Below are 144,179 nucleotides of genomic sequence, written 5' to 3'. Positions count from 1 at the left end.
TTACGAAGATGGCACTTAATTGCTTCTTTTTCCTTGGAAAGATATCATTCTCTTTGTGAAAGAAACTTATGCTTAAGGATGCTTCAGTGTATGTTTCCTTATAATCAATATATATATTCAGTATATATTTCCTGATAATCTGTATCTCAAAGGCAGATAGGGTATCAGAAAAGTTGTTTCATGGGAAAAATAATGCATAAAATGAGGGAAGGTGCAACATCATAATGAAGCAATTATTTTGTAAATACAATGTGTGTAAATGGGGAAAAGTGATATTGCAATGGTGGAGATGCTGAGCTCATTTTATCTATTTACTGGAAAGAACAAAATAAAAGTACAGTGAGCAAAATATTCATGTTTTCAAACTGGGTAACAGAACAAATAATGAGAAAAATCCTATCATATCTAGAGGGATTAAGATAATTTATCTTCTCTCTTTCCTTTATGCCAATAAATTATTCTGCTGTGTGTCCCGAGTACTAAAGGTGAAGTTTGGCGAGATTTCAAAAATTGATTTCTCTGTACTTCATCATGCTTTCAGATCTCTTTAATGACAACTTCTTAGATCAAAGTCAATTGGACTCTTCTGACTGTCTAAAATAAGATGGTAGCTGAAGTGTTTTACAGAGACATAACCAATGCTTTCAGTGAGTATGTCACTAGTTTGTCCTACTTTTTTACAAATTAAGATTTCTGATTAAAAGAATGACCACATTATTATCATTTCTGAAGTATGTTCTATATATACAAGAAATCAGCCAGTGTATGAAAACCTGTTATCATCAGAAAAAAATAAAATCATTTTTGCTAATTTCCTTTTTTAACACTAGGTACCTACCCTATGTATCAGTATAATTTTCTGATTTTTCAAGAAAGAGGATGAAATTTTTTTAATCTCTGAAGGTGGTGAAGGTGGTATTACATTACAAGGTTGGAAAAAAAAAAAAAAAGTCCTTCAAAAATTGCCCTCTGAAAAACAGCTGCATCACAACTAAAAAACTAAAAAAAAAAAAATAATCTTCCGTAAGGATGCTCACACTCTCAAATATTATTTCACATTACATTGGCTGTGCTAGAAACCTTTTCTTTACCAAAGGCATTTCCATGTTTTCGCTTTCTCATACATATCAGATAAAGATTTAATTACATTGTGATTTATGCTTTTTAGGAGAGTCTTGATTTAGAGGGGAAAAATAAAACCTCAGGCTATCATCGTTGCCAAAACCAGCGACAGTTCATATTCAGAGAAGTGCTGTCATCTGTACAGTCACTGAGTGCTTCTAGTCAGACTTATTTGCCAAAATGTACCTAACTGGCCTGAGATGTTGGGATCCAGGAATCTATTTCAACATTTGCAAACCTATTCAAAATTCTGACTGATTGGTTACAAGTAGGTGAAATTCTGTGTTTCACACCTGCATGTTATTAGAGCTTTCTCCACTGACACAGCAAGGGAAGTTAGGCAGGCTCATAGGCTAACATACTTCAAATGCAATGCAGTTCAAAACAGATCTGTGTGAGATGTAGGAGTTTTAAAGTATCGTTGGCAGTCTGGGCTTCGAATCCTTATTATTTGGCAATTTCTGTTCTATTATGTCGCTAGAGCCAGCCATGTCTGGCTTATTACATGAAAGCTGGCAGCTTTTAATGAGCGCTCCAATCAGAATGGCAGCTGCTACTCAGCAGTTGGGGCTCCAGTATTGTCCAGCTGGGTATATTACACATTTTTACGCTTTTCTATGTAGCATGTTTGCTGGAATGAATTTCCCTTGCTGCATTGCCCTGCCAGAACCCATTCTTATGACAAAATTTCTAGTACCTGGCATTACAGTTTCTCAGGAAATGTAAGCCTTAAAGCAAAATCTGAATATTTGATCATGGGAATACAAGACAGATAACCTACATAAGAGGGAATAAAGTGGTTGAAAGGAAAGGCTAATTCCATTCATGTGTGATCTTTATATAACTTCCCAAAACCAGCAACATGGTGAGAAGAAAATTGCTGAGTTGCTTGCTGAGAGGTAATTGCAATTCTAGATTTTTCATCACTTTTGGAAAAAGCCAAAATTATTTGCTAATAACTAGTACAGAAATAGTGTCTGAAAGGCATCAACATCAACAGATAATGCTGTCTCTTCTGGTACATAGTGAAAGTAAGATGTGGCATTCCAGGTACCTGTGCATTCTAGGGTTCACAGTCAAACTTCAGTTATTTAATTATCTTAAAACTATGAAATCTTCAGCTGGGTTCCCTTCTTTTTATACTACATTTCTTGTAGGTATACTGGAGATCATATGAACTGAGTTACAAAAAAACTGATTTTTTTGTAACTCAGGTGTACATGTGGGTTTTACCTGTCTTCTAGTGTAAGACTGAAAGCATGTTCCTAGGAAATGTTGAGATAATAACTCATCATGTTGTACTAGTGCGCTACTAAACAGCTGATATGTTTCTAAACAGAGGTGGCTACAGTGGTGAGGTAAAATCCATTGCTTTGGTGAAATGATCCCCAAAGTTTGATAATGTTATTGTAGCTTTGCATGATCTTTTGCTTTTCTTTGGGACAAAATGCTATACAGAGTTAAAAGGTTAGTACTATCTATTAACAAGGCACTTGTTTTTTAGCACTGAAATTGTCCCAAAGCAAAGCAGAAGTTAAGAGAGACAGTGAGATGCAGATGAATGAAGACTCTTTCCCCCGTCTCTCTTGTCATGGCTTCCTTTTCTGTTTCTCCTTTTCCTTTGGCGATAACACTTTATTTTCTTGGTCTGGGAATTTGTAAAGGAAAAGGGGAAACACAATGCAGGCTGGAAAAGTAATTAACTACATAAAAATGAACCAAACCCATCATCTCTATCATTGCTTCCGTTTTAGACAGTATTTATTTTAGGTAGAGACAGCATGATATGGAGAAAAAAAGAGCAAATATTAGCATAGTAAAATCAGTTCTAGGGGAAGATTAATAAAATCTCTGTATCTATCTCCAGACCTCACCTCTGTGACAGGATTAATTTAAACATTACAGCTTAGCAGTGCTATTTGCTTGATGACAACAATCACAGATGTCTCCAGGGCTAAATATAGTAGTAGAACTAGTTATTTTCATTTATTTACTGAAATCATAATAAAACTATGTTTTTATTAACTTTTTATTTATTTATTTATTTATTTTTCCTACAGGGAAGCTCACATAAGTTTCTCTAACCAGTTCTTGTATACAGGTGCTTTGGAATTCTTTGAAGGAACTTAACATAACAAAGCATATCTACTGTTGACATTGTTTCGTTTGGTTTGCTTACAGACATGAGACAGATAGCAGCATAAAAGCTAGCACATCTTTAATAATTAACTTGACTGCCCAATTAGGAAATCTCTTTCACAAGACTGCTACTAATACTTTGTATTGTACTATTTTAGAGACTAGAAATCACCCATTAGATTATATAGTTATACAAATTCTGTAATCTACCCAAAGTGCAGCTGGGTACCAGAGCCATAATGCATAGCTGCACACACAAAAGCCTTGAATTAATTCAATGTGTAGCATTTCAGCTCAATATATCCTAATGCAGATTTGAATTTTCAGGGAAATAAAACTTGATTTTCAAAGTAATGCCTGGCTGCTTGACATGTCGATACATTTTTTTTAAAAGTATTCATATTTAGAGTTTAGAGTGTATTTTAATTAACATTGCATCTGTATTCACTGCAGCTTTATTTTTCTCCAGGGTTTGCAATTGTTATTAAAAACAACAACCACAACAACAAAAACACAAAAACGACAAGGTATTCTGACAAACCCATCTGCAAGAAGTCCTAAGGTGCAGGAGAAAGAACAGTTAGAAAAGCTCAGGTGCACAGTCTGCATTGTTTCTTGGCTTAGATGCATGAAGGACTTTACACATTTATGTAAAAAACACAGCATCATTATTGAACAGCTGTGAGACTATCACTAGAGACACAAATTTCAGCAAGGAATATCCTCCAAGATTACAAACATCCTTAGATTTTGTTCTTAGAAGAGAACAGTCATTCTGGGCACTTTTCTAACTGTGCATCTGAAATAAGGAGCCTAGTATTCCAAATAAAGAGTAGAAATGTACCTTTCCTCCTCTTTTTGAAAACAAAAACAAAAACAGAAACATAATTATTTTGTTTATGAATAATAAAGAAAAAAAATGTTTTTGAATATAAGAGAAATTTCCAAATCATATGGCAAATTCAAGGTTAGAATGGGATGATTAGAATGATGATGCCAGACAGATCATTGAGCTTTACTTTAAATTTTGAAAATATAATCTACTACACAGTAAATAAATTTAAGACCAAATGTACTAAGTAGATCTGGATAATTCATTGTTGAGAATATTCTGAGGTGGTGATATTTTGTAATTGCTTCTAAGGCATGTAATTAACTGTGCCAGTTACAAAATGGTACATTAATCAGTCCCCAGATACGAGGTCTGTGCCACCAGCCAGCAGAGCTACCATATGTTGATGAGATGGGCAGCCAAGCAGTAACTGGAAGACATAAATTAAAAATATGTGGATAAGGAGGAGATATGTGTATAAGGAGAAAGGATTTAAAGGCAACATGGAAGAAATAGGCACAGAAATAACATGAGATAATAGTATTGCTTATGGACACGTTTGTGCACATAGGGAATGGATATGGTCATTGAATTCTGAGTCTGGTTAATACAGATCCTGTTTTCTTGTTTTATAGTGAAATTGCCACAATTCAAGTATTCTTTCTGAGATTCCAGTCAACAAACATGGGAAAATCCCAATGCAAGGAAAGGATTATTGCTACATATGTGGTGCCTTTGATATTAACCAGTTAGACAAGCGGAACCATAAATCTCCAGATTTTAGAAATATGAACCATTACAGCCTGAGCCAATTCTTCTCACACCAAAAATGAGTCTTTTGCTGTAGTTGAAACTGCAGTGGACTCATGATTTATTTATTCATTAAAGAGGTAGAGCATTCTTCTAAGCTGGTTGCACATGTGCCTATGAGGGAAGAAAGCTGAATTTCATGCAAGGGTTCTCTCTACCAAGTCTGCATTAAGGTGTGCTCTCAGGTAGACAGAATTAAGTATCAGTTTCTTGGCCGCTGGCAGTACAACATTGACACAACTATTAGAGAAGAATTTAATAACTATTAAAATTTTACTTGCAGAACAGACGGGCTGTCCAACCAGTTACAAACCCTGTCAGCTTAAAAATTTTAATACAATGTCTTAATATAAAGGGTGCTGTAATGAGAGAAGTAAAAGAAATGTTCTTGTTATAATTTAAAGGATTGAAGTTGAAATTCTAGGGAGGAAAATCCCCAAAGGATAATATCTTTAAAAGAATTGTATTACATCAAATTACCACACAGATTATAAAATTACATTATTATTTTTGAAAAGGAAATTACAGTTGATGCAGGGAGCCTTTTTGAAATACTCAACCTTTGCGCAGAGTTTTGCTGTGATAAAGTAAATATATCCCACTTCTTTTAAGGTGACTTGTAAGGAAAAAAAGGTATGGGTCTCCTTTTTTTCCATTAAGTATGTATAATTCAATGGAAATGCTGAAATTGTAAAGAAGGTTGAGGATTGCATATGTTTTCTTACTTGAATCCACCCCCCCCCCCCCCCCCCGTTTTTTTTCCGTTTTTGTTTGTTTGTTTTGTTTTATCCTGTATTTTGGGGGCTGTGCATTATTTACACCTTTTTATCAGCACCCTATAATCTATTTGGTTGGATGATTCTTGCTTAATTTCAGCAGTGCAGTAGGGGGTCACTGAATCACAGACTTGTAAGGAACCTCTGGGAATCATCAAGTCCAGGCCCCTCCTTGAGGTAGGATGGTAGAACTATTACTAGGTTGGTCAGGTTAACCCTGCTTTGTGTTGCTGAGAATACCTCCAGGTGAGCAACCTGTCCCTGTGTGGCATTACCTGCCTAGAAAAAAATTTCCAAGTAACTGTTCTCCAGCTTGTTTTTCTGCTTTCAATCTCATGTTAAGCTTGAGCTTTTGAAGGGGAAAAATTCTTGCTGCTTAAATTTCAATTCTGTTGATCTGCTACCAAAAAGCCAACAAAATATTGTTTTGGTTTGGTTTTCTTTCAGTGAATATCACAATATAATCAAGGAAGAAAACATTATTCGTAATAACTCTGTTATTTTATACAGACCTCAAACATTATTTATTTATTTATTTATTTATTTATTTATTTATTTATTTAGGGAATAAATAAAGTGAGGTTTGGGGGTTGGGGAGAGGAAAATGAACAGATTTTCGGGATCCTTTAAACATTGAAAACAAGCTTTTGTTTCCTTATATGCAAGAGACATTCTTGATCAAATCTTTTATTTTATGTTTTCAAGTAATAGATGAGATAATTAAATAGTTGTTAAGAAAAACAAAACAAACAAACAAAAAACTTCCAAATTGGTATGAATATCTGTTTATCACTTTATATTTAGAGTGAAATAGCTGAAAATAGTAATACAGAAGTCCTATAATCTAGTACCAATTAGCTCTTTGGAATCTTTTTACATCTTCAAAGAGCAATGTATAAACTAATCCTAGCTGTATCCCATGGGTACAGTGTTCTTATGGGAACTGATTACTGGTGGCCTAAGGACTCCTGCTTGCAGTATGTGTTCTCTCCCCAAACTTAAGTACTTCAACAAAGGACTGTAGCTACCCGAGTTTTTTCATGACAATGAATGCAAGTGTATTAAGGCATCTGAATGACTTCAGAGACCCTCCCCCCCCCCCCTTACCTGTCTTCACAACAACCTAATCTCAATGATATTTATGGCTTTGTAGTACTCTGGGTTTAAATTAATTTCATATGTTAGAATCCCTACCATCTCAACATGGAGTTTAAGATAATTTCGTTTTACAAATTCTCAATCATTTTATATCCATAAAGACAAATCAAGAGAACCTTCTACTCAAGACTCAAATCTTTTAACACATTAGAACCAAGATGAGCTTCACCAAATGGTGGCAAGTCACTCAGGTGCTTGTTTTGCAGCTGAGTTAAGTCTCTGGCCAGGAGTTTCTGTCACTGGTTTCGTTTTCTTGAAGCTGAGACCCCCATATAATCTGAAATCTCCTGTGAGTTTCCCCCACAGAGAACCTAACGGTCAATCTGTAACTAATGTCAACTCTGAACATTCAACGAAACATGATAAACAGATGATTTCTACATATGAAGCCTGTAAATCCAAATAACTGTTTAAATGATTTAGTGACTGATATTTAAAAAAAAATCAGCTCCCTGTCTAATAACAAATGTGACTTTATTATGAATACTGTAGTGTACCTTTGAGCAATGAAATTATTACTCATGCAAACAGCTTGTAAACTTGCAGTTCTTTCAAAAAGAGAATTTTGAGAACAGGTACATTGGAAACTAGTTGCATGTATTTATTTTTTGTTGTTATCTGAGGGTTCTTATTTATAATAACAAGCAAATTCTATTTGACTGGTGAAACAGAATGAGAAATACAGGTCTGGATAATACATTCATCTAGTTTGTCAGGCTGAAGGCTGATATGAAGGTCAGTCATATGTGTTTTTTCATCTATAAAATTACTATTATTACTATAAAGTCTGTAATCTAATTTGGAAAGAAAAAGGGTTTTCAGATTTCTGGTTATAACTTAAAGGTTTTAAAATAAGTATGTGTTTTTGTTTGTTTGTTTGTTTTAAGTGATAGAAACAATGTTTTATATATTAGTGTCCTTGCACCATTTTTGATCAAAGTCATCAGAGCCAGCTCCATTTTTGCCTTCAGTGTAAATGCTGACAGAATCAGAGCATGCTGTCCTACATGAGCTTGTCCCTGGTTTGGAGAGATTACAAGGGTAGTGGGATAGAAATCTCACTATATCTGGTTGATGCTTTTATTCTCTCCACCGAGAATGGAATAGGCCAAGATAGTCAAGGCATGTAGATTCAATGCCAAAACTGGAATGAGTCATCAATAAAATTAATTGTTCAAGGAATCTAAAATAGCATGTATGTATATAGAAGAAGCAGATTAATTTAGCAGTTAGCAGTGTAGGAGATTAGGTCTGATTTATGTATTTTCATTTTGGGTTCAGAACTGTAAGTATAAATAGTTAACCTGGGAATATATTTCTTCAGAAGGGTGTGTGTAGGGGGGAAGCTCTCCAAAATGGTGTCTAGATTTATTTTATTTTATTTTATTTTATTTTATTTTATTTTATTTTATTTTATTTTATTTTATTTTATTTTGAGAGCTTCTTTTGGAGAAGGTCTCCAAAATGGTGTCTGGATGTTTTTCTGGATAAAACCAGGTTTTCATGGAAAATAGGTACAGGTTTTCAAGGAAATAGATACAGGTATATCATCCACTGGACAATGTTGCTTACTCACAAAAGCTCAGTTTGTGGTGGTTGTGGCTAGAACTAGTTGGGTGCTAGTTGGGTGCTATTTGTAATTTGATCCAGATGGTGGATTGAGGTATTCTGAGTCTGGGTAACATCAACTGTTATTTCCAGTTCTATGTCTGTGGTTGTCTCCCTGTACAGATATGTGACTACTATGCCAATAAGAAATTAATAATTTCTAGGCTACTAGTTCCTTATGCATTTTGTTGCAGAGTTCACTTTGAGCATTGTATTAACTCCTCTGTGGCTAATGCAGAAGAGAGTAAGGTATACAGAAAGGAAGGAGTGCATATAGGCATCCATCTTCAATGAAGATGTTTCTTGTTATGTGGACATTTTTAATCTTAAATGTATTTCAGTGAAAAATGAAAATGACAAATGTTTCTAAAACATGCCCACATCTGGTCTGATCTCAGCAAGTCCTTCGATTCCTCAAGTCCATCTGCTGCTGCATGGTGACGAAGCACTTTTTAGCTATGCACAGACCGCATGAGTTCTTATATACGTGAGCTGAGAAGCAAATCTGAGATACTGATAAAAGTTGGTTCTTTACTGAAGGGAGGAATATTTAGTCAAATTAGCATATTTCCTTAGGTGTGCATTTTTGAATTTATGAAGTTCAGTTCTGTAAAAAGCAAAACTATCTTCTTCCATTCATACCCTTAGGCCTCAGTAGTTACGTTATCTTCCATTATGAAAGGTTGGAAGCCAAGTATTCATAGTAAAAAATGCTGTAATGCCAAAAGAAGCAATGGATATGTTCACTATAATCAGTATTGGGGACAAATTTAATATATGGACTTTATAATGCTGAAGGGGATTAGGTTAGTCTAGGATCCTGACTCCTCAATGACTGACACGAGCTGCTTCAGAGTATAAAAACAGCGGCTGGTACTTCTGTGAGACAGTATCTTCAAGAAAAGTTTTCCTCTTTGATCACAGTGGCTAGACATTTTAAAGTTGCTTCCAGTGGCCTAGTGTTTAGATGTTTTGTTGCATCTTTCCAAGAACAGAATATCTTGAACATCTATGAGATATTCAGATACAATTCAAATGTGGTCTCAAAAAAGAATCTATGTTTTGTAAATATGGTCAACTTCTACAATAATCACTGAATACCAGTGCCAGTATTAATGAGAAAAACAGAAGGTGTCAAAATGATCTAGAAAGCTTTTAGGCCTACTAGTCTCTTTAGCAAATTAACAGTTTTAAAACAGAACCTTTTCTGATGCTCATGCAGTTAACACAGTATGTTATATGATGCTGGTCTTGTCAGAGAAATATAAGGATTTCATTATAACAGAACCACTTTTACTGAGAATATCTGATATTTTCTGATTGCTTAATAACTCAGATTTCTTCTGATTTTCAATCCTGTAACAAGAATTACAAGTGAAATGACATGTTTCTCATGTGTTATTTTTTTTTTTTCCTCTTTCTTTTGATTACTATGCAGCTGCTTCAGAAATTGTTTGTCTGCAATGGCACATTTGTTTTCCATCTGAGTGTTCCCTTAAATTGCATTTCATCCCTCATTTATATTTCTCATCTACATAATGTTAATGATAATGTTGCACACACTGATGCATTTTCTCTTGTTATCATCCACATGACTCTTTCTGATTTCATTTGACACTATATTAAGGTAGACCACAGTCTTGTTAACAGTAATAAGGACCAGAGATGGTTGAGTGCTGCTCTGAATGAAGACAAATGACCAGAGGGAAATGTAACGAATATCTACACTGCAAAGCAAAAGGTCTGTCTTAATGGCCTGAAATCAACTTGTGAGGATAAGATGTTTTCACTAACATATCATTGAGATGGATTTGATTGATTCAGCCAATAGCTTGCTAAAGGTACTTGTTTATTGTAGAGAATATATTTAGGCATAACATTTGTCCCTTCAAAACTTTGAAATAAATAAAAAAAACCTACCAGCGCATCCTACGAGAACAGATAGACATAGAAACATAGAACATAGAAAGTGGGCAGTTCAGAGAATTGTTTACAGTGAAACTGGCTGTGAAATCACAATAAGATTTTCTCTAGTCTAATATTTATGTGTTGCATAACTTAAAATGTCATCTGCTAGATAGCACAATACACTTTCCAGTTGCAACAAGCATTTATACAAACACTATATTACACACAAAGAAAAAAAGAATGATAATGATTTTATCATGGTTAATGGAGCTATAGATTTCAGCATGATTGTTCAGCATTTCTGTACAGAGTTTTTTTTTTTAAGTTACTAAGACAGGTGATGATTTGGAAGGAATACTAGTAGCAAATAAATTTAATGCTTGAGAGATGGTTGGAAAAAATACTTTAAATCCAAGGCAGCATTAAAAAAGGTGGGAATTCTCAAATATTTATTTTATACTTCTGCTAAAATACAAAAGCATCACTGACTTTATATTTTCAAATATATTTTCCTTATTATATTATTACTATGTTGTGTGTTTAGCAAGTGATATCACTGTCTACATGGACAATTTCATCCAACATTTTTACACAGAAGACTCGAGAGAGGTGTAGCATTAATGTATCAAGTGTTTTTATTCTGTGCCTCAAGAACTTTCTTAAGAAAGTTGGGCCACATATTTTCCAAGAATTCAATGGCAACACAGGATATCATTGCTGTGACTCATTTTTGACAACTTGTATGTGTTGGCCAAGGATTGATACAACCAAGAAGCAGACTTAAAAAACAAAACAAAGCAAAACAACAACAAAACAGTTTGTTTAGTTTTGTGTTAACAGAAAGAAGATATACTGAAAATCTCTTTGTATATCTTTCAGGATGGGCAAATCACTTTAGGCAACAAAGTCTAGTTGGATGACTTCCTATGGCACACACACATTGACTGTACTTGCTATTAGATTAAATGGATTCTTGTATCATGTATAAGTGCAAATACCAGAAATTTTAAGACCCCACTACTGGAACTTCCTGTCAGTTTGAAAGTGAACAGGGAACTGATTCACATTCAGATGCTGAGAATGTCAGTAATTTAAAACAAATGGTGTTAAAGGTGGAACATCTACTCATGTTCAGCTCAGTCACAACATTACTTTCTAGGATTGCTATGGTAGTGTAGCACGATGAAGTGTATACACACTACTAGAGTTCAGGTTATCTGTGACTAGTGGTTATAAGACCCTATTGGTCCAAAGCAGCTTGTGTGTGCTATGTTATATGCAAAGAGACAACACACTAAAAAGAGAAGTGCAGTAAGGGATTGATAGTACTGAACAAGAAACTCTTGATTGATCTGAAAATAAAGACATTGTATAAAAAGTAGAAGCGCGCTTGAGAAGGAGCAGAGAGGAATGGCATAAATATGTGCAACAGACCCAGGAAATATGAAGTCACAAGTTTAATTGCATCTGGAACTTAAGGACAATGAGAATTTCTTAATAATTCCATTAAAAAAGAAAGAGGAAAAAAGAAAATATAAATCTGATGCTGAACAGAGAATGGGAGGAGTAGCAGATAACAGGGAGTAGACTCATGCATTTTTATGTCATTCCATATAAAAGTGAATTATGAAGTTCAGTTTTTCGTTTTATTTAACAGGGGAAAAGCAGACCAGAAGCAGAAAAGAACCTTTTGTTGTTGTTGCTGTTGATACTTTAGACAGTGGGGTGGGTTTGGCGTGAAGGCTGTAAAACAGAATTCAACAATAAGTGAAGTCCTACTCCTGGAAGAAGACATTCCCTGTGCAATACAGATAGTCTCATTGTCTGTGCGTTAGCAAGGCAGAAAAAGATCAGCACTTAAAATGAGTCGTAAACTCAATATTGGCTCGGAATGAGAGGCTGTTTCAAGAAAGAGGTTGTCGTATATAAATCCTATGATATAATTATTCTCTGTTGTTACAGCTGAGATTTCAGCTGTCTAATTCTCTAATTCTAGCACCTCCTTTTTTTTTTTTTTTTTTTTTTTTTTTTTTTTTTTTTTTTTCTTCAAAAAGAGGTGTGGATTAACTGAAGAGATAACCAGAAAAAAAATAAAGAGAAACGTAACAAGATCAGGAACATTTCCTATAAGGAAATCACTTAAACATTGGTAGATATTCAAACCTCAGAAGAACCCAAAGTAATAGACACAAATGTTTTTGAGTATGGTGCAAGCAAATCTTTAAAAATACTTACATAAATTACATAAATTAAACTATTATGTTAATTTCCATTGCAAAAATAAATAAATAAATAAATACAGGTCTCAATCCTAGTAGAAATCACCTAAATCTGACATGTTGACAGAAAAACAACCACAGATACAGACAGTACTGAGTGAACACTGCTCAGACTGTGAATAACAGATGAGCATGACAAGCTCAGGGACAACAAGGACTTCACAACAATTGTCACTCTGCTGCACAACATGGACAACAAACTTCATGGAGGCAGTTGGAAATGAGCTCGTGTTCCCACCCCAGCAAGTTTTTCACTGCTGTAGCACACGCTGTGTCTGCACACAGGCTGGCAGCGTGTCAGCTCCTGCCTTAGGATGAGAAGAAAAATCTCTGATTAAATGTAGAGATGCCAGGAAGCAGGCAATTCTCTGTCCATTCTGTCAGCACAGGTCTGCAATTTAATGACATAAATTCCTACCCTGCAAATTTCTGTTAAAAAGGTATTTAGAGAATCTTTGCTTTCCCACTCAACTATCTCCCCATTAACACTCTTTGCTCATGCCCAAATGTGTCCCTTTTGCAATCAGGCAGGACCCATTAAATGTGTGGAAAGAGGGAGAAAAGAAGGGCCCCTGCATGCCAAAATGGATCTGCTCAGGGAGAGGAAAGTCTCTAAAAACAGCATTTCTATGCCCCAAAATTCAGTCCCACCTGCCTCTTCAGAGAGACTTTGGACTTGGCCTGTCTTTATTTCTGACCCTCTCTGAAGTTAATTTCTTCAGGTTCCCCATTCCCATTCCCCTGTTATCCCCTGATTTTGAGGTATCACCTATGCTTTTTTCCATAAAAATGAGAAACATAAGCTTGTATAGATGATTTTTCCTTAAAAAAAAAAAAAACAGAACTCACTATTTTATTTTTATTTTATTTTATTTTATTTTATTTTATTTTATTTTATTTTATTTTATTTTATTTTATTTTATTTTATTTTTCTATAAAATCAATCATAATGCTAGTCAGATCAGAAGCTCTGGAAACCTTCACAAGTTTTCCTGGCAGGTCATAACTCAAAATAATTTATATTAGCAACAATTTATGATGATTATTACAGAATCATAGAATGGTTTGGGTTGGAAGGGACCTTAAAGATCATCTAATTCCAACCCTCTATGTTTAACATTTCTATAGAGTTGTGTTCTAATTTTTACTGACCCTGATCCAGTGGGAAAGTGTCAGCCACTAATGAGGAAATTTTCTTATGAAATATTTGTTGCTTTTAATCAGAAACAATAAATGGTTGTATTTCAGTTCATGGCTAACAGTTTCTATTCTGCAACTCCTTGATAAACTGATGCAAAAGAAAATCAATAGTAGCAAGATAGGAAGTATAAAGAATGGTGTTCATAAATGTCTTAATAAACAGAAGATTGCCAGTTACATTCAAATTATTCCTCTAATTGATGTAGATTTGAGAATGGGAAATCTCTATACAACTCCTGTGGTTTGTGTCATAGTGAAAATAAGGGTGAGCTTTGTAAAAAATTTAAATAAATTTTGATATTTTTGTTGTGTTTATGCATCAGATGCTACTGTGAATTCATTTTAAAAATGGTCCATGTAACATACTACATTCAGAGACCTATTCATAAAGTAACTGCCACGCTATTTCAAATTTTGCTAAATATCCCCCTGTTCCTGCTAATGATTCTGAGCAAGCAGGCTGCTTTACCCAGAGAATAAATATCAGAGACCTTAACTACCCAATGCTGTTCTGCTGTTTATCATTTGAAGTGATTTTTATTCCCCCTTCCCCCCTCCGGGACCACAGTCTTTGAAAATTTATTCTCCTTAGTCTACCTTTAAATCTCTAAATAAAACAGGTGATGTAGAGAGCTGCTTGCTGATTCTCCTTGGTACATAGCATTCCTTTGTTTGCTGAACACATCTGAAACGCTGAACTGCTGTTTGGGAATGTACATTTTTAGCAGATTTTCTTCTCCAAAACCTTAGGCCAGTAATGAGCAAGTAGTGGAGTAAATAAGCAGGTACTTGACTAGCCAGTAAGTGCAGCTACTGGTCTTTATGCTAGGGATGATTACACTGTTTCCAGCAAGTGTCGATTTTGAAAGTTATTGAGGGGGATTTGGACTTCCAGGCCACTGCAAAATGATCACTGAACAGTCATTTGCTGGAGACAGTCACTGTTATTATGACACTAATCCCACATCCCTTGAAAGCACTGAAGGATTGGTATTGATTTTTCAGTAGAATTTGCAAAGGGCCTGTGCACCTGACAGCAACTGGACCGTATCATTAGACTATCCAAGGGACTTTTCATCAAATATATTTCCAAAGGTAATGCTAATAGGAGAACTCTTAACCTCTGAATCAGAAGAAATATGTGCGAGGGGTTAGTATTTTAATGGAAAAAAACTCCAAGAAACAGCTGCTAAAAGGCTGTTTGAAGTTATGGATCATAAATTAATCCTCTGATTTGTTAAGGAAGCACAGTGACAGTTTCCTAATTAATTGATCTGATTGTTCCGAAGGGTGCTGGATTCCTTGTATTCACAAGAGTCTCTGAATAGGAAAAACCTAATTCCTGGCTCTAAAAGAGAGTGGACTCCCAACAAAAAGAAAAGCTCCTTTACTTGTGGCACCTGTGGCAGCTGATGACACAGCATGCCAAGTTGATAATCACAGACTGATTAAAGAAAGCATTCCCAGGGTTCTATAATGAGAATCAAGTGAAAACATCAGAAAACAGTTTTGAGTTTTAGAACTTTCCTTTCCTAATACAATCTGGTAGTTATCTTGACCACCTTCTAGCTATTAAGTTTACTCAAATGCTAGTCACCTATTGTAACTGCTACTGAAAAAACGCTGATGAATAACTTCTACAAATTTGTGATATTTCTTGGCAAGTGAAAAATGTTAACATGAAAAAGCTGACAAATTTTTATGAGTCTAGAAATGCATTTCTGAAGAAAAGGATCAAAGTTTTCCCAGAAGTTTGCCTTTAAGAAGTCAAAAAGTTTAAAGATATTTACTTAAACCAGAAAGCTTTGCATGTGTTTTGCTTGTAAATAAAGGATAGTATAGCACAAAAGAAGTTTATTTAAACTATGCATACAAATTTGTATGAATGCCAGTTGGATTCAATTTATTCTGAGTTAATTTGAATTAACTTGATGGGTCTTTTGACACAAGCTGTACTGACTAATTGTTGCTTATTTGGGTAAGCTGTATCACTGAGCATGGCAATCAAAAGCTCAGCCAGATGTTCATATTTTCTTTGATTGCCCACAGACTTACGTTTGAAGAAAAGTCAATCAGCAAAATGATTCTTCTTAGCATCTGTCAAGGTATGGATCGCATTACTGTAATGGCATTTGAAATAAGCAGAATGTCTCTGATTCCCCTTTCACTTACCTTGGCATCAGCCTTCAGCAGTTCTCTGAAGTCTTGGTTTAATATTATCATAAAACATGGAAATAATGTGATATTAGACCAGATTTCTTTATCTTTATAAGTAGCTGATATCAGTACAGTGAAGAGTGAATATACTTTTATTCTTGTATGTACTCCTTGTGAATCACTCCTATAAAAGTATCTTTTATATGTTTTACACCGGTATGTATTTATGATGAGTTACTAACTATGTTTTCCAAACATCAACTAAAATCTTTTAATAAGCTGAAAAAAATGAAATGTATTACATCATTGTGTAGGAAACCTAAGCTTGCTGAAGTAGTTTCTTTAGATTTACATTGAAAGTTTTGGAGAAATATACACCAAGCTTTATATTTATAACACAAGCAATATTTTCAATTCAATAATGTTTTCATGAGAGCATACTAGAGAATTGTGTTTTTGTTTGTTTGTTTTTTCCTCCTTCTTGCATATTTTTTTCAGTAATTCTGAAAGCACCTAACCAATGTAGATTTTGCATTTTTAGGAGGGATACAGCTCAAAGCTATCTTAACTTTTTTCTTCTTTCCTTCCTAGGTGCTTAAAATGTGTGCTTGCATTTTCTGAATAACTAGATTCTAGTTCATTAAGAGTAAGATTTTTTTTTTTCTGCAGTTCATGTAAGAACAGTTGTAATATGTAACACGTAACAGGAATTCATGTTTTACAAATGTGTTAATGTAAATTATGCATGGTCTGGAGTCCTCTCCTGCTCTGTCATGTTTTAATTTACAATCCCTACCTGCCTTTCTGGCAGCCAGATACTTTAAGCAAGAATTATCATTTCGTGTCTCTCTTCAGGATAACCTTCACCTAAGACAATTCATAGCTAAGGGAAATGAGAGTCCAGAGCATACCATATCCATTAATTTATTGCTTGTCTATGGGTAGAACTGGTGCAGATCTCTTACTTTGTTGTATGTGTTACACCGAAATGTCCTAAAAGTGTGAATTTAGAAGAATCCTTGTCATGATCCTTAAAGTTGAGGGACGGTGGACAGATGATTGCTTATTCTCAAACATCTCTCTTAAAAGCTGTGATGAAATGTCATTTGATTTCAGAAGTGCAAAAGCAGACCTGTGAACAATAACTGGACTGTGTGCTTTTTCTTCCGTTTGAGTAATGAATTCTGTACTTCTATTTCACACTGTTTAATGGTGTCATGTCAAAAAGATGAATTTAACACGACAGGTCAAGATAATAGGGGAAGGATTCTGGAAGCATTATAATGGGTTATGAGCTCCAGCAGCAATTAATTTTGGGGTTGAGTTTACTGAAGGAAGCTCCCAGGCTATCACAAAACCCTGAATGTAGCTTAGTTTTCAATCAAAGCTTTCAGAGGAAGAGATTACATGAAACAGGAGCTACCACATTCACCACAAAACTGATTAATCTGATTCATGTCTCCATGGAGGACTTTTCAGTGGAAACGTCTTTAAACTGTTTCAAAACTAATGACACAACTTCCTGTTGAGTTTATGCAGAGTTGTTTAAATACTTGTTAGTATTTGCATACCTGCTGTCAGAGGTCACACAGCTACGGAGGCTTTGCAGAAGTGTGCAGCCTTTTCTACCACAGAAAGACCTAGGTAAAGGATTAATCTTAAAATTACTAATTACTCCTTTTTTTTTTTTTTTTTTTTTTTTCCACCTTTACTTTTAAAAAAGGTTTCTTGTGTTCATAGACAAGCCACAGATAGATGCTAACTCATGGGCTGCATGTCATTTGTTTGACGTGATAGGGGAGAAAACACAAGTGTGAGAGGTGCCACTGACCTCTGTGTGCCATGGGCAGCAAAGTAAGACTTGAAGGGAGGAAAAGAACCCTGCGAAATAACATCAGGATCACGGGTAAGAGGGAATTGGGGTGCATCTCTTTTACTCACACACCCCTGCACGCGCGGGGGCTCAGAAATTACCTCACAAGCCTTAAAGCTGTCGCCCCTGAGGCGAGCCCAGCCCCTTGCCGTGAAGCGGTGCAGACGAGGAGCCGGTAGGCGCCCTCTGGCGGCGGCTAACGGCCCTAACGGCCCCGGCTAACGGTCCTAACGGTCCCAACGGTCCCGCGGTTTTTACCTCCACGTAAAGTGAATTTTTTAGGAGTTCTATCCGAGTTACCGAAGCCTTGCTGTGAACAGGCTTTGCAAAAGTACCTCGGTGTCTTTGCTTCCTCAGAGTTGTGTGTCTCGTTAGGGTTAAACGTATCATTTCAGATACCATCGCAGCTGAGTTCTGCTTGGGTACTGTGTATCCAAATTTGCTGTATATCTATATGAAGTATTTATCGTTGTGCATATTAAGAAGGTTTTAACTAACTGCATGTGTATGTTTCAGCCTTCAGCTTGGCTTTCAGATTTGTGATTTTGCTTTCATTTTACTTTTATAGTAGATAATTCTAACTTACTCATTAAATTTAATGAGTAATCACAGTGGCTAGCTGCTGTTTCTCCATGGTACGCTTGTGCATACAGTCATCAGAAAGATTATGCAAAACATGAGAAATGAATGCACACATGCAGAACTCATAATGATTTGAAATAGTAAAGAATCATTTAATCGGGAAATTTTTCAGGTTCATGTGTACTTTTTCTTTTTTTTTTTTTTTTTTTAATTATAATTTACTGCTTTCTCCAGGGAAATTTTCACACAAAGATGCGACACTAGATCAAATGTGGTTCCTCAAGATATTACGGCTTTGTTTTGAAGCTGATGTGGTTCCATGTGGTTAAATGGACCAACTTTTAGGAGGAGGTTTCACAGTCATCAGCATGAACCCTGTTGTTTTCATCTGACTTTGTTGCAGAGACAGTTCTCAGATAGAGTAGCCCTGCCTGACCCACCTGCATCTCTGGTAAAACACAGGCAATGAAAAAGGCTGCTTAATTTCTGTTCCTAATGTAGATATGTGGATTACTCAGATTAGTTTTATGCTTTATGTGTCTGGTAGCACGTTAATGTCGCTCTGCGTAGATTTCCAAGTCTTCTCTTCCTCCCTTATTTTCCTCTCTTCCAAGTACCTGACCTTAAAAGTTAAGCCTCTCGTCCTCCATTTTAGATGCCCTGTGCTTTTCAGTAACACCATAAAATTGGCTGCTCCATGGGAATAAAGAGCTCTGACGAGGGAAAAAGCTGAGGGAATGCTAGAGGTGAACTTAGAAAGGGAAGGAGAGGAAAGCAAGGGACAGACAGGCTCCTGCAGACATTTGTGACACCATGTTTCCCACAGAGGTCTGTGATGGTTGCTACTCCTTTTAGGTGTGGTTGTTATGTATCAGTTTTGCTGCTACCTCCTAACTAGGTGGCAGGTGCACCTTTCTGCTTCATAATGACTGCGAGAAGCAAACCTTGACCGCTGCTGTACACCAGAAATCACATAAGATGCTCCCAGATAGGGCCATGATTTCTCACCCTGTAACCCAGGTTTGAGGAGAGGAGGGAGCCAAGTCCTGCTAACATCATTCATTCTGTTGTACATGGAGAACTATTTTTGCTTGGTTTTGTTGTACCTTTTATATAGACCCTTATTTAACTGTCAATACTGTACTCCTGTCCCCTTGTGACAATATTTGAGAGAAGGAAGCTCTTATGTCAGTAAAAATAATTCTAAACCTTTCTACTTTTCATGCACTTACCTTAGCTGTTTTAATGAATGGTGCCTGCTACAGAAGTCATTCAAGTCAGTGCTAATGATCTGCGTGACTTCACTTGCCTTTCTGTATAAGATTCTGAGTAAAGTAACAAATAGTAAATCAGTATGTTGGTTTCAGAAACAGTAACTATTAGAATGGTGTCTGTGATCCTGAGCTCTGTTGACAATCTCAACGTTTAGTAAATATTTCCCAGTTAAAAACTCAGGTTTGTGGCTCTACTCTATATTTATTTTGCTCTGGGAGGTACAGAGTTTGGAGGCTGGGCCCCTGCAAGCCACGCACACAGCATCAGGGCCTAGTGCTGTTACAGAACTTGCTGTGCTGTGACTTGAGTATCTCTGTGTATGAAGTATTTTAGAGTGAGATGGGAACTGAACAGGAGTCTTTGGTGTTCTTACCTTGTCACTGGGATGGCCTTGGGGCTCTGGACAGCTTTGTTGTTCCAGCCCTGTGGACTTGGAAAGATTCTTTTAATTATCTGTTACCTCCTCACTACAGTGAAAACACAGCAGAAGATCTAGTTTAGAGAACTGAGACTAGAGCAAAAATGTTTTTCTTCTTGCAAAGAATTTTGCTGACCATCACATAAGGCACATAGCGAACACAGAATCAGTAGATGGCTTTGCATGCTGTAAAATAATTCTGACGAGTACTTACATTTTTCATCTTTGATGTATGCAGAGGGAGACATGATAAATGTTCCAGCAGCTATTCTGTTTACTGTATCATTTGAAGAGTGCTTAATTTCCCATTTTCTTGTTATCTGTTGAGGGCTTGTTGACAGTGTTTATGGCAGATATTTTTTGTTTCAGAATCATGGAGGAGGTTGAGTCTCCATGCTGAGTCTTCAGTTGCTCTGAAAATACGAGCTGAGTATGAGAAAAAGTGGTAACATTAGTCACTTGGGTGTATAAGGACTGAGAATCAGAAAATTGGAAGCTACTACCCTTATTAGATTGTAATATCTCATGAAATATATATTAGACGTTGAAAGGCAAAGAAGTGGTCAGCATTATCCACCATAATGCAAATTAACAAAAAGTGATGAAAGGAAATCTGATAACAGGATTGAGGTTTTTACTGGAGAATGAGCTCTGGTCTGAACAGAACAAATGGCATGAATAAATGATGGCATGGCACAACCAGGAGAGGGAAAACATACATTGACTGCTTATTTGCATACTTTATCATAACCAATTGACTGGTCCTTGATTTCTTGGTCATCTGCAATTTATAGAAATTATGTTTTAGTAGTGCATAATGTAATTGAGGCAAATTGGATCAACCAAATTTTAATTTTCATCTGTGGTTTAATCACTGGACTAGTTCGGTTTTGTTATGCTTCAGCAAGATTTAGCTATGATGTCATTGTGATGTTTTTGTTTAAAATAAATAAATAAATAAATCTTAGACCATACCAGGAATCAGTGAAGACAGTTAGATCCCAGTCCTGATGCTGAATCCTTAATCCTGTCTGTCTTACTGAAGTTAGCTGTGTTTTGATGAGGATAATGTCTCTCCACCTTTGGGAAACTGGAAACAAAGTCAGGGTCTGGCAAAAGTCTTGACAGAACCTAGACAAAATATGTCCATGGTAGTATTGTGGGCTTTGGTGGCAAAAGTCTTGACAGAACCTAGACAAAATATGTCCATGGTAGTATTGTGGGCTTTGGCTTCATCCTGTCATTAGAACAGAGCCTTCATTCTCATAGCTGAGAAGAAAAAAAAAGCCCAATTTTGGCTAAAGCAGCACATCTGCATGTCTATATGTTTGCAGCCTTCTTCACTGTAATAATCTTTGATGTCCTTACTGAAAAAAAAAAAAAAAAAGGAAAAAGAAAGAGTGTATAGCTTTAGAGCAGCCTACTTCTTTGCAGTATTCTTGGCATTGCTTTTTACCAAATCAACAATGAGACTTTTTGATAATTTATATGCCTAGAAATGGAGCACAAATATTAATGGTTTGGGGTAAATATAGTAGATATGACATTCAATATCCTGTCTTTTTCATTTTCAAGTTATTTTTGGTGTCTCATATCATAGTGGATGTTCATTCACAAGAAAATGTGTGTGTATAATAGAAAATCAGTTGCTATCATGGCATCTCCTACTAGTCATTAGCACATGAAGCTCTATTTTGTAATTAACAAGGTTGTCTCTGGGGGGAGGAGTCTTAAGTAAATAATTGTGCTCGCTTTTTAAGAGAGATTATAGCTTTTTATTTCACAAGATGATTATTGGTCTTAGGCATAATGACTGCCTGTTTAGAGTGAAAAGATTAATTGAATTTTAGGAAGTTTTACAGGAGATGTGCTGATCATGATGAGTTGATATTTTCCTATTCTGGATAAGGAAGAAGAAAGAGAGAGAAAGAGAAGCAGCTTTACGTCTAAATACAGGACAGTTTATACTTCTACAGGCATGGCTTGTCTTTTAGATCTCCATCATGTGTCAATGTTATGCTGGACAGAACATTGCCCCCGTCCGTAATTTTGTTTGTTGGCTTGAGGGTGCTGTGTGTCTACTTGCTGCATTTCCATGCAACATTACAGTGACATACTTGTTTGCAGTGAGGAAAATGTATGCCGTCTCCACTATGGCTTTTCTCTGTTTAAAGAGAGGCTCAAAGCAGCCTAAAGCAATACGTTCCAGTCTGGTCTGCGGTAGCATGAAACCTCAAGATCACAGAACATCCAATTTCTGTTTAGTTAGCTTCTAGAGGTAAAGTCCAGCTGTCATGTATTTCTGTGATTAAACAGGTTTTTCACTTGAAGTGTGAAAAAAATTGATCCTTATTTTCTTATAGGCTTGCTTGAAAACGGAATTTAACTTGTGTAGTCCCAGGTGACATAAGTCATGTCTCTACCTTGGACTCCTCACCAGTTCTGCTTGAGCTAGCTAAAAGAAAGTACAGGAGATGTGTTGCAGTATGTTCTAGGTCATGGTCTAGTTCTTGTCTTCTGTTTCCCATCAATAAATAGGGTCATTGGTCTACCGTGTGGGAGCCTATAGGGATAAGAATAAGATGATGAAGCACTCAGACACTGTAGCTTGCAAGACAGTGTCTGGGTAAAGAAGTTCAGGATTCGGTCTTGCATAAGACTTTTGATAGTACTGCATGGATTTGTAGCTGCAGCGGTCAGCATTAAGTAAATGTGAAGTTAGATAGATCAGCCCCTGCTGTGTACTGCCAATAAATAGCAGGATCAGTATCTCCTCTGGTAACATTTCTTGTCCTAGCACTATTGCTCGGTACCTGGCAGGATATGCAGTAAGATTGTTTTTTTTGAGGCTGGATGGTCTGGAAGCAGAGTGAAGTTACAGTAACGAGAGTGGGTGAGGTCTGGACAATGAAAAGAAAAAGAATGGCCAATCCAGGTAGACAAGACTTGATTTTATTAATAAAATTTGTATTTTCCTCTTTGAGGTGACAGTTACAAACTTTGGTTCAAAAATAAAAGAAAATATGAACAGCAAGAAGTTGACCTTTGAAATCTCACTTTTACATGTATAAACGTGCATGAGAAAGAACCAGTTGGAAATGAGCCAGCAGAAGCTAGTACTATTTAATTTAACAATTTATAAGAAATAGAAACAAACATTTATTTTCAAGTCTTACATATATTATGAAAAATAATTACAAAAGGATTTGTGTTGCAAAGTTAAAATGTAATTTCTACTTACAGCTACCTGAATAAAATATTCAGAGGGAAGGCCAAACCAACTTTTTGGGTGAGATTTAAGAGCTAATGGTAGCAGTTCGGGTCAAAGACAGCTTTGTAGGAAGCAGTCCCCTATGTGTTGCTTAGCAACTATGTAGAATCACATGACCTAGACATATTGCATCCCTGGTCCTCAGTTGAAATAACAGGAAAAAATAATTCATATTAATGGGACAGGCAAATATTGTATAGGACCATTCTGTGGAACTTCTAGTATCCAGTTCAAGAAGCAAACATCCATTATTGCTTACATAAAAATCTAAGTAAACACTGCAAGAAATCCATAAATAACTGTTTTGAATCCAGTTTTAATACTTATGCAGACCAAATAAGCACAATGGAAACAAAATCAGATGAGAAACGTTAAGAAAAAAAAAAAAAAAAAAGAAAGCTATATGAATGATTTAATTGATACAGATTTTAACAGAAATTTTTTGTTTATTTTTTTTTCTTACTTGTTTCCCCTACCCAAAAATATAAACTTGTTTATTTTAGGTATATACAGGATTCTTCTGAAATTCTGGAATTAGAAAAGAAAAAAACGTCTGAGGTATAGCACCATGGAACACAGCACCTTTGAGAGTGCTTTCATTATTGAAATTCATCATCACGGAGTAATATCAGCAGAAAAGGGATTTGAGTGTGCTGCTCAAGATCTTCCAGTTTTGCCACCTTAAGTTTTTTTGGCGACTTCAAATAACAAAGCTCTTCAACAAAAATATATACAAAGGGATTTTATTATTAATCAAAAATGGAATTGGCTTCACTGGCAATTACATCTTTATTTTTTCAGAATACATACACGGTATTGACAATGTAGTTTTGTAATTATAAAATAAGAGCCAGATGCAATTCAGAGACACATGCAAGTTTTGGAAATGGACAGAGAAATAACAGTATAGTACTGTACATAGAATAATTACAGTTTATTAAACACTTTCATAACACCTCTGTTGTAATCGAAGGAGCACCATGTCTTTTTTTTTTTTTTTTTTTTTTACAGCACCAAAAGAATTCAAAGGGTGGTGTTGATAAAGTGAGCTCTATGTTGTCTGTCTGTGCCACAGCATTCTTGCAAAGTTAGTTTAAGTCATGTGATTCTGGCCCTACGAGGGCAACAATAACTTTCTAGATGAGACACACATATACAGCAAGACATTTTCTATGCCATCCTTATTCAAAACTTGCATGTGGCAGGAAGTGGGTTGGTAGCACCAAAGTGCAACATTTTTGTTGATTTGATCTTTGTCTTAAGTTTAACCAAGGAAGCAGACAGGACCAACCTCAAATCCAAACTTTTGGTTCTGATCACCAAAGTCATTGATCATCACATCAACTATAGGCACTTGGTCTATTTTGGGTGTGTTGATTTCAATCACGGTCTTTCCTTTCTTGACTGTTAAAAAAAAAAAGTAAAAAAAAAAAAAAAAGCAAATGGTTATATATCAGAGGAGTAAACATGCTGTAGCTCTCCACACTGTACCTCTGTAGTGTGGAATTAATAAACGATTACCTTTCATGCATCAGATGATACAAACTGTAAAGTTTATATTTTCATAGGATTTTATTTATAACGTAAATATATTTTCCTCATGGACTGCCCCCTCTTGTTATGCTAGTTTGCTTTTAATATTGTGGTCATACTAGCAAATAGTCTAGTTTCAGCACATTGGTGCTGACAGCCTGTATTCATGCCAGGTTTGTTCCATTTCTGTTGCTTGGCTTACAAAAATAATAATGACTTTTGTTCATATATAAAAATTGAATAAGTGAACTGCAATTAAAAACTACTAAAAGGTAGTCTATTAAAAATAAAGCCTTTAGAAAGCTTTTTGTCAGGGGAAAGCTGTAAAATAAATGAATGTTTGATTTCTATTTTAATCAAAAGGTTGGTTTTGTAAAGAATATTCTGAACGTCTACTTACTGCACAGCCATCATGAAGCGCTTTGATGTACGGATTGTTGTCGTAAGGCATCTCTTCATCATTTGATCCTAAGAACCTTAGTGCTTTGTCATAGCTGTCAGAAGATGCATCATGCCAAGCTACGGACTGATGACAATTGTAAGTGAAGTTTTGTCTGGCAGAGGCACTCAGTAGTTTAAGGAATGTCATTTGGACCATATTAATGGAATTGCCTTCAACATCCAAATAGGAAAGCTGGAAAATAGAAGAATTCACATGAACATTTATTTGTTCCCTTTGTTAAAATGCAAAACAAAATTATTTTTGACAGAAGAACCACATAACTGTCCTTAATAAAAAGTAAACCGACACATATCATTTTATGGGGTTTTTAAGTTCAATGAAGCTATGACTCTGTAGTTCATGTCATAGCAATATATTTAGGACGAAGAACTATATATTTTAGCTTTGTTCTAATGGGCAAGACAGAGAACTACCCCTATATAGCGAAAAACAGCAGAATCTCTTTGGGAATCTGTTTTTAGTTAATTATAAATTTATGTCAGCCTGCAGGCTCATTTTTGCATATTCAGTATATTTCCAGTTATTTAGACTGAAGCACGGGATTTGTGCTGCAGCTGCTTTACTTAGGTTCAGTGGTAATGTGTGGTCTGCCAGAAGCCAGATCACACTGTCAGCTGGGTGGGTGAGTACCGGGATTGTTGTGTGTTTGCTGCACAGTGGCAGGTGCCTGCTGTCCAGTGGCAAGAGGCCATGTAACTGCTACAATATCTAGGGCAAAAGAGCTGGAGCTGAGAAGTATTAAGTTTCTTATTGTTTATATTTGATCCTGCCATTGATTTTGAAGGATTTTTGATACTTGATTTGTGAAAAACTGGATGCTGTAATGGCCACTTACAAGTTTGCCCCGCTTAAATTCACTAAACCAAGATCCTGGATTCTCCTTTGGCCATGATGAAATTCTAACCTGTGTGGTAAAACAGTGGAAATATAGATATTTAGAACATATGTTAACAGATAAGTTTTTAAATTACCTGGGACAAATTTCACATAAGATAGTAAAGAATGGTTCTTTCTGAGTTCTCAGCCTCTGTAAAAACACTAAAATAGGATGTTTTTCTGGTATAGAATGCCTTCAGATTAGTGACTTTAAATGGAATCCAAGGTGATAGCTTATAAAGAGGGAGAATTCTGTTTAAAGGAGACACTGTTGTCATCTGATAAGATTCAGGTAAATTGTTAGTGTAAATTGTTCCTGTGAAGAGTGTCTACAGTAGAGTTTTCACTGGTGTTGATTCTGATAGATCTATCTCATTTGGATAAGCTTTTAGAAAGCCTTCCTCTATACCATATACCACTCAGGGGTAATTTATACCAATGACAGAGGACACTGTTTATATACAGCGTTCTACATATACTTATAAATGAATAGATATAAATGAACTCACAAAAGAAACATAGTAAGAGTTTAACTTTTATGTGACAAACTCTAGATTATGCATTTCAACCTGTCACCCAGCTAGGCTACATTATGTAATGCAGCGGAAGGTTAGCAAACAGGTGCACAAAAGCTCTATTTAAGCAAAAGAGTAGAAATGCTGTTTGTCAACTCAGTGTACCATTTTACTGCTTCATTCAAATTTATGCAAATTTAAATGTAATCAGAAAGACAGTTATATGAAAATGTGACAATGTAATTATCCTGTTTAGTTCAACATTGCAATAGTATAGTAGGATATGTCAACAGCCAACTGAAAACACAGATTGGTACTTACTCCTTCAGATTTCTTATCTGGGTAGATGCAAGTTTCCCCACCTGCTGTGAAATTGCAGTACACTTTGAAGGAGTCTCCAGAACAGCCCTGGTTAGGATCAATCCAGTATTCCCCTAAAACATAAAGAGAAGATTTGCCTTTGATCATAAAAATGGTATTTGGAAGATTGTAGTCAGATTTTACTACCTAATAGCCCTCCAGAGAATATGGTGAAGTTATCTGAATGATGTGAAAGCAACCTGTTCTTTTCAAAGAATCACAGAATGGTTGAAGTTCGAAGGGACCTTTGGAGGTCATCTGATCCAAACCCCTGTTCAAGCAGGCTGCCCAGGAACGCATCCAGGTGGCTTTATAATATCTCTAAGGAGGGACACTCCACAATCTTCCTGAGCAAGTCACCTTCAGTATTGGTCAGTCATCATCACAGGAAAGAAGTGCTTCGTGATTCTTTGATGGAACCTCCTACATTTGTGGTTTGTTGCTGCTGCTGTTTATGGAATATAACACCAGGATCAAAGTCTACTTTTATCTAACTCCTTTTGTTTCCTTCCTTCCCTTTCATTCCTTCTGTTCCCTTCCTTCTTTTCCCTTTCCTTCTCTCTCTCTGCTTCTCTCTTATTAACTGTTTTTGTCTCAAGCCACAGGTTTTCTGATTTTTGCCCTTTCAATTCTCATCTAGCCAGGTGGAAGGGGGCAGTGAGCAATCTGCTGTGTGGTTCATAGCTGCTTGCAAGGGTTAAACCACAACAGATTGGTATGATTGAGGATTCCGGCCCTAGAATGCTAGGGCAAGTAAAGGCTGGGGATGAAAGAGAGGTGCAGTCAATCTGAGGTCCATTTAAAATCAGCACATTTTAAAATCCACTATTCTAATTATAACGATGATTTCTGTGATGTGGATCCTTATCTCCAGATAGTTTCACAGCAGGAAAGCAAAGATTTTCTGACACTAATGTTCTAATCGACTTTCAGGCAAATAGTAGAGGTTTTGAAGAGGCATGACAAATCCTTTTACTGGTTCTGTATTCTGAATACAGAGCATAGAAAAATCATTTATCATATTTTTAAAATTCTATTTATTCAGGCTGTATTTATTGAAAACAGTCTTTCCTACATGCAAGCCTTGCCCATGCAGAATTTTGTATTTTAATGACTGCATTTACTTTTATTTTAACCAGAATAAAATTCCTTTGATTTGAAGAAAGCTCCAAACAATAAGCAAATACTGTTAAATGAAGAAGACAAACGTGTTTTATAAAAACCATTCATTATTACAGAGGTATTGAATTGTAAAATATGTACTTTTTATATAGCGCACACACTGCTTAACTACTCCTCAAGGCAACCATCTGTTTTTATCTATCTAGAGTGAAAACAACAGAGTATTATTAAGCTGTCAAAATCTATTTTTTCTCCCATTTAAAAACAGAAAAATATTGCTCTGAACTGGGAAAAAATATCCATTGCAATAGAAAAAAAGTATGAAAGCTTGAAAATTGTGTGAAGGTTGGCTTTCATTGAAAACTTTTCCAAAGGGGGTAAATTCAGTTATAAAAAAAAGAAAACAGAATATAATGAAAAACAGTCCTTCAGAGCACAGTGAATTCACACTATTCTGCATTTTTTTATGCTAGTGCTTAGTAGCATTAAACAGTACTAGAGAAACTTGAATGTCCATTTGCTGAATGACATGGAACTAACAGAGGCCATTCTGGACTGAATTATTGTTTCTAAGGATAAAAGAGTAGTAACTTCTTGAGAGTATAATATCTGTGCTGCTTCCTATATTATACTAAGCAGTTGCTAAAATAATTGTCATTTCTTTTAAAAACTAGAATCTATGCAGTATGTCAGTATGCTGACATTTGTGATTTTACTTTCATTGATCTAAATGGCATCAATCTTTTATTCCTCTCCCGTTTAGATAATTCTGGAAATGCAAGGCCTACCTTCCTGAACAATCTTTTTTTTTTTTTTTTCTGGTTTTGTATTTAAAGAATAACGGCTGTTACCAACAGAACATATCTATACTCACATTTTATAAACAGAACCCTTTTATACCTGCAAAAATGGATTTAGTGACACTGTATTTATTGAGCAACTATATTAACCATCTATCAATAATTAATAATTCTGCCAAAGTATCATAGCAGATCATAACTTCAGCCTTGTTTGCCTTCATCATGCAATATTAACATACCGTCTGGGAAGTCTGGGTGGCAGAGTTGCAAGTCTTTGCAAGTTCGGGCTGGGTTGTTCTGAGTGCCCATTGGATACTTCATGTGTTCAATGTCTTGTTTCAGTGAATTCAATGAACCAAATATCTCTTCCATGCCATCGGAATAATCCAGAATGTTATCACCAGCATCAGACACCATATAATCAGGAGATCTTCTAGTCTTTTTAGGTGACTGGATTGGCAGTGGCTGGATTACCTCACCTGGAGGACCCTGAATGGAAAACATATGTTTACCGTTTCTGTTGGTTTTCCAGATGTGTAAATACACAGAGGAAGACGAAAGAACATGACATGAAGATGCTTTGAACAGAGCTTCTACAATTTATTTATTTTACTTATTTCATTCATATTTATGCCAAAACAGATCGTGGCAGACCAAAACATTGTTTTGCTCTAAACTCATCCCACTCCATTGCTGTTTGGGGAAGAGTATGTTGCCCTCATGCAAGTGAAGAACTCATTTGTGATTGCCTTTTCATCCCCAGCAATTACCTGAAGCAGAGGCATAGCCTATAGCGAACAAAACTGTGGGTGTTCCCTATGATAAAATTTTAAAATTCCACTTGGGGTCTATAAAGCAGTACTTCATTTCAGAAAATTGAAACAATTCATTCAGATTTTGACTGTTTTCATTTTAGATTTTTATGCTATGGAGAAGAAGTAGTAGAAACAGGAGAGTATTAACAGCAGGAAACTGAAATCATTCTGTTTTCTGTGCTTCCATATGATACATTAAATCATCATTGCATTTTTTATTATTTCTAATGGATTTTTTTCAGAGCAGACAATGTATTTATATGTGTGGTGGATTTCTGTTTCCTGACAAATTTATTTTCAAACAATCATTAATATGTTCCTTATCTGCAAGTTCACAAGTGTTGTTTTCAAAGCCTGTCAAAACAGGTCATGTCAGTACAATGTGCTTTTATGTCAAGTAAGAGTTCTTACTGGAGGACCAGGTGGACCAGGTAAACCACTGTCACCCTTTTGACCAGCAGGGCCCTATAAAGGAATGAAAGAAATGTAATATTAACCATATTACATAATGTTAAAAAATAACACATGGAAATTAAGTACAAAGACAGAAAATATGGAGGAGAATTACTCACACTGGATCCTTTGGAACCTTTTGGACCTTGAGGACCCTATGGGGAAGAACATAGGCACATAGTTGGAGTATCTTCCACACAACATGTGAGTGTTTTGAACAGGAGGACTGGATGAAGTAACTTACAGGTAAACCAGGAGGACCAGGGGGTCCAAGTGGACCAGCAGGACCAGAAATTCCCTAAGAAAGAATAAGAGAATAAGTCCAGAAATACATTTTACATAGTAGACTGGATTCAGAAATGCATATGTATCAAAAAGGTAGTCCTAGTAAGTGTCCAGCCCTGGTGAGTTTTAATTTAGGCTATTCGCTAGTGTCCAAAATAGTCTTTGAAATATGATCTGACAGTTTGAGTTGCATATATTTGTTCTCATGCTCCAACATTTATAGTCACAACTCTGTTCACGTTCAGATCATCTTTGAAGCCTCAATTTTTACATAGAGGCTTAAAACATGACTTTATAACTAGGAGAAGAGAGGCTATTCTGGGTAGTACATAACAAGATTGGTGCTGTTAGTGTTATCTCATCCCTAACTTAGGTGTATGTTTCCTCCTCCTGAAATGCTCTATGACCTGGTTTTAAGTTGTATAGCTTCACTGTGTTTGTCCATTGTCTAGGAAAGCTTTAACCTCTAGGAGGAAAGTCTGGTGTTAAGTGTTTATAGTAACTTTATATGTCTCTTTCAAAAAAGACATGCATATAACTTGAATGAAAGCACATGTTTTACTTACTGCGTCACCCTTGGCTCCAGGAGACCCCTGTGGGCCAGGAAGACCCCTATCACCCTTTTCACCCTGTTCTCCTGGAGGTCCAATCAGGCCAATCAAACCAGGATGTCCCTAAACAAGATAGAAGAAAGAGTGAGAACTCAATATATATAAAGTAGATGTGCTTTGCAAACACACAAATTAAAACTTTCAAATGACATCACAGTTGCTAGTTATCAATTAACTTGAAAAAATTACTCTGTGAGCATATTAAATGTTAGTTGGCTTTTTAAGATTATTTGCAAGCTGTGAATGCTTATTCAGTGAAAGAGATCAAAGTGCACCATAGTCCTTTCTGAAACGGATGCAGAAATAATAATACCTATAGATACAGATTACATACCACCTTTTATATTTTGATACTTATAAGCATATTACAGAGTTGCACATTGGATTCCACAGGTAATAGAGCTGTATAAACAGCTGACCTAACCATATAAACAAAAATCATAATTCACAAGATATATTCATATCCTTTTCTCTATACGGTTCTTCCCTGATGAACAAGCAATCAATAAATTGTTGGGACTCTATTAGAAAATGGTATTCCAGATCTCTCGATCCATTATTTCAAAAAGAAAATATAGCTGAAAAATATTTGCATTTTGTTGTTATAAAATTAAATTCTCTAATAATTTTAATTTCCATTTATTTATTTATTTATTGTGAAACCAAAGGTTCTCTTTACATCAGTTTTTGGAGTTTTCATTGAAAGGAAAAAAATTTGTATGGTCATTAGATTACCATACAGGCAGTAATGTTTTTCTTTCTACATATCTCCAGGATATCAGATGTTACTGAAAACTTCACAATTACCACGAAAGCTATGGAAAGCTGATTGATAGATAGCTAAGGTTGTCTTGCTTTCTGATACAAAACAACAACAAGTAAAACAACAAACAAACAAACAAAACACCACAGCATTTCTTTCTCCTAATTTTATAGTCCTTTAGACTGGGCCAAAACAACAAAGGTACAAACAATGAATAAAAATATAGACATTCTCATATACCTTCTCTCCTTTAGAACCTGGATCTCCTTTCAGGCCAGGTAAGCCAGGTGGACCCTAAATAAAACAAGGGAAGAAATGTAAAAGTAAGTTTTTACATACTGCACAAATCATGTTTTCTTGAAATATTTTAAAGGCAGAGTAATTCAAACTGTGGAGGCATTCAGTGGTTGATGGCTGTGATTTAGGGCTCAAGATAATATTGATGTGTATGTTTAAAAAGGCATAAAGATGCTGCTGTAGCATTTAAATTTCTCTATAATTAAAAATCTATAAAGAAGGAAAAGGTCAATTAAATTTTTGAACTGCACTGAAAGCATTCAGTAAGCTATATGATATTCAAACATTTCAACTGAATTTTTGTTGATTAGCTTAATTTTGCTTGTGTTTACATGATATGCTTTATTTTTACTTCCACCTTAGTTGATGTACCTATCCAGACAGTAGTATGTATCTTCTCCAGTTTCTTATTTTAGCCCTTTATATCATAAGACAGTATAAAATATCCCTTGTTTTCTACCAGTTTACTACAGCTCAAAAATATTATTGCAGAATAAAAATCAGATTGTTTATAGTAACTGCTCCTCAACATTTTTTTTTGTTGGAGAACTACTTCATAGTTTGATTCCATACTTAAGGTATGGAATCATACCTTAAGAGGCTGAGAGTCTGATTAACAGGAAAAAAAAAAAAAAAGATTAAAAGTGAGAGTAATCCAGTTGACATTGGTGGTTTTATTTCTTTCAGATTTACAAGGGTTTTGACTTAACTGGTCCTGAGAAGGTAGACATGCTGTGGAACTATCAACATACTTAAATTAATCAATGATAATGGATCTGTAGACTACAAACTCTTCTAAAACACATGCTTAAGTAGAGTTCATCTATTTCCCCAATCATATGAGAATATTCGGCTACATAGTATGCACTTGTAGGGTATCCTGGAAGGATAGAAATGAATAAAATATTCACAGAGCAGTATTTCAGTAGGCTTTCAGAAGTTCAGAATTTCTACCAGTCATTAGTTTGAATTAATGTTTTGAATATGATGTTCAGAATTGCAATCAGTATTTCTGACGTTTTAGCCTCAGCTAACTTAAGGGGTCTTAATATTTTCCTGTCTCTAATAGCAATCCAACCTATGACCATATTAGATTTTTAATTCCTTGACACTGTTTAGGAATTTTAATTCAATATTCTAAAAACTTTTTATGTGGTGGAATATAAGAGAAACATTATGCCCTATTTTGCTACAACCATTTTCTAATTTTTAAAAAGTTAGACCCCTTGGAAGTTAGAAGATACCTAGAAAAAAATTAAAACTGATGACATAAAATTATAAGAGAATTATAAAATTTTATAAAATTTATAAAATTCACATAAAATTATAAGAGAATTTGATAGACAGTGTGTCATAAGCATGTACTTATATATATATATATTTATAGATCTTATAAATGATACAATAATATTGAATTTTGAATATTCTTGAATTACTGCTATACAGACACCATTCCAAGATATTTTCTGAGGTTCATATGAATAGCAATGATAGCTTTCTACAATTTGAACAGAATGAGGTGAAAAATTCAGGCTATGCAACGTATATGCAAGTACCAAAAAGATATTCATTTCTCAGAGGCTATTAATCTCACACTGAACATGTATGCATTAGGAGCTGAGCGCTAAACTAAGTCAGTATCTCATCACTATTAGTCTCCTGCTGGCAGTGGACATCTGTGAAGTTATGATATGGATAGCAGTAATAAGTGACCTTTTCAACCTGGCACAAACTCAAAAGTGCCATAACACTTCATGTACAAAATATTATTCAGTGTGTATCCTTTCCATCTCTACTTCAGAATATCATTAGATGCAAAAGCCCAGACAAATACATAATTCATGAATAAAAGGTGAAATTTTAAAGCCTCTGGAATACAGAATCAGGCATTCTCACCTGCAGTGTATTGTGCTCTACTGTAAATCTACTCTCATGCTCTTCTCCTGATAGCAAACTGCTGGGGAGGAAGGAGACCTCATCTCAACAACATTTATGTTATAAATTTTACTTACTTAAAAAAAAAAAAAAAGTTTAAGTTGCAGCAGTACATCTAAAAAAGTTCTTGCTGAGCTGACAAGAAGCCAGTGCATTTGGGATAGATAATACGCTCAGCTTCATATTTGAATTGAATGTTAAAAGGGAGATTTTGATTTTGATGATGTATTTGGAGGCTTTTGGTGACTGACGTGAGAAATGGATGTTTCTTACTGCCGAATAATGTTTTATTGGACTCTAACTTCTTACTGGGGAATGCTCTCTGGAAAGATTTTCAGTTTGTGTATATGGCATAAGAGCAAAAACTTTCAGTGTTACTGCTACCCAAAGACCTGTATCCTCTTAAGGCCATACAGGAAAAGAAACATGGGATTTCCTTCACATTTCATACACACAACCTTTCCTTTTGCCTTTAAGAATCATATCATATCTGAAATAGAGGATAGGCCCTTAACACCTAGTATCCTAAGGTAATCTTATTATCCATGTTAGCATAGTTAATCTTCAAAATAACAAAGAGTATATTTTACTAAAATTTAGTAAAATTTAATGTGATAGCACTGCTCGCAGACTGTAAGATGTCTTCAGAGCGTAACTTTATTTTTTTTCCACCTAACTTTAACAGTTTATGTTTTGTTTTGAAGTTACTTATTCCCTGTGTGTCATTCAACTGTGATAATATAGGTAAATTCTACTTCAGTGAATTTGGAGAGAAAGAGAGATAAGAACTTTTCACTAAATTGGATCACCTTTGTTTGACCTGTGAAGAAATAAAATGCTGGCCATATAGTTTGGATCTGAATTTCTACACATAATGATATCAATATTTTGTAATTCAAAATATTTTTTGAATATCATCAATATTTTGTAATTTGTGCTCACAGTGCTTTTTTTTTTTTTTTTAGTTTTGTAGAAAAATGTACTAAAATAGCAAGTGAAAATAGAAATAATGATATAATTTTATAGTATGTTATGTCATCTAAAAGCTTTCCTTGCTTTAATCATATTAATAACACATAGCAAAATATACTTGGCTAGTTTGCCATACAATGTTCAAGGCAACCTAACAAGAAGGTATTTTGTCCAAGTTTTACAGCAATTAGGTCAGTGCGTAGAAGTAATTTACAAAGCTACCAATAACTTGCCTTACAGTATAAACAGTTCTCTAAAAACATCTCAATATGCTTTTTAGGACTAACAGGTTGCTATCAAATTTATTAACCAGAAATCATATAAACTCAATTCTAGCTGAAATAACAGAAAAATTCCTCATGAAAGGTGACTTTGATTTTATCTAACAGCATGGTTAAAATTGGAGTTGCATTATTTTGCTCATAGGAACAGCCAATGCAGATAACTATTTTGTCTGATATCTTCCTATTTGATCTATACTGCTTATGTATCAGCAACGATATTTTATGAGTCTCACAGCTGCACCACTCAGTACCTTCTGCTACATTATAAAACAATGTTAATGTAAAGAGCATTAATATAAATGCTTGAGAGCATAAAGAAAACGAGAATGGCCAACAAAGTGTATGTCATTCTACTGGCATTGCTGTAAGCAAAGGGGGTTGAATCCAAGAGAAATGGGGTATCCAGCTCTAGCCAATGCTCTAGAAACCGGGAGCTTGGTTCATTCAGACTCTTTTAAATGCTTTGCTCATGAATTTTATTTCCTGGGTCTGCCACAATGAAAAACAGACTGGATGCTGCTGTTCATTTTTATAAAACTAGCATGTTTTCTTCTTAGGTAGAAGTATCTTTTTGGCCTTACTTCAGAATTAATCTTTTTCTTTCTCTAAAGAATAGATATGATCTAATCTTTTCCCTAGGAATAATGCTTTCATACACTGGCAGTCGTTAAAATCAATGGATGTATAGAATTTATCACTGTTAAGGAAACAAAATGATTTAATATATTAAGCTTTGCTGATGTGGACACTAAAGTAGATTTTTTTGATAGTAAGCTTCACTGGTTTTATTCTGAATTCTACTGCGGGGATTTCAGGAATTTGGTTTTATACTGCCTTATTTCACTCTTTAGCTGGTATAAATCAATATAGCTACCTACTGAAGTAGAGCACTAGAATGAAGGAAGTCATATGCATCAGTTTCTAACACGACAGAAGAATAGAAACTTTGTGCTAAGAACTGACTTATAAATTATTTTTTCTGTAATATACACAGACATCTTAATGATGTCCTTTAAAAGTTTCCTTTTCTGTTCTGATACTGAATGGAAAGGTACTCACCAGAGGCCCAGGAGGGCCATCCTGACCTGGTGCTCCAGGTAGACCTTGCTCTCCCTAGAGAGAACATAATATTTGTGTTACTGGAGAATATACGAGAAATACAACATTTAAAATATTATTATATGTTCAGTTTACTCACCACAGGGCCAGGAATACCTCGAAGACCTTCCGGGCCAGGTTTTCCTGCAGGTCCCTGAGGACCAACTGGACCCGTTTTTCCAGGAGCCCCTTCTGCACCAGGTTCACCCTAGAAAGAACATAAGCAAGAGGTCAGAAAGGAAAATTGGACTAAGATTGGCACAGTAGCTGCAAAGTGAGAACAAAGTTTCCTCAATCCATTTTTCAAAAGATATTCCAAAACAGTGTTCCAAAACATTTTTCTGAATGAAATTATGATAGCCTCATATAAGCAGGGGGGTTTCAGCAAAGCATGCTTATCCTTCTTTTCCACAGGGGTGAGCTAAGTTGGGCCTGTACTGGTCAGAGTCCACCATGGGCTCTGTTATGTACTGCTACTAATTCTGGATCCTAATTTGGATTTTACAGTTTACATATTATTACTTCAATAAGTTTCACACTCAGTGAATGATAAGCAACTTACTTTTCATTTATATATAATTTATATTTTCATGCTCCTACTAAAAAAATAAAATGTATGTGTTACCTTTGCACCTTTTTCACCTTGTCTGCCTTCAGCGCCAGTTGCTCCAGGAGGTCCCTGTGAAAGATAAAGACTGAGCTCATAATCTGTTTTCTAAGATATTTCTACAGTGAAAAAGGGCCATTTCCACTGTATTAATGAGTAATAAATGCTAAAAAATACCCACAAAATTATATTTCTTTCTAAAAGAATATGTATCACCTAATATCTCTGACAGGTAAGGTTAAAAACAAAGAAATATCTCGGAAAAAAATCAAAACAGGTTATAAAAGTAAAAGTATAAGAACAATGCTTCTTATACATATACAATTACAGTTTCAAATTTGCTTTGCATTGTATTATATCTATTCACTGTAATCTATCCACTGATTTCAAAAATCTTGCATTATACAATGCCCAGAATGGCACATACTTCTTTATTCTCAAAGTCAGTTATACGCCTTTTAAATGTGTTTGGAGAGCCAAAAGTTGATACATGCCTCAATATTATCCAGTAAATGTGAAAGAGAAAAAAATAAATCACATGACTAGTGGTTGTAAGGAATGAATAAAATACACAGCAAACAAGCAGTTCCTGGTAGTAGGTTTCCTGCTATTGCTCTACAAAAGCTCTATTTTACTAAGAAAGTAGAACTTGGTACTGAAGGAGGATGTAATAATGGGTTACATGTAAGTTTCAGGTGAAGGCCATAAGACAGGAGTTGCTGGACAGTAGTCCAGCAGCACTGTGTCTACCTATTGCTGATGTCACCCATCTTTAATTTTCTTAAGGTTTCAATGAAAAATAAAAAAGCATTTTTTTTTTCTGCCAGAACATCACAGTTTAATTTTCAGGTTGGGGGATTAATACTCATAGCCTCAATTACGAAAAGAGGCAGTATCTAGAATCTAATGTACTGTTCTTAAAATGGCTCTCTTACATATACTTAGTTTAGAAAGATGCACTCAAGGTTATGGACCAAATATTTTCCTACAAGGTTAATTTTTAGCCTGGGAAATGTTTTTACTACAAATAGTTATTTCTTGCCATCCAATGAACAGCTTAAAGCAAAGGGATAGAAAAGGGACCATAATCAAACACAAAGTGATTTTCTGAATTTATAAACTAACCCTCTAAGAATAATCTATTCATTAATTCAACAGTTTGTAATGTAGAAATATTAAAAAAATGTTCTAAGCTAAGCAACAGAAAAAAAGGAAAGCCAGCTATTTCCATTTACTTAGTCCTTTTAATTTCATAATAGACAAAAAAAAAAAAAAAAAGTGAACTCAAGGCTTTGGATCTCAGTTTGATCTAATAGCTTTATTTATTTATTTATTTATTTATTTTTGGCTCAATTTAGACCAAAGCTTTTATAACCTGTTATAAATCACTGCCCACTATTATTTCCACATACCTTGAACAACTCCACCAGTTTTTCTTTCTACACATATTTCTTCTTTTTACATACGTTATTCCAGAAGAAAAATTTGCATCAACATTGTTACAATAATAAGTCTCTGATGTGTAGGTTGTGATAGGTTGGGTGGATCACAATTTGCCGTGATAATTTGAAAAACGATTATCAGGTTATAAAAAAAAAACACACAGGAATATTTTAGAAGTAGAGTGTATCTTTCTTACATGAATTAATTTACATGACCATTGTCTTTACTTCTAGGAAATTCCTTTAACTCAAGTTCACGTATCAGTTATAACCTATCTTGCCTAAGAAACTAAAAAAAAGTGTGATAGTTTGTACTTAAGAAACGTCTCTACATAATCTAGAAACGCAGCTGCAGCTTGAATTAACAGAGTTCAAAACACTGTGATCACTAAATTGCGAATACAATGAATCATGATTGCTAAACAAAGAGGGTACATTCATTATCAAACAGTGCCAGTGCTGCACCAAGCGCAAAGCAGCTAAATGAACTGCACTTTCTAACAGGCTGTGATTGCTGGCATGGCACAGATGGTGCTTCTACATTGAAACACTGCTAATTGTTATTTAATTTACCTTCCTACACTTGAGTTGTTGGAGTGTCTGGTAAATTTAAGGTGACAAAAGATCTCGATAGCAATAATTTACATCAATGCATGGCTCCCCAACCTCACCACCCAGCTACCATAGTGATTGTTACACTTTAGTTTGGATGTATTGCCTTATACAGAACTGAGAAGACAAAAGAATTTATATAAAAACAAACCTGTTCACAATTTTTGTTACTTGAACCTACTGGACATTTCTGTCTGTTCTTCCATATCTATGATTTTCATTAAAATAATTTCAACTTTTTTTTTTTTTTTTTTTATAGCTATCTGTCCTCTAACCGAAACCATGATTTCCAACACAGAAAAACATGATCACATTTCATCAGTCTGCTAAGATAGCAACCTAGTCTGCCATATTTTTAGGTATTTCATGTATTTTCAATCACAAAATGGCTTAATTTTTAAGTGGTGTGTGCATTCTGCTGAGAGAGTATGATATTATAGAACAAATATATGCAGAACTTCATAGAAATGCTTATTATTTTTTCTAAATTCTTCAACATAGTACATAAAGGGAACTAACCAAATAAGTTTCTAGTTCTCCAATTTTAGGAGTTGGTTATGGTGCAGTATTGACATCTGTTCCTTTATTGAAAGCAGGCAGTGCATGCTCCACATTAGAATAACGATGTATCTAAGACTTGAAATTCTTTAAATTCTAACTTCTTAGAGTAATATATGAACCTTAGGTGTATGTGATCTAGACATATAATTGAGTCTAATAAAATGGCCAAGCAGCTAATTACACAGCTGAATGGCCTAGCACACCGAAAGGCTGAGAGAAACGTAAGCAAAGCCTTCCTGTGTCGACTTTTATCAACTGGGTATGTTATTTGTTGTAAGAATGGATAAGAAAATGAATATTGTTTTATGGTGCCTTTTCCTCATGCTGTTTTTGTCATTTGTCAGATAGAAATCAAAGCATTCAAACTATGCTACCCATACTATGTTACCCAGTACTCTACAGCAAAACAAAAAAAGTGCGAAGAGTAGGTGCAAAGAATTAAGTTCCAGAAAAAAAAATAACAGCATCATGTTAACTGTAGAGTGATTTAGGTTTTGTGTCTACATTTCTAGACAAGCAGACATTGGATCAGGAAATATAGACCTACGGAAGCCTTTTCAGATGTTCCACTTTTCAGAGATGAGAACTCACTTATCTCCCACATTGAAAGCAGAAACTGAAAAACATTCTACCTCTCCAGAAATTCAGTCTTCATACATTGTGCTGTTGGCCAATGCTGATGCTGTTATCAGCAACAAGAATACAGCAGAGAACTCTTACTGCAATTTGTGAATTCCTTGGCTGATTCAGATTGCTCCAGGAACACAGTTAACTTTAATGCAGTTTTTGCCTTCAGAGCACTTAACAACACTTTCAGAATTACCCCATCCTTCTGTGGGGCAAGTTTCAGTCTTCTTTTTTTGGCAGACAGAGAAATTCAGACAGCAATACTACAAATGCTTAACACACATAATCGGAAAACAGTTGGAAAAGGGGTTCCTAGTACCAAACCTATAATAGACTACTTGTCTGTTCAGCTTGGAAGGTAATATGCATATATGCAAATGCCTCGAGTTTTCTAGAGAATCTAGGCTGACTTCCATCAGTGGAGAACTTAAGAGATTTGATGGTGTGTCTGACTTCAATAATAATTATGGCATGCTTTTACTTCAACACTACTTTCATTCACATTCTGCAATCGGTATTCCAGTAGCTGACTATTTTTAACTAATAAAGATCAGTAAATGTTTCTGAGTACATCCCTTTTATTTTAGATCTATATCCTTTGAGGTTATATATATATATATACAAGACAACATTTTTAAACCAAAGAATATACATTTTCTCCAAATACTTCCAACATTTACTCCTGAACTTTCATTGTTAGAACTATCTCTTCTTAGAAGTTATAAACCAAGATAGAACCTACATAGAAGAAAACCTGTCTTGACTATCCAGTTAAAGCGAGGTGTGTATATATGTAGCTATATTTTTTTTCTTGTGCATTCAAAATATTGAGTAAAGCCTTTTGTTTCATTGACAAGATGCTCCTTAAAAGAATTACTATTTCGGAATTCTCCTATCATTACAGTTAATGGGAGTTTTATCGCTGAATTCAAAATCAGAGTTTAGTCAATACTAAAGTAGTTCCTGAAAGTCTGATCAAATTAAAATGTATTTTAAAATCTGTCACTATTTTGTTGCATTGATCCTCTCTTCTGTTGAACTGGAGAATATGGCCTTTTGGTTGTTAATGATAAAATCGATTTGGTTGAGTGTTTCCCTTGATGGATTTATGATCTAATTTTCTAAACAGTATGTGCACAAATCCATGGTAGATTTGCATGCACAATTGCTATAGTTACTTGCACCATAACTAGTTAGATGTATAAAACCTTCTGAACATGTATTTATCTGATTTGGTCATAGCACCTTCATTAAAATGGTGTGTCCTTCAAATCTGGATGAAAGGACACTGCCTGAGGTTTTTTTTGAAACTGATTCTACCATGCTGTTGTGAAATGAGTTCATCTGATTCGTGTCAATATGGAACAATGCTAGGGCCACAAGGTATGCTGGATGTGACCTTCTGTCTTACATACCCTTGTATAACCACAAGTCTAAGCAAAACAGAGTGGTTAATGTATACAGTTCTTGTATCTTGCAAAGGAATAGTCCAGCAATTTGTGTCAATAAGAGAACAAAGGGGTTTCAGAATAACTGCTAACTATTATGACTATTGCATGGAACATGATATCTGGCCAAGAGATTAAGGTGAAGGGGAAACCTGAAGGATGACTAAAAGACAAAGCTTGCAGGGGACGCTGCACAAGTTTCTGACATCTGGCCAAGATGGACAAAGGAGAAGGACAAGAAAAAAAGCCTGGGAGGAAGACTACGAGCCTTCAGCACAAGAGACCCCCAGAGGGACCACCAGAGACTGATACGCATGCACCAGTAGGAGGGTTTGGATTCTGGGAACTAATTATAATAACCCTGCCTTTTCTAGAAGTAATAATGAATATGTAGTAGCCTAGGAGCATAAAAACCAGCTGCCTGATGTAACTTGTGTGTGTCTTGGTGGAGCAGAGACTCCCGGTGCACCCAGCGCTGTTTGCTTACCTCTATTCATTTAATAAATTGTAAACTTTGATTGCAATCCTATTTGGGACTTAGCCATTTATTACACTACTGATGAAAAATAATGAAGAACATTTTTTACTGTTCATTCTGCTAGCAAAGTATGAAGCCTTCAGTTATTCACTGTTTATCTCTAATATGACATCAATACCATACAGACTCTCTACAAGCTTGAAATGTTCGGGTAGTCAAGTAATGTAGAATGTGATTCTAAAAACTTCAGAATTTTCTTCAGAATACAGGAGTGAGATTACTTGGCAATATTTAGATGGAATCATAGAACAGTTTGGGTTGGAAGAGACCTCAAAGATCATATAATTCCAACCCCCCTGCCATGGGCAGGAACACCTACCACTATAGCAGGTATCTTACCGTACATTTTTCTTTTTTTTCTTCACAGTATTCATAAATTGGAATTGTGTCAAAGCCCAGGTGACAGATGCATTTGCATTTCTGAAGTGTTTTTTACCTAGCTAGAAATAGCAATATATCCTATCTACTAGGAATGAACTACTGCCTTCCATATAATAAAGTAGGAAGTTCTAATCTGATGTAGAACAAACATACTAATTGAATTATGGCTCAACTGAATATTAGCAGTTCTAGTGATAAGGTTGTTAATGCTACCAAAATAATTTATAATATTTTAAATGTTTTGCAAGCTTGTGGAGCAAATAGATTATTGTGTAAAATAGATAAAACTAATTAGGCATGTCAGTTCACTCAAGCCCATTAAATAGAGCAATTTAACACATTTTGTTAAATAGCTCTCAGCTTACATTTAATGATGCTCCCCCTATCTTTTTTTAAAGTGTAAAAACTGCATCTAATTGCTGCCTGAGAGAGATCTAAAGGTTGATACATCTACTACAGTTCTGTAAGTATAACATTATTTAGTGGTTTTGATTAACTGTATTTGTAAAGCCTGTGAAGCTTCAAAGATTTTAGAAATAATGAAATAGCTTCATAAGCTATAGAAATGTCTGCTTGTTAATTCTGCATGTGGAGGGGATGACATAGATTTGTGCAGAAGTTGTGTTCAAATTATTTTATTTCATAAGTGAAAGACACCAAAACAGGCACTTTCTTTCTGTTCTCTGCCAGCAGTCATATGTCTAAAGATGATGTCTAATATTACTCTCATTGTCACACTCCTATTAGCAAACCAGGAAAAATGCTAGTTTCTTACCCTTGCAGACACTGAATTCACTTGGGTGAAAAAAAACATGTTATTATAGACAAGTATAGACACTTCCCCATGTGTTTTTGTTCTGCTTGATGTTGGCAAATAAGGGCATTTGTGCTGATGGATATATACCTCTCGTGATTTGTCATGATCTAAATGCAGCTCTAAATGTAACAAAATTTACTTCTGACAATGCTTCTAGACCACCTTAAATTTACTTAATATTACAAGTAAACAAGTAGCTGAAGTACTCTAGAACATGTCTCAGAAAGGGAAATGTACAGGAGACAATGAGAAATGACTTACCCTCTTTCCAGGTGGACCAGGTGGGCCGGCTTCACCTGAAGGACCTGGTGGACCCTGCAGTGGAAAGTGGTAGGCTTAGTGGTAACGAAAGATAAAAGTTATAGTCCTTCTTAAATTCAACATACGTCTGCAATATGTTGATCCCCTTCAATAGACAGAAAGTCTGTTGAAGTTTATGTAGTCCATAAATATACATACAGAAATGATACTTGCTTAATCAGCAAATACTTTCTTAGGGTAGTTTTTGGAGATTTTAAAAGGTTTTGTTAGTGTACAAAATGCAACCACTCTTTTCTTTTCCTGCTTAAAACAAATCATTTCAGCCCAGAATGTGGCTGCACAGAAGTAGCATATGATCTTAGACTACTGCCTACCTCTATTAAGAAGTGTTTCTTGTGTTTTCAGGTGCTCAAGTTGCTACTTTTGCTACAGTTTTCACTAACATCTGTAAAATAAATGCCCCTATGTGGTCTTCTATTGAAAATCTTTTGTGCACTGATAAGCCATTTGCCTACTTCATTTAGGTTAACCTGTAATAATCTTTTAAATATTTTGGGGTTGCTGAACAGTTTTTTTTTCTTCATGAACACAACACTCTAAAAGTACTTATTCTTGAGTAAGACATACAGATGCTCATCCTGAAGTTTGCAGGTTAAACCCCAGTTTATAACTTAGTTGCAACCATATGTCCAATGTACTAACATTTTTCTTTCAAGCTGTACTGTATTGTACTGTATTTCCCTGATAACTAGAAATTCCAGAGCTGTTAAGAGACTTTCCAAAATGGAAGCCCTAGCTTTTTGCAACAGAAAATGAAATTCATAATGCTTTAACATAGAAATCTCCAGAAAGGTAAGAGCTTTTATGATTAATATGGGTATTACTCAGATAGCTTTAACATGAAATACAGCAGAAATTCCTAGATTTTGCTTCATTTCAACAAGTGGGCTAATGAAGACTATTTTGCTGCAGCATTACTTTCTTATGCTCAGAGTTGCTCTATTTTTAGTGCTTCTCAGCAGCTCCAGCACAAATTCTTAACACATCGTTTGTTTCTACTTCTAAAAGAAATTGACCTCTTGCTTTTGATTGTGTGTATTATATAGATACTTCTATCTCTACAAGGAAAGAATGAGATATTTTTTCAGTACGATACAAAAAAAGGAATCCATTTAGAAAATATTTTTTAAGAGCATGAATTTATAGAAACCACTGATTCAGCAAAAAGTACTTTCTTAGCGTAGGAGAGAACATGCAGCCAAAACAAAATGAATGAAACAACTCACAGGTTGACCAGGATCACCATCTTCACCCTTCTCTCCACCAACACCATCTTGACCCTACAGAAATCATGTGAAAATAAACAAAAGACAAAATTCAGACAAAATAAGTAATTTACTTTCATATATCAAGATAAGAATACAGTTTTTCTATAAGGAATTTTTCTAAGGACAGTCATTTTCAAAACTTTTTAAAGATTTCCAAACCTTTTGTTAGATTTAAGAAATATATGAACAGCCAGAACAACTGCTCTGACAAGAAAGACCTCATTCTCAAACAGAGAAGAGGTGAGAGTAACTAGAATTCAGTGAAAACTAAGACCAGGACCTAAAACTGTTCTTAAAATATACTTACAGCTGGACCAGGTTCCCCAGGGGGACCAGGATCTCCAGGAAAACCAACCGGACCCTAAATAAGTCAGGAAAAAAAAAACACACAGGAATATGTCATCCATTGAGAAGCAGACAGCAGTCAATAGAAATGTTTTGTGAAGAATATAATGAAGTTAATTCAAATGTAGAATTTAATTTGTAGCTCTGTATTTAGCAGAACTTCAGCAGTGCTTCACAATGCTTTCTGTTAAAATTATTAAGCTTACTTACTGGGTTACCCTTAGGGCCATCATCACCTGGAGGTCCTTTAGCACCTGGTGGTCCGGCTGCTCCGGGTGGACCAGCCTCACCTTTTTCTCCCCTTTCACCTTTTGGACCCTGTAGAAATCATGTGAACACAAAAAATATTGTCTAGGAATTGAATGCCTAAAAACACATTAGTGGCAAAACTGTTTTTCAGATCTGGACAATGTTATTCAATAAATGGTTTGCATGTGAATGGGAAATCAGGCCCTCAGCCTCAGATTGGAAAACCTGTGTATCTCAGGTCTGACTGCCAACATCTGCACCCAGATGCGAGTCTGAACCTATTCTGCATCAGTGAACTGTTTCCAGAGAGATAAATACGTATATAAAAGTTAATACTTTGGGAAGAACAAATAGGTACTCTTTTACGAAATCTTCACAGCTTTATTGTCTAATTGTTAGTTGTGGAGGAATCGTTAAGTGAGGCAGGACATGTGGATGTTGAGCAGTTTGGAGGCAGGACATGTGGATGTTGAGCAGTTTGGAGACAATGGGCTAGTGAAGCACCGAACTCAACTCACATGAGCCTTGGCACGTATGCAGCTGGCTGAGAGCCAATCAGGCTCAAGGACACGATGCCCTTGGGCCATCGGGAAAGTCCCTAAGGCGGGACAGGTAGCCAAAAGAAGGAGGACCAGACTGAAAAGCCCGGGAAGTGTTAACCAATCCTGAGCTTAGTTTCTGCAATATGTATGAGTTGATTATGTTCAAACTAGATAAAAGGCGACTGAGCTATCCATTAAAGTTGAAGTTCACTGTTCACTCATATTGATGTGCTGGGTCTTCCTTCCGTCGGCAACAAATTGGCGCCCGAACAGGGACAATTCTGAACGGGATTTGGACACTGCTGGCAGTGATCCAGGGCCACGGTTGGACGGAATAAAGGAGAAGCCGGTCCTGCAACGCAGCCCAGGAGGTGAAAAGCACAAGAATCCCCGCACCCGCGCCGGGAAGGTGAAAAGGACGTGGAGTCCCCCGCACCCGGGAGTGGATCCCGCCGGTTGCGCGTCGCCGAGATCTGCAGGTCGGAAGGTGGAAGGGAGTCCCCGCACCCGGGATGAGCCTATTTAGGGTCCCACCGGAAAAGCGCCGCCGAGGTCTTTGCAAAGGCTGCAATCGACGTATATAAAGGTATGAAAAGATAAGCGGCGTATTATTTGCTCAAATGCTTTTTAGAAAAGCGGAGCATTTTAGATACAGATTGTAGAAAAAGATTTGCCAGGGTTATTAGTATATGGGATAGCTAAAGGTTGTTTTACAAGTCCTGATACAGTTTTTTGAACAAACAGAGTGGCGTAAATTTGGAAATAAATTGTTTGATGATGTTAGGAACGATGTTAAGTTTACTGGGAGATTTGATGAGGCCATGGAGAATAGTGGCTAATGCATTAGCCACACATAAAGATGAACAAAGAGTTGCCGCTGCTGCAACAGAGTGGTCAGGACCACCAAGAAGGGTTAATAATGTTAATCCACAGCAAATAAATATGGAAGGAACAGATTGCCCGTTGCCACCTTCCGTTAGAACTTCTACTATTGCACAGGGGGCCTCGGGAAAATTGGAGGTGCCTGTGACAATGTCCTCTGATACAGAGGAGGAGCTTTCATTACCAGCAGCTCCAACCGCTCCAATAGAAAGTGAGGAAGGAGCAAGTGAAAGGACCAGTGCTAACTCATTTCTATCAAATATAAATCCCTTCACAACGGGGGAGCAGGGAAGAGAAGGTCTGCAGCCATCGAAGGCCTTTGCTGTTACGCCCCCTGTTGACCTGAACGTGCCTTTTGACCCAGGCCCTATTGGCCTTGAAAAGGAGCGATGGAGGCAAATAGCAAATGAGGCAGTGCGTGGAGGAAATGATGAAACGGCAGCACAGTTAACACAAGCTTTTCCGGTAGTATACTCGCCACCAGATGCACAGGGGAATGTGACCATTAATACGACAAATTTATACTGGAAACTATTAACTCAATTACGATCTACAGTAAATGATTCTGGTTTAAAGGGGGAACCTACTCGGCAAATGTTAGATTATATTTGGGGAACTAATATATTGCTCCCTGGGGACATACGTGGTATAATGAAGCTGATCCTAACACAACATCAACAGCTTCTTTTTAATGTGCATTGGCAAAGTGCTTGTCAAGAGGCAGTAGCTGTGATAAGGGCACCTGGAGATCCGTTGTATGGTGTCACGTTGGAGGAATTGATGGGACTCGGACCATATTATAGATTAGAGACACAAGCGTTGCTGGGTCCAGACAAAGCCAAAGAATCAATGAGATTGGCTCGAAGAGCCTTGGACCAAATTAGAGAGCCAGGGGGGATACCATCCTATATGGGCATCAAGCAAGGAAGGGAGGAACCATTTGGGTTGTTTATTGATCGAGTAGCAAACGCAATACAAGCGGCTGGGGTACCTGATTATCTAAAGGGCACTATTCTAAAGCAGTGTGCAATTCAAAACTGCAACCCTTCAACTCGTAGTATATTAGCTACGTTACCGGGAACTTGGACAATTGAGGAGGGTTTAGAAAGGATGGCTCAGGTACCCGTGGGTCCGCAGGCTATGTTGGTAGATGTAATAAAACAACTAGGGAATAGCATGAAAGAACAGGCACAGGTATTCAGACAGACTGCACAGCAATCGCAGAATCAAGTATTCGCTGCCCTTGCTCCTTTGCAAACGCCCGGAGGCCGTCCTACTGGCCGAGGGTCTTCACTGCAACCGCGTTGTTTTCGCTGTGGGATCACCGGACATAGGAAATGAGAGTGCAAAACGAGATCAGTGTGGTGTCATCTGTCGGTATGGTGCGTCGGGAAACAGCCAGAGCAGCAGGAAGGACCGCCCCGCGATGACACAAAAAGCGGCCTTTACCACAGCGGCCGGAACAACACCGTTTACCTCCGACCAGTCACCAGAGGGAGTCTCGGCTTGGATTTGGCAACAGCAGTAGATGTAACGCTATTGGACTCTAAACCCACCAGGGTAGGAACAGGAGTTATGGGACCAGTTACTGTCAATGGTGATCCTGTAGGAGCTTTATTGATCGGAAGATCGTCTGCTACCTTGAATGGATTACAAATATTGGTTGGACTTATAGATAAAGACTATTGTGGGGAAATACAGATTATAGTTTCTGCAATGTTTCCTCCAATGCATGTGCCACGGAATACAAAGATAGCTCAATTAATTCCGTTGCCACACCTTGCGGCATCTCTACCACCGATGGTCAATAAGGACCGAGGACTTGGAGCATTTGGCTCCACAGGAAAAATAGCGTTATTAACGCTTGGCATGCAGCAGAGACCACGACAAAAAATCACAGTATGTTTAAAGGATGAGAAACTGCAAACTGAGGCATTGTTGGACACTGGCGCAGATGTGACAATAATCAGTGCGCAAAGTTGGCCACCACATTGGCCTACATTCGAATCAAGTCTACAACAGAAAAATGACTTAACACTGACCTTAAAACAAATGGGACTCATACTTGCACCGGAAAAGGTTCAGGAGACAAGTCCCTGGAAGTTTTTGGTTTGGAAAATTACAGATTCCACCATTCAGCCTCAAAAACTTACAATCCAATCAAATATCAAAACTCTTAATGATGCTCAAAAACTGCTGGGAGATTTACAATGGATCAGGCCAGTAGTCGGGATTCCGAATGAACTGTTAAATCCCCTTCGGCCGTTATTAAAAGGAACTGATCCTGCTTCAAAAGTGACACTATCAGAAAAACAACAAGAAATACTACAACAAATTGCATCTTTGATCACAACGAGTGTCACGCATCGACGTGTATCTGACAAGCCACTCGATCTTACCATTCTATGTGGCTCAAAATGCCTGATGGGTGCCATAACACAGCAAAAAATAAAAACGGGGGAGAAGGGAGGAGAAACTGTGGTATTAGAATGGATAGCTCCTCCGTTACAACCTCGATGAACAATTCAAGAAAAAATTGCAACATTAGCAGAATTAGTAAAGAAGGGGAGGAATCGAATATTGCAAGTGGATGGGGTTCCTCCAAATATTATCTGGTTACCCATGAAGCCAGGCGATTTGGAATGGTATATACAAAACTCTGAAGAGTTACAAGCTGCACTACTACAGGATGGCGCTACTATAGTAGCAAAAACGTTACAATCAACTGCTCTGACATGGATGGAAAACCAGAGATGGATAACTAAGCCAAAACGATCGTCTATCCCACTTAAGAATGCAGTGACAGTTTTCACTGACGCAGGAAAACGTTCTGGAACTGCTGCAGTGACTTGGAAGGATGAGCATGGTTGGAAACATCAAATTTTACAAGCCCAAGATAAAGACTCATTACAGGCACTAGAACTTCTTGTAGTAGTATGGGCATTTATAAAATGGAGAGATGTTCCGTTAAATGTGGTATCCGATTCCTTATATGTAGTAGGCATAGCAAATCGTATAGAAGACTCAGCCTTGAGAGACTTAAAAAATGAACGGCTGTCAGAATTAATAATCAGTCTACAGATCGCCATAGCTCAAAGAAGTGAACTGTATGCAGTAATACACATAAGGAGTCATCAGTGGGAAGAAGGCCTGGGAGAAGGCAACGCTCGAGCGGACCGACTAGTCGCCGCAACAGCCACTGAAGCACCACTGTCACCCTTTTGCAGAGCTCGGGAGGCTCATGCTATTTTTCACCAGAACGCTAAAGGACTTGCGCGGGCTTACAAACTGTCTAGAGCTGATGCGCAGGCGACAGTAAAAGCTTGCCCAACGTGTAGTCACTACAATTCGGGTGTGGGAATCGGAATCAGAACAAACCCGAGAGGGATTAAAACCAACGAAGTGTGGCAAATGGACGTCACTCATGTCACAGCATTTGGCAGATTGAGATATCTGCATGTAACGATAGACACTTATAGTCACATGATTTGGGCTACACCGCAGCCTGGGGAAAAAGTTCGGGATGTACGACGTCATCTTGCCAGTTGTTTTGCAGTAATGGGAGTACCACAAACCATAAAGACAGATAATGGTCCAGCCTATGTTAGTGGGCCACTTAAGCGATTTATGGAACTGTGGGACATTAAGCATATAACTGGTATTCCACATTCACCAACTGGTCAAGCTATAGTAGAAAGAGCTAATGGAACAGTTAAGCAGTATTTGGAAAAGTTTAAAGACATTACAGATATTAGAGAGAGGGTGGATAAAACCTTATTTGTTCTCAATCATTTGTGTGTATTTGGAGATGATGAGGAACCACCCGTGACACGTCACTACATTAAGTCTGAAAATGATAATAAATGTATTATGAGAGTACTGTACCGAGATACGAAAACGGGACAATGGCTGGGGCCTGCTGATGTGATTTATATGGGGCGAGGTTATGTGTGTATCTCTTCCCCTACAGGGCCAACCTGGGTGCCTAGTCGGTGTGTTAAACCAGCCATTGAAGAAAAGTCATCAAGTACGAATAACAGCAACCATGGCTGATCTAACGGCACAAGGGATTCTGGTTGCGTTATCTTTGACAATGACGGTTGGACGTAATAGTGCCATCCTAAGCAAAATCGATCCTCAAACCAATATGTGGGTCACTTGGGCAAATTAAACCAGACAAAGTTCATTTTGCCTATTCCTCGCTTCTGCGTCTGATCCTTTTGTTGATGAGTTGATTATGTTTGAAATGGTTAAGGGATCATACGCAAAAAATTGTAGTACAAGATAGTTGGTTTGAAGGTTGGTTTAAATCTGTTTTTGGGAACATGGGTGGATGGTTTTTTCTTCGTCAAAGAGGAACTTCGTTTTCTACTTACAGTTATATTGATTATAGTTGCTGCAAAATAAAAACGGGGGAATTGTGGAGGAATCGTTAAGTGAGGAAGGACATGTGAATGTTGAGCAGTTGGGAGACAATGGGCTGGTGAAGCACCGAACTCAACTCACATGAGCCTTGGCACGTATGCAGCTGGCTGAGAGCCAATCAGGCTCAAGGACACGATGCCCTTGGGCCATCGGGAAAGTCCCTAAGGCGGGACAGGTAGCCAAAAGAAGGAGGACCAGACTGAAAAGCCCGGGAAGTGTTAACCAATCCTGAGCTTAGTTTCTGCAATATGTATGAGTTGATTATGTTCAAACTAGATAAAAGACGACTGAGCTATCCATTAAAGTTGAAGTTCACTGTTCACTCATATTGATGTGCTGGGTCTTCCTTCCGTCGGCAACAGTTAGTACAAGATGTGGCTATAATTATAAGGATACAAACTGCATTTCAAGTTCTTCACTGAAAATTTAAAGACAACATACACAATTAATCTGATTAAATGCTTTCTAAAGCAAGCACTACCAGATACCTTTGTTAACCATGATACAGGTTAGTAAGACAAAATCAAAGTACTCACGGATGTTCCAGATTCTCCAGGAGGTCCAGGGTTACCAGCTTCTCCAGGTTCACCCTGTACATGTGTAAAGATAAATTAATGAGTCATCAGGTAGAATATTTCTATGAATTTATTCTGTTACTACATACTGTTGCATGCTTATTCATGTTAACAGCTTATAGGAACTGTCTTTTATTGAGACTACCTAAAGGCAGTTGTTACATGTGTTTTTGCAGAACTGGAATCTGAAATTTTTGAAAGAATCTGTCAAACTAAGCTTTTAGTGAGACAGGAAGACAAACTTTCCCTGTGGGCTTTGGAAGTTCTTCCCTTTTATTATCCCATACATTACAAATTTCCTGTTTGTCTTCTTCTTTTCTAGTCACAAAAAAGCCAAAGAAGTATATTGACTATGTATATATGTATATTTTCCCTTTAAGATATATTTTTGCCTGGAAGTAAGTCCCTACAAATAAGAAAATACTATTTGGAGATTAATTTCAATTGAGTAGAGACATTATTGCTGAAGCTACTGTTAAAATAAATAATTACATAAAGAAAATCTATTAGGATAAAGTAATAGCATAATCGTTAGTAAAACTTTTACCACAGGCCATAAAATTTTTTTTTTTTTTTTTTGAGCCAATACAAAATATTATACATGTAAAAGATTCTTTGTCATGGTTCATTTTCAAATTTAGTTATGACTGATTATTTTCTAGCTCAGTGGACTGATAAATAAACCTTTATATAAACTACTCTGTTAGTAGAATGTTTAGCTAATAGTGTCACAGATACACAAATCTGTGAAAGGATAACAGAACTTGCTTTCCAATTGTCATGGAGTGCTGCGGTAACAAATAGATTTTTATTCCAGAGGATTTTTTTCAATTTGTGGTTGTTAATAGGGGATTTTTCCCCTCATTTTCTCATTAAACTTGTGTATCCTTCATATCCTGTATGACCTGCATGCCCCTGTGACAGTTCAATTAATGCAGTGTGCATCTTTCTCATTTCTATGCAATGGAAAAGTATAAATCATAAAACATGAAATTTAAACAAACCTCATACTGTAGATACCATTTTTTTTTTTCTTATAGAAGCTAACGTCAACGTGATGACCTCACTAGGACCAAAACTTGGCCAAATGTAAATATTAAGTTAGATAAATGAAATAAGATATGACTACCCAGGTGAATTCCAGAATAAGGTAATTAACAGATTATCAGAATTTTAGGGGCAATATTAACATACCCTTTAGAAAGGACACTTCTAAAGGGTAAAGTTGCCTTTAGAAACTGTGGTATGTTTAATTAGACACACTTAATTTTACAGTGATCTTAATGAATGATCCCTCTTAGTACTTAAAATTGTTTATGTGATAAAGCATATTTTAAAATATGTCTGGTGGATGGATACTTCAGGTCAATAAGCACTGAGTATTCTTTGTAAGAAAATTCATAATCTTCATTTCCTTATTATTTTCTGAACAGTAGTTTTGCTTTCAACTGACGTAAACATCCAAGGCCCAGCTTTGCAAAGTTTTGAGCAATTTACTGGATATTTAGAATATCTTTATGTTAGGCTTTTGATATCAAATTAGAGATCAGCGTGTGCTGGTACATTCTGTTTTTCCCCTTTTTCTTAATTATAAGCAGAACAAAGAGAATAATGGCTGGGCGGAAGCTGGTTTTAGGTGGTTCTGGTTGAGTGTAAGTCTCAAAACTTCTAGACTGCTCCATGGAGGATACAGGCATTAATAATGCAAGGCTACATGCATGTTTGTGCTTCAGATTTCTTTGAACATTTAAACCTTCGTGTGTACAGCAGGTGAACAAACAAGCTAGCTAAAAATACATGGCACTAAATGTGTCAAAAAGTGTTTATAATTTGACAGAAGGGGTCTTTGTATTAATGATAAAAGATCTTCTGCTACTCCTCAACAATGACAGGAAGGATGCCAAAATATTTTTCCAATCAGCACTGCATTATATTATCTACAGTATGATATATCTCCTGAGGGGGGGCACAGGCCAAAGTATGCCGACATAATAAATAATAACAACAACAATAATAATAATACATTGGGGGAAAAAAGTATGTGGGAAGAGGAGGAAAAGGGAAAAGGCTTTGGTTTTGTTTAAAAGCGTGAACAGTCCTCCTATTGCAGTAACACAATGTGATAAAAACAAAACTCCTCCTGACAAAAACAACTCTCCATTATTTCTCAGCTTGCAGAACTCATTAAATGGAACTGAAATTAAGAGGAAAGGAGTCTTAACTAGGAAAACAAACAGTCATATGCTACAACTCGAGAAGGAGGAAGGAAGTAATTAGAAGAAATAAAACCTCCAAAATAATATATGTGGAAGCTTCTCTGTATGAATGCAGACAACACAGGAAATAAGCAAGAGGAAATAAAAATGACAACTAGGGATACACAAATCTGAATGTCATGTTGAATTAAATTTAGTGGGATGATTGTTGGGATTCTAAATCTGTTTCCAGATTTTCAACTAGCTTAAATCATCTTCAAACCTTTAACTTTATTGGAACTATATCTATTTCTATGGGGAACAAACACATATTGATGTGACTTTTGCTTCACCTCACAGATATGTTTACCACAGTATCTTATATTCTTAACCTTCCAGGTAGAAGGCTACATGATATTCTAAGCCACAGCAGTATAAAATAATACTGTTGAAGCCAATTATGTTACTTTAAACTGTGTAACCAAGGAAATCACCATAGCCTTATACTTACTAATCATTCCAAAAACTACATCTTCTCCCCCAAAGCTCTTGCCTAATACTTAAATAATTTTGTGATGTAAAATGTGAAAGAAAAAAAAAACAAACAACAAAACAAACAACAATAGTAAATCAGCCATTAGAAGTATTGGTTGATTACTATTAATAATTATTAATGAAAGATATTTTGGAACTGTAACATATCTGTATAGCACCAAAGAAGAATCAAAATATATATTCCTATTCCAACGTTTTCTCCTTCTAGGTATGACATAATCAACATTCTCACCTTTTCACCAACACCTCCAACAGAGCCAATTGAGCCTGGTGGGCCTTGGGGACCCTGCAATGATACAAGATGTTATTTCAAGTACAGTTACCCCAAATATATTGCTTATTACTGAATTTCAAAAGGAATTTAAAGAGAAAAATAGATTAATTCTTACATCAGCTCCATTAGGACCTTGGGGACCTCTTGGACCTGGAGGACCAGGTGGACCCTGTATCAAAGAGACAATTTGGTATATTTAAAATCATAGAATAAAAGTCCAGTGGGGCTTCTTTGGCCAACTATAAATCATATCTTCAATCTGTAAGAGACTTTTAATCTTCACAGTGCTACAACAACAGCAGGGCTAGATTGCAGCCCGCTGCATGAGTTCACAAAAATATCCAAGATACATAGTACATGAGCTGAAAATGATATAATGATTGTGAATCATGAGGACTTGTTTCCCTGTGCATTACCTACATATCCCTTCCACTGCACAAAGACCTCAGAGTAGCTTATCTGTCTGGTAGCACCCATATGGCCGTAGTGTACCATGGTGACTACAGATGGGCAGTAAAAAAGCAGGCAGCCTTGGCATAAGGTGTTGGAGGCACACACAAAATGTAGATAGCTTGCAATTCTGTCAAGACCAGCACAGAAGGCATTGTGACAACAGCATAAACAGTTGAAGAATGTAGTCTCAAGATGACCCAGAGAAACAAAACCAAATAATGTTTACCATCTTTTGTCATACAATTACAGTCCAATGGAAAATGTGCCATTGATCCCTGATGCTATGGTACAATGCCCTGAAGTTCCTATTTCAGAAAAGCAGTTCCAAATTCTTCAGTGCAGTGGTGTCTTTTCTCTTTCTTTCCTGACCCTGCTTGCCACTATCCTGTCAGGCAAACTTGGTTGCTTTGCTACCTACTTTTCAGAGTATTTTCTGAAGTTATATAAATCTTTATCTTAGAGTTAAGATGGATGCAGGAAAGCAAAATAAATCCCAGAGGCAGTTCAAAATGCACAAATGTTTCATGCTCAGGCAACAAATTCAGGAGTAAATTATCAAATTGTGAGCTACAGAGAAAATACAATAATATAAAGATGATACTCATTGCCCCCAGAGTGACCGATGGGGACAAAGTCTTACCATTGGGCCCACATCACCATTTTCACCTTTTTCACCTGGTGGGCCAGGCAGACCCTAAAACACAGGGAAGATATATGAAAACTATTAGTGGGTTATCTGGAATGATGAGATATAAATCAATATAAAACAATATATATATACATGTGAAACTTGGGCAGGGAAGGGGGGAACAAAAGAAAACCAAACCAAAACAAACCTATTTGTAATAAATAAATAAAATTAATTTTTCATATTACAGCAAATGTATATGTAGTCCTGGGATGTATAAACAAGGTGAATCAGAAAATTAAAAAAAAAAAAATAATGGACACACATAAATGCTAGGGTGGCTGACTTGAAAAACAGTGTCATCATTATCCAAAACCCAAGTGGGCGTTTGGATAATTTGATTTATGCTATGATACATATATATGTCAACAAAACATGATCAATGCAGCACAGTGAAGTGGCATGCAAAGATGTCTAAGCTACCTCAGTATTGGAAGCCGTAAAACTGCTTTAGCAAGGTGTCCACTGGAGGTAATGAATCCTGCTGAGAGGCATTGCATTGCGTTATGCAAACATTCTTACAAGCAAAGTGTCCAAGTTTGTCTAGTAACAAACATCAAGAGAAGGAAACTGTAGATGATGCTAATACTGATACCTAGCATAATGTTCCCCCAGCTAGAAACACTATCACCACTAAGCTGGGCAATCCTAAATGTAGGTTACTTGGCTTCTGCATCAAGCCAAGGAGTCCAATAGCATTGTAGTGATTTACGTTATATTAAGGTCTGGTTTTAAGTTTCATCTCCAGTGTTCTGCTACTTCCAAAGTATGTATCAAAATATTACCCACCAGATTGGAAAGGGCAACTTGTCATCTTAGCTACAAAGCTGTATAAAAATTAGGAAGTACGAACATAGCCAACACCATATCTATTTCTCAGCTGCCCTCCTACTTTGACACAATCTGAACAACAGAAAGACTTGTTAAAATTCAGAGGTATACCTTTTCTAAAAATGATGTATGTCTCTGTTGTCTATTACAGTGAAAACTTGGCTGACCTGTCAGTGCCTTGTGGTTGTTGTGAAAACTTATTTATTATTAAACATTCAACATGAAAAAGCCAATGTTAACTCATCAGATACTGCTGTTTTTTTGTTTGTTTGTTGTTTGTTTATCTATCTATCTATATGTATGTAGGTATATCCATTGCTTGTTTTAAAAGTTGCAATCTCAGGTACTGATTCTTCTAATTGTTTCTGTAAATATTAAATTTAAAGCACATTTTACACTGCTTGCAGAGGCCATATTTATGAAACCTCAAAGGCAATTAAACATTCAATTGATATTTATGTCTTTGAAAATATTATCAAAAGCCATTCAATGAACACTTAATTGTAACACTGAAAATTTCCTACTGATTTCACTGAATTGCTATTTCATTCATTATTGGACATGGCATTTTGGGAGTCTTTTCAGTTCCTTTTGGCAAGATGTTGTTGAGGTGCTTGCTATTTTTATATTTCAATATTTAAGTAAAATTGCCATAAACTGTGAGGTAACTTAAATATGTTAGTAGAGTTTTTCAGATTTTCTTGATTTTCTACTCCTTTTGTCAGAAATACCCTTCTTTAAAAATACTATAAAATATATTTTGAACAGCAACGAAATTCATAATTAAGGTAATAAATATTCAAAATAACACATTTTCACTTTTATGAACAAAAATACTTTTCCTTAATGACCAATTTAAGTATTATCACTAGAATTTAATTGAAATAAGTGTAATAGAATTACCATGGAATATTATATATAAGAAAGAAAAAATTACTCCTCGATAGTTCATTATTACCATGAGAACTGCATTACTTGATAAAAGAAATTCCTAATTTCTCAGTGATACTTCATACAATTAGCATTTTGGTCCACATACATAAAAGACAATCAGAATCAGAAAAATAATTCCTCTCTTTAAGCTAATTTATTTTTATCAGGTTTCTCAAAGTCAGTGCGTGCATTCTGAGGGCAGACTTTGCATCATGGCTGCAAAGTGGGTGGGTACCAATTACCCTGCTTGCGTAATGGAAGTTAAGGTTGACACTTAACGATACTTCAGACTTTTAGTTTTGGTAGCTAATACTGAGCTAGTGCTGATTTTTGGAGATGCTGAACATCAACTTTTTCTAACAAAAGCCAGCAACATGAGCAATAAAGATGGAGGCTGCCTGATGTAAATCTAGTGCAGTGCTCATGATGGATTTTTGCTGTGTTTTCAAAAAAAAAAATCATGCTTCACTCCACTAAATTAGATATAATGCTAATTTTGTTGTGTTCCAGATGGGAAAGTGGCATATCTGTCTTAATGCTGGTATTACAGGTCTAAAGACAGTGCAGTTGGAGTGGGCTCTCAGGTGTCATAGCAAGATTTGTATCATGGACAGTGCCAAACTGATTCCAGTCTACTTCTGACTATTGTTTTTTTCACACTGATTAACCAAAAATGACTTAAATAGAAAAGCCCGTCTGAACTTTTTAGAAAGAACCTTTGTATCTCCCCAATGAGTTGTAAGTCTCTTAGATTTAAAGTTGCTATCTTTTATAATTTTCCATCTCAGTTCCTTTTGTATAAAGTAGGGTAGGTAATTATCTAAAATACGTTGGCGCAAATTTTGAGGGGTATGACTAACCTTAAGAGGAGTTACTCTTGACATTTTTTAGGGTAGCACAGATCAGAGTATGGAATTAGAGAGTCATTGAGATTGGAAAAGCCCTCTAAGATCATCTAGTCTAACCTTTTACCTAGCACTACCAAGTCCACCGTTAAACCATGCCAGTAAGCACCACATCTACACATTTTTTGAATACCTTCAGGGATGGTGACTCAACTACTACCCTGGCCAGCATGTTCCAATGCTTCACAACCCTTTTGGTGAAGAATTTTTTCCTAAATGTTTTCTTAATTTTCCTGAATATAGCTCAGACTTTCATCAAAAAAGAAAACTTCATCCTGCTATAGAGAAAACCAAAAATGTACAGCTGTGGGATCAAATCTGACAAGAAACAGTAAACTTACTGAGCTTTTTCATGCAGTCTCGAAGCCTGGTTTCTAAACTGAGCACCCGCTGGTGTAGTTCCTCATAGTCATAAGCACCAATCTCTTCTTGAATCCCAGTGAGTACAGTAGACAGATTCCTAATTTCTTCCTTGAACTGGGTGATTAGTTTGGCATCAGTTTTGTATTGTTCCAGAACTGGGATCAGTGGCAGGAGCTCATCCATCTTTTCTTTCAACTCCTGTTAAAGGTAATCAAATGCGTATTAGAGCAGTTTAAAGGAATTAAATCCTCTTATTCCCTGTTATGTAATATTTATGCCTGATTATTAAAATGACTCAAAAATGACTATTGATTTTAGTTAGAGCTATTATTTCAGTGTACTGTGAAAGTCTTAGAAATCTCAGAATTAATGGCAGTAAGCAGTAGACAAAATGTGTGAGATGATAGTTTATTTCTACTGAGGTATATGATTACCTTCCAGTGATCTGAACCAGACCTGTTGAGGGTCTGACTTTCCATCCAGAGGATATAAACCCCCATGGACTGTATCTTCCTGAGAAAAGGCGATTAGACCTGAACACCTGGTGACAGTCAAAAACATCACACCTGATCTATAGTGGGTAAGCTGTTCATTTTTATTTCACTCCTTAGAAATACTGAGTTCATTTTTTCCTAAATATCTGTTGGACCCTGTTTAGTTCTGATCTGGACACAGTGATATATACCTCTTTCTTCTGAAGTGAAAAATCCATGGTTCTTAAACTGTTTTGTACTTGTGGTACTTCTACATCACTAGGTGCCTTTGAACTTCCTCAGGCGTTCTTTGTTCTGGACTGTAGCAAATCATTTTATTGCTATGTGCAATTGGTATTTTGTCACCACTCCTGTTCCTAAATATCAATTAAGGAAAGCAAGGCTCCACTTGGGAATTCTTGGTTGCCCCTTTCTCAGACTTTTGTCATGTACATTGAGAATTTCTCTTTGTAACTTATAAAGACTGCTTATATTTTGTTTTTGTAATAATTCTTTTAAATGCAGTAAACTTAATCTTTACTAAATTAGTCTAGATTGAGGTTATTTTTTTCTTTCTTTTTATTTTTATTTTATTATTATTTTTTTTCTGTAGATAACCTCAATAATCCTTGCAATCAAAAGGTTTTGCTTTATGAAAAGCTTGTAGGTTTGCCCTTGATTTGCATATCTGTTTATATTTTGAGAAAACAGCAGGACTTCTGTGAGCAAATGCCAGAGGCATGAGGAGATGCAAGCCTGGACAAAACAAGAAAAAGGGTGGAAATAGAGACTTGTTAGGCACTAATATTAGGTGATAGTAGAGACTGAGAATGGATGAGGACACACAGGGAGAGGCTATTGAAGAGATTAGAAAATGGAGTCCTGAAGGAATAGATGGAATAGTCAGCAGATTAAAAGGGAAAGCAGAAGAGAACTAAATGGATGCCCAAGCACAAAGAAGAGGTGCAGAAGCAAATGTGGTCATTAGTTAGTATAGTCAATGAGATGCACGGAGATACGTACAGTTTGTTACATCACTCGTATAAATGGATGCAATAAGCATGGTAAAACATTTTCAAAATAAATAACATAATGTCAAACAGAATGCTTTTCTACTGAGGAGATGTGAAAGAAGCTGATAGTCAGGGTTGGCATTAGATTTGCTTGAAGATCTGCCTCTGAGTTTTTACCTCTCAAACGTGTTCTAGAACAGCTTGAGAGTTTTACGTCTCTTCAGTGCTCAGCTCATCCATGCAGTTTTAACAATGGTTTTCATATTGGAATTATTATTTGCTCAAAATAAAGGCCTATATGTGGAGTTGGAAAGAATAGTTTGCATGCAGGTTATCTTAATATCTAGGAAGTGGCATTTTAAATTACAAAGAGATATGTTGTTATAAATGGATTAGAAACCATCAGAAGTTTTCTTTGTATCTTTGGCTCTGTTCTCAAAGGGTCTTCCAATTATAGAATATTAGCAGAATTATTGAGGTGGACAGGAAGAAATGAAGAGTTTTTGTCTACAGTTAAAACTATTTTTTATTTGACTATCCTTATTAAAAATTCATCTTGAGCCTAATATATCTGTAAAAAACAAACAGTTGTGTCTTTCTTGATAACGAGACTAGGTTTTGTGATGTGGAATGCACAAAAAGCCAAAAGTTTATATTTGATTTTGAAATGATGAACTTAGGCTTTGGTTCTAGGGGCAGTAAGCAGTCAAAAATCATGGGTAAATCATGGATGGAAAAACAAAACTCAGCAAGATGATGAGTTTAGGAGAATTAGTGGAGGTAACTTATTCCTGACAGAATTTATGTCAGATGAGGTATCATTTGAGCAAACTGCTGTAACTTTTTTGGGGGGGACCAAATATCTTTTGCCTGGCATGAATGCTGATTTGACAGAAATATGACCATATTCTCAAGTGTGACCTGGATCAAATTTGTTCTATTTGGCTCTCAGAAACATGGAACCATAGCATAAAACATCCCGCTTCAGTAAATGATATAAAGATGTTTTTGGCGTTTTCATGAAAAACAAAACAAAACCAAAACCATAGTGTTTGCTGACGTTCCTAACTTGTTGCTGTGATCCGTGGCACAGGAACTAAATTGTACTGCAAAATGAATGGGTGGTAGGCATATTCTGGTGCTTTGCACCTGCTGGTGTGAGGGGTTTTGTTATATCAAGAAGTTCCTGTGTCTCAGGTAAGATAAAGCACTGGAATTTTAGTAGGCTGAATTTCAGAAAGCCAGCAGCATGTTGTGTGATGTTGACCTTCTAAATTCCTCTATCATTTGATTGGCTGGAAATCTGCTTTATGCTCCTGGCAAACTATCAAACTGAGGTTAAATGTCTGACCAATATAAATGCTGAATATTTAAAAGGTTAGAATACTGCAGGAGTCTGCTACCTTTGACATCACATATCAGACAGTCAAATTTTGATATTTTGTTCAAGAAAAACTATTATGAGGATAAAGAATATATAATGGCATTATAGAAATGTGTTGTAGCAATGAGTGATAAAAGGAAAAATTGCAGAGCTTTACTACCTGAAAATTACTAGAAGAATGTGTTCAGCCTCCTATATGAAGAGTGATGACAAAGAATAATGTTTGGTAGTCAGATCATTAAAGTATTTAATTCCTGATGCTATTAAGTCCAGAATATTCAGTGTCTCTGGAAAATAAATTAGCTATGTAATTGTTTAGGTATGTAACTTTAATGCTGATTAGAAAAGTATGTCCATTTTGTGTTTCATGAAGGGTTTAAATATAAATTTTGTTAATGTAAGCTTTGTAATATATTTTTTAGATTCTACCTTGCTGTCTTGCAACCTGAAATACTGTTTATCAGACTTGATATTTGAAGAACTTAACTATGTTTTTGTAAATTTTTCTCCTTAAAAGTACTTCAAATAGGTGTTTTGTTTTTTTTTTTTTTTCCTCTCAGAATACACAAAGCTGTTTTGTAATCTTTGCAACTCTCCTTCCTCACAAAAAGATTGGCTTGTGTTTTTTTCTTGTCATTAAAATTCCTTAGAAGTCTTTTTTTAATCATACAGATGCGACTGGGAATGATTGCCCTCCTCCCCTATCCCAAACTCAGAATAGCAAACCTTCAGACACGAAATTAGATCTTAATTCTACTGGATAAAAATTACAACAACCTGATTTATTATAGGCTTTCTTCCCTTCAACTGCAGTGAATGTCAGGCAGCAGTAAAAGTGCAGAACTCTCTAGTTACTTGCTATTAATTCCATTGGATCTGCCCATTTATCACTGGAGCTTGAATGAATATAAATTTCTCAGTATGACATGCACAATGATACAGGAAAAACAGGAATCTGTTTCTAGTGACATATCTCCAATATCTTAATAATTAATGGTTACTTCCTAGTACAATTAAATTGAACAGAGCAAAAGATTATTATCATAAAGGAAATCTTATTACGCTTTTCATTTTAATGTTGCTCTTGTATGAACATTTCAAGCTGAGATCTTAGCAGTCCATGCATTGCTGCTTAGTACATCGCTTCCAGCAGGCTTTCAAAGTTATTGTTAAAATAAAACCTACTTGAAAATGCTTTGTCATTAATGTCTTCCGATCATCTTCAATTTGCCGAAACTTGGCCTTCAGCCCTTTCATTTGTGTTTCCATTTTTAAAACATACTGGAAATCCCTCTGAGTCCGTAGATTTAAAACTTCAATAGATTGGGACATATTCTGAACCTGTTAAAGAAGAACACTCTCTAAATGCACTTTTTGTTGCTTTACTTTTTTTTTTTTTTTTTTTTCCCTGCTCAGATAGTTAAATGTCAGGCAATAAAATGTACTTATGTCAAGGCTTTAGCTGTGAGCCATTTATACCACAGTATAGGTTTTAAATTCCATAACTGCATGACAGTACAAAAATTGGGGAACAGCGCTAACAGAGGGCTAGCGGGACTGAGATCTTAGAGCCACAGAGTATTTGGATAGTTTCTTTGAGGTAGAGAGGGGGATCCTTTCAGCACCATTTTCAATGGGCTGGAAAAATGCTGTTAATTGTTAGAGGCTACTTTGTCTTTTGTAGTAGATGCTGCCTGTTCTTCAGGATGCTCCATGCACCATGTGTTTCCTCCTCCACTTGAGGAACAGGACTAAGATTAGGAGAAAATTTCTGGGCTGTTACGAAGAGTGTGATTTTCATACCTAGTAGGCATTGGTATAATAATTCACTATAAGGAATACATGAGACTGTCCAGAGATAAGCTGGGATGGGGCCATCATTAAATTGGGATTTGCTTGTGGTTTTACAAGTATAAAATTAGAAACTTCAGCCAATTGTTTTAATAGTAGAAAATCATTTTTTATAGATAAGTGACTGTTCAGGAAACTGTAGTACTGCAAGTGACCTCATTTAGCACTTTCACTAAAATGAGGCAAGGACTTTTCATCTGGAGTTAATTATATATCTATATAATATATATGGATATATATATCTATATATAGATAATTATAATTATCTAGCAGTGCCTATTATAAAAGCAATGTTTTTCCCAGTCATAAACATGACACATTTTGCAAATGCAGTTATTATTTGACAGTAAGTGTTCCGTCCACTAAAACGGGAAAAAAGTGGACTATGAAAAAAAAAAAAAAGAATATTAAGTGCTGTATTGAAGTTTTGTCTCAAAAAAAAAAATTGACCTTCCTAATAAACCACAAAAGTAGCAGTACTCCTGTTGTCTGCAAGAGCATGTAAAATTTAAACTAATATTTGTATTTGAAATTAATATGTTGTAACCTACAGACTGCGGGGATTCAGAAAAATATATACTTAAAATAGTACAAATCAGCTTTTGGACGGTTACCATTGGCAGTTCCTAGAAGTATTTTTAAGTGAAAAAGTAACGTTTTTATTTCTTCTTTGCTTTCCAACTGTTGAGCAAGCAAGTAGTTCTTCGGTTTTGTGGTGACACACATGGTCCACAGGTCTGTAGGTATTTTTGTTGACACACAAAGCCACAGGTTTTTCTCTGTGACTTCATTTTGTACCTGTTCTCAAGCTGCATCTGCTGAGTACCATGAAATCTGTAGGAATGGTGAGTAAGAGGGCAGGCTTGTTGTTAAAGATGAAAAACATTAATTAGGCTTAAAAATTACTGGCTGTTTGGCGGTCATAGCTAACACGTTTACTGAATTAGGTCTTATCCTGAATTTTGATCGTTCCTACCTCCTGTCATAGATGGTAAGTGGAAAGCCAACTAATTGAGTTTGGCTGGGATTTTTATCAGTTTTGGAACAATATGAAGGTGGTGTGAACCCCATTCTAGGAGACTCTACCCTCACCAACGTATTTAGCTTGGAAAAATTCTGATGTTTTATTTCCTTGGGACCCTGAGATGGAAAAATAGCTCATTAAAACCTGTTAATATATTCTGTGGAGGAGAGGGCAAGGAGAAATAACTGAAGATGGGTATCAGGAGCAAACATGACTGCCTGTCCTCCCATCTCCTTTACATTTCTACTTTCTACATTTCTACTTTTCTCCTTTACATTTTACATAAGTTGAAAAACTTTCTTCTGAGAAAGGGATTGTTTTTGGGAAGTTTCTAAAACTACTTAGTTACATGTCATGCTATGGACTCTGTCAAAAACTGAAATTAAGTCCCTCCTGAAGTTCATGGAGGTTTATGAAGGGAACATCTGCTGGATTTAGCATTGGAGTGATTTTTCTATAGCTGAAAAAATACTGAAAATTGTATGCTGAAAAATGCATTTTTTTGGGGGGGGTCTACATTTTATGTTGCTTTCTGCTGTTGCTGTTCAAATGCTCTGTCTCAGTCCCTCAGGGTATGAACTACTAGCTGTTACACAGTAACTATAAACTTGGTTACCTACACAGGGAATGCAGAATAATAGTTTGTGTTTTCATGGTTGCAGTGTTTTTTTCGGTTCATACAAAATAACAGTTTACCAATTTTAATATATAAACAAGAGTGGATAATAGTGGGAATAAGAATTGGGTTGTTTAGACAAAATTTGCACCACCGGAGAATGAAATAAATAGTATTAACTGAGGAAATAAGAAATAAAAATAACTTAGAATTGTTTCTCATCTGTACGGTCTGCTTTGATGGTGCTGTCATGTCTGTATCTCATTATTTGCTGATAAGAGACAAGGAATGACCTTCAAGAGACTTACATGTTTGAAGCAGGAGCTGTAGTTTAAATCCCACAACAACGAGGAAGTTTAAGGTGGGATTTGTAACTGTTTTGACACAGGGAAAGTCAGTCCTGTATGTGTGTAAGAAAGGGTTTGGGGAATGAGCAAGAGAAAACGCAACTTCAGTTTGCTAGATAAGTGGCTTGGGTTGACAGAGGTGTGCTATGAGGGAAACAGACAAATTACGATAAGTGGTGAAAACACAGGTAGGGGATATACCCTGAAGGAATGTTTTTATAGATAACGCTTCAGGGCACCATTATATATTAAACTTAGAGAGGCAGGAGTGGATTTCCAGGGAAGTTCAGTGATCAAAAGGAGAAATTCATTGGGAAGACTTACCTTCTCTAGCAGCTGTCTAAGTTGTCTGCTCTTGGCATCTCTTGAACATAGGTTTTGTTCAGGTGCAACAACAGTACAAATGCAACGGCCATCAGGATCCTGGGCTGAACTATAAACTTGCCACCCTTCCTTGGGGCTAATCTGAGTCTGTAACACAACAACAACAATAAAAATAAAGGGAACAGAATAGATTTAATTGCTGTTTGAAAACACCACCTATTTTTCTTTATTGTTTGCATTATATATTTGCAGTGAGGTTCCTCCTAGTCATCACTCATTATCCTCTTAACTAATTAGGCTGGTGATTTTGCACAGTTTTGCCATGTTGCACATCTGCAGCAGAGTCTCTGAGCATTGTTTCCAGTGTGGGTGAGAGCAGTTTCCTGTTAGTGATTCAGCACAAGTGGTTGATGTAATTCTTTGCAGAGGGACGGTAAGGCTTTTCATTAACAGAGAACAAATATGTCCTTTCAGCTTGAATGACTTTTACTTTAGACTAATGGAAACAACAAAGACAGAAAAGAACAAATACAAAATCCCAAAGAGAAAGCACAGTCTGTGTGACTCACGCAATAGGGAATTGGCTGGGAAGCGGTTCTGGAGGTGTGTTAGCAGGTTTGCAGCACAGAAAACTCTTCTTGGTTGACTTCAGCTACACGTACACCAAAGGGAAGACAGGGGCAGTACTGAAAAGTACTAGGTTAGTTTAGATGATCGGGGGTGATGGCAGGCATGGCACAGGGCAGGAAAGGCATCACACTGTCCTTTACTGGCACAGAATTTTAGGAATTCCGAACCTGTTCTTTTTCAGCAACCACCACCACAAACAAGAGCAAAGTAAAAAACTGTATTTCAGAGCAGGCCAACACTACACTGCCTTTAAAACTCATGTGATACCTTGCAAGAGTAGGTAACTGTCTGCTTAATGGGATTTATAGAAATGCACAAGATCAGAACGAGACAAAGCACCATAATCAGATGATCGAACAAATTCAGGTGAGGGAATGAAAACTAATTGGCACCAGAAATATTTTGACTGTTTTCAGGCTGTAATTTCAAGCTAATATTCTGCATTATTCTTTTCTAATAATACTATATTGGCTGCTGAATTTTACAGTGCAGTTGCTAATGGATGACACTGAAATATTTTTGGTCTGGATAAAGTTGGAATAAATTAATTTTATTCTGAAATTCTACTCGGTGTCAGCACAAAGAGTGATTGTTAAAATTGGCAAGCTTTGATATTGATGCTTAGTGAGGAGTAAGTTGCATAGTTCCGTGCCTCAGAAAAGGTGCAGTATCTCTGTAGACTGAGGTCAGACGGGAAGGTAGCAATATTTTTCTGAGTATCAGCGCAATGTTAGAGAAGAGCATAGACTTTTTGTCCCCCACAGTGTCTATTTTGAAGAAGTCATTGAAGACAGCAGTGACCTCTTTTACTGTGGAGTTAACTAAAACAATTCAGAACTGTATTGTTCCCTTGTTTTGGAAGGAAGAATAAGGTATCATAGCGTAGATGACTAAACAGAGGACAGTCAAACCTGGGTTTGACAGAAAGGCATATCCAAAGGTCAGTGCTAAATTGTTGTGCTCTTGCAGCCTTAATTTTTAGGGCACAGGTGATCTAGTTTAACACATGGAGAAGAATAAAATCTAACCAAACTTACAACTGGAGAGATAATTTAAATTAGATTTGAGCAGCTACTAAAATGGCAAGCTAGAACAATTGAAACCTTATAGCTGGTGACCCTTTGAAGAGTAAGCTCTGTTCACAAGTTTCCATGCTGCTCTGTAGAAAGGCTGCCCAGTGTGCCCATACAAGAGCAACCTCTTGTTGAAGTTCAGGAGCCTAAAGCTTGCAATTATAATTCCTACAGAACAGAAATACTCCGTATAGTTTATGAATAAACTGTGATATTTGCGATACCTGCTATTTTTGGTTGATAGCAACAGATTTTACTGCATTCAAGTGAATAGAGTTCTCTGCAGTTGAGAATGGATGCGATAGCAGGATTGTGCATGGTCTGTAGTAAAGCAATTACAGTCCACGCTGTGTTGTCAAAGGTATTTGTATATGCTAACAATATGTATTGGTGTGTTTTGTCTGAGAAAATAATGTTTATTGATTAATTTGGCTGATATTTTCTTATGGCACTTAACGTATATCTTGATTTAAAAAAAAATAAAAAATGCAGTAGCTATTTGGGAAAATATTTTTCACAGTGAAAGACCTTCAGGCATAATATGAATGCGTTGTGATGGGCTGCCCATGCAGAAATGAGTGCTGAGACACCAGCTCCAGTGTGGGCTACATTTTTTTTTCTGGTATTCTTTGTTACCTGTGTGCATGCTATTGGGGTACCTTTGTTAACTAGGATGGGTAATACGAATAATTACAGAGAAAAATAAGCATGTGCAGGTAGGTGCACTTAGCTTTTTTTTTCTCTCTCTCTTTTTTTTTTTTTTTTTAATTTTCTTTGTCATTTAATGCCTATCTCAAGCAGAAACTGCTGTGCCACATGGAAAGAGCTAGAATGCATCAAAACCTTTTGAAAGCTGCTGAATCTAGTCTCCAAACGCAGGCTTACTGCTGACAGGCCTTAGTCAACAAACGAGAAAAGAAATAACGAGTGGTGAACAGCAGCAATGAAGACAAATCATTCTAGTTCTTGGAAATCTGGGGAAAACAGAAGAGTCTCTACAAAGAGCCATATTAATCTGCCTTGGCAGGCTGCTGAGTTACAGTCACTTTACTTACCTTACAAAGATTAATTTTTTTCACTTGCACTCACATTCTGATAAAGCTGCTATAGCTGCCTCCATTGTTACTAGTAATTGGGCAAATGGAAACACGTATACTCAGTATCAGTGCTTAAATAGAACAATACTTGTCAGTCGTAGGATTTTGGTCCTGGGAGTGAAACGTTGCTGAAGAGGGGGGTCTTTCCCCTGACCCTACATTTCTTCCAGCAAGGGGAGGAGAAAATGTTAATAAAGATGGGGAGGTTTTGCTCTTTTTTCCTGGTGCAAGATGTGCAATTTTTGAGCTGTGTATAGGAGAGAACTTCTGGAGAACCGCTTGCGCAGCACTGTTCACTAGAGAAGCTGCCAGGGGATGACACTAACTTGACAGCTAACTTTAATTGACTGCTGCCAATTAAAAAACAGGTAGTGATGACCACAGCATCGCTGAGCACCTGGGCCATAAAGTCTCAGCTAGAAGCTGAAGTTTAGAAAAAGGCAGCAGAGTTGTGGTGCTAGTTCTATAACAACACGCCACCTGATTGAAGATGGTATTTTTTCCACTTGGCAGATGTTGCCAAGCTCAGATAATCGGGTTTTTGTGCTTGTGTCCCCAGCTCTCCAGGCACTCCTGCTAGCCCTCTTGAAACCCAAAATGTGCATATAACTCCAATGTTTGAGTTTGAAGAGCATTACTAAAATAATACTCAGGAGGCATTTGTAACATCAGTGTTCCGATGAAGCCAAGGGAGGCATGGCAGTTTACACTACCTGGAATTTGAAAATGACAATATATATAATCATATATTAGTGTGTAAATATACATATGCCTACATGTTGCAACAACAAGTGTGCACCTCTTTGCCACTCAATTGCAACCTTAAACTTGGATTTAAATTAGATAGGGAACCTTATTTCTTATAATATCACATTGCCACAAGAACTAGCAAACTGTATTGTAGGTCAGTGGGCATAAACTCCATTTATAGAAAACAAACTGGAGCTTTTCCTTGTCTTTTCACCTTGATGCTCTAAAACTTATAAGAATTGTTTCTTACAATATAATTAAATTTAAAGTAGTGGTATTTAAAGTCTAAACGAAGTGACTTTCTGCAGTAATGCTTTTCCTGTGTGCATATATTCAATTAATTAAATGTTGATTAGTTAATGCATTTTTATTTACAACTGAAAAATTAAGTTCTGTATATTGTGCTCTACTGTACAAACAGTTAACTATATCTTTTACATAACACACTATCATACAAACATCTGACTGCAGTTATAATAAAATTGTTTTACTAACCATCTAGAAAAAATGTGTTCTAGTTTAACTTACAGATAACTTATAACTAGGATAGTGTTCCTAGCTAAACTATTACTTTAATTTTTACACTTTTCATTAATAGCTAATCACAGCTTTTCTGTAGGTCTTAATTAACAGAGGCTGTTGGATATGAGCATCAAACATACAAGCTGATATTTGTTATTTGTACAATTACCTTTCTAAAGTTCTGATACCCAGCTTCCTAGTACCAATTTTATTTTATCAGCTATTTATTTGCTTAACCATGCTCCAATAAAGGAAAAAATAAGAAAGGATCAGGCTCCTTGAATATTGTAGTCAATAGCTTATGTATAGCACTAATCAGACAAAAATTAAAAAGAAATCTTCTGATACCTGTTTTCCTTAATAATGCAGTACATTTTTTTTTTTTCTGGAGCAGTAAACAGGCAAAATATCGAAGCAAAAGAAATGGCATTGCTGTGCTATTTTTAGCATTTCACCCTCAAGATGAAGGCATTTGTTCTTAAATATTTAAGGATGCTATTTTAAAATCTTTTCTTTCATAGTAAGACCACAACATGCTCACCAATGTGCAGATTTATGATGCCCAAAAAGAAGCATGCATTAAGTGATGATAGGAAGATTAGTACTCTAAAAAGATTCACAGAGAGGCAACAGAGTAAAGCTTTTGCTGGCACTTATATTTGCTCAGCATTCAGATGGATTGCAACACATCACAGCTACTTACTGAAGTGGGTAGTCTGGTGGTATTTAGTCCTACCAGAGATGGGAGAGTTTGGGACATCCAGTTAGAGATCATTGCCACGGTACTAAGAACAGCACCAAGCTTCAGCAGTGGAGGGCTCATTGCTGTGGAGCTAATGAGTTTTCATAGTGACTGATTATCATCCCAGTGCAGGCTGGCGCTGAGAGGAGCACACGACAGCCTCAGCGGGGAAGGAGAGCAAGGTACCCAGATTGAATCATCTGTTAAGAACACTCTTATCTTTATTTGGTCTCTTTCTTTGCTCTTACTAACAATGCTTATCAGTATTTATTTGCTATTTATGACTGTAACACTTATTATAGGACTTGGCAGTCCTTTACATGCTAATAGCCATTGCAGTTTACAGTGGGAGATGGGATGAGTGAATTACCTCTTTATAGGTGCTGGAAAGTTAATTAGCACTTCATTAGTTTAGTCCTTGCAGAATGGACTAAAACAGTACATTTAGTCATCCTGTCTGAAATTCAAAAGCACAATCACAAAACTGAAACAAAGAAAACAAAACAACAAACAAAAAACTCCCTACTCCCCATCGCTGTTTTGGTAGAAATATGCTCAGGTATACTTCAAAAGATGATACAGGAACTATACTTGTCCCGGGGGACAGGGGAAGGGTGAGAGCTGTAAGCATGCCCATGAAAAGACAAAGGCAGGCATTCCCAGAAACCTCCCCAAATACCCCTTGATTTGTTGATCTCACATAAACTACAAACATCGGCAACTTTATAATTTGCAAGGCATGTTAAGATACATGTTAAGATAGTATTTAGTGTTTTGTTTTTATTTTTTTTTACTGTGCATGTTTTACACTGAAAATTTTTGCATTACAGGGCTGGCAGACTCAGTGTGTATTCACTGTTGTTAGGAATAGAAAATAAGTTGTGGGTTGCTCATATAGCATTTGGAGGCTTCTCTTGGCTCTATCTGCTGTTAAATCTGATGTTCTCTAGTGCTGTAGACTGATCTCCAGGTTCAGTAGCAATTAATCTTTTTCAGAAACTTAGTAACTGTGGGGGAAAAAAGTATATAAATCATTGTGTTGAGGTAGCTTTCCTTTTCTTTCTTTTTTTTTTTTTTTTTAAAGAGTTATTTTAAAAAGAAGAAATGCTGAGCAGGGATTTCTAATGGCAATTATTTTAGAAAGAACTTGCTTAAAAATTTGCAGAGATGGACTACTGTGTGTGCTTCCTGAGGCAATTATGGATTTAGTTTGTTTCTGAAGTTGTGTCCAAAGGAGTATATTTTTCTTAAAGAACTTTTAAAGTTTGTATGAAGGAAACCTGTAATAAAATGGAAAGGGTTGCATTTTAGAGCAGTGTGCCATCACAAATGCAAACTTCCTATACTTACTGTAAGTATAAACTTATAGTTTACGTGTAAACTTAAACTTGTAGTATCAGTCCTGCAAACAATATTTCAGATTCTTAGGTCTTGTACACCGAAGTCAGGCTAAATTTTCTCTTCCAACATTCATTTGGGATGATTTCAATCTCTTGTTTAACAAAGACACACGGAAAACTAGTTTTTAAAAAAGAAACAGAAAACCACGTGGAGGGCTATTATCTAATCTTACAAGGGGTCTTCAGGCACAAGGATTCAGCAATGGAATGAATTCACAGAGAAATTTCTCGCATCCCAACGTTATATATTTTCTGGGAGTCACACAGTAAGGTGAGCTGCAAAATGTTTCAGGTACTCAAAACAAAAACACGCTGAATTCACTGAAGAGGTGCACTTGAAAACTGAAAGAATGAGTTTATTTGTTTATATGCAGATTCTACACAGAAAAATAAGCTCTTTGCTAATTTCCATATACATATATAGACATGAAAGTAAAAGATCTATCTGAAAAGGATAAGTTAAAGTGTTAAACCTGTTGTAGTTTTAATTATCTGATGCATGTTGAATGCACACACTTGTGTGCATTTTGACTTATTTCACATATTTTGGCAAAACTTTTGGGACAAAATAATGTACAAGGGCCATTTTCTCCAAAGAATTCAAATTGCTTTCAGATTATGAGTCAATAGCAAATAATTCTGATGTTTGAATAAGAAAGCGTTGTGATTCTTTTGTTCAGTTTGAAATAAACAAAATCCCAGGGAAAAAAAAAAAAAGAAAAGAGTTGCACTGGATCAGTCTCCTTGATTCATTTAGTTCCTTTTTTTAGCAACAGCCAGCAGCAGATGCTTAATAGAGGAGCGTAAGAGAGCAAACATACTGCAATACTTTTCTTGCTGTAGCCTTCCAGCAAAGTGTGGTGCTTACAAGGCCTGAGGTTGTAACTGTGTTCAGTGGCCTTTCCAGGAAGCTTTCCTCCGTGAATTTCTCATCACTTTTTAACTCATCGGTAACTTGGGGTGGCACATCATCTACTGATATGGAGTTCTGCGGTTTAATTATGTCCTTTGTGAAAAGTATACTTACCAAAAGTTGTGATTAGACTGCAATTTTAAGAAATGCTGTGTTTAATTCCAGTCTGCTATTTTCCAATGAAAAATGCATTTTTGGTAAGCATAACCTTGATCTAATAGCCAGAACATCTTTTGGTTACTTAGTAGAAACGAAAAAAAAATCATCAATGAGACTGAAAGGCTGGTCAGGCGTTACCTCAGCAGAAGGGCAGAGTGAGTGGAGGTGTTTGAGTGTCCAAAATAGAGTTCCTGTACCTATGGAGATACTTTGTGGCTCAAAGTTGGGTTTTGTCCTGTGGAGCAGATGGGCTTGTGTTCAGGCTCCGTTTTTCCCCTCTGAGCATGAGGTTGCTGTGCAAAGTAGTATGGCAGAAGTACAAATAAGATCTTTTTAACATGACTTGAAGGATCAAGCATAACATTTTCTTAGAGCAGCAAGAGACAGAAAATGTAATGGAACATCACTGAATTCAACCTTCAGCATTGACTTTTTTTTTTTCTCTTTCCCATTTTAGGGTGTAGTTACATAAAATGTAAATCACAAATACAGAAAACTAAGGCTATAGAGCAGATATGTGAGTGCCATGTCATCAGAATGTTGAAGACCAGAACAGCAGCGATGTTGGACCTTTAACACCTCTAAAGTTCTACGTAAGATTAGAAGGGAGTGAATTTCAGTCAAGTGCAATTGCCCAGGGCCATGATTTCAGTCAGCCTACAACATAGCATACAATGTAGTATCATGAAGAAATGTAGACAGAAACATAATAATCATTTTTTCTCTAATATGATTATAGGTGCAGAATTCAGATTACAATATCCAGGCCCTAAAAACGGAGAGAAAACATCTGAGACAGTTTTCTTCAACAAGAAAACTTAATGGTCCATGAGAAATCATTAAGACTACTGGATGAAGGAACAAGAAAGATCTGCTCTCAAGAGGCCCCTGCATTGTGTAAAGGTATTTACAAACTTTGCAGTGTTAAAACTGTTAGAGCAGCTTGTCAGAGGCTGGGCATTGAGCAGACGGTAGGACACACATTCTAAATGCCTGATAATCCAAGATACGTGTACCAAGTGCATAAGAGAAAAGTAGAGTCAAGCCCTTATGGTATATTAACATGTGCACACCATAGTTATGTAGACATATTATCATGTCCCTATACTTATACATACAATTTATATTTATTCAATAATTTCAATGGTTACTTTTATCTCTGAAATAATGAATGTCCTATAAATTTCTTCCCCTTTCCTGTATCCCCATTTGTTCTGAATGACATCGAGAGTCAGTCTCTTTGCTGAATTCTTGCAATTACTTGCCAGCCTGACAATTTCACAAGTAATTATTTTATTTTATTATTATTTTTTTAATTCAGAGCTGAATTATCATTTCTCCATGTTGTATAATTTTCTCATATAGGTTCTTCTGAAGCACTTCAGCATTCTCTCTAGATCTGACTAACCGCAAAAGATTCTGCTGTTCACCAGTTTTATCACCTTTTTTGTTCCCGTGTTCTTTAGAGGTTTAATATGCACACGAATACCCCCAGTTCCAACACATTTCCTAGAACAGTCATGCTACATTTATACCACATTGAGCTGCAGCTGTTTATAGTTTTGTTTTTCTTTTAAACATTTTCTGATCCACAAAAGACCATAGTCTGTCCCTTCCTGACTTAAACCTTTGACGAACTACATTGCAAAGACAGTAACTTTTCTGAAGTTCAGATGAGTAATTACTGCTAATTATCCTTAATCCCATGTATTGTCAGCTCCCACAAAGAATGCTGTTTGTTTGGGGGCACATGATTTTTTCTACAGATGATATGCTGCTTGGCTTTTGTGTATATTCATTATATTCATTACATACAGAATATTCATTAACATATTTTAGAATTTTATTTTCTTCCAACTAGTCTGCCTGCTGAAGTGAAAACCTGCTGATGTGTGGTTCACAGTATTGCTGCTAGATATGTCTTTAAAGGTAGCATACCAGGAGATTCTCCTCTAGTATTCTTTCTGGTTCTATAATTGCAAATTACCATGCAGGTGATATCTGGATTCCCCACGGTGCTGAAGTTAGATCTGCTGTAAGTGCATAAGGGCTTTAAAGCACATTTGCACTGCGGTGCAGTGACGTGATTGCAGATTGTAGAGAGATACGAGTCTCCTAAAGCAACCCTAGCCCAGGGATTGATGGTAGTGTAGCTTACACTGGAAAGCTGCAAAAATGCTTTTCTAGGACCTTAAGTATTTAGAAGCTGTGTCCTATGCTGCTGCTAGACTTTTTTTTTTTTTACATAGGCTACACCTTTCCCCTAAACATGGACTTGACTTGTGCAGCATCAGCATAGGCAATATTTCTTATGCCATGCACCCATTTGTCAAATAGCTACTCCAGAGTGGTATGCAAAGGAACCCATCCATGGGAACAATTAAAATATCATTTTTCCTAAACAGTGGAAGTGCTCACTGGAACTACATTTTATTTGTGTTCTTATTAGAACTGGAGGAATGCTTTAAAAAACCTTTCTGTTAAAGAACAGAAACTTTGAAATAATTTTAGCTTTATTTTGCCATAAACGTTTGGGGAAATTAAAAAATGGCAAGCAAATAGAAAATTTTCATGAGAAACATACTTGCAATCATATATACAAAGACCTTTTCAGAAACCATAGAAAAACTGAAGGGTTGTTCTCATCTAGTTAGATCATAAGTTTTTGTTTTATTTCCTATGTTTCACGGAAGCTCTGTTTTAAAGAAAAAAAAGTGCAATTTCACATTTCCAGTTCTTGATATGCTACTAAGAAATAGTCTTATGAACAAGAGCTAGAAAGCAATAATGCTTCTAAAATCTAAGCACTATTCTTTTAAAACAAGTTACTGGGATTTATTATTATTATTTTACTGGCATAGTAATTTTCTCTTTTTGGAGCCAAATTATCTTAGAGTGAAAGCTAAATTATTTATACAGAATGACTGCACGTGCCATATTTTTATCTTATATGGAACTGTCTAAATCTAACAATTTCAGTGTTGTCAGCTGAGATACTTGTATGCCAGCTTGGTACTATTCATTTATAAATTATTTGCAGTGTAAAAGGTATTACTAAGGATAGCATATGAATGCCCCAATTTATTGCTATTAAATAAGAGGTATAAGGCTTTTCTAGTCTATGATATTCAATTTACTTTGAGTTCCTGTTAGATTTTCATATGGTTTAAACAGGGTCTAATATAAATGAGAATACAGCCCTACTTTATGTTGTCACGTTGAAGTATGATAAACTCTGTATAATAAAAGTAATTAACATCAGTATTAGGAATATTAACAAAGTAAATGTTCTGAGAGTCATAAATATGGGAACACACACACAAATGCATAAAAATGTCTAATTATATCCTGGATGGAGGAAGAGGAATAGTGACTGTAAGAAAGAGGAAATAGCTAATTCAGTAGCAGTCACTTAACCCTCATATCATCTTATAAATGTGTGTGAAAAAATATGTTAGCCTCCCAAACAGTTCTTAGAATTGAAAGCTGTATTCATGGGTAAATGCTACAAAAAAAAAGTTTTATTTGGTATGAAAATATATGACTTCTGTATAAAAGCTTTGCCTAAAACTGCATTTTATGTAGACAGAGATCAAAGTGATTGCACAGTCACGTCTCAGATTTCTTAAATAGTTTCCTTTGAAGCAGAGCAAAGTCAGGAAACTTAAGCCACTCTAAGTTAGTACTTTGACAGGTTAGGTTTAGGAATTAAGCTCATGCATGGAAGTCACAGCTTCCCATGGTACCGTGGTGTTGTTCTGTAGCGTGTACTTTCTTTTTCTTCATGTAATGTATTCTGGTGGTGGCTCAGCAATATGTGGATTTAAAAAAAAAAAGTGCATTAGTCATGTTCCTGAGCACTGGTAATTATTCAAGTGAGGCTAATGTGTGTATAAACCCAAATTCTCAAAATTTGAATAGCAATTACAGTTCTTAGTCCACCTTCAGCTCAGTGAAAGCACATCTTTGCCCTTTCAGTTCAATTCTAGTTCTCTGAATTTAGAAACCCGGGGGAATCCCGAGCTGCTTCATCTAACTCCATTTATGTTCAACAAAAACCTCTGGCTCGGCAGTGTGACTTGTAAGTAGTAATGTCCAGGCTCTTTGCAAGAGTGGATCGAGAGGCGTGTGGCCTTTCTGGAGAACATTCTTACACCAGCCTTGTCTTTGCCTACATACATGGTAGTTACTCTGGTCAGGCATCTCCACTGACGGGAGGAGTATGAGGGGAGGGCTTATGAGAAGTCTGTTCTATCCTTATCCTTATACTGGTGCTCGAGGTGACATTCTTTTTAAAGTAAGTGGCCTTTGTTATCTGTTTGTTTATTTTTCAGGATGCTCTTAGTCCCTTTGAATGAAGGGACATTGTTCTTGGAGAGCATTTTCATTTTCTTTCTCACCTATTCCCTTGTGTTGTGCAGTTAGCAACCCCCAAGTGCACAGAGTAACGAAGCAGTGCGTCTGCAGGGGGCTTAGTGGGTGGTGTGAATTGCTAGAAGTGAGGACTAACATCTACCTAGTCGAGAATGATGAAAGATTGTGCAGAGTCCTTTCCCCCCAGCAAAGGCTGAGAATCTGCATGCTTTGGAAAACCTTGAGGTCCCTCCTCTTGTCGTGAGCGACAGGACACAGGACAACTGGGTGCGATGTGATATGCTCCTGGACCTGGCGTTGCTTGGGCTCAACACAGTACTGCAGTTTAATTCTTTTGAAAACCGCTATGGCTGCATATAAGGATTTATGCATAATCCCTCCTGCGGTAATCCTCTTGCTTAAGGCTTTTAACCACTTGTAATTTTTCCCGTTCTCAAAATACGTGTTATTCTGCTGGGGAGTGAACAAAGCCTCAGTGATGTTGGCAGCTGAGGAAGCTGGCTTTCACAGAAGGTAAATTTAAAAAGGAACTTGGCTCTTCTCAGATATTCAAAGGCTGAAATTCGCTGTGCAGGTAGATCATATAATTCTGGAGTAGGGCTTGTGCCATGAAAATGAGTGAATTTGTTATAATTTAGTAAATTCAGTGTTTTAGATGGTTCTGAATTCACCTGCATGTCAGAAAACAGAGGGAAGGTATTTTCTAAGAACAGCAGTCCATCCCTGTGAAAGTGGCTGGTATAACTGAACCTTCTTCAGGTCGATGTGTGCTTGCAGTGTTTGGCAGTCGGTGATTACAGGGAGCTGGCACTGTTTGCTCAAAGGCAGGAGTGTGGTGGCTAGGGGATCAAAATGGCAAATGTTTAAAGCTTCTATAATCCTATGTACTACAGGATTACAAACATTCGGACTATGAAAATAGTTTAACTGCAAAGAAGGATGGATACAAAGAGGGAATAGATATTTATACTCTATTTTAAGGGAACTCAAAAACCCTGTGTACATTGCAATTTGTGGGTAAGGCACTCTTCCAGTAAAGAGGTCTGACTTGCCATTCTGCAGTTTAATAAGCATAATGTAGAAATGATTGCAACTATACCGTTCTTTTCTGTATTTTACAATAGTCTGTCCTGGCCAAGCAAAAATTCTGTTCTGAGCTTTTGCCTTGCGTTACTACATTCCAAGCCAAGGTTTACGTTTTCTGGCATTGAATACATCACCATATACAGAATAATTTTGTAAAGGCACCAAGAGGTTAAACAATAAATGTAAAGACTATTAAAATGAAACTGGAAAAAAAAATGCTATGTCTTAGCCAATTTGTCAAAGTGCTGGTGCTGTTAAAGCAATTAAATAGCAATAAGAAAGCAGTCATGTCCATCATTGTTAGTTCTGGAAATCACTTTTAGATTTATAACTATAATAAAATGATTTAAAATCTCTATAAAAAGAGTTGGTTTGACAGAAATAGGAAGAAGCTGAAGAAAATATTGCAGTGGTTGAGTGGGAAGTGGGAACCTGAAGAAACTACATTTCACAGATGCTTCTTTTCTTACTGACTTTTCACTTTTGATGGACTAGCAAATTATTGTTCATTGGTTTTCTTATGAATATAACCCATAGTCAGTCTGTCACAAATAAGGACAGATGGAGGCCACCTCAGCTAGTGCTTTGGGATGATGATGTTCATCATTTTCACACTAGATGAATGTCATTGGACCATTTGCAAGAAGTAGGGTTTTTTCTTTAATGAAACATAATGTAGGGGGGGAAAAAAGATGAAAGTACTTTCTCCAACTTGAAAACATGTTTGCTCTAGGAAAACTTTTGCTGCCTGTGTACTTCTCATAAGGTTTCTTGCAGTTAGGGGAAGAAAAGAGTAAAAGGAGCAAGGAAAGTAGAAATATTAATACATTACTTAAGTGATCAGTCAGTAATAACAAGAAAAGTTGCATGATGCATAGACAGTACGTAATTTTAAAGAAATTTGCTCTGTGAATAGTAATAAAATAAACAAATACTTAGCTGTTGCAGTTTCTCTATGTTAGATTATTTAGCAAACAAAGTTCTGCAGACTTTAAATTTGCAGTGGGCAATTTTTTTTTCAGGCTGAAGGCTGTTATTAATATTTTAATAAATTATCTCCATCAAGAGCTCTGTTTCTTTTACTACAACATGCATGTTTTACAGATAATAAAAGTCATTTCCTGAAAAGCACTTCAGCAAAACCCAGCTTGAATTTATGCCAGGTTTTCATGGAAGAATTTAAATGAAGTTTTAAAATGTGCTAAATTTTAGCTCTGGAGTAACTTAATTAAATGACAGTCACTTTGCAAATAGCTTTTGCTCATTATAGTCAAATAATCACAGTCAGTTTAAAGGAAAAGCGTGACTTGCATGATTTGCACAAGAGATACATGACAGTTCTTTTGGCTTGGATGAATTACTTAATTACTTTTTTAAGCTGTGCCTCTGGACACTGAGATCTTTGATTTGTTGTTCAGTGTGCTCAGGATGCAGATGACTTATCGCATGAAATGAGTTAAAGGGAAACTCAGTAGATAAAGTTAGCAACATGCACATTTTTTCATTTATAGTATGATGAATTAAAAATATTTTGGATTGGTACAGCCCAAAGCTGTTCATCTCTGTAAGCTGTTGAATGGCTATAATACTATCTGCTGGAGGTGGACAAACATCAGCATCATAAATGTAACATGGAGTTCCTGAGCCTTCCCAAAAGGTAAAAAGAGCTTTGGGTGGCCTGAGCTATATTAGTAATAGCTCAGTAATAGTTTATTAATTAGCAGTAGCTCATTAGTAATGTTGGTGCTGAAATTCTCCTGAATGAAGTAGTAGCTACCTTTGATGATGTATCTGTATTTAAACATATGAAGTGTAATGTTGTTCTTAGTTTCTGAAAATCTCAGGGAAAAAAAAGAAAAAAAGATTGAACAACCTTTTTTTAAAAAAGCTATTATATCTAAACTATTGGATGTTTAAAATGTTTAACTTCTGTTTTTTTGTTTTTTTTTTTTTTTTTTTTTTTTTGCATTTAACCAAATAATTTTTCAGAATATTGAATAACTCAGAATTGCACAAGGTCATTCAAATAACTGTTGTGACTTTCAAGTTGTTTTGGTGAGAATAATTTTGAGGAATCCAAGTAGGTGGTATGCAGAGGCTTAGATTAAGTGCTGGTAACATTCATTAGAAAATTATTATGTTCTTTATTAGACGAGCTGATACAATTAGGAGAAGCAGTCAAGTTTGTTTTTTTTTTTCTTTTTTTGTTTTTTTTTTAGGCGAGTAGCTGAAGCAGTAGCAGAAGTTGTCTCAGAAGCAAGAGCAATCTTCAAACTTCTCAACTGTTTTTAATTTTTGGAGTGGTTCTTGCTACTTTGGACTGGAAACTGAGCTTGTGTTCCCAAGAACTCCTTGAACACTTTTTTTTTTTTTTTTTTTTCTTAGTGAAATAGTTACTTTGCAAAGACTACAGAAACATTAGAGCACATAGAAGGACAAAGCTCAGCCATTTGAAAATGCATTGAAACAGAAGTGCGCTTTATTGGGACTGGGTAAATGATTTCTATTATCAAAGAGTGGGAACACCAGATTTCCTCACAAAGTCTGTCATGCTTATTATGCTGTGATGGCTACAGCAACAGTACTGCTACAACATGGAAGCCAGAGTGGTGCTCGCTGCTGTTCCTTACTCATGACTTTGGTGGGCTTCAAGTACTTTCTCTGAAGTCACAAAATGCAAGTGACTTTAAATAGTGATATTTGGAAAATAGGCTGCTTTGAAATTACAGTACATGTTTACAAAGGAATCATCAGCTTAATATTTTAAGGCAGAATCAGAAGGAAGACTGTTACTTCCATGACCCTGTGATGAATATTGCTTCTTAATAGAAGAGACTGAGAAGTTGAGATCCCCTACTATAGAACATCGAGTAGCTTTGCTCACCAAGTTTAGCACAAGTAAAAATATCGTATTTCTTTATGCTGTCTGAAGGATTAAACAGAATTCTTCAGAGAACTGTCACCCAGTGTAACACCCAGCAGAATTTCATAGTGATTAGAGGTTAAAAAATAAAAATTCTGATCTTAAAAACACATATATGGCAGCCTATAAAGTCCTGGAGCAGTGTGTTTAGTTAACATAAATCAGGTGCTGTTCTCTAAATACCATATGTATCAACCGTACCAACTTGTAAGAGTTGCTTTAGGAAAAGGATAATCGCTACATGGTCACTATGTGCATCTATACTTTATAAAGAATAGCTAAAACTATACCACAATGGTATAGCCACCGTGGTGCCACCTCTGTGCTTTTACTTAAACCATTCCATCATTTCTCTCCAGCAATGCGAAGTTAGAAAAAAAAAAATCTCATCAGGTAATAGTTACTTTGCAAAGACTACAGAAGCATTAGAGCACACAGAAGCACAAAGCTCAGCCATTTGAAAATGCACTGAAACAGAAGTGCACTTTATTGGGACTGGGTAAATGATTTCTATTATGCAAATAGAGATAGTAATTAAATAAGGACTGTATATCAAATTAATAGAGGAGCACAGAAAAAATGGAATTTCAGGAGCAGTATAAATATAATTTGCAAAGATACACAGATCATTTAAAAAATATGTAAAAACAAATCTCTTATGGATCACTAAACAAGAAAAGCTGTGTTATCATGGTGACACAAAAGCAAATCTGTTCTACTTGATTTTTTTCCAGGCAAGGGGAACTGCAAGAATAAAGTGACGTGGGCAAATGCCATATGCATAGATGTGAAAAGGGATGATGAGTTACAGTTATTAGAATACAAAACAAAAAAAACTAGCAACAAGAGGAGAAAAACTAGTGGAGATGGTCAAAAACTAGTAGGGTGAAATACCAGATTGTGTGGCAAATATTCAAGTGATAGCTGGTCACATGGAATGTGGCATGAGGTTTATTCAAAACAATCAGTGAAGATCTTGTTAAACAAGTTTGATATAAAAACAAACATTTTGGAATGCTACCTTTGAATTAATTGCTAATACATTAAAGAAGCCAGTCCCTAGGTTACAAATGGCAATGATCTGGGGAAGGCTTTCAAATCAGGTCATTACACATACATTTAATGGTTTATTAATAATATGAATAGATATTTTGGGCTGAAAAACTTTCTCATTTCAAAGGGATGAGAATAAATATCAGTTTAGACACTTCTGTTCTTTTGACAAATAGGTAGAGACTTGAAAAATTCTTTGGTCATTGTACAACAGGATACTGGATATAGCCACACTATAAACACAAAAGTGAGTCTATGGGAATGGGTTAGTGCCTGGGAAAGCAGACCACAAACACACACTTACTGGTGACACTCAAGCAATCTTGTTTTATCCTGAAATCTAACTGAATGTTTTGCTGCTGGCAGTCTTTCATGTTTGCTTATTTTTAAAATACATGCTTGAGCTGCATAGAAGCTGATTGCAGTATGCGTGCTTCTTGATTCTTCAGAACTTGTGGTTATGGTTTCCTAAGCAATATAAGTTGCCAGATTTTTTTCCCTTAGCAAATTGTTTTATCCAACTCTATCAGTTAGTTTAATGAATTATATGACTTTTTGTTCGTTTTTTGCTTGGCTCATTTACATGCTCCTGTAACATGGATTAATTTTCTGTGCTGCAGTTTGCTTTGTGCTTAGAACAATTGATTTCGGAATCAGATTCCCAGGTCTAGATCTCTTTTCACATGACTCTCCAATTTCAAATCTGTCTCCAGATTTCCCAACTTTCCTAGCAAAATCCAATATGTTAATAAGGTGTTGTAGCTTGAGGATACCCGTATTAAGAAAGCATAGACTTAGATTTCCTAAAGCCCAAGCCTTCCTTATGTGGACTTCCCTAGTAGTTCCTTGAGGGTATGATTAATTACCTAAAAATGATTCTTGGACTGTGCAGTATGTTTAGAATAACAAAACATAAAGCAGAATCCCAAGCAGTGTGCCTTGATGACTTTCATTCCTGCTACAAATTTCCAGATGTTTACAGGAAAATGTCATGGCTCTAAATCCCTTGAGATGATTGTCAGTCCTAGAAGGAAATAAAACATGTAGAATTTGTAAGTATTTATTCTGAAATACAATAAGATATTGTATTTTAATGGAGCTCATGTGTTTGATGCTATCCCTTCTCAATGCGTATAGTTAACTTGAAACTTTTAGGAAATGAAATGTTAGTAAAAGTAAGGCTGAGGTAAACTGCTTTTAGTGGGCTGAAATAACAATGACTTGATTATGAGTATAGAAGAAAGTATGTCTGACTCCTGCAGCCTTAAATGGAGTATTTTCCTGAGCCTGAATTGTGGGATCACAGGCAATTCTATACCTGAAAATATCAGAGCAAGGAGGTAGAGTGGAGGAGGTAGAAAAGGACTGGTTTATACAGAAGATGAGAGGAACTTCAGCACCATTTCTCTCCGTTCTGTTCTACTTTAGGGATAAAGTTGTAAAGCCAGAGTTACAAATATAAATATAAAGGTTACAAATACTGTCTAGCTACAAAAGCCAGTTATTGTTTTTGTTCTTTCTTTTTGTACTTTGTGCCTTTGAGGAATTAGCGTTTAATTCAGAAGACTTTGTTCCTGTGTTGCTGCAAGTTTATGTTGTCCTGGACTTGGTAAGCAGGCCAGAGCCAAACGACACCAATACAGGAGTGAATGCTGGGAATCAGGAGATCAAATAGATTCGTCACAGGAATGGCTGGATCTCTTGATTTGACTTAGAAGTGAGGTATTAGAAGTCAGATGCATTAAGTATGCATTTAAGAGGGAATGAATGGAGTCTCTAGTGCAGCTCGCTTGGCAGTCACAAGAATGTAATTATAATGGCTTTTTAGTAGGGTGGAAATATCCAATTTCCCCAAAGACCAATCTGTCTTAGCAATGCAGACTTTCTGACCTCACAGTCTAATGCTTACTTCACAAGATGCCTCATTTCTCCTTATGTAATGAATTGGAAATAACATTGTTTCAGAGCACAAAATGCAAGTACTGCTTCATTAGACAAAACAATTCTTCAGGAGCTTGCTAAACAGAAGAAGAGAGAAAACTGGCCCTGCAGTCTACCCATGGACTTAAAATTTTAAGTATTAGATAATTGTAGAGAAGATAATTAAACATATTACCCAGCACTGAGATAATCCGGAGAAAATTGGCTAAAATGACCACACAGACCCTTTACAAATGAAATAGAAACTGAAAGGATTGACAGTGGCAAATATCAGTGTTTTGGAAAAGAAAAGCATCCCTGAAGGAGAATATGGCTTATCAGATGTTGAAGGACAGATGATAAACCCCATATTACTTACAGCCAAAGGCATATGAACTGCAATGCAACTGTAACACGGTTTGCTGTTTCATGCATTGTGCATGTAGCTATTAGGATAAAAGCCTTCCAGCATTCTGTATGGACAGTTACATTAATGCACAAAGTCAGTCTTCAGTAATTTTGAAGAAACTAAGAAAATTCACAGGCTGTATTTGTACTTCAGTTTTAGCCTTCTGGGTCTGGGACACAGTCTGCCATCTATTGTAAAAGGGGAAAAAATATACTACGTAGGCAAAGACTTACAAGATTACATGAAAAATAGGGAAGAAGGAAAACAGAGCTATCCCAATAAAATAGCAAATTAAAATGGAAGGAGATGTATGCAGTAATAGAATAACCTGAGATTTAATGGATAATTCCCTCTTTTCAGCTAGAGGCAGTCAGGGTAAAGAAACAAGAGAGGCAGTAGGTGTATGGGCTTAGAGCAATTGGTGGAATGTAATTATGGAAAGCCAAATGAGGTAATATTCTTTATTCGTTATTATAGTGACCCTTTTTAATAAGATTTTTCCTCAGTCTGGCATAATATTCCCACTAGGTAATATATTAACAATCTACGAAAAGAAAACTACTGTAGCTGAAAATTGAACCCTTTCACATTGAGGCAGAATGAAACAGAAGAGTAAGAACTGGGGCTGACATAATTCAAGAAACAGACACCTTCTGGTTTGTTTGGATGCTTTGGGACTCTCAGGCTGTCCTGAGCCGGCTGAGGAAGGATGTCTCTGCATGAAGAGGTCTCTAGGCTATAATAATGTGACTCTTTTGCTCACTGTTTTCCTGGACCTCTAAGATGATCATTTGTTGGTGTTGTGTGCTTCAGTCAGCTCTGATTTATGTTATGACAAGCAGGTTCTCCTGGCAACACCAAGACTTCAGTAGTGCAAGTGATTTATTATTATGTTAGTCCTCCTCCTCTGGTCTTTTATTGGATATGTGTCAATGGTTCGTGAAAAAGCTGTAATCTTTAGGAAACTGCAGCGCAAATGCCAGGTTCTAGTGCTAAAATACAGTTTAGAAGGAAAAGGAACAGTGTTACCATTTCTTCTGAGTTCCTTATCAATAGTAAAGGAGTGTGCATGTGTCACTAAAAAGTCTTGTGTATAGTGTTGTTTTTTGATGTTTTTTATTCCATGCATAAAACAAACAACCCAAGTTAGATTTAGTTTTACTGAAGCATAAATTTAAATGTGAATAACATTTCCTACAACCAGTACCCAGTGAAACCTCTTTCACTCCTACGAAAAACTGGGGAGAGTTTCCTGCTACAAGTTGACTGTATTTCAAGAATCAAATTATGGCAGAAAACCTCTTATTTCACCATACAGAGCCATGACTATTATTGCTTTTTTTTTTTTTTTTCCCTGCTTGTGATACAGTCTTTGATATCTTCTAATTAACAGAATATGCTCCAGAATGTGAAATACAAATTCTGCCTCTGCTCATAAACATAAATTATGGGTTACTCACAGGAACTGAAAAGAATACTTAGAATTGAGGAAACTGTGTATGGAACTTCCCAAAGCGTTTTGTAAAACACAATATGAATTTCTAAAAATATAGGACATTATTATCATCACTCAATATATTGGTATTTCAATGTCACATGATCAAATAACATTGGTTTCAAAGATGTGTACTTGTGTTTAGTGAAACAGAAGCACTGAGGTAGACCTTTCCAGGCACATGTGTTTCCTGTGCTGTGCAGGTGAGAAGAGCACTTCCAGAGGGCAGCAACACCCCAGCTTCTTGCCCTAGACCTTCCACGGTGCCGTAAGAGGGAGGATGCATCTGTGAGAGTGGCTGAGGTTGTTTTAATACAAGTAGCTTCATATCAATTGAAATATAAGTGCTCTAAGAAACTGTTGTGGGAAACAAATGGAGAGTCACTACTGTATTTAAAATAGAGTCATAGGATAAAGTATAACTATAAATATGGTATATCTTCTTTTATAATTCAGGCAACACTAATGAAGAAAATAATGAACTGGAAGTAACTTAAAGCCTAAAGGGAGCACAGGGTGTGCCAGCTGTGTGTTCAGAATAAAGTTTGTGAACTTCAGGCCACACACAATTTACAGCACTGACTGCATGACTGTTTTTCCTCTCTCTTCCATAGCACCAGCTTTTAGATCTGCTCATTCCCAGTGGCACATTCCATCACATACCCCAGTGCATAGTTACAAGTTGCAAGTGACAACTCTGTAACTCGTAGATGATAAATTCCATCAGGTGATTTCAGAGACTTCAGAGCAAAAGGAAAGATCTGCATGGCCTGAAGTCTTTGTTAGTTTGAGGCAGATTTGCTCATTTCCAATTTAAGGAAAAAGGTCTTATGACAGCCTCTGTCAGCATAAAGCACTCAAAGATAATTCAGTTCAGTTGTATTTCTAGGATGATGCAGGGCTCAGAGTTTAAGAGAAAATGTACCTGAAAAAGTCAAATAGAAAGACTGTGTTATCTTAGTATATGTAAGTTAGCCATGCCTCTTAGCTTCTCGTCAAACCAGTTGTTACATTTTTATCCCTTTAAGACTTTCTGGCTTGTGTTCATCTTTTCTTTGTGTTTGCATGTGTGCTCAGGCTATGAGCTGCAGAGATGGCATAATGAAGGTTAATGGAGCTCTCAGATTCATGTAACTCATATGAATTAGAAATAACTACTAAAACAGAGAAGGCTCAACAAAATCAATTCTAAAAATACTTCATGCAGAGCTCATAATGGACTAAATAACACTTCTAAACAGCTGCATTGTGATTTTGCCAAACTGAGATAAAATAAATGCCAAAGAAGTGTCAGAGTGAACAAAGGAAGGATTCCTCCTGTTTCCCTTTACAAATATTTTTTCCACATTACTCCTTTAGTTGTCAGAGATGGAGTAAGAATAGAAACAGGAAGAAACACTCAAATCCAAGCAGCTCTGGATGATTCCCTCCTTCCTCCAGTTGATAAAGGAATATATATTCCTGAAAACTCTCATCTGAAATCAAACAGTATTCTCTTCCTTATTTTGTTAAACACTGCAAGCATTAAAAACTCAGCCTTATATTATGAAATCAGCTATGTGCCTGCTGAAGGAAATAAGGAAGAATGAGTCCTGTTCTTCCCACAGAGAGCTATACAGAATTACAGAGCAGGGAGGGATTCAAGAACAGATATAGCTTTGCCTTTTCTCTCCCCAAGATACCTGCCCTTGCAGATGAGCCAGTGTGACAAGAATAATAAATTTTCTTATCACTAATAGCTATAATTAATGCCATTGAAAGGAAAGGGGGAAACAATTATTTCTTTGTGCTGTTCATGTAATAGTAAAACAACGTAATGCTCATTAAGAACTGCATCCTGACAGTGTAATTTAGATATAGATGACCTATATAGTTTCCAAAGGCTTAATCTTATAATGACAGGAAGAGTGCTCTTAGATCATCCGGAAATGAATTGTGCCCTACACACTAGAAAAGCTTGAAGGGTTTGGAACACAAATTTCATTAAGGATAAGGGATCAATTTGTGCCACTTGGAAAATAATTCTACTGCACTTTCAACTTCTCAGGTTCAGTCAGTAAAGAGCAGACTAATTTTACAGTAGGATTTCATGATAGGCATGCTGTGGGAACTCCAGGGAGGTGGAAGCTGGCCCAGCAGCCCAGTTAATGAGCCAACCTCCCCAGTACCATGGGATTTCCTCAAAGGGACTCCACAGAGCTACCGCATATGGGTTACTTGTAGGTTATCCAATCTCAGGTTCTTTGTTCAGCGAAATTTTAATTCACAGAAAGACATTAAGCATTTAAGACCAGAATAAGTTGGACTGAACTCTTACCATTTCATTGACTTTCACTTACAAATTACTCCTTAATTTCTCTTTGTTAGTAACAATAATTTTAATTTAAATATCAACTTTAACCTAAGGATGTCATAGTATTTCAAAATGGTCAGTCCAGCCACCCCCCCCCCCTCCGCCCTTCCCCCCCAAAAAAAAAGCAGTTCTAAAAGCCTCCAATATGACATGAACATTGTGACAATGTGTTCTTGTCATGGGGATGGAGCTACAGTTAAATTCCTGAAGCATGGGAGTGACTGCAATAGTGATAGAACTATATGTCAAGTTTGTTGGTTGTACTGGAGTACTCCTGTGATGAAATCTAGCCCATAAGCTGTAGGTTTGGGATAGAAGGAGTGCCCTAAACATGATAAAAATGTATGCTCTGTGTGACTCTCAGCATGTCTATACACTACTTCATAGTGTATGAAGAATATATGGGCATGTGTGAGACATCACCTAAATGCGCTTTGTTTCTTAATTATGCAAATACTAGTCACTAATGACACCATTACCTTATTAAATGTGGTAAAGGCAGTCAGATATTAATAATGTGAAACAATTGTTATGGAGAGCTAAATCTCTAAACTCTTATTCAGTTAAGGATTGAGGATTTTGCTCCATATTGTCTCTCACTAAATGTACTTTCTTGACTGCAAGTGTGCCTGGTAGGAGAAATGGTGTTGCCTGTCACTGTGTAGAGAGACAAAAGATCCCATTCCATTTTTCTCATCCTGCTATTGCACTGTTCTCCAAATAGTCTTTGAAAATTGAGATTCAAAACCACCATATTTGTATTTCATGGATTTTCAGTCCTAGTGTTAGCAGATAGGGAAACAGTGCCTGCATGATAACTGACAGGAAAAAAGGAAGAGCAAAATCTTCAGTATCAACGAGCCTAGCATTGTAGGCTTTTCTGTGTATGAAACACAACTCTGAGCTTACCTTAAGGTGATCATCAGTGGTGCCTCTGAGTATTAAATGAATGCAGATTATGTAAGTTCATCTGTCTTTAAAAACAGAGCCCTGCTGTGTCTTTAGCTATTTGGGAGCAAACCTGAGAGCTGTCATCAGAATACTGCCTTGTTTACACACCCGTTTATGGGATGTTAGAATTTTGTTCTCTTGGACATTGCTTTTGCTTGTTGGCTCACCAGATACACAGAATGAAAACACTCTGGGTGATTTATCCCTTCCAAAGCATAACAATTCTGTTTACTGTCTAGGGGAAGAAAATCTTTATACATGTCTGGTCAGCTCAGAGCAACCTGTAATAATGGACAACTGTTTGTCACAAATGGTAGCATTGTTTTCTTTGTTAAAAATCTTTCAAGCAGAAGAGAAAAGATGATCAAGAATTTTGCCGCACATGAAACAGTCAGACTGCTCTTTAGTGCTAGAATGGGTGACAGAAATGCCTCCCAGAACATCGTTTTATTTCAGTGTAGTATTACTTTACTGAGGAGAAGGGAATGTGGGCTGGGAGGTTAAATGGTGGCCTGATTCTGTACCATTCCCTGAGCTTTTTAGTGATGGGTAGGTGTCATTCCACGTATAACCAGTAATTACTGGCTTGGGGATGGCAGGATCACCTTAGGACTTGGTAGCACCACAAAATTATGGCAGAGGTTGGTTAGGGTCAGACCCTCAACTGGTACAATTCTGCCTGCCTGACTGCTAACAGGGCTTTTGGGCTGGAGCACCTTCCAGCTAGAAGCAGAGGCCGGAGAGAAGAGAAGATGATTTTATGTTATTCTCTTGTACCACATACAACCTGAACGGCCAAAGCAAAAGGGCTTATCAGAAGGGTTACAGCTTCTGGCATCCTTAGTAAAATTCTGGTCTGTTCTTGGAAATATCCAAAGTCACAGAATGATTCAAGCAGTATGCTGTCTGCATTGATATGCTGTGCCTGGCTTCTTCCCTTTGGGCACAGTCACTTCATCTGGTGTTAATGAAGGAATTAATTTCCATTCTCCCTTTCCTGCAGCACTCATATGTTGGCTTTTACAGTTCTCAGTGTAAGAGGGCTTCCCCGTCAGTCCCCCTTTTGAATCTTCAGAAATCCCAGAGCAAAAGTAACTAAGCAATCTGAAGTTTGAGAAACTTTCAAAAAGTTTTATTTTTTCAGGCACTAAAAGAAAAAGAGCTCTGAAATAGGAAAATAAAATCATTCTTTCCCCCAAGGACTTGCTTTGGAGTGCAGTGTGATTGTATTTTTCTGATACAATGTCTTTATAACTTTCCAGCATAAATAAATAAAAGCTGTAAAACAGCTCAGGCCTTTGCCTCCCTTGGGTAAACAGAACTTTTAGAATCAGATGCCTGTCTGATGTTCTGTGGTCATAAGTCAATCCCTGGTCTTTGCCTCTATTTGCCTGCTGCAGTGCAGATACTGTTTGCAACTATCGATCCTCAAGCAGAAACATTGGCCTAGGTGTTCTAATGCTTTTCAACTGTACCTCAGACTAACTTAACTCCAACGCACGCCTTTTGTAGCTACAGCATAAGGAAACTTATGACTTTGAAATTGTGCTATATGCATCCCCCATGGATCCCAAAATAGCAGTCTTCTTTACACTTTCTCATATGGAAGTTATCTGTAGTTTATTCTGCCTACTGTAGGATTTCCTCAGGAGGAAAAAAAAATTGGACAGACACAGAAGAGGATGGGTTAGCATCTCCCAGGAACATGATTAAAGATTTGGTTCAAGTTCTTTTAGCTTAAAGATTGAGTTCAAGACAAATCTACACACCGTATCCATTCATAATTATATATTCACTTACATATCCCATATAATAGTTATATAATAATATTACATATAATAATAATACATAAATATATGTTATATAGTAAGTCCATGGTATGGTATTTGTTTCCTAGATGGATGAGAAAACATAGAAGTTGCCTTCTTGCTTTTCTGCGAGTACTGAAGCTCACAACTTTGAAATTGTATGTATACATATTTTAGTGAAAATCTAATAGAAAAATGGTCTTGAAATAAACAAAATGAGTAAGATATAAAATAAGTAAGAATTTTATATATATATATATTATATATATATAAATTATATATATTAAATATTAATATTAATATTAAATATTAATATTAAATTATATATATATAAATTATATATATATATATTATATATATTTTGTAAATATTGGTGGTATTAAGGTATTACCTTAATGTTTGCTTAAGTCAGTGCAATGTGAGAGAATACTAAGACTTAGAAATGCTATTTCATGTCTTGGTAGCAGCAAAGAAAATGCCATTTCATCTTAAAGTAGTGTTTTCATTTATGACAACACCTAATGAGACTTTTTTCCTTCTGTTCATGAATATCCAGCTATCTATCCGTATAGACACTTCTTTCAAAGATCTATATAATTACAGAAGAAAAAAATAAGCAAATAAAAGTGAAAAAAAAATAAATTTAAGCAGCTAATTATTTCCACTTATCCTTGTAAACATATTTATGTAATTGTGCACATTATTTAAAGGTTTGAATAAATGACTTCAAAGTCTATTGTGGCATGAAAGTAGAAAAGTAGCAGGAAAGAACATTTTTTTCCTTGTTGCAAGGTACTTTAAAGTGATGGCTAAAGAGAATGATAAAAACTTGGGAGCAGCTGTAAATCATACTGTGTAAGATTCTATTTCAAATAGATTGTAGCTTGTTCCTTGCTTTGTTTGTTTTTTGACACACTTCTCAGATATATTTTGAAGAAAAAGCAGTTACCCCTTACTCGTTCACTCTTCCCTGCCACTGAATAGTACTTGATATTTTCCTGCAAGGTTTCAGTGACTGTACCTTTTCTATCCCTTTTTATCCTTGAGTCTACGCAATGAGTCAGAGACCCCTTGCCTATTTTCTCTGCTGTCTTCCATAATGGTATGGAAATACTTTTTAGCAAGAACTTTAGGAGAATACATTTCCCTTCCCAGCAGTGAGTAAAAACAGATATTGCTTTGTAAGTGTTACTTAAGTGATACTTACAGGTTCTGATTTTGAAACGTTAGATAGTGGAATGAGAGAGAGGTAATTGTTTCCACATAAACTTTGGGTGGTTCTGCTACAAACAGTAGTAGGGAATATTGAGTATTTATACTCAATACCTGAGTATGAATAACTGGGAAATAAAAATTGCAGTAGTAGAAGTGTTGTTGTATCATAGGCTTCTAAGAAGTGCTGAGAAACACACTGCCAGCAGAGTTAAAAATAGACTGCACTATATACTCAAAATAAATATAAAGATACTGTGATCTAAACAATTTAACAAAATTAGCTTCCTTTTTAACTAGAGTCAGTCTAAACATAGAGTACTATTTTCAGCAACATTTCCATAAATAGTTCCTGATGTGTAGCTTCTATGAATAATTCACAAATCTGAATACTAAAGTTTGAGTTACTCTGGGTTGATAAGCCATAAAATGTATTGATATTTCTTTAATGAGCAGGCAAAACTGTACATATGCAAGTACAAATTATAAACTCGTTGTCAAAAATATTTTACAATATTCACATAACGTTCTCCTCTGTCATTAATTTTGCTTGCTAAAAAAGGAGCACAAATATTTTTAAGCTATGCTTGTTTAAAACTGGAATGAGTATTTGTGGAAGATTTTATTTCTGGTTTTCTTCCTATCTACTGTGGACACTGCATTAGGAAAGGAAAACATTGAATCACTTCATCTTGTTCATCCTCATTTTCTTTTATAGGCATCTTGCACTGATGTGCTCGTCCAGTAGGAGATCATCTTTGATGGGCATGGGCTGGCTGACTAGTAATAGACACAGTAACATATTCTAACTCAGGATTGATTGATCTGGAAGTGAGAAGTGAACCTAGCTTTGCTACTGTGGCTATTTGCTGGCCAAACAGTAACGTATTTTTAAATTAAATAAATCCCAGTTCCAATTTACTTTGGTACTGTATAGACCTATTTTTAATATGCTCTTTTATTAATAGATGAGTACCTTTATGAAAGACAAAACAGTCCTGAAGATACGTTTTTTCAGATACTTAAAATTTCAGTGTTTCCAGCAGAATTATTTACTTTAATCTCACACTATGTCATTTGGCAGGACTATTCTTTCCACTGTTCAGTGTACTTAGTGCCTTTTTCACAGTGTGCCCACTGTTCAGAACAGTGTGCTAACTTATACCTGCCATCCTTCTTCCCATCACCAGCTATCACTGCATCACAGCCTGCTATTTAAGATTGATCTTGTAGTCTGCCCTATAGGATAGTCAGATATCTCATATATTTGGCATTTATAATGCAGGCATTGTTCCAACAACATGCTTCAGAAGAAAAAATTTCTATGTGCCATGTGACAACTGAAGTAGCAAAGAAGTGTTTGAATGCATTTTTCTGCTAAACTGACTTCCTAAGCTTGGGTTTTTGAGAGTGCTTGCAAGCTGTGAGCCTTGGGTATGTGCTATGGCTACAATGCCACATTGGAACAGTTACGGGCATTTCATCAGGCTGCCCTTGGACCTTGGTTTCAGTGGGTGACAAACCTGAGGGGAGCTGCAAAGATGTCTCACTGCTCACAGGCCAGGTCGTCTCTGACTGATCAATGAGCAAGTCAATCCTTTGGTGGAACCCTAAGCACTATTTAAAATAATCAAGGAGATTATTTAAGACATTTGTTAAGCTCGTGTTTAAACGGGTGGTGGTAGGTATGCTGATCATAAGTTCCTCCTCCTACGGTCACTGCTATTTTAAGCAGGCTTGTGTTAAAGCATGGCCTCCTCACAGCAACAAATATATATATTGGGGGCAGCGATACCCCGCCTGTCATGAGACATTTTAGTTTAACTGATATTAATTGGAGTAACAGTTTCAGAGTTTGGATACATGCCCTTGCAAGGATAGCTGAATGTCCTTCCAGTCCAAGGAACAAGTTATCAGATCAGTCTGTTTTGTCCTTTTTAAGTAAAATTAGACAAGTATGGTGCATGAACCAGAATCAACATGAATTCTTGACATCTTGGGATGTCTTTCTTAGCTGCACTTACATGTAGCTCAGAAGATTTGGTTTTAATTTTTATTAAAATAAATTTATTAAATAAATTAAGCACATTAAGTGACTTGGAGACAACTGGAGGAATTTGTCAAAACAAAATGCTTAGGGGTCTCCTAAAACTGAAAAAGATCAAAAAGATTCCTAGAAAATGAGGCCATTCTTTGAAGGCAACTGAATATAGCAGAAGCAAATGCTTAGCAGCTAAAAGGGCTTATAAGGAACACAGCTGGTCAGAAAACATCCCGATTGCAAACAAGGAGTATAACAGCATTCTGAAAGGTGAAGAAAGGAGAAAACTAAGGGCTTTGGTATGAAATTAACTAATAATAGCATATTTTGCACAGAAGAAGAAGAAAAAAAAAAGATAGAAAAGAAGGATATCACTTGTAGTAGTAGTTTATATTCCTAAAAACTATGAATGTTTGGGAAACCAAAGATGAGATGATATGGCAAGTCTTCAGAACCTGAACTGAAATACACGACAGTGGATAAGAAAACAATGATATTTTAACAAGAAAAATATTGCCTAAGAGACTAATTTCTGGAGAGAGCGAAAATAATTAGCAAGTGAAAAGATAACATTAGTGCTTAAGAGTTAGGGTCAATTAAAACAGTCAAATCACACAGTGCAAATGTTTTATGTCCAAGAATACTAATGAGAAGGAGAAAGTAAGCATTAGACAATACTTAATTGCATGTGCTTCAGGAAAATCCCCAAAGAGAAAAAACATGACTGTTTCTATTTAACAGAAGAATTGGGCAGTTAGGTCATATCAGGATTTTATCTTATTTATTATTATTATTATTATTATTATTATTATTATTATTATTATTATTATTATTATTATTATTATTATTATTATTATTAAATTTTAATTTATTTTTATTTTTTATTATCTACCACTATTGTTACATTCATTTGGAAACCGATTTGTGGAAGCATTTGAGAAAACATTAACTGGTTGTTCATTTCCACTGTATGGAGATGAACTCAGTAACTTAACCTGCTTAACCTTATGTCTTCATTTCTGCAGCATCCAGCCTCTCATAGGAACATGGTCAGCTAGAGCAGGTTGCTCAGGGCTCTGTCCAGTCAGGATGGACATCTTCAAGGATGGTGACTCCACAGCCTTCCTGGACAGCCTGTTCCAGTATTTGATCACCCTCACAAATAAAAAGGAAATATTTTTTTGATGGAGCACCAGATTGAATTTAAAGTGTAGCTGCTGAAAGGCATGTTAAACATCATACCCGTGGGTATTAAAAAGGAACAGGGTTTATCCCTCAGATACTAGCCAGGAGATGGATTCCAAGTCTTAATACTGATTTCCTACTTCTGGTGTGTGTCAGAATTATCTTCTATTGAATGAGTCAGAATGTTCAGTAAGAAATCTAAGATCTTTTTTTTAGCTCAAGATTTTATAGGAATGTTAGTAAAAAAAGGGAGTTTTCAAAGTTGAATGAATCATTCAAAATTGTTTAGAAATAAACATATAGAGATATAGCTTCAACTGCATACTCCTAAATAAATCTCATTTCTAAATGGAAGAGAGCTATAAGCAAGAGCAATTTATTCTATTTTTGACAGTCACCTGTGGATATAATCTGAATACCAGTAGCATCTGGTAATTTTTTTCTTCTGTATACACAACAGAGGTGAACCTTACCATTAGCGTAGCTTTCTGACTTGTCAAATCTAAAGCTTAGCAAATCCGAATACTACAGCTACTGCCAGTATTACATCAAGATCCTTCTTTCATTTCCCCCAAAATTTCAAGGCTCTCACTATTGCCTAGTCGCTTCTTGTACAGTGGTTGTATCAGAGACTTCTGCAGGGGTTTCTTTTTGCCCGGTGCAGAATTCCACGAACTATTTCCCGGTGACACCCACAAAAGCAAAGTTACTGGTCTGAAAGCACGTTGAGTAACTGCTGTTCAATATAAATCAGTTACCAGAATAGCAACGATGCCCAAACTGAATAAAGTGAATATAACGTTGTAACTGACACTTTGAACAAGGTTTTTTGTGTATCTGAATAATAGACACTGATTTAAAAAGTAAATCAATGTGTGTATTAGGAAGGGTAATTCAAAAGAAAAGTATGTCGAATGATGCTGATTCCATAGGACATGTAATTTTACCTAGAAGCCAACAACCACAATTTTGAACATTCTTTGAACAATGAAACTTATATTTTAAAATAATTCCTTGGCTAAGCTGAGGTGTCAGACTCAACTCTATTTTGCAGAAATCTTTTCTCCGAATAAGGTGTTTCCAACAAGCTCTCCATTTGTTGTCAGTTTGAGGACTATTTGTGCAGGGAGCGTTGTAAATAATGCACAAGGTCACAGTTCTCCAGGAATGTCAAAGCTTAGCAGTTCTGATTTTGTTGACTTTTTTTTTTTTTTTTTGCCATTCATTTCTGCAGTAATCTTAATGATAGACTAATGTGATTATTACTTAATAACATTTTTTTCTTTATTAATTTAGTTGAAGCTTTTTGTCATGTCTGAGCTTATGTGACTTTTGTAATAGGATACCAGACTTAATTGGTTGTTGATTTCTCCTGATCTGAATTACCTATTAGATATGAAAAGTTCCCTACTTTATGCTTGGGAAGGATCTTGTTCGTTACTCTGCCTGATATGCATCTCAGGCATAAATACCTGCGATGACAGCAAATAATATTGATCTGAAATCTCATTATAAAGGCAAACCAGTCACCTGAATTTTTCATACCATCATCTATATGATAATTCATATCACACTCAAAAGTTAAGATACTTACCTTCAGGGCACAGAGCTGAAAGGACCTTTACTGTAAAAACTAGAGGACAGCAGGATCTGTGGTCATGTTTAGTACAAGTACTATATATGTACTCTTGCAGTGGCAAGGTTGAAGAATTAGCCAGCTCTTGCTAATATGCAAGAAAAGAAGAAAAGCAAAGAACAAAACAAAAAAAAAAAAAGGAAAAAAACACCCTCCAGCATTACATGGCTTAGTAAATTATGATATGTAAGAGAGATCTTGCCTTTAAGACAATTTCTTTGTAATTTTTCTGCCAAGCTCACATGCCATAGCCTCTGGAAATTTTATGACCATGCAAACAGAATGAATGTCATAAGTACGATCCTGTGTATCTTTAGAATTATTAAAAAGTTGAGAATAGTGCAGAATAGTGAAAAAGAAGACCATATCTCCCTTCTAAAAAGGGCAGTGCTGTGTAGATTTAGTGCCTTAAAATGGACAGTGAAAGGTCTAATGAGTTTGGTGAAGCAGAGGTGGAACAGGGATGGGTCAGGAGGTGATGCTGGGCCTGGGGCAATTTGCAGTGTGGTGTTGCTGGGGAACTTCAGCTCTTAAGAACTTGGATTCAATGATGTTAACAATAGATAATTTGAAAATAATGATCTGCCACTAAGCTACAACTAATGGGCTGTCTTTACCTCTACAAAATAAGAACGATGAAATGCCTATTCAGTTCAGGGGGTTCACTTCAGCTCTGGTTCACTTAGACCCAGAGCAGCCAAAAATGAAAGCAAATTACTGATAGCTCACATTGAAAAGCAGGTAAGTTTCACTACAAAATTACATCTAATCTGAGAAAGCTAATGCAGTTGTTGGAATCGCAGTCTGTACTCCATGTATTGTTTGTTTCTTGGTAAAGTATCTTGGTGTTACAGCTACACTGTTTACTTCATATTTTCTTGGAGAAGTCTCAATACCGTATATTGAAAATGCTCAGAATCTTATTAGAAGGTGGATTTGTTAGAATACTGTGTAAAAGGCTATATGAAAAAATGAATAAGAAAAAAATAATTGCAGTACTGAGGCTAGGACTTGCACAGAACAGTTTAATTTGAGTAAATAATGATGTAGTAATATATTCTAAATACATTGAAGTTTGTATATCTATAAAACCAATTTTAAGACTAATGGCCAAACTCAAATAGCATTTACAATTTCGGATGTGGAAAATGATTTAAATGCTTAGTTATCACCTTGAAAGCAATACACTGAAACACATTTTATAGTATTTTCCTAAAGCAGGAGTTCTAAACAAACAAACAAACAAACAAAGAAGCAATGGGTTCATTAAAATATCTTTAAACTGCATTTTTTAATAACATGCACCAATAGTTTAACATTATTTACAATGTAGTGATAGGCACTTAATTGTAGAGCTCACGAAGATGCAGTCCTCTGAACAGAATCTTTTCCACTTGTTCTACCTGTTCCCCTTCCCTTATGAGTTACTTAACAGCTGCAGGAGGATGTTAACAGTATTTCCCCAAACCACAGGAGTGAAGTGGGTTACTTGCTTCCAGCATTTGCTTAAGCTATTGTTCTGCTGATGAACATACGTTTTTCAGTGAAATAATAAATAGAAGGAATAAAAAGATTAAATCTGCATTCCACAGTTGCAAGGATTTGTTTGTTTAGATGGCAGTGCAGCAGGCAGATGACTTTGTTCTTGAAGGAACTGAAGGATGAAAAAATTACATTTGTGTTATTTGGGGCTGCTTGAAGTGGTTTAATTTAAGTGAGAAAGGCTCAGAAGGGGGTCAGAATATTAAAATTATTTTATTTTTTTTCTTGAGGAAGAAGTTTTAATAAATACTGGATGTTTTGTGAATAATTTCATATTACATTTTTATTTTCTGTGGGGAAAAAAAAAAGTACATAAAGTGCATACAGAAGCAGCTAGGTAAGAGTTTACAAAATTCCTACCTGCAGGCCTGGTATTTCCTATGCAGCCTCCTTTTGGCTATAACTGAAGTTCCAAGTTATGATTGTTTAGTGAGTTATGACAAATATGCCTGGCTGTTTCTTTTGCTTTTGTGATAGGTCAGCTTCTGTCATGAAATTGAAGAGGGTATAGGATGGTATGGAAAAGCATATAGTACGTGTGATACCACAATGAAACTTCAAGGAATCAAATTGCTGGGTATACCCTATATACCTATACCCTATACATCATTAACAGAGTTCTGTCCTTAATGTTAACTGCTTATACCACCAACATTTTGTGTTCACTGTCACCTCCTCTAAGTATGGAAGTTGCGTGGTATGTTGAGTTCATTAATATGAATCACTCGTATTGTGAGAAAAAATATTAGGAAACTATTTCTAGAAGGTGGTCAGTAAAAATGAAGGCCACGGGTCATTTAGTTTTAGTCTACACAGAGCTAGCTAGACAAATGGTAACGATTTCCTTTGTCCGGTACACACAACACACGGTATTTCCCTGTTAATAAAAAATCTTTTAGAACTGCTCCCAACAGGGATAAAATAATCTGTGTTACTGTAAACAAGGTTACATGCCTCTTTTATTTGCATATTAAACAAGTTATCTGCTGGCCAGTAGTCCAGTTTGCCACAAAACAAGTTTAAAAATACTGAGAAGTGAGTAATAAAAGCAGGACACAGTAACAAAGGGCCTTATAATTTAGTATTCTGGTGTCCTTTCAGGCAGAGACATGAATTCTCTAATTTCAGATAAACCAAGGTTAGACCTTAAACACCTTTAATGACAGGAATAAAACAAAGACACTAAAAACAGTAACATTTTGGAAATAGTTTCAAGTGTTCTGATAAATTATGCTGCTGACAGGAGTGCAATTACCTTTAAGATTGGAACCACTTAATGAAAATAACTGAAGCTGCAGTCCATGCTCGGAGTGAAGTGTCTCTGATTTCTCTATGCTCCGACATAACAGGTAACATCTGAGTTCACTCCTTTTTTTCTGAGATACATCTCTCAACACTGTGCTCAACTTTAAGAAACAATCTAAGAATTGTCCTAGGCTTCACCATCACCCAGACATTGTAATGTGAATTTTAAATTCCCAGAGGCAAATGCTCCCTTAACTTGTCATGCTGAATTCCTTCATTTTGAATTAATTTTATCTCAGCCTGTGAAAGGTATAAAGTGGCCATCAGTGGTGGATCAGTGTCCTTCAGATAAATAATGTGTCATAATCAGAATTGTTAAAGTTGCAACTTTTTATCAATTTCTGAATAAGAGTTCTCCGCAAAGTTGTACACCTTTGCACTTTTGTTTTACTAATATTCTTACTTCTTGGGTAAGATGTGCCATTCTTTGCAGTTAATAGGCAGTGTGTCCCAGAGCAAATATGATGAACAGAAGAATCGACTTTCTGAATGGCTGGTAAAGATAATTTAGTACTGAAGTAAGAGGAGTTATGTCCTCTAGAAAACGTATTTCTTTCTAGTATTAGGAAAAATTCCCAGTTGACTGAATAAAGGAATGGCTAAGATATTTATCATCCATTTTTTCTTCTTAGCAAACTCACCAAAAACATCATTAATGCCAAGACTAAGTATATGAAGATTGATGTTGTGCACTTCAAGGGTTCTTAAGAGATCCCCTTGTGAACACATTAAGATCGTTACCTCTTAGAAAAATAAAAAGTCAGTAAAAAAAAGCTGAAGGAGGCAGATTCGGAGCTGTCATATTTTGAAAAAGATTTTTTTGAAAAATGACGGTCAGATCGATCAGGTGAACAGCAAATTGTTCTGTTCTGCAGGTGCACCAAGTGCACATTTATTAGCTGACCATGTGGAAAGTAGTACACATGACCTCATTATGCTAAACAAGTACAACATAAGCTCTTTGATCTTCTTTGGGCATTCTTGAAGTACATAAAAACATCTAACTCTTGAATGTTTTTCTATCTGTAAAGCTATCTGTGTGTTCCTGCATGCTGGCATTCTCCTTTGTGGAAAGAGTTCTGTATTTATACCCAGGCATACAAAGTCCTCACTTCTCTCAATTTCATCTTAGACAAGAAATCTACTGCCCTGTGAAGTGAAGCAGTACAATAGATTGACGTTTTGGTGAAAGATGGTCTTCAAAATACTATTGCTGCAAAGATTTACACAAGGATTTTTAAATTTTACTTGGTTTTCAGTGAAGATCCAGTAAGAACGCTGAAGTGATGCCCTGAAGCATTTGTGTCATACTAAAGTATTGAAAAAGGGTATTTCAGTGCCCAAAGTAAACTGGGGCTTCTCTGAGGATTTCCTGTTCATTTCTTAATAGGTCTCTTACGAATTGCAAGGATTTGAACTGGAAATTTATAATTGCTCAATCTGTAGGCAACTAGAAACACATTTTTAGAGTTATAGCTGGGTGTTGTTTCGACAGCTATTAAACTGCATTTCTGCAAACTGTTACCCATTGACTGAAGTTACTGGACTGAGAGTAACGTATCTGGGAGAAGACACGGGACACAGACAGCTCTGGACTGCTCTTCACTGGGTTTTGAATCACATTGCTCAGAAATGTTAAGGCAAGAGTTGACCATATATATTCAGCAATTCTTTATTTAGAGCATTCTTAAATCCTGTAGGTTAAATAATTCTATACGATTTTCATATTGACTAATGACTAATACTGTGGAAAACAGTGTCAATTAATTTCCAAAAAGATAATGAGATTTCCACACAATTTTGTGCTGTATTATAGTACTATGACTCAGTATTTCCAACAAAAATTGTGTATTACGGTAACCCTTGTTTGTACATAATATCCTTGTTATACACTCTCACAGTAGAGATGAATTAAATTATACTCTGAAGCAGTGTTAAAGTAATGCACTCTTCCTACAAACAAGTTCTGTTGGTCTCTGGGAAAAAGAAGGATTTTAGCAGCTAGTTGCGTAGTCTGCTGATGTGTGAAAATTGTGGATTTTTGAAATCTAGAAACATGGCTGTTCCAAAGATCAAACTGCAGAAGGTACGAATGCACTCAAAAACAGTTAACTTTTCAAATTTGCTTTTTTTTTTTTTTTTTATGTTAATGCTCCCAAAGATCCTATTATCGCAAGCAATGAACATAGACAACAGATGCTTTTTGCAACTGTCCTTAATGATACTACACATAGCTCCTGTTTGGGACTGGACCCACCAGTCTTCCTTTGAAACACTTCTTTTGGCAAAGTTCAAAGAATAGAAACCCACCAGGTGTAGGATATACAACCATTATAAAAATTAAAGACATAAATTTTATTGACTGCATTGAAAAATACCTATTTTCAGATCTGTTTAAATCTTCAAAAATCAAACTTAAAAAACAGCATCTAGACCTGCTGAGCTTGTTCCCTGTCTGGTGCAGCATTACATTACTCTAAAATGCTCACTTGGTTATACTGCTGTGGTTATTTGGATATAGCGATCAAATGATGGCCACCAAAATAACACTTACAAAAGAAATCCACTTTGTATACTATGAAGGTCATTTCAGAAAACTCCAGGCTTGCAGAAAAGCAGCACAGAGATGCCATCTAGCAGTAACTCTTAGAAATTTCCTAGTACTTAATAGATCATTCTTTCAAGATACTGCTTTTGCATGTAGGAGAAAGGAAAGATTTTATATTCCAAGTCTTTTTATATAGTTGGCTTCCTGCTGAATATCTAATCATCCTGCTGGAAATAAAACTTTACTGAAACACATTATAATGAATAGTTTCCTTGTATTTTTCAGTATAAATACAGAGCAAAATTAGAATCAAATTAACAGATGTGACATTTTAATAAGTGTCTTAAAATTGATATTCTACAATTAGCATTAAGAGTATTTAAAATTAATCATTAGTGAGTTGTCTTCCATTTGTTAAAGGCTAATTTCCAGAGCAGGTCAATATTCTACATCAAGCTTAGCAGAAAAAAAGACATAAAAATACAACATGGGCAATAAGTTACTGCAATTGAAATAAAATTTTAATGTGCCAGAAATTTAAGAATAAACTATACATATTTTTAGCATATATTACCATAAGATGGCAATACTTAAATACTTTACAATGAGTAGATAACACAGTAAGTTTAGCATAAAACCCCTGTCATAGTAAGAGTGCCTGTGGACAACAGTCTTTAAAGTCAGTGATAGCTAGTTCTAAATCAAAGCTTTTTTTTTCTTATTTTTTTTCTTGGAAATATTTAAAAGTAATAGATGAGTTACAGAAATTATTTCTTTATTACTTAGATATTATGCAGAACATTAATAGGAATGTACTGTGGCATGCTTTGAAACATCTGTCATGATTTATTTTCATTTGTGTGTGTCAAGGGCATCTAAAAAGTTGTGTCTAGTCATGAGCATGTTGCACAATTATTTGTAAAAGAAGGAAATAATCACCTCATTGTTTCCTAATACTAATTTCACGTAATATATTTGCTTCCAAACCTGCAGGGCAGAACATTGTTATTCCATTTAGCATAAAGTAAGCTAAATACCTGAGGATTGCTTCCATTTTTAAAGTGATTTCAATCATAACTTGTATTTATTTGCTGAAAACAAACAAACAAAACCAAACCCACAGACCTTGTAGTCATTTTGCATACATCATTTTTCACAGAAATACATCAACAAAACTCAACTATCATCTGTCATCTATATGTGGCACCTTTTCATATGCTTAAAGTGGAGCAGTATCTTAATCAAGGATCTGAATAACCATTTGTTCTCCTGTTTTAATTTCTGAAAACCCAATTTATCTCTGATAAAAAGCAGACTTGGATTAAGGGGCTCTTGTTTTTACATATTCTTAAGGACTTTAGAGCTTCTGGCTCATGACCTCTTCACGGAGTTAAAAGGGCCTGCAATGAACATTTTAATATCCCTGAAAATGTCACACACAGCAATGACTAAAAGGCCATTTTTCTGCCCTCTGCACAGTGTGCCACAGCACAAAGGACTAGAAGCAAAGTTTCAGAGATAATTTATGCAGTTCCATTCCAGTGGTGCATCCTGCTTTTCAGTGCTCGATGGTAACAGACACCTATGATGGAACATTTCTTCCCAGTGTTGTTATGGGGCATATCTCTGACACCTAAACTAAGCAAAATTCTGCCAGCTGAAGGTCATCCACTTCATTAGTGGTTTTACTCTTCTGTGGATAGACAGTGATACAAATTGTGTTTATCCTGTCTTCAGGCAGCCTCTTTGCCTGCAACAGATCTAAGTGTACCAGAAGACAGAGCAATGACTGGAAACCTGTGATTGCGATGTGGCCATGTGCTCGGGCTCACACAGCTGAGGAACTCCTGTTCCCCGCCTGATACGAGTCTCTGCAGAACACAGCGATAGCGATGCTGTCAAATAGCTGCTATTTAATATCAGATGGCTATAATTCATTATTAGCTAATGTTATTAATCATATATCATCTCCTTTTATGTTGTCACCGTATCTTATGATTACTGCAGCTGTAAATCTGTTTTTCACCGAATTGCTTATTAAGTTCTGTCTTTATATTTTCGTAGGAGGAATACCCTTTTCACGCTGTTGGAAATTCCGTGCGTATTTTATACGACTATGTCAATTATTTAAAAGGGAAAAGCAAACTGTCAGAAGAGCCAAATCCTGTCTCGCGGGGCTGCCTGGCACCCGAGCGGTGCCGCGGGGGGGACATTCACCCGCACAGCGGAGCGGGCTGCTGGGGGGCTGCCCGCAGTGCCCCGCGATCCTCTCCCTCTCCTCACTTTGCCGGGTAGGAGGCGGCACGGCACCAGGAGGCGGCTGGCAAGGTGTGAGCTCCCGCAGCGCCGCAGGCCCGCCGGGTTCAGCCCACCGCGGCGATTTCAGCGGCGCAGCGCGGTGCTGCTCCTCAGCCACCTCCTCCAGACCCGCACCGCCGCGGCTTCGGCACCTGCCCCGGGGGAGCCCCGGGGGAGCCCGGGGCCGCTCCTGCTGCCGCGATCCCCCCCGCCCCGGCCCGCCGAGCCCCGTCGGCCGCGGCACCCGGCCGGCTCCTACCTGGGCAGGGTGCAGGGCGGCCAGCAGGGACAGCAGCAGGAGCCTGGGGACGCTGCCGGGCGCCCGCATCCTGGCGCCGGGGCCGCCTCGCCTCGCCTCTCGCCTCGCCTCACGCCGCTCCCCCCGCGGGCACCGCGCCTCCCGCCGCAGCCCGAGTGGAAGCGGCGGCGGCAGCGGCAGCCGCCCGGGGGCCGCTCATTCCGCGGGCGAGCGAGGACGGCGCTGCCCGTGGTGCCGGAGCGGCTCCGCTGCCCTGCCCCGGCCCGCCTCCGGCCCGCCCCGGCCCGCCCCTCCGCCAAACTTCGGGCCCGGGAGGCGGTGGCAAGGATGCGACATCATGGCTGCCGCCCGTCCGCTGCCCGCCCGCCCTCAGGCGCCCCCTCGCGGGGCAGCTCCTGCGCGGAGGAGCTTGTGGCGGCTCCGTCCTGTAACAAAGCGCTGGTAAAATGGGTTACGGCTTTAATTAGTTGCCCTTACAGCGCTCGAGTTCACGACCCATAGTCAGCATAACCTTAGGTTTCATGCGTTAGTGGTTCTCAGACGGGCTGGGGCACGCCTGAGGTGCAGCTGGAGAGCAGCCGCCCGAGCCCGCGCTCCGCTTCACCCGGGGGCTGCCTGAGGTGGCTGCCAGAGCCCCAAGGGGCTGCAGAGCCCCGGTACCAAGCGGCCCCAGCGGGGTGCCCAGAGGCCTTGGGGTGTCCCCTTCCGTGCTTTCTCAAGGGCTTCTCTCCTACAACTGTTACTGGTATTCGTTAATTTTAAATACCTGTTTTATATGCATACAATACTGAGTTCCTTTTTTTTTTTTTTTTTTTTTTAATCTGATAATCTGATTTGGCCAGAGAACTTAAGCCTAGCTGGTCATCAGAAAAAGCGAGTCTTCCTGCTCGCTTCATCCTAGTAGTTGATGACCAGGAAACATTTCTTCATTCTCTCCGCACAGCTCTATCCTATAGCAGCAATTCTAAATGCTGTTGTGAACTTAACAGTATTTGCTGTTCTGTTTGAAAGAGCCCCGGGTCCTGGATGCGGTGTAAGATTTACTAGCTTTTATTAAAACACATACAGCAGTTCCAGTATTCAGTGGTAGCAGACATCCTTCTCTTCACCAAAACCAACCTGAGGGTAATTTAAGTACTCACAGAGAGGAAATAAACTTGGAACTGATGAAAAGATGTCATCTCATGAAAAGATGTCATCTTTTCTGAGGGATTGGCACATTTTTACTACTTGGGGCTGATTGAAAAGGAAAAGTTTCCATATTTTCCTATTACAGTGTGATTGGAGCACCATTCCTCTCTCTTTAGGAACCTGCAGGAGGCTTCCTTTTCATCTTCCCATGAAAGTAGAGGAAGAAACAGCTGCTAACTGGGGACTGAGCTCCTGTGTGCAGGCAGTAGAAACAGTAAGTAGGTAGAGGATTATTTGTCTGCGTCCCCATTGTTTTGGTTTGATTTGGTTTTATGGGTTGGGGTCGTAGGAAGTGAAACGAAAAGAAGCTCCTTTTGTATCAGGCTTGGTATTAGGATTAAAGAGGAGAGAAGGGAATTGATTCAGGGAAACTAATAAGACAGACCAGTCGCTTCTGTTGTGAGATACAAATAAGTTTTCCAGTTTTGCATGGCAAAATGTATCAGCTTTACTGTTGGCATGTGTTTGTTGTTTTTGGTTGGTTGGTTGGTTTGGTTTGGTTTTGGTCTTGATTAGATGTTAACTTTTCTGGGGTCTACATTTTCCCTTTGTACTTTTTCAGCAGCTACCACAGAAAAGCTAATGCTGTCATGGATTTTCAGGTGCTGTGTAATCTTAACAAAGAAAATAGGATCAAAAATATTCTTAAAGAAAGAAGAAAAACATCACAATAAAAAACAAAATAGCAGTGCAAAATATTATTTAAGGATGTTTTTAGGTACAGTATGTTGGTGAGTTCTCAAGCCCAGGAGAGTGTTTTGGTTAAGTGCTCATTAGAATGAGTATGAAAATGGCACTGTTTTCTAACCTGTTTCCAAATCTACAAGATTGGTGTCTTATGTCTTCAGGAGTTCTGCTGAAAGATACATGTAACAGAATCTGTTCTGCCCACATGCTATCTGAAAGGATTGTATATCAGTGGCATAATAATTGGATCAAGGATGCCAGTTTTCCCTACAGTGATTTATTATCTTTCTGCGTTCTGAATTTTTTACAGGATAAAAATAATCAGGTTTGCTTTTGTGAGTGAATCAAAATGTATGTTTTATGGTTATATCTTTTTCAAAGATATGGTCTTAAATTTCTATGTAAGGTAGATCTGCAAAGTGTGGATCAAAATAATAATAAACTGCAGAATTTATGAATGAGTTTCTATTGAAATTCTATGAATTTACAATGGAAAGAGAATACCCTCTGATACATACCCTATTTTAGAGTTTCCATCTATAAAGAAAGTACAAAAAGATACAGAAAGGAGACTGGTTTCAGCCATTTCTATTCTCTATGAAATAAGGATAAGAGCCGATCAAGGGGATAGCTGCGTATATGTGGCTTCAAGCAAAGGTAAAGTAACAGTACCAAAACACCAAAACTCTGACAGTTCTCCAAAGGATGAAGTGAATGGTGTTTTCAAAATAGCCCATTTCTTACAAAAACAAAACAAAACAAAGAAAAAACACACATAGATTCTAAAACCACAAAGGTAGATATAAAGGTATTTAGAATTTTACTAGAATATGTCAGTGACTAGTTCTTTAATTTTCCCTTCTCTTTCTTCCTCTACACTTTATCACTTTACACTCTTCTTTTCCTTCCTTCCTTCCTCCCTTCCTTCTTTTTTTTTTTTTTTTTATTGTAGATGAAATTGGCAAAACGTATGAACTATTAATCATGGCATGCAAACTTTCTGAGGAGCTTCAGAAAAGCTCTATGTTTGCCCACTTCCTCATGCTGCTTGGAACATCTGTCTATGAAATCAGTAAAATATTGAAGAGTACAAGTTAAAAATAAAACAAAAGCTTCCCAAGGCCCCCGAAAAAAAGTGAGACATCAGATCTCCTGAACTCTTCAGATACTTTTCACCTGTTATAGAAACTAATTTGTTTGGTACATGCAAAAGCACCAAAATGTGTTTTAAAAGAATACATAAGGATGACATAAAGAGACCCCATTCTATTCTGTTTGATTTTAATGGTTCATTACAGAGAAAAAGAAACTACCTAATAGACTAACTCGTCCATCCTCCTGCAACCTGACAAGTAATTTCTGAGTCAGAAAAGACTGCAATCAGACTAATGAAAATTACTGACAATTGCTACCTGTAATTGAGTAATAATTGAGTTTGTTAAAACATATCTGAAAAATTAAACAAAATTCAAGCTAATATGAGAAGGTTTTGTTTTTGCTGTGTCTCCTATAGTGGCAAGGGAATACCTCATTCTGAGCATTTCCTTCTAACAAAGCTTTTACTCATATCCTTAAAACCTATCAAATTCTATCTGTATGGCATTTCTTCTTGAATTCTTTGTATGGAGACAGTTGGCAGTCAGGGTAAAATACTCAGTCTTGAGAAAGAAGAAAAAGAGATATCAAAAGCTTTCCTGCAGGCATCAATGACGGCGTATTAGCAAATTGGTGGCAAGCTGAATACAGCTTGTCTAGACAGTGAAGGATATTCTCAGTGTGTGGCTAGAGTTATAACAACTTCTTTTTGACACCGTATTGCAAGAAGCATTGCTAGCACTTGGAATAAAGACAGATACTTGTTCACTTGGGTACACTGGAAACTGAAGTTGATAAATTGGAGGTAGGTACTGAATTATATATAAATATGTTCCAAGTTCTGCAATCTGAATTTGACAGCTCAAAAGTACTGACTGGAACTATGATAAAAGACGGCATATATACACATACCTAGAAAGATACTACTAAAATTATTTATGGCAGGTCATGTCTGAAAGCTGGTTTTAATTGCAGTGCTATCAAAGGTTTTTCTAGAAAAGAAAATATTTTATAAAATCTGTCTATCTTACACTCTCACTGATTATTTTGTGGGTGTTGAATATTCCACCAATTCAGGAAGGTAGTCCAAAATTGGAATTTGAGGCATTCTCTATGTTTATGATAAGGATGAAGAATTTAGGAAATTGGGAAGAGAGGGGTTAAATACTGACCCTGTTGACTTTAATGAAGGTGAAATGTCCTTGGAGAGCATTATTACATCTCACATTAAAGAAAAGATTTTGATTCGAAGAGCTGAAAATGAGATAAAAATGAAAACAAAAACTACTATCGATGCAGAAGCTGAACTTCTGTGATAGGTGACTACATTTGTAATAAACATTAGAGACACAGATTGCTTAAAGTGTTGTAAACTTGGGTGAGTAGAGGATTCAGTAAAGCACTAATTCATTGAGTTTAGTGAAGAGTACATAGATGTTAAATGAAATAGAGAGACATTGTAGGTCTCTGGACAGAATTCTGGACTACTGTAAATCATTAAATTTGCCTGTGTAGATTTTACCATCATATATATATATGTATGTATGTATTATGTATTGACCAGCTCATAATTATTTAAAAGCACACATACTTAGAAGAAATATTCAGTCATAATTATAAATTATAATGCAAACATTCAGATGAATTTTGTGTTCTGATCTGTTTTCAGGTTATGTGTGTTATCTTCATACCTGTTATATTTCCCCCAAAAGAAGAGTCAGTGCATCTAGTGTCCTATGTATCTCTTCAGTGCAGAGATTTCTGCTGGACTGGAGAAAGAATAGTTTGAACAGGACTTGCCACAAAGACAAATGAGCTTAAGATTTTTTTTTTTTTTTTTTTCTGTAAGACAGTAAGCCATTGCTTTGATTTTTAATCAGTTTCTGTTTTAAAAAGAATATAGCAGTACAGAACTCTCTGCGGTACTATTGCAGTATTTGTGGTTCTGTCCCATATAGCCAAGGATGCTTGTTATAGCTGATGACATAAACTCAGGTACTGTAAGGTACTCTAATGATAATTTTTTAGTTGACATGTATTAGATATTTTAATTCCAGCTGAATGCTAGAATGTAACTGATCTAGAAAAAAATCATTGTGTAAGCTGATGCTTAACAGGCATTCCCCTGGTGCTTCTGTAGAGCTTGATTTTGAATACTGATGTAGGAAAGGTATATATTGGTGTTCTTTTTGAGATCAGTTTAAGAAGGAAGACAGCTTTTTAAAGATAAATGTGAGGAAAAGAATTAAGAGAAATATTTAAAAAAAGGTCTTTCAGTTTACTTCGTACAACATTTGTCAGGTTCTAGTGCAAGTCTCTCTGTAAAGTGAGTTGATATGTCTCCTGGCAGTTATCAAATGGTATCTACTATTCTTCATCTGTGAGGTTATCCAGGTGATACACTTTGTTGTGAATGAAGACATCTGCAAACTGGTGCCAGGCAAGTCTCAAGGCAGTGTTTGCTGTGCTCACTGACAGATGTACTGGGTTGTCTGAACAGCTCAGCAAATTCAGCGTCCCACAATGTACGGTGTTATTTGTTTTCTGTTTTCTTATTACAATACAAAATTTAGGAAACCATAACTTTTACTTTTTTGTTTGTTTGTTTGTTTGTTTCATTCATCCAGTGTTACCCCAAATACATCTTTACTGTTGGCTCTAGTTTTGTTTTGATTTTACTCCTACCCAGTTTCACAGCAGGAACAGAGGAACAAATTAAATGATTCTATTCATTTCAATGAATATATTCTGAGTATATTTTTATGGATCAATATAATATGTGCTATATAGCTTTAAACAGTTTTACCTACATACAGTTTTATGTATAAATAGTTTGGGGCCATTTTGAGGTATAATATTATTTACAGGAATAGTAGGGTACAAATCACTCAGTTTTCTAATCTGATGTGGTTTTGTTGAAAATCAAAAAGAAAAAAGATTATGGAAATAAAAAAAAAAATGGTGATAAGAGATATCTAATTTTTTTCTTGAAAAAATGGTAGCCTGTAAAAATGGTAACAAGTTTTCTCATAATTACTTTTTTTTTTAAGTCAAGCCAGAGGACAGCTTTTTAAATCAGGGTGACACTGAAGCTTGACAAGTGAGGTGTATAAACTATGAACCCTGAACATCTGCACTGCATGAGTGTTCCCGTAAATCTCATGAGCTTTTTGAATATACCCTAGCTCTTGCTGTTAAGCTGTGGGCTCAAAACCAAAGTTTTAATGAATACTCTAAGATAGTTTCCTTTTCCATTTTAAACATGTAGGTCAAAAAATCCTAAGATACTACCAGTTCTCTTTCAGAACCAGAAGACTGTCTTTATTTGACTTGTTAAATAAGCTGTGAATGAGGGGTTTGGTAGCATATTTCTTGGAAGGCTCTACACTACTTGTCTTCCAGAGTAGTACAAATCCCTGGCTGTCATATTCAGCAGATGGCAGCATGCATGTTAGTCGGCTGGGTATCTGCTCGTATCTTTAAGCTGCCATGCCATATTGACTAGCAAAGTAATTAATTTGTCAGTGTCTTTGAGGTCAATCGCACTGGAAGCTTCCTGTCTGTTAATGTAAAAATATCATCTTTACCCTGAGGGGGCACTGTCACAGCAGGTAGGAATTAATTGTGGAATTATATCAGTTTATTCCTAGGGTAGAACTGTACTGGGAGAAGGAAAACATATCAAACCACAGGAGTGCAATTCAGGACTGCAGCATTTAAAACATTAAAACAAGGGTTTCATGTTTGCACTTGTGCATATCAGAATCAGGGCCTGAGGATTATGCAAAGCTCATGCAAAGCCATGCAAAATACATATGTCGTGACCAAACAAATGTCTGTGTGGGACTTTTTAAGAGCAATGCCTGTGTGCTTTGAATTCGGCCAGGTTTTTTGTGTCCTGCCAGATCAAGTGTGGTGTAGTTGCCATACTGTCAACCCCTGAATAAGATCAACGAAAGCATATGATAACTGTTTAAGACAAACTGCCAGGTAAAACAAACAAACAAACTTGTCTTTCTGATACAGACAGGGCATTGAGAGGCTTTGCATATTAGTGTTCATAGCCTTGCAGAGACAGGAATAATGAGATACTGAACAGAAAATCTGGAACAACATGTGAATTTTTCAGCTACGGTGAATTTTGGACAGTGGCCAGTGCAATGTGGGCATTTTATCACTTAAATATCCTTTTTGTAAATAGCACCATTTCTAGCCTCAGTATTTGCAATCATTATTAAAAATGAATCTTAGAAATGGGAGACATAATGTTGTTTTTTTTTTTTTTTTTAACATAAATTTTTCATCTGTCAGTAACCTCATAGAAGTTTTGTGAAGAAAAGGCAATGGGGAGTTATGAATCTCTCTCTGTAAGTTACTGCATTGCAGCTATTGCTATAGAATAAATATTTACATTTAAAGAGAACAAGCTGAAACTTGGAATTTCAATTTCATAGGGAATTGACATTTGTTTCTTCCTGAAATAATCAAAATATATACAAAACATTTCATTCAAAAGTACATTTCAACAAACAGGTACAATTTTGTACTATTACTGAGTTTGGGAAGTTGTTTTACAAGTAGCTCTTATGGACTTTCTATTACTATGCACTTCCTTTTAATTCCTTAAATTTTTAATGAAGTTTTTAATTCTAATAATGCTTTTCATATATATATTACATATTATTTTCCCAGCCAATTGATTTCTGTAGTTAATATGGAGCGTGAGCTTAGCTGAATTTTCTGTAAAAGTCAAGAGCAAACTATTATGGTATCTTTGACAGCATTTAGTTTATACAAGGGAAAAATCAGTGTTCCTGTTTTTATACAAGTGTAATAGTTTCTTAACCAATTAAAGAATACTGGAGGGGAAGGAAAGCTTTATTTAAATAATAGCTTCAATTTTCCTTATACTTAAAAGCAAATATTTGCTTTCTCATGTTTGAGCCTGTTACAAAATAAATGCTACAGTTCAGAATATTAATGTAGCATTAGAAGAATAACATGAAGAAAAAAAAAACAACAAACAACAATTGCCTATAGACTAGGAATTGCTTAAGTCTGTTCACAGTTTTGGTTAAATCATTTGGCTAAAAAAAAAACCCACAACAAAACAAACAACAGTGTGGACCACTGCAAGCTTTCAGTTAGATTCTGTTAATACCTGTCCCTCAGAAATGCTGAGATGCTTACAATCAATAGGTTCTTGGCACTGATCAGTATTACTGAATATTTTGCTTATAAACCCCATTGTAATGGAAATTCTGTTTACATTATACAAATGGTTAAAACTGTCCTAATTCTTATAGTCAGTTTTTGTGCATAGACATTTGATACTTATACGCAATTAAGCTTAATAGGGAAAGAGGAAAAATTCCTGATTGGGCAGAACTGTGAGTTGAGTCAGGAAGAGAATGATAAAAGGCTATAAATTTATAATGTCCTAAAATTCTGTAAGTGAATTAGTTATTTGGAAAGTTACTGAAGTACCTGATGTGTTAATAGAATATTTTCTATGTGTATATATTATTTATTAAATATCTCAGTGCTATATATTACAGAGGAGACACACAATGGTTACAGAGAAATAAACTTCTAATAAGTATGACAAAGGTTAAGATAACCCTGAATCTTTAGTTGAGAAGATGCTGTTCCCATCTGCCAAGGAACATAGGACTTATGCTATTAAGGTATAAGGCTTATGCTTAATAGAACACAAAATACTTATAAATTATTGTCCAGAGAAAAAGTGATGCTTTTTAAAGAAAAAATTTATAACTATATAAGTATTCTAACTATATTAGAATGTAGTATTCAGTTGCATTTAAACACTTTTGAATTATGATTCAGATAGTGGAGTAACAGTACTTTTGAAACAGTAGCCTGACTGGGCTAGAACATATTTTTTTTTTCTTAGTTAGATGCTGTAAGAATGTGGTTAGGTATATTCTGAAACATAATTTCACAAAAAAAAAGTCTTCACCTAGATGAAATTGGTGGGCATTCTACGTATTTTAATTGTTTGAAAACAATGAAGTAGAGGCTCTTGATTTTATTATTCAGTCTTCTAAACTGAGAAGATGTTTTGTCTACATAGATTTAGAAAATTAATTATTTGAAACATTATTCTAAAAACTAAAACTACTTGAGACTACCCTCTTTCAATAAAAGCTCTGCAGATATCATGCTAAAAGTTTTATAATAGTCTTTCTTTTTTTCCCAAAGTGTTAAATTGTAGCTTTTGAAAACATACTCAGGATTTTAATGCAGCTTGAATATTAAGTTCATTGAGACTTGACTAAAACAAGAAGGTCAAAACAGGATCAAAGACACATATAAGATAAAAATCAGGTATAAGCAGTGTAGGTGCTTTCTCAAGAAGTTCTGCATAGGACAACAAAGATTAGTAAAGATGTCATAGCTATCCAGGCTAGCAAGGGGAGATATTAGAAGCACTTATGTAACATTTTGCTGTTAATATTTCAGTAGACTTCAGATTATAGACTCGGGCTGATTGAACACTTTCTATAAAAATTATTGTTTTGTGTGTATATATATGTATAACTTATGTACACACATAAAAGACCAAATGAAACAGTTTTCATAGTTTTGGTAAAGGACTTTCAACCTTTGTTAGGAAAAATATTGTTTGTTTGGTAATTAAGAGCACATCACATAGAAGGAAATTTTTCCTGATATTTTCTGACCTGGTCACTTAAAGATATTTTTTTTTCTTTAAAAAAAAAAAAAAAACAAAAAAACACACCTTTGAATAGAAATGTAGAAGATGTTTACACTGCAGATACTTATTAATTTTATATGTAGCAGTGGTAGTAGCAGTATTTATATGTGTAGTGTTAGACATTGGAACGGGCTGCCCAGGGAAGTGGTGGAGTCACCATCCGTGGAGGTCTTTAAAAGACGTTTAGATGTAGAGCTTGGTGATATGGTTTAGTGGAGGACTTGTTAGTGTTAGGTCAGAGGCTGGACTCGATGATCTTGAGATCTCTTCCAACCTAGAAATTCTGTGATTCTGGAAGTAGAATTAAGGTACGAGAAGGGGTGGGACTGTGAATGGTATAAAAAGAGGGAATGTGACTGAAGCAAAAGGTTTGAGTGATAAAAAAAAATCTGAGCCATAGTCAGAATAGTGTAAAGAATTGTGTACTGTTAGGGTACAAAAGCTGTTCAAGATGTCTTGGAGAAAGAAGCAGTTGCTCTGCATGAACACACATCCCCTGTATTACTATCGTAAAATAGCCTCAGAAAATACATGCAAGCTAAACTGTCAAAGATGTAGCCTCAGGTGTAGGTTTACTTAAATCTTGCTTTTTACCTGTGGTGCCAAGCTGATAAGTGCATAAGCCTCCCCATTTTTAATTGGTTTACATAATAGCTAATGCACTCTTGTCTTCTGGATTCTTTCCTAGGCTAACAGGCTCAGACTAACAGTTATAAAGTTAGTAAATTGGGAACAATGGGACTGAGTCTAACCATTTGCAAGAAGTTGAGGATAGTTTTTAGCAAGTGAGAAACAGTGCTATGCACAGATCCTGGGCATTATTACTATTATTATTGCTGTTGTTTTCCTATTCATTTCAGAGGGATAATTGCTGGAAAAATGTTCATTTCCTATCAGTCTTGCAATGAGCTGTCCATACTGTGTACTGTCCATTCACAGTTCAGATGTGTGCAAGGTCAGGCACGATCTAGTTGTAGTGGTCTCTGCACTCTTCTTCCAATTGTATATGTTGGTGGTGGTTTGGTACTCCTTCAAATCACAGTGGTCTAGATCACTGCAAATTAAATAAAAGATTAAATGAGAGCTCCTTATTTGTATTTGCTCTGCTCTCTAAGTGTGTCATGTTGACTTGTACAGACTAGGTAGTAATTTTTATGTCAGATTAAATACCCTAAATACAGACAGTATATGAAAACTAATCTAAAAGAGGCTTATAATCACTAGCAAAATGGAAAGCACAAAAGGTACTCATAAGCCTAAGTATATATCATTAGGACCTTTGCATTAGCAGACATGAGAATTCATATACTTGCTCTTTTATAGATGTTTAATGGCCCTAAGGGAGCCAAATTTTACCTTCCAAATTTGCTTGCAACTATGAAGTTCAGATTTCTTGCCTTTTCCAGCTGTGTTGTATATGAATCACCACAGGGCTATGTTAGTGTGGGATTTGCTAAATATCATGAATTCCTACGGGGAAAAAAATTAGGAGAAGGTGGTGATTTCATCAGCCCCACCTTTGACTATCTATAGCCTGCTCTTGTTGGGAGGGTGCTGGGGTCCTTTGGAAGGCATGTCCTCTCTTGCTTGGGAACCTGCCCAGGGGCTTTTGTGATTTCAGATCTACAAAGACGTGGCATGCACTTGCAGGGTTAGGAAGAAGAAATAAAAGTCATTGATCTAAGGGGTAGATAAGGAACATTCCTTCCACTTTTTTTCCTCTGAGTTGTCTGAGTGAGGAAGCAGATTAACGGGTTGCTAATATAGGGAGTAAGTTTCTGCACACAAGGTGGAGTATGTACAAAGCTTGTTTCTCCATCTTGAGAGAAGGGTGTAGCTTCCACCCTTACACCTTGTGATTTAGAGGTTGGCTGTTTTTTGTTTTTTTTTTTTGTCAGCTGTGTTGTGTTGGACTCTTTGGGGAACAGGAAGCTTATACCCTCATGTCCAGTTTCGTGCAGGTTGGCCACTTTGCACCACCTTGTCTGGTAGGAAGATAGTTCAAAATGTCTGTTTATCAGGCTGTCCCAGCTCGGCCAGAAGGGATCCAGAGCATTAATAAGCTATAGAACATGGCGTTAAAGAAGAGAAGTAGAGTTATCACACTGTAGTCAGAGGACTGTGCAGTCTTAGCAGTGGGTAAAGGGACCAATGACAATTCTTTAGCCAAGGGAAACAATCGAATAATAATCCACAACCTTTGCTGTATGAGGCAGTGATGAGTAGTTCCCTGATGAATTAACAATGTTTCTGCTTAGTTAACCATATCCCTTGCATGTTGTCTTTCTTTCCTCCTGTTTGGCCAACAATTTAACCCTAACTACCTTTTCTTGAAACTAGTGCTTATAGAAGAGGAAAAATTTTCAGCTACAAAAATAGCCATGGAATAAATGTAAATGTAATTTGAATTTTGGAGGAATACTTCAGGAGCTCTATCAAACATTTCAGACAAAAGTACCAGAGTCAAGGCCCACACCAAAATATGATAGAAATGGGTTCTTCATAATTTAACAAGAATACTTTTGTCTTTATTGTTATTTATACATAGGTTTGAGTGTATGTGAATGCACGAGTACAGGAATATCCAGGAATTTATTTCTGCTAAATGTAAATATTATAAACAATTATTTTGTACTCTTAAGTGAACATGGTAGTATAGTAAATCAAAACATAGACTTTAGTTCTGAAGGCATGCGATGAAGTGCAGTTCAGTTCATGAGTTGAATGTGTTGGATAAACTAGGATTCCTCAGTCCATTACTGAGCTGAGAGATCCAAGTTTTAGTATTATGTAGGACAGTACCTGATAAATTTTCTGATCCTGTACTATGCACATTAGCATTTTAATTCTAAACAGAAAATTGTAATTTAAATTGATTTTTTTTTCTGATGCTCAATGGACCAAACATTTCCACCATTGCTTGTACGTGGAAAAAAAATCTCAGTCTTTCAGCTTAGAGACGGTGGCAACAATGATGAAAAGACTGTATATATTCCAGCAAAAGCATTTACATGTTTAAATCTGGTAAATATTTTTTTATGATGAAATCGAGTTAAAAATTAAAGTAGAGAAACACTAAAAGGGGATATAAAATGTTTCCTCTCTGAAAACAGTGAAGTGTGTGCCACTGAAGAAAATTCAGTGGTTTTGATCTATAATTCAATTGTTGCTGCGTCATTGTTTCATGTGCATTTGTAAAAATAAACCAAAAGTCTTACAAATCAACTCAGAACTAAAATCTCATTGTTTAGATATACATGACAATGCCCACTATCTAATTGCTGTATATTCAAAAGGATGGTGGGGCCATGGAGAGAGAGAGAAACAAAACAACTTCATTATTTAGTGAAAACAATAACCTATAAGCAAGTCTGGTTTTTGTTTATTGACCGTCCATCTTAACAGCTACATAGCCACAAAGGAAATATCTTTCATTTAAGGCACTATAGAGAGAGTTCTGTTTGAACAGGGCTTATTGCTTACTATCCTTCATGAAAAAATGTGGCTTTTAATGAAATATGCATAAAAGTCATTTCTGATATATAACCTACATAATTATACCTGTCCTGAGAGGCTAGGTTCAAAAATTATTCTATTCAGAATAATTAAACTCCCCCTTTGTATTATTTCTCATTAATTCAATATTCTTCTGAAAAATAAAGCTCCCACAACAGTTTTAGTAATCAGCCTTTCAGATTTATGAGCTATTTTTATGCTGGTATTGTTCTATAAGACAAGGCTCCTTGATCAATTGCTAGGTAACTGTTTCAGTCTTTTCCCAACACCCTGCTAATCCAACACATTGACTTGTTTTTAATTGAGTAACTTCAATATGCAGAAAATCCCCTTTGTCATAATTCCAGAAACATGAACGGTATTTTATAAAAACAATTATATAAACTTAATAATTTTGCACCTCTTAGTCCCCAACTTTTTCCTGTGCAGAAAAAAAAAAAAGTCCAAAACATAGAAGGGAAAAATTAAAGCTTATGGTCATTAAAACTATTGACCGAAGTGCAAGAGTAATTTTAATCAGAGGTCCACAAATCGGAAAGCTGTGAGATAACTTTTTGAGAAACCTAAAAGTGATTCCAGTATATTCTTATGAAAACATAAAAATACAGATGTTTTTCTCATCTGCAAGGAAGTGTTACGTCTGAAAGATCATAAATGCACATACAATGTGAATGTAATAATAATAGCTAAAGAGAAGTGATTCAGGCAGTAACATTTTCAGGTTGAAATATGGAAGAGACTGCAATATATCTTACGTATAATTTAAATATTGACTTAAAAGTGCTCTCTAATCTGTCAGGTTTGAATGCAGCTAAAAATGTATGGAAATGTAAGTAATTTTGCAAGAAAAGAGAACTATTTCACATTCTGCCTCTGTTAACTAAAGTACTGTTACACTTATTTCACTAATACTGAAATGAATCTGACACTTGTTTACCCTTTCATCCAGTTAGTCTAAGGAGGACTGTAGATACCTCTGAAAATTTACTATTCATTACTGTCAATTTTTGCAGGAATTTCTTATGTTGTGTTTTTGTGTGTATGTGAAAGAGAGAGAGCGTAGCCTTTATTAATGAATTCTGGATCCCTTTCCACTCTTGTTTATATTATCTGGCATATTTGTATTTCTTTTAAAGTGAGAAAAAATTCATAGATGCTTAGAATATTAATCTTCCATAATCAGCTGAGAAATTTCATATTCTATACTGTTAGCTGTGTGTTGAGAGATGATGAACAGCTGCAGATAAAAGGCTTTACCTTTTTTAAGTGTAATATTCTTCCAGGCCTATAAATTAAGATTATTATTCATAAAAAGTAGTTCTCAATCTGTTCTTTTTTCAGCTGGCAGGCTTGGTGTATGCCCATACTTAATAGGTCTTAGCAGCTGTCTGTATCTGTGTAACAAGCTTAAATTCCCTACACATAACACCACTTACATGGTAATCCATGTAATGAATCCAGTTATTTATAACTATTTTTTTCTAAATCAAGCTTTTTTTTTTTTTTTTTTTTTTTTTTTTTTTAAGCATGATAAACAGAAACATTTCAGACCTGGACAAGACAAGATGTATTCTTTGGTTGACGTTTTCTTCAGTGTATGTATCAAAGCTTTAAATGTTTTGCCTGTTGCTCAGTTTTAAATGAAAGCTTGTCTTAGATGCAATGCCTATTAAAGTGGATGTTTTAGTGCATCCTGATTTTTTCCATGCTTTCCCCAAAACTGCAACATTTCCCATATACACAGTGTAGTATGGCTTCCTGTGCTGTTGTTAAGTTGAAACTACTCCCTCTTCCAAGTACAGTTTCTATCTAGTATGTTTGGCATTCTTGTCACATGCTACTCATCTTTCCTGAATGATGTTGAGGTGGTATTAGGTGATTTTGTGTTTGCTGTATGTTACCATATGTTGCATTTTATTTTGAAAAGACTGGCAGATTAGTAGGAATGAAGTCTTCTGATTATTTTTTAATGGATGGATACTGTATTCTATGTCAGTTGGAATGCTTTGGAGGGAACAGAGTGCATTTCCCTTGATGCTACTGATATCTCAGCTGGGAAACTTTTTGAGGTGTAAATTGTTTCAAAGTTCTCCTTTTCTCCCATCATCATTGACAATTATTAAAAGAATTGTTGATCATCGAAAGGAAGAAGTAAAGTAAGAAATATAGCAGAAAACAAACAATAAAAGAAGATGGGGATAAAATCATATGTCATTTCTTTGTACTTAGTGGGAAAATAGGAACTAGAAGGAGCATCAAGTCCAGTGCCCACAGATGTAGGCATAGGCACAGTCTGAAGGCCTGGTTGGAAGATTCACAAAATACTTATGCTGCAGGCTCTAAACCAGCTCCCTGTAACAATGACAGTGCTGTGGTAGAGATGAAAGAATGTAACTCTAGTGTGCTACGAGTAGAGAATGTGAAGACTAAGTGAGCTTTGTAATTTTCTGAAAATACAGTAAATACCCTAAAAAGCTGTCAGATATGCTCATGCCCCATTTTGTGGAGGATGATGAAAAAAATTACTATTCTGATATGGAGACGGAAAAAAAAAACAACAACCTTTGACTGTAGCTGGCAAAAAGAATGCAAATGGGTATTCTATAGGATGTTATTGAAAGTAGTGATTAAGGAGGTATTGGGGAGGCAAGGACAAGGGGACACTGTGTAAGCTTTTGACATGCTGCCAAGGAGTACAAAGGGGAAGGACAAGAAAAAAAAAAACAAACTGAGAGGAAGACAATGTGCCTTCAGCATGAAAGACCCCCAGAGACCGCCAGGGGGGACCACTGGAGACTGATACGCATGCTCCAGTAGGAGGGTTTGGATCCCGGAAGTTAATTATAATAACCCGTTTTTTTTAGAAGTAGTAATGAATATGTATTAGCCTAGGAGCATAAAAATCAGCTACTGGATGTAACTGGTGTGCGTCCTGGTGGAACGGAGACTCCCGGCGCACCCAGCGCTGTTTGCTTACCTCTATTCCTTTAATAAATTGTAAACTTTGATTAGAATCCTACTTTGAAGACTGAGCCATTTATAACACCCCCACTCTTATATGACCCCCTTTCCCCTCACCAGTTCAACTCCTGTGTGCCCGCCAGACCCCCACTGTCACTCACATGTGCCCCCCAATGTGCAGCCCCATGTCCCCCACCCCAAGCTGCTCCCCCCACGTCTCCCCCACAGTTTGCAGAATCACAGAGTTGTAGGGGTTGGAAGGGACCTCGAGAGCTCATTGGGACCAACCCCCCTGCCAAAGCAGTTCCCTACAGCAGGATGCCCAGGTAGGCCTCCAGACGGGCCTTGAATATCTCCAGAGAAGGAGACCCCACAGCCTCCCTGGGCAGCCTGTCCCAGCACTCCGGCACCCTCTCTGTGAAGAATTTCTTTTGCCTGTTGGTGTGGAGCTGCCTGGGCTCCATTTTGTGGCCGTTGCCTCTTGTCCTGTCCCCACAGACCTCTGAAAAGAGGTTGGCCAAATCCCTGTCTCCCACGCTTCACATATTTAAGCACATTGATGAGATCCCCCCTCAGTCTTCTCTTCCCAAGGCTGAACAGCCCCAGGTCTCTCAGCCTCTCCTCCTAGGGAAGATGCTCGAGGCCCCGTATCACCTTTGTGGTCTCCGCCGGACCCTTTCCAGGAGATCCCGGTCTGTTTTGTACTGGGGAGCCCAGAGCTGGACCCAGAACTCACGAACTGGATTCAGTCCTCAGCACTGGATACAGTACAGTTCTCCCTGACTGTGTGCTCCAGGTGCCCCCAGCCCCATGTGTCCCCTTAGCTCTGTGGTGTTCCTCCCCCAGAACCCCTACATCATGCCCCCAGCACAGAACCTTCCAGAGTGGCCCTGCCCACCCAGCCCGGCCCTGCCTCAGCTCTTCCTCGCACCTGAGGGTGATGAAGGCTCTGCACCCCCACAAAGGGAGGAAGGCTTGTAGCTCCCGGGCCTTCCTTTTTCCCTTTTTAAAAATGGGGGCTATATTTTCCCTCCTGCAGTCAGTGGGAACTCCTTAAATGCACTTCCACAACTTCTCAGGTATGAGGGACAGTGGCTTAGCAAGTCCACCGGTTCCCTCAGGACCCGTGGATGTACGTTGAAGACATGATCGTGTGGGGCAACACAGGAGAGGATGCTTTTGAGAAAGGGGAGAAAATAATAAAAATGGGATGGGTGCCTTTTTCACATCAAACAGAGTAAGGCGAAAGGATGTGCACTGGAAATGCATTGTTTTAGGAATAAATTGGCAAGATGGAGGTCATCAGCTCCCTACGGATGTGATCAGTAAAGGAGCAGCTATGCCCATGCCCGAAGCCTCGCAGACAGGTTCTCGTTGCGCACCTGCGTGGGGGCTGCCACCCCCTCACCTCCCTCCTCTGCACCCCTTGTGCTGAGGCTGTCGGGGCGTATTTGGGGCCAGCACATGCCATATAAGGGCATGTGACGTCATCCCCCCTTTATGACGTCACAACCAGGCACAGTATATAAGGCCGCGCTCGCGCCCGCAGAGTTTGCAGAGTTTGCTGCTGTGCGGTGCTGGTGTTTGCTGAGGGCTCAGAGCCTGCTGTCCCTCTCAGGCCCAGGCCGTGCGATTGCCGGTAGCTTTTGCTGGCAGTGTTTGGTGACTGTTCGCCAATTTGTAATTCTTTCAACGATGTCCCGGGGTGGTGTTGGCCAGGGACCCATGGTGTCTGGTCACTCCTCATCCCGTCGGGGCCCAGCGCGACGCCCCAGCAGCCCTGTGCAGCAGAAGGAGCACGGGCAGGAGCTGGAGGAACTGCGGGCCCAGCTGGAGGCCGAGCGTCTCCAGACCCAGGAGCTGCAGCGCCGCTTTGCTGATGAAGCCCGTGACATAAAGAAGCGGGCAGAGCAGGAGCGGCAGCTCCTGGCTGACAAGCTACGCTCCAAATGGGAGCAGGAGCGGGTGCGCGAGCTGCAGCGGCTCAAGGAGCAGAGGTACGAGGACCTGAAAGTGCGTCTAGCAGAGATGACAAATGAAAATGCCAGACGTGCAGAAGAAAATTCTCAGCTCCGCGGGCAGAAGGATCGGATAGAGGAGGTCCAATCTGAAAACGCTGCTCTGAAGGCGAAACTTGTGCAAGTGACAGAGCAGCGAAATGCTGCCATTGGAGAGGTCAAACGTCTTCAAACACAACTGAAAGATGTGGGTTGTGAACTGAATGCCATGCGGCAACTGGCAGAAAAAAGGCAACAAGAGGAGAAAGACCTTGAGGAAACAAAGCGACTGCTGCACAACAAAGCAGAGGAAGTTGAGCATTTCCAGAGGGCTTGGGCAGAGCAAAGAAGGACACATGAGGAAGACATGCAAGTGGCTCAGGCGCAGCTGAGAGAATTCGAGAAGCAGTATCAGCAGCAAAGTCAACAATGTGAGCTGCTCTCTCAGCAACTTGAGCAAGAAAAAAGAAAAAAATCCAACCTTATCACCTCAGAACTGCTCCAGGTGACATCTCCTGCCACAGCACAGGCCTCTGCAGAGCAGTCCCATGACCTTTGCAACCATGAAGACTGCTATGATACTTCTGAGAAGGCAGCCGAAGCGTTGGCATCCCACACAAGTACCTCAACATCGGATGCCGCACACAACAGCCCTGGTTGCAGCCTTCTTTCAGACGAGGGCCCTGTGGATGAGACCGGAGACTCAGGAGTGGAGCATGTGTCCTTCGAACTCCCGTCCCTGGGACAAGGACTGCTAAAACTTCGAAGATTTTTAGCTCGCTTTAGCTACAATCCTTTTGAGGGTCCTAATGAGCACCCCGAAGCAGAGCTTCCTCTGACTGCAGGAGAATACGTTTATGTACTTGGAGACATGGATGAGGACGGCTGGTTTGTGGGAGAGCTGACGGATGGCAAACGAGGATTTATCCCCTCTAATTTTGTAGAAGAAGTTTCAGACGACGAGCCAGTGACAAACGTGCCTCCAGAGCTACGTGATCTCCTGCAGGATAGCGACGATGAAGAGAGGTTCTGCAGCAGAAGTAGAAGGAAGAAACGAAACAAAAATAAAGAGTCTTAACCAAGGAGTCTGTGTCTCTTTTGTCTCCCCCCTTCTCCCTCCCCTTCCACAGCTTTTATTGCTGAGTGTGACGTCGCCGTATGCACTATCCCTTTGGTCTTTTGGGGTCAGCTGTCCCGGCAACGCCCCCTCCCCACCTCCTGCCCACGGCCAGCCGACTGGATTTGGGGCTTGGGGGGTGGCAGAGGGAGGGCGCTGTGGGAGTCCTGGTGCTGTGCTCAGCAGCAGACAAAACACATGGGTGCAGTATCAAGTCAGTTCTAGCTACAAGTACAGAGCACAGTGCTGTATGGGCTGCTGTGGAGAAGGTTGAGTCCATCCCAGGCAGACCCAGAACACCAAACCCACCATGGTGGGGATGGGATGAGCAGGCAGGGTCTAGAGGGGTGGTTGGATCCCAACCAAAACAGTCGCCAGGGGGGCTGGGAATGCTGGGGAAGGTGCTGGATGCTGTGGTGGGAGCTCCTACGCTCACCCACCGAGGAGCTCAGAGGGACGGCGGTGTCAGGGGGAGCCCAGACAAGTCCCTGCCGGGCTCCTGCCAGGCCCATCGCAGGGGCCATCTGCCCAGCAAAGGCCCATCCACCCAAGTCCAGGGGGGCACAGGAAGGCACCATGGCAGCGGGAACCCAAACCAAGGACTCCAGCGGAACGGGCACCTTGTCCCGGTCCCTCCCGGGGCTATCCCAGCAGAGCCACCAGCCCCACTGCCAGGAACCCATCGCCGTGGGCCCTTGGGTCACCCTTCCGACTGGGGGGTGTAGTACACATTAAGTGTTTGTTCACTGTCTTTTGTATTATAAAAACAAGGAGTTCCCTTTGAGGAGCTGGAGTTGCGAAAGCTCCCTGCTGAAGTAAGGAGCTGTATAATGCTTGGCTAGACACTATGAAAATTCTTTTGCTTAATGTAACAAAAAAGAGAACCCCCTCCCCTTCTCTCCTTCTGCATCTCAGTTGCCTCTTTTGTTCAAAGACCCTGCTGCAAAGCTCATGTAACCATCTCCTGATAAGTTGCTAACCTAGCGTATCAACATCCTGCCTTCCTGTCTCACACTGGGCCAACATGACCAAATAAAAAAAGAAGTTGAACCACAAAGCCGAGGAAGACTACGGCCTTCATCTTCACGACCACCAGAGGGACAGAGACGACCCCCTAGCAACAGTGCGCGCAGTCGCAGAATATACCAGGATGTGCTGCGTAATCCCGGAATTACCAAGATATAAGAAGGGACCCTGGCGGGGGTGAGATGCGCGCCGTTGGCGGAGCCAAGACTCCCCGGCTGCCCATCGCATTTCTCCTCCTTGGGAGGTTGTAGAAAGCAATGAGGTGGCCTCTTGGCCTTCTCTTCTCCAGCCTCGACAACGCAGGTGCCCTCAGCCTCTCCTCACAGGACATGGCCTCCAGCCCTTTCACCAGCTTTGTTGAAGCCCGTGACATAAAGAAGCGGGCAGAGCAGGAGCGGCAGCTCCTGGCTGACAAGCTACGCTCCAAATGGGAGCAGGAGCGGGTGCGCGAGCTGCAGCGGCTCAAGGAGCAGAGGTACGAGGACCTGAAAGTGCGTCTAGCAGAGATGACAAATGAAAATGCCAGACGTGCAGAAGAAAATTCTCAGCTCCGCGGGCAGAAGGATCGGATAGAGGAGGTCCAATCTGAAAACGCTGCTCTGAAGGCGAAACTTGTGCAAGTGACAGAGCAGCGAAATGCTGCCATTGGAGAGGTCAAACGTCTTCAAACACAACTGAAAGATGTGGGTTGTGAACTGAATGCCATGCGGCAACTGGCAGAAAAAAGGCAACAAGAGGAGAAAGACCTTGAGGAAACAAAGCGACTGCTGCACAACAAAGCAGAGGAAGTTGAGCATTTCCAGAGGGCTTGGGCAGAGCAAAGAAGGACACATGAGGAAGACATGCAAGTGGCTCAGGCGCAGCTGAGAGAATTCGAGAAGCAGTATCAGCAGCAAAGTCAACAATGTGAGCTGCTCTCTCAGCAACTTGAGCAAGAAAAAAGAAAAAAATCCAACCTTATCACCTCAGAACTGCTCCAGGTGACATCTCCTGCCACAGCACAGGCCTCTGCAGAGCAGTCCCATGACCTTTGCAACCATGAAGACTGCTATGATACTTCTGAGAAGGCAGCCGAAGCGTTGGCATCCCACACAAGTACCTCAACATCGGATGCCGCACACAACAGTCCTGGTTGCAGCCTTCTTTCAGACGAGGGCCCTGTGGATGAGACCAGAGACTCAGGAGTGGAGCATGTGTCCTTCGAACTCCCGTCCCTGGGACAAGGACTGCTAAAACTTCGAAGATTTTTAGCTCGCTTTAGCTACAATCCTTTTGAGGGTCCTAATGAGCACCCCGAAGCAGAGCTTCCTCTGACTGCAGGAGAATACGTTTATGTACTTGGAGACATGGATGAGGACGGCTGGTTTGTGGGAGAGCTGACGGATGGCAAACGAGGATTTATCCCCTCTAATTTTGTAGAAGAAGTTTCAGACGACGAGCCAGTGACAAACGTGCCTCCAGAGCTACGTGATCTCCTGCAGGATAGCGACGATGAAGAGAGGTTCTGCAGCAGAAGTAGAAGGAAGAAACGAAACAAAAATAAAGAGTCTTAACCAAGGAGTCTGTGTCTCTTTTGTCTCCCCCCTTCTCCCTCCCCTTCCACAGCTTTTATTGCTGAGTGTGACGTCGCCGTATGCACTATCCCTTTGGTCTTTTGGGGTCAGCTGTCCCGGCAACGCCCCCTCCCCACCTCCTGCCCACGGCCAGCCGACTGGATTTGGGGCTTGGGGGGTGGCAGAGGGAGGGCGCTGTGGGAGTCCTGGTGCTGTGCTCAGCAGCAGACAAAACACATGGGTGCAGTATCAAGTCAGTTCTAGCTACAAGTACAGAGCACAGTGCTGTATGGGCTGCTGTGGAGAAGGTTGAGTCCATCCCAGGCAGACCCAGAACACCAAACCCACCATGGTGGGGATGGGATGAGCAGGCAGGGTCTAGAGGGGTGGTTGGATCCCAACCAAAACAGTCGCCAGGGGGGCTGGGAATGCTGGGGAAGGTGCTGGATGCTGTGGTGGGAGCTCCTACGCTCACCCACCGAGGAGCTCAGAGGGACGGCGGTGTCAGGGGGAGCCCAGACAAGTCCCTGCCGGGCTCCTGCCAGGCCCATCGCAGGGGCCATCTGCCCAGCAAAGGCCCATCCACCCAAGTCCAGGGGGGCACAGGAAGGCACCATGGCAGCGGGAACCCAAACCAAGGACTCCAGCGGAACGGGCACCTTGTCCCGGTCCCTCCCGGGGCTATCCCAGCAGAGCCACCAGCCCCACTGCCAGGAACCCATCGCCGTGGGCCCTTGGGTCACCCTTCCGACTGGGGGGTGTAGTACACAATAAGTGTTTGTTCACTGTCTTTTGTATTATAAAAACAAGGAGTTCCCTTTGAGGAGCTGGAGTTGCGAAAGCTCCCTGCTGAAGTAAGGAGCTGTATAATGCTTGGCTAGACACTATGAAAATTCTTTTGCTTAATGTAACAAAAAAGAGAACCCCCTCCCCTTCTCTCCTTCTGCATCTCAGTTGCCTCTTTTGTTCAAAGACCCTGCTGCAAAGCTCATGTAACCATCTCCTGATAAGTTGCTAACCTAGTGTATCAACATCCTGCCTTCCTGTCTCACACTGGGCCAACATGACCAAATAAAAAAAGAAGTTGAACCACAAAGCTGAGGAAGACTACGGCCTTCATCTTCACGACCACCAGAGGGACAGAGACGACCCCCTAGCAACAGTGCGCGCAGTCGCAGAATATACCAGGATGTGCTGCGTAATCCCGGAATTACCAAGATATAAGAAGGGACCCTGGCGGGGGTGAGATGCGCGCCGTTGGCGGAGCCAAGACTCCCCGGCTGCCCATCGCATTTCTCCTCCTTGGGAGGTTGTAGAAAGCAATGAGGTGGCCTCTTGGCCTTCTCTTCTCCAGCCTCGACAACGCAGGTGCCCTCAGCCTCTCCTCACAGGACATGGCCTCCAGCCCTTTCACCAGCTTTGTTGAAGCCCGTGACATAAAGAAGCGGGCAGAGCAGGAGCGGCAGCTCCTGGCTGACAAGCTACGCTCCAAATGGGAGCAGGAGCGGGTGCGCGAGCTGCAGCGGCTCAAGGAGCAGAGGTACGAGGACCTGAAAGTGCGTCTAGCAGAGATGACAAATGAAAATGCCAGACGTGCAGAAGAAAATTCTCAGCTCCGCGGGCAGAAGGATCGGATAGAGGAGGTCCAATCTGAAAACGCTGCTCTGAAGGCGAAACTTGTGCAAGTGACAGAGCAGCGAAATGCTGCCATTGGAGAGGTCAAACGTCTTCAAACACAACTGAAAGATGTGGGTTGTGAACTGAATGCCATGCGGCAACTGGCAGAAAAAAGGCAACAAGAGGAGAAAGACCTTGAGGAAACAAAGCGACTGCTGCACAACAAAGCAGAGGAAGTTGAGCATTTCCAGAGGGCTTGGGCAGAGCAAAGAAGGACACATGAGGAAGACATGCAAGTGGCTCAGGCGCAGCTGAGAGAATTCGAGAAGCAGTATCAGCAGCAAAGTCAACAATGTGAGCTGCTCTCTCAGCAACTTGAGCAAGAAAAAAGAAAAAAATCCAACCTTATCACCTCAGAACTGCTCCAGGTGACATCTCCTGCCACAGCACAGGCCTCTGCAGAGCAGTCCCATGACCTTTGCAACCATGAAGACTGCTATGATACTTCTGAGAAGGCAGCCGAAGCGTTGGCATCCCACACAAGTACCTCAACATCGGATGCCGCACACAACAGCCCTGGTTGCAGCCTTCTTTCAGACGAGGGCCCTGTGGATGAGACCGGAGACTCAGGAGTGGAGCATGTGTCCTTCGAACTCCCGTCCCTGGGACAAGGACTGCTAAAACTTCGAAGATTTTTAGCTCGCTTTAGCTACAATCCTTTTGAGGGTCCTAATGAGCACCCCGAAGCAGAGCTTCCTCTGACTGCAGGAGAATACGTTTATGTACTTGGAGACATGGATGAGGACGGCTGGTTTGTGGGAGAGCTGACGGATGGCAAACGAGGATTTATCCCCTCTAATTTTGTAGAAGAAGTTTCAGACGACGAGCCAGTGACAAACGTGCCTCCAGAGCTACGTGATCTCCTGCAGGATAGCGACGATGAAGAGAGGTTCTGCAGCAGAAGTAGAAGGAAGAAACGAAACAAAAATAAAGAGTCTTAACCAAGGAGTCTGTGTCTCTTTTGTCTCCCCCCTTCTCCCTCCCCTTCCACAGCTTTTATTGCTGAGTGTGACGTCGCCGTATGCACTATCCCTTTGGTCTTTTGGGGTCAGCTGTCCCGGCAACGCCCCCTCCCCACCTCCTGCCCACGGCCAGCCGACTGGATTTGGGGCTTGGGGGGTGGCAGAGGGAGGGCGCTGTGGGAGTCCTGGTGCTGTGCTCAGCAGCAGACAAAACACATGGGTGCAGTATCAAGTCAGTTCTAGCTACAAGTACAGAGCACAGTGCTGTATGGGCTGCTGTGGAGAAGGTTGAGTCCATCCCAGGCAGACCCAGAACACCAAACCCACCATGGTGGGGATGGGATGAGCAGGCAGGGTCTAGAGGGGTGGTTGGATCCCAACCAAAACAGTCGCCAGGGGGGCTGGGAATGCTGGGGAAGGTGCTGGATGCTGTGGTGGGAGCTCCTACGCTCACCCACCGAGGAGCTCAGAGGGACGGCGGTGTCAGGGGGAGCCCAGACAAGTCCCTGCCGGGCTCCTGCCAGGCCCATCGCAGGGGCCATCTGCCCAGCAAAGGCCCATCCACCCAAGTCCAGGGGGGCACAGGAAGGCACCATGGCAGCGGGAACCCAAACCAAGGACTCCAGCGGAACGGGCACCTTGTCCCGGTCCCTCCCGGGGCTATCCCAGCAGAGCCACCAGCCCCACTGCCAGGAACCCATCGCCGTGGGCCCTTGGGTCACCCTTCCGACTGGGGGGTGTAGTACACATTAAGTGTTTGTTCACTGTCTTTTGTATTATAAAAACAAGGAGTTCCCTTTGAGGAGCTGGAGTTGCGAAAGCTCCCTGCTGAAGTAAGGAGCTGTATAATGCTTGGCTAGACACTATGAAAATTCTTTTGCTTAATGTAACAAAAAAGAGAACCCCCTCCCCTTCTCTCCTTCTGCATCTCAGTTGCCTCTTTTGTTCAAAGACCCTGCTGCAAAGCTCATGTAACCATCTCCTGATAAGTTGCTAACCTAGCGTATCAACATCCTGCCTTCCTGTCTCACACTGGGCCAACATGACCAAATAAAAAAAGAAGTTGAACCACAAAGCCGAGGAAGACTACGGCCTTCATCTTCACGACCACCAGAGGGACAGAGACGACCCCCTAGCAACAGTGCGCGCAGTCGCAGAATATACCAGGATGTGCTGCGTAATCCCGGAATTACCAAGATATAAGAAGGGACCCTGGCGGGGGTGAGATGCGCGCCGTTGGCGGAGCCAAGACTCCCCGGCTGCCCATCGCATTTCTCCTCCTTGGGAGGTTGTAGAAAGCAATGAGGTGGCCTCTTGGCCTTCTCTTCTCCAGCCTCGACAACGCAGGTGCCCTCAGCCTCTCCTCACAGGACATGGCCTCCAGCCCTTTCACCAGCTTTGTTGAAGCCCGTGACATAAAGAAGCGGGCAGAGCAGGAGCGGCAGCTCCTGGCTGACAAGCTACGCTCCAAATGGGAGCAGGAGCGGGTGCGCGAGCTGCAGCGGCTCAAGGAGCAGAGGTACGAGGACCTGAAAGTGCGTCTAGCAGAGATGACAAATGAAAATGCCAGACGTGCAGAAGAAAATTCTCAGCTCCGCGGGCAGAAGGATCGGATAGAGGAGGTCCAATCTGAAAACGCTGCTCTGAAGGCGAAACTTGTGCAAGTGACAGAGCAGCGAAATGCTGCCATTGGAGAGGTCAAACGTCTTCAAACACAACTGAAAGATGTGGGTTGTGAACTGAATGCCATGCGGCAACTGGCAGAAAAAAGGCAACAAGAGGAGAAAGACCTTGAGGAAACAAAGCGACTGCTGCACAACAAAGCAGAGGAAGTTGAGCATTTCCAGAGGGCTTGGGCAGAGCAAAGAAGGACACATGAGGAAGACATGCAAGTGGCTCAGGCGCAGCTGAGAGAATTCGAGAAGCAGTATCAGCAGCAAAGTCAACAATGTGAGCTGCTCTCTCAGCAACTTGAGCAAGAAAAAAGAAAAAAATCCAACCTTATCACCTCAGAACTGCTCCAGGTGACATCTCCTGCCACAGCACAGGCCTCTGCAGAGCAGTCCCATGACCTTTGCAACCATGAAGACTGCTATGATACTTCTGAGAAGGCAGCCGAAGCGTTGGCATCCCACACAAGTACCTCAACATCGGATGCCGCACACAACAGTCCTGGTTGCAGCCTTCTTTCAGACGAGGGCCCTGTGGATGAGACCAGAGACTCAGGAGTGGAGCATGTGTCCTTCGAACTCCCGTCCCTGGGACAAGGACTGCTAAAACTTCGAAGATTTTTAGCTCGCTTTAGCTACAATCCTTTTGAGGGTCCTAATGAGCACCCCGAAGCAGAGCTTCCTCTGACTGCAGGAGAATACGTTTATGTACTTGGAGACATGGATGAGGACGGCTGGTTTGTGGGAGAGCTGACGGATGGCAAACGAGGATTTATCCCCTCTAATTTTGTAGAAGAAGTTTCAGACGACGAGCCAGTGACAAACGTGCCTCCAGAGCTACGTGATCTCCTGCAGGATAGCGACGATGAAGAGAGGTTCTGCAGCAGAAGTAGAAGGAAGAAACGAAACAAAAATAAAGAGTCTTAACCAAGGAGTCTGTGTCTCTTTTGTCTCCCCCCTTCTCCCTCCCCTTCCACAGCTTTTATTGCTGAGTGTGACGTCGCCGTATGCACTATCCCTTTGGTCTTTTGGGGTCAGCTGTCCCGGCAACGCCCCCTCCCCACCTCCTGCCCACGGCCAGCCGACTGGATTTGGGGCTTGGGGGGTGGCAGAGGGAGGGCGCTGTGGGAGTCCTGGTGCTGTGCTCAGCAGCAGACAAAACACATGGGTGCAGTATCAAGTCAGTTCTAGCTACAAGTACAGAGCACAGTGCTGTATGGGCTGCTGTGGAGAAGGTTGAGTCCATCCCAGGCAGACCCAGAACACCAAACCCACCATGGTGGGGATGGGATGAGCAGGCAGGGTCTAGAGGGGTGGTTGGATCCCAACCAAAACAGTCGCCAGGGGGGCTGGGAATGCTGGGGAAGGTGCTGGATGCTGTGGTGGGAGCTCCTACGCTCACCCACCGAGGAGCTCAGAGGGACGGCGGTGTCAGGGGGAGCCCAGACAAGTCCCTGCCGGGCTCCTGCCAGGCCCATCGCAGGGGCCATCTGCCCAGCAAAGGCCCATCCACCCAAGTCCAGGGGGGCACAGGAAGGCACCATGGCAGCGGGAACCCAAACCAAGGACTCCAGCGGAACGGGCACCTTGTCCCGGTCCCTCCCGGGGCTATCCCAGCAGAGCCACCAGCCCCACTGCCAGGAACCCATCGCCGTGGGCCCTTGGGTCACCCTTCCGACTGGGGGGTGTAGTACACAATAAGTGTTTGTTCACTGTCTTTTGTATTATAAAAACAAGGAGTTCCCTTTGAGGAGCTGGAGTTGCGAAAGCTCCCTGCTGAAGTAAGGAGCTGTATAATGCTTGGCTAGACACTATGAAAATTCTTTTGCTTAATGTAACAAAAAAGAGAACCCCCTCCCCTTCTCTCCTTCTGCATCTCAGTTGCCTCTTTTGTTCAAAGACCCTGCTGCAAAGCTCATGTAACCATCTCCTGATAAGTTGCTAACCTAGTGTATCAACATCCTGCCTTCCTGTCTCACACTGGGCCAACATGACCAAATAAAAAAAGAAGTTGAACCACAAAGCTGAGGAAGACTACGGCCTTCATCTTCACGACCACCAGAGGGACAGAGACGACCCCCTAGCAACAGTGCGCGCAGTCGCAGAATATACCAGGATGTGCTGCGTAATCCCGGAATTACCAAGATATAAGAAGGGACCCTGGCGGGGGTGAGATGCGCGCCGTTGGCGGAGCCAAGACTCCCCGGCTGCCCATCGCATTTCTCCTCCTTGGGAGGTTGTAGAAAGCAATGAGGTGGCCTCTTGGCCTTCTCTTCTCCAGCCTCGACAACGCAGGTGCCCTCAGCCTCTCCTCACAGGACATGGCCTCCAGCCCTTTCACCAGCTTTGTTGAAGCCCGTGACATAAAGAAGCGGGCAGAGCAGGAGCGGCAGCTCCTGGCTGACAAGCTACGCTCCAAATGGGAGCAGGAGCGGGTGCGCGAGCTGCAGCGGCTCAAGGAGCAGAGGTACGAGGACCTGAAAGTGCGTCTAGCAGAGATGACAAATGAAAATGCCAGACGTGCAGAAGAAAATTCTCAGCTCCGCGGGCAGAAGGATCGGATAGAGGAGGTCCAATCTGAAAACGCTGCTCTGAAGGCGAAACTTGTGCAAGTGACAGAGCAGCGAAATGCTGCCATTGGAGAGGTCAAACGTCTTCAAACACAACTGAAAGATGTGGGTTGTGAACTGAATGCCATGCGGCAACTGGCAGAAAAAAGGCAACAAGAGGAGAAAGACCTTGAGGAAACAAAGCGACTGCTGCACAACAAAGCAGAGGAAGTTGAGCATTTCCAGAGGGCTTGGGCAGAGCAAAGAAGGACACATGAGGAAGACATGCAAGTGGCTCAGGCGCAGCTGAGAGAATTCGAGAAGCAGTATCAGCAGCAAAGTCAACAATGTGAGCTGCTCTCTCAGCAACTTGGGCAAGAAAAAAGAAAAAAATCCAACCTTATCACCTCAGAACTGCTCCAGGTGACATCTCCTGCCACAGCACAGGCCTCTGCAGAGCAGTCCCATGACCTTTGCAACCATGAAGACTGCTATGATACTTCTGAGAAGGCAGCCGAAGCGTTGGCATCCCACACAAGTACCTCAACATCGGATGCCGCACACAACAGCCCTGGTTGCAGCCTTCTTTCAGACGAGGGCCCTGTGGATGAGACCGGAGACTCAGGAGTGGAGCATGTGTCCTTCGAACTCCCGTCCCTGGGACAAGGACTGCTAAAACTTCGAAGATTTTTAGCTCGCTTTAGCTACAATCCTTTTGAGGGTCCTAATGAGCACCCCGAAGCAGAGCTTCCTCTGACTGCAGGAGAATACGTTTATGTACTTGGAGACATGGATGAGGACGGCTGGTTTGTGGGAGAGCTGACGGATGGCAAACGAGGATTTATCCCCTCTAATTTTGTAGAAGAAGTTTCAGACGACGAGCCAGTGACAAACGTGCCTCCAGAGCTACGTGATCTCCTGCAGGATAGCGACGATGAAGAGAGGTTCTGCAGCAGAAGTAGAAGGAAGAAACGAAACAAAAATAAAGAGTCTTAACCAAGGAGTCTGTGTCTCTTTTGTCTCCCCCCTTCTCCCTCCCCTTCCACAGCTTTTATTGCTGAGTGTGACGTCGCCGTATGCACTATCCCTTTGGTCTTTTGGGGTCAGCTGTCCCGGCAACGCCCCCTCCCCACCTCCTGCCCACGGCCAGCCGACTGGATTTGGGGCTTGGGGGGTGGCAGAGGGAGGGCGCTGTGGGAGTCCTGGTGCTGTGCTCAGCAGCAGACAAAACACATGGGTGCAGTATCAAGTCAGTTCTAGCTACAAGTACAGAGCACAGTGCTGTATGGGCTGCTGTGGAGAAGGTTGAGTCCATCCCAGGCAGACCCAGAACACCAAACCCACCATGGTGGGGATGGGATGAGCAGGCAGGGTCTAGAGGGGTGGTTGGATCCCAACCAAAACAGTCGCCAGGGGGGCTGGGAATGCTGGGGAAGGTGCTGGATGCTGTGGTGGGAGCTCCTACGCTCACCCACCGAGGAGCTCAGAGGGACGGCGGTGTCAGGGGGAGCCCAGACAAGTCCCTGCCGGGCTCCTGCCAGGCCCATCGCAGGGGCCATCTGCCCAGCAAAGGCCCATCCACCCAAGTCCAGGGGGGCACAGGAAGGCACCATGGCAGCGGGAACCCAAACCAAGGACTCCAGCGGAACGGGCACCTTGTCCCGGTCCCTCCCGGGGCTATCCCAGCAGAGCCACCAGCCCCACTGCCAGGAACCCATCGCCGTGGGCCCTTGGGTCACCCTTCCGACTGGGGGGTGTAGTACACAATAAGTGTTTGTTCACTGTCTTTTGTATTATAAAAACAAGGAGTTCCCTTTGAGGAGCTGGAGTTGCGAAAGCTCCCTGCTGAAGTAAGGAGCTGTATAATGCTTGGCTAGACACTATGAAAATTCTTTTGCTTAATGTAACAAAAAAGAGAACCCCCTCCCCTTCTCTCCTTCTGCATCTCAGTTGCCTCTTTTGTTCAAAGACCCTGCTGCAAAGCTCATGTAACCATCTCCTGATAAGTTGCTAACCTAGTGTATCAACATCCTGCCTTCCTGTCTCACACTGGGCCAACATGACCAAATAAAAAAAGAAGTTGAACCACAAAGCTGAGGAAGACTACGGCCTTCATCTTCACGACCACCAGAGGGACAGAGACGACCCCCTAGCAACAGTGCGCGCAGTCGCAGAATATACCAGGATGTGCTGCGTAATCCCGGAATTACCAAGATATAAGAAGGGACCCTGGCGGGGGTGAGATGCGCGCCGTTGGCGGAGCCAAGACTCCCCGGCTGCCCATCGCATTTCTCCTCCTTGGGAGGTTGTAGAAAGCAATGAGGTGGCCTCTTGGCCTTCTCTTCTCCAGCCTCGACAACGCAGGTGCCCTCAGCCTCTCCTCACAGGACATGGCCTCCAGCCCTTTCACCAGCTTTGTTGCCCTCCTCTGGATGCTTTCAAAGACGTTCACATCCCTTTTATATCGTGGAGCCCAGAAGTGCACACAACACTCAAGGTGAGGCTGCACACATAGTAAATACCACAAGATAATTAGTTATTAATTAATTAGTTAATATAATTAAATGCAGCAAGATAATTAACAGCTGGCTTTACTGGGTTGAATGCACTCCAGAGCAACGTGAGGGACAAGGAAGGGGGATGCTGGGGACAGTGGCGTGGTGTGACAAGGGAGATCCTGGGGTCTGGGGGCTCTCCCGTGCTGAGTTTTCACCTCCTTCCCAGCCACACAGTTTGGGCAGGTCCTTGTGCACATGGACACCACACAGCAGGAGATAGCTGGTGCTCTCAAGGACAACACCGTGCTGCTGGCAGAGGTGAGTCTCAGCAGCATGTGCTAGGGTGGGAGGGGTCCCCATCCTGTCCCCCCTGCTCACTCCTTTCCCCACTGACCCCCCTGCAGGTCCAGAAGACGATGAAGGAGAACCTGGCCATTGCAGAGGACAACCTTGCTGACATAGAAGCCCGCATCAAGCGGCTGCAAAAGTGAGAGCACCCTGGAGCACCTCCCTGAGCATCTGCATCCCCCCCCAGCATCGTGGTCCCCTGCCTGCAAGTAGCTGTCCCTGTTTGTGTGTACCTGGCAGTGCTCCCCTGCACAGAACGGGGCTGTGGAGGGGCCCTTCCCAGCCCTCCATTAGCACCCAGGGGTGGGTCACTGCCCCCATAGCTGTGGTCACACTGAGGTCTGTTTGATGCCCTTTGCTAGCCCCACACACTGGTAAGCTGCCAAGCAGACATTCAGCCGGCGTATTTGGCTTTGCTCCATCACTGTTTTCAGCAATAAATATATTGCTGCTTCTCTCTTACAAGGAAAGTGCACGATTCCTTTTGCAACACACAGAGAAGCACAGATTTCTGAGCTGGGATTCTTGTTGTTGTCTGATATTGCTCACTGTGGGGTGCATCAAACACCCAGCAGGCCACCAACTGCTCGGCAGCATCATGCAGTCAGCACTGGCCATGCAGAATGTCTGCCCTTCCCTTCCCCACTAATAAAAGACCGCGGATTATTGGTAGGGTTATTGATAAAGGGCTGCAGTTTATTGGTAGGGTTAGAAGAGAAAGGGTCGTGGTGGATGGCTTCCAAGGGCAGATGCCAGCCCTGGAGGAAGGACCCAGTGGAGGATGTCCCTCTTCAGCAGGACCAGGATGAGGAAGGCGAGCTGCAGGCCGGCAAAGGACAGCAGAAATCTCCTGCAGAACAGAAGGTTCAGACAGAGCCAGCGAAAAATTTGTCCCAGCTCTTTCCAACCATCCTCTTTAAGCCCTGCCATGGGACCCTGTGCCGTGCTGGGAGCAACAGATGCTGCTCAGGAGTGGGGTGAGGAACCTGCCTATCCCTCTTGGCTCTGTGGTACTTTGAGGGCCAGGGGAGGCTGAAATCCACACCCCACCTGCTTCCCCGACCCAGGAAACAAAGAAATGCTGAAGCAGTTCATCTTGGAGAAGTCAAAAGCTGCCTAATGCCTTGGGAGCCACAACCTCCAAGAGCAACTCACCGCAGCCAAGTAGTGATTCTGTGCCTCCTTGATGCCAACTGTTCATCCTACAGGACAAGGCAAAGCAGGGCCACGTGTTGGGGCACGCAAAACTGGGAAGGCACTGGGGGCACTCAGACCCCCTCCCTCGTTCCCACTGAGATGAATGGCCCCATGTCCTCTGGGGCCGAGTCCAGACCGTCCCCCCCAGCCCCACAGCAGTGGTATCTCTCCTACCAGCTGCACAGCCACAATCTCCTGCATGCAAGTCTTGGGCAGCTTGGCTGCCTGCATCCTCTTCCCCCTGTTACAGACACCACAGAGTTTCTGGGCTGCGATAAGTGACCTCAGCCAGCATTAGGACTTCCCCCTTGACTAAGGTGGCCAGGAGGGGCACAGGGTGCTGCCCAGCCTCTGCTGGAGCAGGGACGAGACATCTCATTGTCCCAGCACCGCTAACAGAGGATGCACTGCATCCTCTGCTTCCTCCCTGCCCCAGGCCTTGGGGGTGGGGGGGCTCTGACAAGAGGCTGGGAGCTGCTCACAGTTGTGCAGCATTGCTAAAAGGAGTCAAGAGTTGCTCTGAGATGCTTGGAGCTGCTTAGGAGAAGGCAAAAGGCTCTCCAAAGCAGGTGTGAAGAGCTGAAAGGAGCCCTCAAACTGTGACACAGGTGCCTGGATGCTGTGCAGATCCTCCCCACTGTCTACCCCTGGTCGGGGTCAGGGCCCTGTCCTCACTCACGTGGCAGTTTGTGTTTCAACAACCTCCTTTCTCTCCTGGAGGTGCTTAATCTCCTCCCTCAGCGCCTGGAGAAACAAAGGACCAGGTTGTGAGTCCATCACCTGCTTAGAGGGGGCTTCCCCCCCCCCCAAACATGTTGATCTCCCCTCCCTCCTGCCCTCAGGACCTTGTTGATCCTGGCGCTTTCAGCAACAGCCTTTTCCAGCTCTGCATGCGTCCGTTTGCACTGCAAAGCAACCGGGACACATGGCATGGAGTCAGGGTGGGAAAGGGCATCCCCAGCCTATCCCCAGGGCTCTGCAAGGCCAGGCCAGAACCAGGGTGGCAAGCGCTAAGGCATTCAGGGGCTCGCAGCACTCCCCAGCAGCTCTGCCGTGCCCCTGTTGGATTTCTGCCTTTGGGTTACAGACCTTGAAGAACTCCTCCAGCGCTGTTTCCAGATCGGCCCTTGCCTGAGCGACCTGTGCCAACACCTCTGCCATGTTCTGGCTGCAGTGCAGAGAACCCTTCACACCCTCTGCCTCCATGGCTTCTTCACCTGCACGTCACAAGCCAGCACAGCATGAGGAACATGGCCATGGGCTCAGACTGAAGCACCAGCAGCTCCCTATCCTTCGAGTCCTGCATCTCCGTCAGCTCTTAATTGCGGGCCTACATGTGCTCCAAGACACCTTCATGAACCCCGGACCCTGCACCTGCACAGCGTGCACAGGGCTGCTCGACCCGTGGGCCTCCCTGAGGCCACCTCCAGTGTCCGCATCCCACCCTGTGATGTTACCAGTGCCCACAGCCCCTGGGACCCCTTTCCTTTGCCCCCCTGCCAGCCTCAGCTGCCCCACACGGCCCTCCCTTGTGGCCCCAAGACAGCTGGGGGGGCTCCTGCCCGCCCCTCACTGCTTGCAGCCTCACACACAGCCCTGTTCACCCCCTTGCCCGCCTGCGGGCTGTGCGGGCTCCGGGGAGGTCACTCTGCCCTCACCCTCTTCTCCCAGTTTGGCGGCCTCACCCTGCGTGGCAGACACTGTATGGCTTGTCAGAAGCACTCCCACAACCCAGACGCAGCAGATAACCTCACCAAGCAGCCCTCCCTCTGTGGGAATAGAAATGTTGTTTTTGCAGAGTTACATTGTTTAGAAGGAGGGAATGTGGTACTGAGATATGCTTACAGTGATAAGAAAGTTTAGCAGGCGACCTAGTAAAATGCAGACAACCAGTCTCCTTAGGACAATTAGGTGAAAATCACGGTGTCAAGTCAAGTCAGATAAGTGAAGAAACATTACCACTTCAAGCAGTAAAAATGTCAAAAGAAATTTGAAATTTAACAGGCCGGCAACTGAAGACTATGCATTGTTTGTGAAGCATCAGATAGATTGTGAACCTGGATTACCCACTCAGTGGGGAAGCAGGGGAGGGTCCTGCCATCAAAAGGTATATAAACTGTGTTTTGGAACTAGTAGATGCTCTCTCTCCTGATTGTGGGGCGCCCGCCATTGCAATCGCGAATAAATTACTACTTCACTGAGATCCTCGCCTGAGCCTAAGTTATTGGCTACGGAGTGTTTCTCACACCTCTACCCTTGGAGGCCGCTGTTTCACAATGACACACCATGGTGACACCATGGTGACATGGCCACTGCTGCCCACTGGGACATGGCTGGCACTGAGGCCATGGGGGACAATGGGACATGGCTGTCACAGAGATCGTGGGGGACAGTGCAAGTGCTTTGCACAAGTCCATGAAGATGATGTCCGTTGCTCTTTCCCTACTCACCAAAGCTGTAACCCCATCATAGAAGGCCACCAGATTTGTCAGGTACGATCTGCCCCAAGTGAAGCCATGTTGTCTGTCACCATCCACCTCCTGATTTCCTATGGGCCTTACCAACAACTTCTCAGGTATGACGGCCAGTGGGTGGTGAAGGCTCTGCACCCCCACAGAGGGAGGAAGGCCATGGGGGGAGCTTTGTTCCCCTTTAACAGGGAGGAGGAGAAGTCCTCCATTTTCACTCGTGTGTGCCCCTGTGATATATGTTCATCTGATTCGTGTCAGCATGGAACAGTGTTAGGGCCGCATGGTATGATGAATGTGACCTTCTGTCTTACATACCCTTGTATAACCACAAGTCTAAGAAAAACAGAATGGTTAATGTATATAGTTCTTGTACCTTGCAAAGGAATATTTTAACAATTCGTGTCACTAGAGAGCAGTTCTGTCTGTCTCTGGGTCCTGCACTGGCAATTTAATTCTTCCACAGATGTAGTTTCTTCCCTTTCCTCCCAGTGTCCCAGTCTCCCCCTCATTATAGTCAAATGATCAAATCTTCAGAAATATTCCTCAAATCCATGAGCCTATTTGCTTTTGTTATTCCGAACTCTTATTTCTAACAGTTACAGCCTTTTTTGTCTTCTTTGTGGTTTATTTAGTACTGCTATAGGTGTGACTGTCCCTGTGAATGGCCTGTGAGGAATGTTTTAATTACTCGTGAAGTGTCAATAAGAGAACTATTTGTGTTTGTATGTTCTTTCTTTGAAGTCTCTGATGTCTGGGGGTTTCAGAACAACTGCTAACAACTAGTGACTGTTATGGCTTCTGAATGGGACACCATGCAAGCCCCTGATATCTGGCCAGGTGGCCAGGAGATTAAGGAGAAGAAAAAAGAAGCTGAAGGACAGCTAGGAGACAAAACTTGCAGGGGACGCTGTGTAAGCTTTTGACATGCTGCCAAGGAGTACAAAGGGGAAGGACAAGAAAAAAAAAAAAAACAAACTGAGAGGAAGACTATGAGCCTTCAGCATGAAAGACCCCCAGAGACCGCCAGAGGGACCACCGGAGACTGATACGCATACTCCAGTAGGAGGGTTTGGATCCCAGAAGTTAATTATAATGACCCATTTTTTTTAGAAGTAGTAATGAATATGTATTGGCCTAGGAGCATAAAAATCAGCTACTGGATGTAACTGGTGTGCGTCCTGGTGGAGCGGAGGCTCCTGGCACACCCAGCGCTGTTTGCTTACCTCTATTCCTTTAATAAATTGTAAACTTTGATTAGAATCCTACTTTGAAGACTGAGCCATTTATAACACCCCCACTCCTATATGACCCCCTTTCCCCTCACCAGTTCAACTCCTGTGTGCCCGCCAGACCCCCACTGTCACTCACATGTGCCCCCCAATGTGCAGCCCCATGTCCCCCACCCCAAGCTGCTCCCCCCACGTCTCCCCCACAGTTTGCAGAATCACAGAGTTGTAGGGGTTGGAAGGGACCTCGAGAGCTCATTGGGACCAACCCCCCTGCCAAAGCAGTTCCCTACAGCAGGATGCCCAGGTAGGCCTCCAGACGGGCCTTGAATATCTCCAGAGAAGGAGACCCCACAGCCTCCCTGGGCAGCCTGTCCCAGCACTCCGGCACCCTCTCTGTGAAGAATTTCTTTTGCCTGTTGGTGTGGAGCTGCCTGGGCTCCATTTTGTGGCCGTTGCCTCTTGTCCTGTCCCCACAGACCTCTGAAAAGAGGTTGGCCAAATCCCTGTCTCCCACGCTTCACATATTTAAGCACATTGATGAGATCCCCCCTCAGTCTTCTCTTCCCAAGGCTGAACAGCCCCAGGTCTCTCAGCCTCTCCTCCTAGGGAAGATGCTCGAGGCCCCGTATCACCTTTGTGGTCTCCGCCGGACCCTTTCCAGGAGATCCCGGTCTGTTTTGTACTGGGGAGCCCAGAGCTGGACCCAGAACTCACGAACTGGATTCAGTCCTCAGCACTGGATACAGTACAGTTCTCCCTGACTGTGTGCTCCAGGTGCCCCCAGCCCCATGTGTCCCCTTAGCTCTGTGGTGTTCCTCCCCCAGAACCCCTACATCATGCCCCCAGCACAGAACCTTCCAGAGTGGCCCTGCCCACCCAGCCCGGCCCTGCCTCAGCTCTTCCTCGCACCTGAGGGTGATGAAGGCTCTGCACCCCCACAAAGGGAGGAAGGCTTGTAGCTCCCGGGCCTTCCTTTTTCCCTTTTTAAAAATGGGGGCTATATTTTCCCTCCTGCAGTCAGTGGGAACTCCTTAAATGCACTTCCACAACTTCTCAGGTATGAGGGACAGTGGCTTAGCAAGTCCACCGGTTCCCTCAGGACCCGTGGATGTACGTTGAAGACATGATCGTGTGGGGCAACACAGGAGAGGATGCTTTTGAGAAAGGGGAGAAAATAATAAAAATGGGATGGGTGCCTTTTTCACATCAAACAGAGTAAGGCGAAAGGATGTGCACTGGAAATGCATTGTTTTAGGAATAAATTGGCAAGATGGAGGTCATCAGCTCCCTACGGATGTGATCAGTAAAGGAGCAGCTATGCCCATGCCCGAAGCCTCGCAGACAGGTTCTCGTTGCGCACCTGCGTGGGGGCTGCCACCCCCTCACCTCCCTCCTCTGCACCCCTTGTGCTGAGGCTGTCGGGGCGTATTTGGGGCCAGCACATGCCATATAAGGGCATGTGACGTCATCCCCCCTTTATGACGTCACAACCAGGCACAGTATATAAGGCCGCGCTCGCGCCCGCAGAGTTTGCAGAGTTTGCTGCTGTGCGG

At 39.0% G+C, this 144,179-nt stretch overlaps 2 protein-coding genes and 1 long non-coding RNA gene across 5 annotated transcripts; 1 reads left to right on the top strand and 2 right to left on the bottom strand.

Moving 5' to 3' along the window:
• Positions 1-24,135: 24,135 nt before the first annotated feature.
• On the bottom strand, positions 24,136-56,405 carry LOC140003076 (uncharacterized). Its single transcript, XM_072041817.1, has 21 exons — positions 56,348-56,405; positions 55,370-55,423; positions 55,213-55,266; positions 52,192-52,245; positions 45,768-45,875; positions 45,520-45,573; positions 45,171-45,224; positions 43,885-43,938; positions 37,216-37,269; positions 36,691-36,798; positions 36,552-36,605; positions 32,245-32,298; positions 31,197-31,304; positions 30,590-30,643; positions 30,465-30,500; positions 30,304-30,357; positions 29,317-29,566; positions 27,117-27,229; positions 26,240-26,308; positions 25,338-25,575; positions 24,136-24,812 (listed from the first exon to the last, which is right to left on the bottom strand). Exons 1-21 carry the CDS (start codon positions 56,348-56,350, stop codon positions 24,673-24,675), a joined length of 1,767 nt encoding a protein of 588 aa, XP_071897918.1. The 5' UTR covers positions 56,351-56,405; the 3' UTR covers positions 24,136-24,672.
• Positions 56,406-58,460: 2,055 nt separating this feature from the next.
• Positions 58,461-106,375, bottom strand: LOC140003101 (noelin-3-like). 3 transcript variants are annotated; one of them, XM_072041909.1, is made up of 4 exons: positions 71,235-71,380; positions 66,460-66,606; positions 63,483-63,638; positions 58,846-59,625 (listed from the first exon to the last, which is right to left on the bottom strand). In XM_072041909.1, the coding sequence occupies exons 1-4, from the start codon at positions 71,352-71,354 to the stop codon at positions 59,377-59,379; spliced, it is 672 nt and encodes a 223-aa protein (XP_071898010.1). In that variant the 5' UTR covers positions 71,355-71,380; the 3' UTR covers positions 58,846-59,376. The 3 variants fall into 3 exon arrangements, with proteins under 3 accessions (XP_071898012.1, XP_071898010.1, XP_071898011.1); XM_072041910.1 differs by lacking the exon at positions 71,235-71,380 and adding an exon at positions 106,144-106,375 and having other exon boundaries at positions 58,858-59,625; XM_072041911.1 differs by lacking the exon at positions 63,483-63,638 and having other exon boundaries at positions 58,461-59,625; positions 71,235-71,395.
• Positions 106,376-106,451: 76 nt separating this feature from the next.
• On the top strand, positions 106,452-111,848 carry LOC140003102 (uncharacterized). Its single transcript, XR_011811082.1, has 3 exons — positions 106,452-106,584; positions 107,451-107,548; positions 110,786-111,848. It is a non-coding gene; the product is annotated as an uncharacterized lncRNA (long non-coding RNA).
• Positions 111,849-144,179: the final 32,331 nt, after the last annotated feature.

The sequence above is a fragment of the Anas platyrhynchos genome, chromosome 8, assembly GCF_047663525.1.
Source record: "Anas platyrhynchos isolate ZD024472 breed Pekin duck chromosome 8, IASCAAS_PekinDuck_T2T, whole genome shotgun sequence".
Classification (NCBI taxonomy): Eukaryota; Metazoa; Chordata; class Aves; order Anseriformes; family Anatidae; genus Anas; species Anas platyrhynchos.
This window is presented reverse-complemented; position numbering and strand designations above follow the sequence as displayed.

Coding starts and splice junctions, on each gene's coding strand:
- LOC140003101 (XM_072041909.1), bottom strand. CDS start 71,354: ATGAGCCCTCCACTGCTGAAGCTTGGTGCTGTTCTTAGTACCGTGGCA. Junction 66,607..71,234: donor CCACCAGACTACCCACTTCA/GTAAGTAGCTGT, acceptor GTTGTGTTACAG/ACTCAGATTAGCCCCAAGGA. Junction 63,639..66,459: donor TTAGACAGCTGCTAGAGAAG/GTAAGTCTTCCC, acceptor CTTCTTTAACAG/GTTCAGAATATGTCCCAATC.
- LOC140003076 (XM_072041817.1), bottom strand. Junction 43,939..45,170: donor ATGGTGATCCTGGTCAACCT/GTGAGTTGTTTC, acceptor TTTCCACTGCAG/GGTCCACCAGGTCCTTCAGG. Junction 30,644..31,196: donor CTGGAGCCAAGGGTGACGCA/GTAAGTAAAACA, acceptor ATTCTTTCTTAG/GGAATTTCTGGTCCTGCTGG.